Source organism: Euleptes europaea, chromosome 2, assembly GCF_029931775.1.
Source record: "Euleptes europaea isolate rEulEur1 chromosome 2, rEulEur1.hap1, whole genome shotgun sequence".
In the NCBI taxonomy this organism is placed as follows: domain Eukaryota; kingdom Metazoa; phylum Chordata; class Lepidosauria; order Squamata; family Sphaerodactylidae; genus Euleptes; species Euleptes europaea.
The window spans coordinates 11,746,165-11,860,767 of record NC_079313.1 but is presented as its reverse complement, the minus strand read 5'-3'; the positions used below and the strand labels follow the sequence as shown (position 1 = coordinate 11,860,767).

Below are 114,603 nucleotides of genomic sequence, written 5' to 3'. Positions count from 1 at the left end.
TGTGTCACCGGCCACCAAGATCAGGTTAATTCATGCCATCTTCTTCCCTATTACTATGTATGGATGTGAGAGCTGGACAATGAAGAAAGCTGACAGGAAGAAAGTAGACTCCTTTGAAATGTGGTGTTGGAGGAGAGGGTTACGGATACCGCGGACCGCCAAAAAAACAAATCAGTGGGTTCCAGATCAAATCAAGCCTGAACTGACCCTAGGAGCTAAAAGGACTAAACTGAGGCTATCGTATCGTATGAGACGACAAGAGTCACTGGAAAATACAGTCATGCTAGGAAAAGTTGAGGGCAGCAGGAAAAGAGGAAGACCCAACAAGGGATGGATTGACTCAATAAAGGAAGCCACAGCCCTCAATTTGCAAGACCTGAGCAAAGGCTGTCAAACTAATAGAAAAGCGATTCCACCTAAACATTAGGAAGAACTTTCTGACGGTGAGGGCTGTTCGGTGGAATGCGCTGCCTTGGAGGGTGGTGGAGTCCCCGTCTTTGGAGGTTTTTAAGCAGAGGCTAGATGGCCATCTGTCGGGAGTGGTTTGATTGTGGGATCCTGCATGGCAGGGGGAGGGTTGGGGTCACTGGGGATGTGGGGGGAGGTAGTTGTTAATTTCCTGCATTGTGCAGGGGGTTGGACTAGATGACCCTGGTGGTCCTTTCCAACTATGATTCTATGATAGGACATTTTGGAGGACATTGATTCATAGGGTCGTCATGAGTTGGAAGCGACTTGACAGCACTTAACACACACACAACATATACAGTAATTTACTCTTGGTGTTAGCATGCTATGCATTTCCTCCATAGCAATTCATTTATTGACTACGAATCAAATCAGTAGCATACCATCAATGTTTCTGTTGATTTTAAATAGAGGAAAAATTGTGTGTGCTAAGTGCCGTCAAGTCGCTTCCGACTCATGGCGACCCTATGAATCAGTGTCCTCCAAAATGTCCTGACACATAATGCCTTTTTTATTAAGTGACAGGTATCCCAAGGCTACATTGTCAATGGCAAGATTTGTTTCAGTCCTTATATCCCTCAAACATTAGATTTACACTGCTCAAGATCAATGGATCAAGGAGCATCTAAGGGATAAAGGGAAGGAAAATGTCCTGTCTTTGACAGCCTTGCTCACATCTTGCAAATTGAGGGCTGTGGCTTCCTTTGTTGAGTCAATCCATCTCTTGTTGGACTAGATGACCCTGGTGGTCCCTTCCAACTATGATTCTATGATAGGACATTTTGGAGGACATTGATTCATAGGGTCGTCATGAGTTGGAAGCTTCTCCTGCTGCCCTCAACATATCCCAGCAGTGACTCATGTCTTCACACAATGTAACCAAAGCACGATAGCCTCAGTTTAGTCATTTTAGCTTCTAGGGTCAGTTCAGGATTGATTTGATCTATAAACCGACTGATTTGTTTTTTTTGGCAGTCCACAGCATCCATAACACTCCTCCAACACCACATTTCAAAGTAGTTTGGAAGATATCATTTTGACCTGTGTGTGTAAAGCACTGTTAAGACTTTAAATGTAAATAAATACTTTCATGTTGGGTGTGGCGTGAAAGGAAAAAGCTGTACTCTGGAGTCCTGACGTATGGAGTAGGTGTTGAAGATGTCCTCATGTCAAGTAAGAAGAGGACAAAGACATATGGAGACTCATTTATACAGAAGATGAATAACATTATGAGCCCTAGAATAAATCTCTATAGTAACATCTTATCAATGTTTTTAATAAAGTTCTGAATGCTACCTAAAACCAGTTCTATTTTGCAAAGGGATAAACTAAAGGAAAAGGTACCGAATGAGCAAACTACCTTGTTAACAATGGCTTCTCCTTACGCCCCCCCCATAGCAATTAAACTTACATAGATTATGAAATGTATTGGAGGAGAGTGTTACGAATGCTGTGGACTGCCAAAAATACAAATCAGTGGGTTATAGATCAACTCAAGCCTGAGCTGACCCTAGAAGCTAAAATGACTAAACTGAGGCTATCGGATTTTGGTCACATTATGAGACGACAAGAGTCACTGGAAAATACAGTCATGCTAGGAGAAGTCGAGGGCAGCAGGAAAAGAGGAAAACCCAACAAGAGATGGGTTGACTCAATAAAGGAAGCCACGACCCTCCGTTTGCAAGATCTGAGCAAGGCTGTCAAAGACAGGACATTTTGGAGGACACTGATTCATAGGAGCGCCATGAGTTGGAAGCGACTTGACGACACTTAACACACACAGGTTATGAAAATAATATCAGGTGCGTAGCTGCATTAGTCTACAGTGGCTGTAGAAAGTGCTGTCAAGTCGCAGCTGACTTATGGTGACCTGTAGGGTTTTCAAGGCTTCAGAGGTGGTTTGCCATTGCCTTCCTCTGCATAATGACCTTGGTATTACTAGGGATGCCAGCCTCCAGATGGGACCTGGGGATCCCCCAGAATTACAGCTCGTCTCCAGACTACAGAGGTCAGTTCCCCTGGAGAAAATGGATGCTTTGTCAGGTGGATTCTATGGCATTGTACCCCACTGAGGTCCCTGTCTTCCCCAGGCTGTCCTCCCCAGACTCCACCCTGAAATCTCCAGAAGTTTCCCAACCTGGATCCGGCAACCCAACCTCCACCCATCTCCCACTGTTGGCCGGGGGGACCCGGCAACCCTTGTGGTCTCCCTTCCAAATACTAACCAGGGCTGACCCTGCATAGCTTCTGAGATCTGAGATCAGGCTAGCCTGAGCCATCCAGGTCAGGGCAGCTTTGGCTTCTATCTGCTTTTTATCCCACCCTTCCTCCAAAAAACATGAGGGGGGGATACATGTTCCCCTTCCCCAATTTTTCCCTATAGCTACCCTGAGTGACTGAGACTGTGGCCCAACTCACGATTACACAACAAGCTTCATGGTTAAGCATGGTTTTGATTTGAACCCACCTCTTATTTATTTATTTTTCATATTTATAGCCTGCCCTCATTCCTAGTCCAACCAGGCTCAGCCTTTAAAACCAATTAAATTCCAACAATTAAAACAACTATGAAACAAGATGGCATTAAAATAAGAACATATTAGCCACGGTGGGCTGGACAAGCAGATGAACCCCCACTGATGACAGTTGTGGGGGAAGGATGGGGAGGCCAGCAATGACGGACAACTTGTGGCTGCCCTCAGTTATAGGCCTGGCAGAATAGCTCCGTTTTACAGGCCCTGCGAAACTCCTTAAGGTCCCACAGGGCCCTGATGTCACTTGGAAGACTATTCCACCAGGCTGGGGCCAGGGCTGAAAAGACAACACCGTAGTCCAGGGGTGGCTGCCTCAGCTGGATCACGGGCTGGATAAGACGGAGGGCATCTTGGGCATCTTCTGGGCATGTAGGGGCCACTGGGGGCATGGGGGGGAGGTAGTTGTGAATTTCCTGCATTGTGCAGGGGGTTGGACCCGGTTCTCCAGATTAGAGTCCACCGCTCTTCACCACCGCACCACACTGGCCAAATTGCTAAGAGCAAACAAATTGAAACCAAACCCTGAAAAGACACAGGTAACACTGGTTGGGAAGGGAGAGATCTTGAAGGACGTTGTGTGCCCCACTTTTGATGGCGTTCAGCTAACCCTCGCGGACTCCAGTTAAGAGCTTTTGGGTTATACTGGACCCAGGGTCATTGCTGGAGAAACAAGTTAATGCCGCTGTAAAAAAAGGCTTTCTCGCAACTCAGCCTAGCCCAAAAGATGGCCCCTTACCTGGATACAGCTGACCTGGGCACCTGGATCCACGCCACAGTAATATAGAGACTGTGTCTAAAGTGTTGTCAAGTTGCAGCTGACTTAAACATTGAGACTACTCTTATGCACTGCACATTGGTTTCCCCTGTGGTTGCCAGCAGCCTGAACAAAAAAATACCCAGTCCTATAAATAGAGGCTTAATGGGATGTCATTTACCTGATGATGTTATTTGCCTCCATGCCATAGAATCATAGAGTTGGAAGGGACCACCAGGGTCATCTAGTCCAACCCCCATGAAAAGCTTCAGCTGGCCAGTTCCACATATAAAACCTTTGTTATGGGGAGAGGTTATTTTTCTCCAGGCCTGCTGGCAACCTTAGATGTGTGCGTGTTAAGTGCCGTCAAGTGGCTATGAATCAAACTCCTCCTTAGGTAAAAGGTAAAGCTAAAGGTCCCCTGTGCAAGCACCGGGTCATTCCTGACCCATGGGGTGACATCACACCCCAACGTTGACTAGGCAGACTTTGTTTGCGGGGTGGTTTGCCAGTGCCTTCCCCAGTCATCTTCCCTTTACCCCCAGCAAGCTGGGTACTCATTTTAGCGACCTCGGAAGGATGGAAGGCTGAGTCAACCTTGAGCCGGCTACCTGGAACCAACTTCCGTTGGGATCGAACTCAGGTCGTGAGCAGAGCTTGGCCTGCAGTACTGCAGCTTACCACTCTGCTCCACGGGGCTCGCCTCCTTAGGACCCCTCTCAAAATCCATTTGGAGATTCCAGTTGTTGCAGAATGCCGTTGCTCAGCTATCAGCGGGAGCTTGACGGGGCATGCATATTGCTCCCATTCTGCAGTCACTCCACTGGGTGCCTGTCAGTTACCGGGCTCAATTTATAGTATTGGCTCTCACGTGCAAAGCCCTTCATGGCCCTGGGAGCCTCATATCTGCAGGCCCGCCTCACCCTCTCTGCTCTGCCATGGCAGACAGAGGGCCTTGTTTGTGGACCTTCTGGGGAGGGGTCACCTGGCTGGCTGCTGTTGCACATAGCAGGCTGGGCTGGATGAGATCCAGCCAACCAATTCCGTAATTTTGCACTTCAGAGCTTCTGCCTCTCTTTTTTGCCATCAAGTCACAGCTGACTTATGGAAACCTTGTAGGGTTGTCAAGGCAAGAGACGCTCAGAAGTGGTTTTGCCATTGCCTGCCTCCGTGTCACAACCCTGGTATTCCTTGAAGGTCTCCCATCCAAATACTTGCCAGGGTCAAGGCTGAGAGTAACCCAGCAAGTTTCCATGGCGCGAGTAGGGATTCGAACCCGGGTTTCCTAGATCCTAGTCCTACACCTTATCCATGACACCACGCTGGTCCTCTAGGAATAACCTCTAGGAGTAACCATAAAACAGTCAACCGACATCAGGAGATCTTAAATTGAAATCTTTCCTTTTATTTATTTAACAAACACTATAATCTTGAATTTTTCGAAGAATGTGTATTGAACAAAAGAAAAATAATTTCTTTTCTTTACAAAAAAAAGGGGGAGAAAGAGAAGAGAGAGGATATAGGCAAAAAAAAAAAAAAACCAAAAAAACCCACAAACGCCGTATGTACAGAATGGAAAGTTGTCCAGCTAGGGGAAAAATAGAAGAGGGCGGTTCAGACGTTGAGGGACAGCTTTTGGGGTGGGGGAATCCAAGGAGATGATGGGAGGTTAACACACAGTTAAATTAGAATACAAATACTGGGGGAGGCAGCAGAAGGGGAGAAGAGAGCTAACCCTATTGTCTGGCTGAAAATGCAAAGCTGAAAATCTGTACCATAAAATTTAATTTTGAACTCTTAAACAGGCCTGAAGGTTCTGAGTGGTTCTTAAATAAAAAAATGCCAACTTATTGCTTACTTTGAGATATGACAGTTCTGCCGACTTTGGAGGAGGGAAGCAGCCAAATTTATCATGGGGGGGGGTTGAAAACAGAGAAACTCGGACGAGCCGGATGAGCCCCCCACCACCAACAGCCCCTTCATCTATCTCTCCAAAGGCAGGAACAACGGTAGGCTCCACAGCTTTCTAGTTGTTAGCGCCGCTCCTGCCCGTCGAGGGGGTCTCTCTGGCAGACTTGGCGAAAGTTCCAGAGGAGAAAGAAAAAAAGTCAAGCACATAAGATAGGAATGTTTGATGTGATGTGGTTGAGCTTTTTTTCCCCCCAAGCACCCATTTGCAGTGGTCTGGTCTCTTCCCATAGCAGGGGTAAAGATCTGATGAGGCACCTCAGATTTCGGACTTTCCAGGAGAAGATACAAGAAGGCCTTGGTGTCCGCAAAGATGGCCAAGTGAGAAACGGAAAGAGGGAATTCTCTCAGATCAGTTTTAACTGGCCTCCGGCATGTCTTTTTTTTTTAGGGTGTGGGGGGGTCATTTCTTTTCCTTTGAAAACACAGGGAAGTAGCAATGATTTGCATCTATTAAAAAAAAAAAAAAGAACAACAAACTAAGGGTTGTACATTCTTCACCCAGGGAGGAAAGAAATACTGTTAACTAGTTATAACGGGGAGGATGTGGTTAGGGAAAGAAGCAAGACCACACAACATGGCAAAAACGCAGAAATGGCTGGTAACAGCCAAGGAGGAAAAACCATCACAAAACTCTTGTCTGAGTTGCTAGAGGGTGCCCCCAAAGAGTCCGTGAAGAGGACCTAGGGTATACTGTCGATCCAGCTTGCTCCTACATGCCCAAGGAGACCCTCTTTGTAGATACCCACAGCTTCTTGCTTAGTGGAGTCGGGTGACTTTCACCTCCCTTCTCGGCGAGGAGAGTCCGGAGCAATTGTCAGAGGCCAAGCCAGAAGCTGGCGGCAGTGGTGGGGGAATATTAAAAGGTTCCATATACACACATGCAGACTCTCGGACAGAGGAGAAGCGGCACAACAGGAGCGCACCCGGAGGCCTTTTAAAAACACAGTCACCCACAGGCCGGGCCATGCTGGCTTGGCGCTGCGCCGTTTTGCACAACCGAGCAACAACCTGAATTGGGTAATTTATTTATTTTTTTAAAACCGAGGTAGTTGGCTAGAAACCAAAGTTTAATAAGAAATGCAAAGTTCCTCTGCTGGGCTTTTTTTTGTTTGTTTTTTTGTTCTGGAAGGCCCACCAACCAGCCAACCCTCCCCTCCCAAACCCCCCACCCCTCTTATTCCCCGACACGGCAGGCTTGAAGCAAACCCTTTGGTGACCGAGGGGAACTTTGCTCAGCCTTCCTCATCTGCCGAAACACGATGAATTATTGCACTTCAAAAAAAGACAGATTTTGTGGTTTGAGCCCTTCCCGCATTCCAAGCACCCCCCCCAAATGACCACCCCTTCCCTACCCCCCGCAAATGGCTTCAGTTCAACTAAAAACAAAGAAGGAATCACTATGCAAGAATTCTACGTTATTTTCAGAAGTGGCTAAAAACGATTCCAACCTTTTCTTTACATGAGGTTACAAGCCCGCTCAAAACACTGAGCAATTCCAATCTCTTGCAATTTCCTCTCCCCCCTCCCCCCCTTAAAAAACACACACCACAAACTTTACATGCCCCCGGAAAGAAACATCCAACTTGGAAGCTCTCTGGGTTCTAAAAACCTCCCAGCCGGACAGCAAAAAAAAAAAAAAAAAAAAACCTGAACACCCCACTTCGTATTTTCAACGAGGCGCTTCAAGAGTCTGGAATGGTTGGTGAATAAAGGAGGGGGGGAAGAATGCACACAGCTTCAGAGAGACACAGCAAGGCTCCCCCCCAAAAAAATAGTCCACTGGATGTCCAGACAAGCTGCAACCAGCCAGCAGTTTAAGGTTATCCACAAACCGACGGGGGGAGAGAAGGGAAAAACTGAGACAGTGGCAATTCCCAACAGGCTGCCCGAGTCCCTCAATCCCGATCGCGGTTCGAGCCGAGCTGACAAAGGGGCCTGAGATTGTTTTGAGAGAACGGGAAGTCGGAGGGGGAGGAAATTCCAGCCATGCAGCAGCTCCCCGGTGCGTCCTTCCGTAGTCTTTATCCCGGATCCGCGGAGTCGAAGGTCCGCTTTGGAGAAGGGCAAGACAGAAGGGGGGTGTATGCGAGTGTGTGTGAGCGGGGGGGGGGGGGGAGAACAGCCCCTCTTCCCATATCTGAGTAAGCACCAGAGTATTCAAGCTTTTCCACTGGGAGTCCCGTAGTGCCCTCGGCAGTCAGCAGGCGGAGGCTGGATCCTTCTTGTACAGGCGGAGCCGCTTCCGCCTGGGCCCCACGTCATCGTCCTCGTCATCGTCCTCCTCCTCGTCCTCTTCAGAGGACGAGCTGTCCAGTGTCAAATCCACCACGTCAGCAGGAACCTTGCCGTTCTCCCCGTTGGTGCTGGGGGCAGGGGGAGGCGCCCCGTTGACGTCCGAAGTCCCCCCTGAGAGAAAAACGCAGAATGCACAGTCGTGAGGCAAAGGGCTTGCTGTTTGGGGGCCCATCTCGGCCCCTTCCAGCATTCTCAAACTGGACTCTCATGTGGAGGAGTGGGGAATCAAACCCGGCTCTCCAGATTAGAGTCCGGCACTCATGTGGAGGAGTGGGGAATCAAACCCGGCTCTCCAGATTAGAGTCCGGCACTCATGTGGAGGAGTGGGGAATCAAACCTGGCTCTCCAGATTAGTGTCCAGCACTCATGTGGAGGAGTGGGGAATCAAACCTGGTTCTCCAGATTAGAGTCCGGCACTCATGTGGAGGAGTGGGTAATCAAACCCGGTTCTCCAGATTAGAGTTCACCACTCCTAACCATTGGGGGGAAAGAATATCCCAAGCAGAGAAACAAAGGAAAAGTTATCGGAGCAACGTAAATCGATGTATGTTCTGCTTTAGGTAAGTGATCGATACGCTGGTGGATGTGGACATTATGGGAGCTGTTCTTTCACAGAATCATAGAGTTGTAAGGGACCACCAAGGTCATCTACTCCAACCCCCTGCACAATGCAGGGAATTCACAACTACCTCCCCCACAACACCCCCAGTGACCCCCTACTCCATGCCCAGAAGATGGCCAAGATGCCCTCCCTCTCTTGATCTGCCTGAGGTCACAGAATCAGCATTGCTGGCAGATGGCCATCTAGCCTCTGCTTACAAACCCCCAGGGAAGGAGAGCTTACCACCTCTCAAGGAAGCCTATTCCACTGAGGAACCACTCTGTTAGAAAATACTTCCTAATGTCTAGACGGAAACTCTTTTGATCTAATTTCAACCCGTTGGTTCTGGTCCAACCTTCTGGGGCAACAGAAAACAACTCGGCACCCTCCTCTATATGACAGCCCTTCAAGTACTTGAAGAGGGTTATCATATCCCCTCTCAGTCTTCTCCTCTCCAGGCTAAACATACCCAGCTCCTTCAACCTTTCCTCATAGGACTTGGGCTCCAGACCCCTCACCATCTTCATCACCCTCCTCTAGACACGTTCCAGCTTGTCTACACCCTTCTTAAATCGTGGCGCCCCAAACTGAACACAATACTCTAGGTGAGGGCTAATCAGAGCAGAGCAAAGCTGGTTTCATGTGGGTTTTCCGTGGCAAAAATGGAAACATGGAAGGAAACCCACGCCAGATGCCAACCAGGGCTTTAAGACCCACCTGTGGATCCACCCACGACCAGTATCGGGCACTGAGGGCTGTAGCTTCTCTCCTTCTCCACTTTGATCGGGCACCAGGAGCCGTCCACCAAGTACTCGATCTCGTCGGCATCCTCACATTCAGTCAAGATCTTTGAGAGGAGCCTGGAGGAGAGCGCCGGCACAAAGTCAGGTCCCAGAGCCAACCCCGGCGCTCCACTCTCACCCTTCCGCATCTCCCGCTCTTTTCAAGGAGGCTCGTGCAGGAGGAAACTGCCCTCTCCTAAGACTGCTTCAGCAGAAGGAAGTAGTCACCTTATGGATCAGCACCAACCTGCCCTGGGCCACTAACAGGGATGCTTTGGAGGCTCTCTCTTCTCCAAGGAGCTCAGGATGGTGAAGGATCCAAGAGCAATCCCACCGGGTCAGATGCAAGGTTCCAAAACCTGTTGTCAAGAGCTGACCACCCAAAAAACCCACAAACATAAGAAAAGGCCAAGCTGGATCAGACTAAGGCCCATCAAGTCCAGCAGTCTGTTCACAGTGGCCAACCAGGCGCCTCTAGGAAACCCACAAACAAGACGACTGCAGCAGCATCGTCCTGCCCGCATTCCACAACACCTAATATAATGGGCATTCTGCTCTGATCCTGGAGAGAATAGGTATGCATCATGACTAGTATTCATTTTGACTAGCAGCCATGGATAGCTCCCATCCTCCATAAGAACATAAGAAAGGCCAGGCTGGATCAGATCCAGGCCAAGTCCAGCAGTCTGTTCACACAGTGGCCAACCAGGTGCTTACAATCGCCTTCCCTTCCTCTCCCCACAACAGACACCTTGTGAGGTAGGTGGGGCTGAGAGAGTTCAGAGAGAACTGTGACTAGTTTAAGGTCACCCAGCAGGCTTCGTGTGGGGAAGGGGGGAAACCAACCCAGTTCTCCAGATTAGGGTCCACCGCTCATGTGGAGGAGTGGTGAAACAAACCCGGTTCTCCATATTAAGAGTCCAGATTAGAGTCCACTGCTCATGTGAAGGAGTGGGGGAACAAACCCAGCTCTCCAGATTAGAGTCCACTGCTCATGTGGAGGAGTGAGGAATCAAACCCAGCTCTCCAGATTAGAGTCCAGATTAGAGTCCAGTGCTCATGTGAAGGAGTGGGGGAACAAACCCAGCTCTCCACATTAGAGTCCACCGCTCATGTGGAGGAGTGGGGAATCAAACCCAGCTTTCCAGATTAGTCCAGATTAGAGTCACTGCTCATGTGGAGGAGTGGGGAATCAAACCCGGTTCTCCATATTAGAGTCCAGATTAGAGTCCACTGCTCAAGTGGAGGAGTGGGAAATCAAACCCAGCTCTCCAGATTAGAGTCCAGATTAGAGTCCACTGCTCAAGTGGAGGAGTGGGAAATCAAACCCGGCTCTCCAGATTAGAGTCCACTGCTCAAGTGGAGGAGTGGGAAATCAAACCCAGGTCTCCAGATTAGCGTCCACTGCTCTTAACTACTATGCCACACTGACTCTTGCGATGAAAGGGATGATTCAAACTTCGCTCTCGCTATTCTGAGCCTGAACACCATCCGCTACATTACAGGGGCTCCAGCCTCTCTTAGGGGGCAGGCCTGGGCGGCTCACGTCTCAGCCCTTCCAGCAGCCCCGCTGGCTTGTCTCACCCGTCAATCATGAGCTGGTCGTAAGTGGCTGGCTTGTCGCACACCGGACACATCCACGTGGGCTTCTTCTCGTTCATCTGCAGGTAGAAGACGGCGTCGAAGCACTGCAGGTGGGCGCAGGTCTCTGCCCGGCACGGCACGGAGAGTCGCATCTTCACCAGCTTTGAGGGGAACATTTGGAGACATACACGCATGAAAAGCGACGAACAGCAAAGTTAGGACAGCGTTTTATGATGTGTCAGTGGTCAAGGACAAAGACGGCCCACAGCTGGGTTCTGGTGTGCGCTGTCATTGAATCAGCGCAACGGGCTGGGGGCAAAAAACCAAGGCAGCTACAATATGGCGGGGGGGGAATTAAATATGCATCCTGGTTTATTAAGTAAAAATTAAATATGCATCCTGGTTTATTAAGGGGAGGGGCCATGGCTCAGTGGTAGAGCCTCTGCTTGGCATGCAGAAGGTCCTAGGTTCAGTCCCCAGCATCTCCAGTTGAAGGGACTAGGCAAGTAGGTGATGTGAAAGACTTTCTCTGACTGAGACCCTGGAGAGCCACTGCCAGTCTGAGTAGACAATACTGACTTTGATGGACCAAGGGTCTGATTCAGTATAAGGGCTGTAGCTCCGAAGTAGAGCATCTGCTGGGCATGCAGAAGGCCCCAGGTTCCATCCCCGGCATCTCCAGTTAAAGGGACTAGGCAAGTAGGTGATGTGAAAGACTTTCTCTGCCTGAGACCCTGGAGAGCCGCTGCCAGTCTGAGTAGACAATACTGACTTGGATGGACCAAGGGTCTGATTCAGTATAAGGCAGCTTCATGTGTTCATGCAGCCAAATCTATAGATATTTCACAGAGCACCCAAATTCTGCATGATGAGACTACATAAATGCTCACCAATCTGTGGTGGAAAAGTGCCATCAAGCCGCAGCTAACTTACGACCCCGTAGGGTTTTCAAGGCAAGAGACGTTCGGAGGTGGTTTGCCATTCTCCGCCTCCGTGTGGGCTGAGAGAGTTCTGAGGGAAATGTGACTGGCCCAAAGTCACCCAGCAAGCTTCGGGTGCAAAAGCGGGGAATCGAACCCGGTCCTCCAGATCGGAGTCCAGATTATAGTCCGCTCTTAAACTCTACACCACGCTGGCTCTCTAAGCATGCCTAATTTGGAACACCACTGGTTATTCTTTTTGGTCCTTCATAATTAACTGTTTTAGTCATGTTTTTTATCATAATGTTCTTACTGTTACTATTACTATTATCTGTAAGTACTGCCAATAAATAACCAGTGTTGAGAGCCAGCGTCGTGTAGTGGTTAAGAGCAGTGGTTTGGAACGGTGGATTCAGATCTGGAGAACCGGGTTTGATTCTCTGCTCCTCCACATGAGTGGCGGAGGCTAATCGGGTGAACAGGATTTGTTTCCCCACTCCTACACATGAAGCCAGCTGGGTGACCTTGGGCTGGTCACAGCTCTCTCAGACCCACCCACCTCACAGGGTGTCTGTTGTGGGGAGGGGAAAGGAAGGTGATTGTAAGCCGGTTTTGATTCTTCCTGAAGTGGTAGAGAAAGTCGGTATAGAAAAACCAACTCTTCTTCTTTTTTAAAAAAACTGTTTCTCCATCCCTACTGTCCCCAAAAGCTGAAAATTCATTCTGAGCAAAAAATAATAACCAAGTGCCATTTTGTTTCCTGCCATGAGATGGGGCCATGGCCAATTCCCCCCACTCACCACCACCAGCCCCAGGCGCACCACCTACCGGACATATGAGAGACACGCGGACCCCCGTGGTGGCGATTTCACTTTCCGGATCCAGGCGCAGCTTCTCTTTGACTGTGTGGGGTAGGCGAGGGGGGGAGGAAAGACGGAGGCCATGCTCGATTAGCCGCTTCCACTACTTGCCAAGGAGTCCGACCTTCCTCCAGAGAGGACCCCCGCAACCCCCCCCCCCCATTTCTAGGCACTCAGCTCTTTTCACCTCTTCCTACCCATCTCCAGTCACATCCCCTCCCTGCAGTGTGGCTGCAGTCCTCAGCTGGGATGGAAACAGCAGTGGAGATGGGGCTGGCGGGCCAGAGCAGCTGCCTTCTTCGCTCTCTAGCAAGGAGACCTGAAAGGCTGTGCCCTTGTAGGACAGATGACATAGAAACTATCGAACATGTATTGTTCAGCTGTCTATTTTATCATGGGGCTCGTATTAGACTTATTGATCCCCTGATTAGTGGATTCTCAGATAAGTCAGCTGAGTTCCTGTCTAAGAAGCTTTTGATGGGGGAGAGTCCTTATCTTTCGCTCCCCACTGCTAAATTCTGTGCCATTGCAATTAAAATAGGGTGGAAAAAACCTGTTAAACTCTTTTATACTTCTATATTTTTAGTAATCTTAAATTGGCAAGCCACTTTTGTGTCATGCACTAATTTTGTATATCTTATTAATACCAGATTTTTATCAATTTTTGTAATTTGTAATAGCTTTATCAAGTTGGACAATATGATGAACTAACTTCTGGAGCCCCGTGGCGCAGTGTTAAGCTGCAGTACTGCAGTCCAAGCTCTGCTCACGACCTGAGTTCGATCCCGACGGAAGTCGGTTTCAGATAGACAGGTTCAAGGTTGACTCAGCCTTCCATCCTTCCGAGGTCGGTGAAATGAGTACCCAGCATGCTGGGGGTAAAGGGAAGATGACTGGGGAAGGCACTGGCAAACCACCCCGTAAAACAAAGTCTGCCTAGTAAACGTCGGGATGTGACGTCTCCCCATGGGTCAGGAATGACCCGGTGCTTGCACAGGGGACCTTTACCTTAACTTCTGGCTGGTCAAATAGACCATATTAATAAACTTGACTTGACTCGACTCTCTAGCAGGACAGCCCTTTCCCAAGATTCCTTGCATCAACTGGGGCAGAGCGCATGCTTTGTCCGCAGAAGGTCCCAGGTTTCATCCCAGCCAGCTCTGTCTAGAACAGGGGTGTCGAACACATTTGTTACGAGGCCCAGATATAACATAAACACGTCTCTTGGTCGGGTCGAGCCACGCCTCGCCAGCCCAGATCAGGACTGGGGGTGGGGTGGGGTGGTTGCCTTGGCTGGCTCGCAGGCTGAATAGGAGCTCTCAAGTGGCCAGATCCGGCCTTATGTTTGAGATCCCTAGTCTAGAATGTCTTGGGCAGCAGATGATGGGGAAAACCTCTCTCCAGCCAAGACCCTGGACAGCTGCTGCCAGTCAGAAGATGTATGGTACAGCCAGGCTGGACAGACCTACGGTACAGCCAGGCTGGACAGACCTACGGTACAGCCAGGCTGGACAGACCTACAGTACAGCCAAATGTCAAGCAGCTTTGCGTGTTCATAATAGCTGGATCACAGAGACAGCCGAGGGCTGGTTTGGTTTTTCTGGCGCAGAATCTCACGGTCCGCAGCCACAGGCAGGGTGCCAGACAAGAAAGACCTCTACTCTTCTGCAGCAGAGCCGATTATAAATCTCATCCCCATCTCGCTTGCATATTTGGCACATACGAAAGCCACCACCCTAAAGAATCCTCTGCAGGAGCAACATTCACATCTGTCATATACAGGATGGTGCCGAGTTTACTGTTGCCCCGGAAGGTTGGACCAGAACCAATGGGTCGAAATTAAATCAAAAGAGTTTCCATGTAGACATTAGGAAGAACTTTCTAACAGTTCGAGCGGTTTCTCAGTGGAACAGGCTTCCTTGGGAGGTGGTAAGCTCTCCTTCCCTGGAGGTTTCCAAGCAGAGGATAGATGGCCATCTGTCAGCAATGTTGATTCTGTGACCTTAGGCAGATGATGAGAGGGAGGGCATCTTGGGCATCTTCTGGTCACTAGGGGTGTGTGGGGGGGGGAGGTAGTTGTGAATTTCCTGCATTCTGCAGTGGGTTGGACTAGATGACCCTGGTGGTCCCTTCCAACTCGATGATTCTATGAGAGGGAGGGCTTCTTGGCCATCTTCTGGGCATGGAGTGGGGGTCACTGGGGGTGTGGGGGGGCAGGTGTGAATTTCCTGCATTGTGCAGGGGGATGGACTAGATGACCCTGGTGGTCCCTTCCAACTCGATGATTCTATGACCTGGCTTTATAGTTACGCTGGCAGCTTGTTGCACACAACTCAAAGCAACAGGGGGACAGCGCGGCATCCGCGTTTCCCAAAGGAGTTCCCCCCCTTTTTAGGAAAATGCAAACCAAGGTGTGATCCAGTGTGGCCCAGGCCCCCTCCCTCCATAGCTGCTGCCCCCCACTCCCAAAACGGAGGCTGTAAAAATCAGTTATCTGCCGACTCATCAAGAGAGAGGGGCACTTACCAAGTGCTTTGCAGAGCTCTGGGTGTTTGATTCCAATTGTTTTCAACCTCTGCAGCAACTCTGCAGATGTCATCTGTCGCACGAGGAACAGGCCCACAGAATAACTCTGGACACCAGAAGGAAAAGAGAGGTGGTGGGGGGGAACAAAACAGAAAGCACCTGAAGTCTCAAAACAACTCTGGGGCTCTTCTTTGAAGCTTTAAAAAAAAATAGAAGCCTCTCCTACCATGCTGTATGAAGTCCTCAAACCTGAATGTATTTCTGATGCTCTTCACACTGACTTGTTTCCTTTTCCACCCCACCCGGTACGCCAAAGGATCAAGATGGTTAAGGGACTTTGAAGTGGAACGGAAGCAGGTGACCAAAGAGGGAAACCAAGGCATAAGAACATAAGAACAGGCCTGCTGGATCAGGCCCAGGCCCATCAAGTCCAGCAGTCTGTTCACACAGTGGCCAACCAGGTGCCTCTAGGAAGCCCACAAACAAGACGACTGAAGCAGCACTGTCCTGCCTGTGTTCCACAGCACCTAATACAGCAGGCATGCTCCTCTGATCCTGGAGAGAATAGGTATGCATCATGACTAGTATCCATTTTTACTAGTAGCCATGGATAGCCCCATCCTCCATAAGAACATAAGAAAGGCCCTGCTGGATCAGACCCAGGCCTGTCAAGTCCAGCAGTCTGTTCACACTGTGGCCAACCAGGTGCCTCCAGGAAGCCCACAAGCAAGACGACTGCAGCAGCACCGTCCTGCTTGTGTTCCACAGCACCTAATAGAGCAGGCATGCTCCTCTGATCCTGGAGAGAATAGGTATGCATCATGACTAGTATCCATTTTTCTAGTAGCCATGGATAGCCCCATCCTCCATAGGAACATAAGAAAAGCCTTGCTGGATCAGACCAAGGCCTATCAAGTCCAGCAGTTTAGTCACACAGTGGCCAACTAGGTGCCTCTAGAAAGCCCACAAACAAGACAACTGCTGCAGCATTATCCTGCCTGTGTTCCAAAGCACCTAATATAATAGGCCTGTTCCTCTGAGACTGAAGAGAATAGGTATGCATCATGACTAGTATCCATTTTTACTAGTAGCCATGGATACCCCCATCCTCTATAATAACATAAGAAAAGCCCTGCTGGATCAGGCCAAGGCCCATCAAGTCCAGCATTCTGTTCACACAGTGGCCAACCAGGTGCCTCTAGGAAGCCCACAAACAAGATGACTGCAGCAGCATCCTGCCTGTGTTTCACACCTATTATGGCTCTTCTGATCCTGGAGAGAGTAGGTATGCATCATGGCTAGTATCCATTTAGACTAGTAGCCATGGATACTCCTCTCTTCCATGAACATGTCCACTCGCCTCTTTAAACCTTCCAAGTTGGCAGCCATCACCACATTCTGAGGCAGGGAAAAAATGGCTGCCTTGGAAGGTGGAGTCTATGACATTATACCCCACTGAAGTCCCTCCCCAAACCCCACCCTCCTCAGGCTCTGCCCCCAAAATCTCCAGGTATTTCCCAATCCAGTGCTGGCAATCCTATGCCTGAGCGCAAAGCGGACGCTTCGAAGGAGACGAGAGGGGGTGGGGTGGTGGCCGCCGGTCTTGGAAAGGCTGCGCTTTGCTACGGCCCCATCCCCACTCACCTTTCCGTAGTTGCCCCAAATTACGGTGATGCGGTTGGTTGCTGATGACAGGTACATGAGATGAGTGAGGTTGATGGGACGACAAGGCCTCTTGGGCTCCACGCCAGGCTTGTTCGAGGGGTAATAGCCCTAGAGGGAGAGCGAGGGGAAGAGGCAGGCACTCGTTAGGAATACAAGGAGAAGAAGGAGGAGAAGGAGAAGAGGAAGCAGCAGAGGAAGCAGCAGAGTTGGTTTTTATATGCCGACTTTCTCTACCACTTAAGGAAGAATCAAACCAGCGTACAATTGCCTTGCCTTCCCTAAAACAGACACCTTGTGAGGTCGGTGGGGCTGAGAGAGTTCAGAGAGAACTGTGAGTAGCCCAAGGTAACCCAGCAGGCTTCATGCAGGGGAGTGGGGAATCAATCCCGGTTCTCCAGATTAGGGTCCACTGCACATGTGGAAGAGTGAAGAATCAAACCCGGTTCTCCAGATTAGATTCCGCTGCTCTTAACCACTATACCACACTGCTTCACGGGGGGGGGATTTGTCCAACTCAATTTTCTCTTAGGAATAAAGGGCAGCCGTTCAGAGAATGGGAAAGAAGGGGAAATCACTTTTCTGCCCCTCTTTAACCCCCCTCCAACCCAAGCCTCCATCTACAAGGCTTCAGCCTCTACCATTTCTATGCCATGTTGGCTCTCGAGCAGTCTAATGGCCACATGGGTTGGGAGACTGCAGGGGGAGAAGGGGTGAAGAAAATATTCTCTCCCCTCTCTCACTGCCCCATCAGCAGAGCTGTGCTGATGGAAGACACAGAAAGGAAGATTCCACCCCCTTCCCCCGACCACTGCAACCTCCTCACCCACACAGAAGAAGGAGAGCTGGTTTTTATATGCCGACTTTCTCCACCACTTAAGGGAGACTCAAACAGGCTTACAATCACCTTTCCTTCCCCTCCCAACAACAGACACCCTGTGAGGTAGGTGAGGCTGAGAATGACTTGCCCAAGGTCACCCAGCTGGCTTCGCGTCTAGGAGTGGGGGAAACAAATCCAGTTCACCAGATTAGTCTCTGCCACTCATGTGGAGGAGTGGGGAATCAAACCCGGCTCTCCAGATCAGACTCCACAGCTCCAAAACACCGTTCTTAACCACTACACCACGCTGGCTCCATAACAAGCTATAACAAGGTTCCGGCAGCATCAGGAATAAACTTTCCTGGGGTCAGGAAGGACTGCTCAGGAGAAGGGAACATGATACATATTAATAACCAGCAGCCCCTTCTGCTGATGCATTGTGGGATGCAACTCGGCAGCGGTGGCTGCTGGAGTGAACAGGAAACAGCTGCAAAGAGAAACCGGTCATATCGGAAGAAGACAGATTTTACAGCTCCTTGCCAAGAGTGTGATGCAAGGCGCACGCACACATACACACCCTGCCACCCAGGTCTCTCTTGCTGACAGAATACTGGTGGAAAAGCGCCCCCTTCCGAAGCAAAAAGGACAGAGGACCGCCCCCTCTTTCTCCCCGACTTACCGGGACAGAACAGTAACTGTGGTTCACTTTCACAGCGATATTTGGGGGGTACTGGTCTTCCTGAGGGCTACTGGTATCCGTGTAGCAGATTCTGGAAAGGAGAGGTCCACAGAAATGCAAATCAGAAAGGCACGCACCCCAGTCTGAATTTCTTCCCAACCAGAGACATCATTCTGTAACAGGAATGACCCACCCCCCATTATATTAGCCCTGTTCACAAGTTACAGTGAACCCAGGTACAATCCCTGTACAGTGCACTATGGATTGTCCTTTACATGTGCATTGAGTAACTCTCATGTTACATTCAATGCGAGGAGGAGGAGGAGGAAAAGGAGAATAAGGAGGAGAGAGTTGGTTTTTATACCTGATTTTCTGTACCGAAAGAAGTCTCAAACCGGCTTACAATCACCTTCCCCCTCCAACAGGCACCTTGTGGGGTAGGTGAGGCTGAGAGAGTTCAGAGAGAAGGACACCCAGCAGGTCACCCAGCAGGCTTCATGTGGAGGAGTGGGGAAATCAATCCGGTTCACCAGATTAGCCTCCGCTGCTCATGTGGAGCAGCGGGGAATCAAACCGGTTCTCCAGATTAAGAGTCCACCGCTCTCAACCACCGCTCTTAACCACCACACAACGCTGGCTACGGAGTCAGGCAGCAGCTCTCCAGGATCTCAGGTGCAGGTCTTGTCATATCGCCCAGTAGCTGATCCTTCACTGAAGGTGCTGGGGATTGAAACTAGCACCATTTGGCGCACCATGGAGCCGCTCTGCCACTCAGCAGTGGCCCCTCCCCTGACTCTGAGGAGTTTTGCATTTGGGTCTCATCCAACTACTTCACTGGTGCTGGTATATTAAAGAGGGTATTGTGAAGGCCGACAGCCTATCAGCCGACAGAATAAAACTGAACTGCTGCGTTTAGAAGACTACGAGCCAGCGTGGTGTAGTGGTTAAGAGCGGTGGCTTGGAGCGGTGGGCTCTGATCTGGAGAACCGGGTTTGATTCCCCACTCCTCCACATGAGCGGCGGACTCTAATCTGGTGAACCAGGTGGGTTTCCCCGCTCCTTCACATGAAGCCAGCTGGGTGACCTTGGGCTAGTCACAGCTCTCTCAGCCCCACCTACCTCACAGGGTGTCCACTGTGGGGAGGGGAAAGGTAGGAGATAGTAAGCTGGTTTGATTCTTCCTTAAGTGGTAGAGAAAGTTGGCATATAAAAACCAACTCTTCTTCTTCTTCTTTTAGGACTTCCTAGGCACAGCTGGATGCCTGCCACAATTTCGCTCCAGGACAGACTTTGCATCCAGAGAATCTCAGTTCTATTTTTTATTTCCCCCAAATGAAGTTTTTAGCTCTGGTGGTGTCTAGATGTGAAACACCTGGTGAAAATTCAGAAGCCAGGGTATGGATTGAGGACTACTGAAAAGCTTCGCAGGGGATGACGCCCTCCCCATGTTCTTTCCCATGACCAAGAGAAGAAGAGGAATAGTTTTGTTTCTCCCCCCCCGCTCTTAAAGCACACACAGCCTGGCCAGGATGCCAGTGCTCAAACATGCTCAGTATTCTTGGACCCCAGTAGCTTCCCACTGGGGGGGGGGGAGAGGAGAAGAAGGAGAGCTGGTCTTTATATGCTGATTTCCTCTACCACTTAAGGAAGGATGAAACCGGCTTACGATCACCTTCTCTTTCCACAACAGACACCCTGTGAAGTAGGTGGGGCTGAGAGAGAGCTGTGACTAGCCCAAGGTCACCCAGCTGGATTTGTGCGTAGGAACGGGGAAACCAATCCAGTTCACCAGATTAGCCTCTGCCGCTCATGTGGAGGAGTGGGGAATCGAGCCTGGTTCTCCAGATCAGAGTCCACCGCTCCAAACCACCGCTCTTAGCCACTACACCACACTGGCTCCCACGCTGGGAGGGAAGAAGGCCCTTCGCGTCATAGCTTGGAGCCCAAGATCCAGGGGGACTTCTCTGCAGCTGAGCTCGCTGGCTCAGGATTTCTTTCAACGTCATGGCCTCGGTTCTGTTAACGCCCTTCTGCCCACATGCCCCCGTCTCAAGGGTTTTAATTAGCGCCCCGGCCCTCAGGCTTACCTGAGGACAACCTGGACCGATTTCACTCCTGGCTGCAACTCCCTGCCAAATGGGGGGAAAAATACACAACACAGATAAGCATCCAGTTTACGCAGAAGGAAGAGAAACGCTCGTCGCAAACCAAACCAAAGGCCGATGGATGGATCTGTTAAAGCAAACTCAAAAAGAGGACTTTCCTTAATGTCTAGGGGGACGAGGGGGGAGAGAAAAGAATACATGTTTTCTTAATTTTGTTCACCCTCCTTCTAACCCTGCAAAGGAGGTTGCTGAAACCCATTTACAGAGAGGCTGGAGGGAACCAACTGTATTTTTTTTCGGGGGGGGGGGAGTAGTGAGTTTCCACATAATCTAATAGAAATCAACCCTGTGAGGTCAGCTGTTTGCTCCTATTTTAGGGACCGGAGAAATGAGGCCCGAAAGCGCAGCCTAGCTGTGGCTTTTCCGATCTTGCTGCTGTACAATTTACTCAAATGCCCTTTGGGTACAAAATGCCGCCTCCCCTCCCAAAGCAGAGACAGACTAGCCCTGCACGGCAAGCTCACCATGCACCAAGGGTCACAGAACCATAGAATCATAGAGTTGGAAAGGACCCCCAGGGTCATCTAGTCCAGTGGTCGGCAAACTCATTAGTCAACAGAGCCAAATATCAACAGTACAACGATTGAGATTTCTTTTGAGAGCCAAATTTCTTAAACTTAAACTATATAGGTAGGTACACTGTTTATTAACTTAATAAACTTTAATTAAAGTTTTAAGTCTTAATTAAACTATAGGTAGACTGAATAAAACTTGATATCATACTTAATAATGATCTTATTTATTGATAAAAATTAAATTGTAAGTAAGGTATCCATAAAATTAAATCATGACAATGACTGACGAACACTTAATGTGAACAATTGCCTTGCATCTCCCCGACCCCCACTGATCTCTCGGCGGCCGCCCTGGCGCATCCTGGCCGCCTCGGCCTCCCACGCTCGCCTCTCGGCCTCCTCCTTGCCGCCGCCTCCTGGACTCTTTCCTTCCTTCCCTCCCCGGCCGGCCTGCCGTCTGCCGCTCCTCAGCGCCTCGGCCTCCGAGGAGGAGGAGGAAGAAGAGGAGGAGGAAGTCGAAGGGGTGTCCTCCCCCACTACCCTCTTGTTGGCGTTCTCCACCAGCAGAAGGGAAGGGCAGGCCACGAGGGCGACGCGCTGGAGCTTGCAGGTGAGGAAGGCAGGGGAGGGTGTGTGTGTGCTGGATCGGGGCCTCCCTCCCTCTCCCCGGTGCTCGGGCCAGCACGTTGCAAAGATCCGCCCCCCCCCCCAGGCGTGGCGGCGGCTCTGGGCTGGAGGAAAGGCGGAGAACTTTTGCGGGACTTCTGCATGCGCGCAGAGCCCGGCCGGGGCAGGGAAGGGACGCCAGACTCTCCTCCACCGTGACGTGCAGCCCCGATCCTCCGCCGAAAGAAGCCAGCCCCCCCCCCGCACCCTCCACGCCCGGAGAACGTGGCTTCTCTCGGGTGGGCGGCCGCGATCCTGCAGCCCAGAGGGGCCAAAGAGCCGCATGCGGCTCTCGAGCCGCAGTTTGCCTACCCGATTTAGTCCAACCCCCTGCACAATGCAGGAAATTCAAAACTACCTCCCCCACCACACCCCCAATGACCACTACTCCACGCCCAGAGGATGGGGGGGAAAACCCCTCCAGGATCCCTAGCCAATCGAGCCTGGAGGAAAATTGCTTCCTGGCCCCAATGGGGCGATCGGCATTACCCTGGGCATGTAAGAAAGGGCCGTGAGAGCCAAACACTGACACAACCCTTCCTGCCTTACCTCTCATGATCCGCCTAAGGTCACAGAATCAGCATTGCTGACAGATGGCCATCTAGCCTCTGCTTAAAAACCTCCAAGGAAAGAGAACCCACCACCTCCCGAGGAAGCCTGTTCCACTGAGGAACAGCTCTAACTCGAAGAAAAAAAAAAGGGGGGAAGGAGACCCAACCTAAAAAACAGAAGCTGGGCACCCAAGGTTGGGTGGGATAAATAAAATAACCTAGTTGATAATTGCACACACGTTTTATATGGGAGACATATACAGCCCAGTATAACAACTTGTAGACCAGTGATGGCGAACCTTTTAGAGAATGAGTGCCCAAACTGCAACCCAAAACCCACTTATTTATCGCAAAGTGCCAACACAGCTAGAAGTCCAAATGGGGCTAGGGGTTGCCAGGTCCCTCTCTGCCACCTGCGGGAGGTTTTTGGGGCGGAGCCTGAGGATGGTGGGGTTTGGGGAGGGACTTCAATGCCATAGAGTCCAATTGCCAAAGCGGCCATTTTCTCCAGGTAACTGAAATAGCAGATCTCCTGCTACTACCTGGAGATTGGAAACCCTGCATGGGTGGCCGAGTGGGGGAAGGAAAGCAGCTGGAGCATAGCCCCCACCCCTTCAGTTTGGTTCTTTTTCCAACTGTTATCTTCATACAAATTAAAAAAAAAAATTTAGATGGGGGGGCTGATGGTGGGAGCAGCCCTCTGCACGCGCTCAGAGGCACCTTCAGTTGCATGAACGAGCATAGTGGAAACCCGAGCTAAGCGCAGGGCTTAGCTCCAGCACAAACGCCAGGCGGGCCCCTGTTCGGCCCTCACTGCCAACCCCCTGCGCTGCAGTCACCAACCAGCCCGCCGCAGATGGCCGTCCAGGCGTCCCACTCCCGGTCCAGCCCTGTCCCGGCTCCGCCTCTTCCAGTCCTCGGCAGAAGGCTCGTCGTTGTCTTCACTTCCGGAGCGCGCAGCCGGCGACTGCGGAGAAGTCACTGGGAAGGAGCCGGGAAGGCACCGCTGGTCCCCAGCCTCCTCAGCCAGGGGAACAAACTCAGGCAAACTCTGTGCTGGGGCGATGGCTCGCGTGCCCACAGAGAGGGCTCTGAGTGCCACCTCTGGCACGCGTGCCATAGGTTCGCCACCACTGTTGTAGACAATCTAACCAGATGTTTGTATAACTGGAAATATACTATGCAACCTATGTACATGCCTGGTCTGATATATAATTGTATATGTTTATATATCTGTAAATACGTGTGTATGTTTTACATGGGCTTCAATTGACCACTGAGGAAGGCCAAACAGGCTGAAACGCATCTGGCATGTGGTTACAGTATATCAACCAAGGAAATGCCATTTTTAACTATTTTTTAAAATAATTTCTATGTTGACATAGAACCCCTCTGACTGCCAGAAAGTTCTTCCTAATGGTTAGCCGAAAACCCTTCCCCTGGCTAATGGGGAGGAAAAGGGAGAGCCTAAGGGGGAGACAGGGAACCCCGGGCCAAGTACCTGGAAGTTCTGATCAGTTCCACTTGCCTCGGCGTCAACGCAAAGACACACGGGCTCTCCTGGAGCTTCTCGTTATTCTGCGGGACTGGAAACGAGGAAACAAGAGAAAGAGAGAGAAAACCATGTGGATGGCCTTGAGGACAGAGGAAACAGCAGAGAAACCTACCCCAGCTCTAAGGAAGAGAGGTGGGTCGCAACTCATGCTGCACCAGAGCTAGAGTGCCAAAGCACTAGCCCAGGAAAAGAAGGTTTTTATATGCCGACTTTCTCTTCCACGGGGCTGGTTTGTAACAGAGTGGAATCATGTTGCCAGAGGTACCCCGTGGGGTCACAAAGGGAAACAGGGCCATCGCAGGTCCCCATGGCCTGATTCAGCACGGCTTATTACACATACACTTGGTTTTAGAAACACACACACCCCTGGGGTTGTATTCCACCACTCTGGCACTGCCTCTTGCTTTAGAGCAGTGGTTCCCAAACTTTTCGGGCCACCGCCCCCTTGGTTCCACAAACTCAACCCCAGCGCCCCTTACCCTATCCTATAGAAAGCATTATTCAAAATAGGGGTTTGCGTGATGCACTAAAGAAGAACAATAAAATTTCAAAACAGTAACAATTAATTGCACATCTATTCAAAAGCTGTGGCAGGCATCTTCAGAGGATAATTCACAGTGGGTTCACATTCTAGCTGTATCTTCAGAGGAGTAACACTGAAGGACAGTGTCTCTCAGTGTCAAGTGTGTAGGAAGAGTAATATATAGTCAGAAGGGGGTTGGGTTTGAACTGAGTCATTGTCCTGCAAAGTATTAAAGGTAATGTGCTAATGTAATGTAATGTAATTAGCACATTATCTTGATACTTACAGGACAATGATTAGCACATTACTTTTAATATGTGTGATTAGCAATTACCTTTAATACTTTGCAGGACAATGACTCAGCTCAAACCCAACCCCCCTACACACTTGACACTGAGAGACACTGTCCTTCAGTGTTACTCCTCTGAAGATGCCTGCCACAGCTGCGGGCGAAACGTCATGAAAGAAAATACCAAGACCACGGTCACACAGCCCGGATAACCTACAAGAACCAATAAAACTTTTTCGTTGAAATTTATTCAACAAAACTGATGAACTTGATCCAGTGGTACCAACTCTTCAAAGTCTGGAAAAAAATTCTACTCGTTTCCACCCAATTTGCCAGCATGGTGCCATAGCTTGATGTATTGTAAATTAGTGAACAACACAGTTGAAGGGGCCCACATCTGGGGGGCCTCTTGCCTCTTAGTGCTCTCCTAGGTAATCCCACCGCCCCCCAGGGGGTGGTACTGCCCACTTTGGGAACCACTGCTTTAGAGGAAGTCAATGCAGTGAGCTGAATGAAGGTGGCAGGGTACCAGTGGTGGTTTGGAGCGGTGGACTCTGACCTGGAGAACCAGGTTCGATTCCCCACTCCTCCACATGAGCGGCGGAGGCTAATCTGGCGAACTGGATTTGTTTTCCCGCTCCTACACACGAAGCCGGCTGGGTGACCTTGGGCTAGTCACAGCTCTATCAGCCCCACCTACCTTCCTCACAGGGTGTTGTGGGGAGGGGAAAGGAAGGTCATAGTAAGCCGGTTTGATTCTGCCTTAAGTGGTAGAGAAAGTTGGCATATAAAAGCCAACTCTTCTTCTTCAGTTCTGGATTTCTAAATGTGTATGTGTGGGTGTGTTATAAACAGCTGTATTCTGTCATGCAAAATCCAGAATAAGAAACAAAATCCATTTAAGACTGCTAGCCTGAAGAGGAGTTCTGATCTGCCTGAAAGCCTGTATAATGTTTCGCACCATGGAAGCGGAAGTAACACATAAATAATTTGCATTCAGCTGCAATTAAGTTTGCGGGGCAGGGGGGGCGGTATTTGAAGGAGCCAGAGAATTTGACATCTGTCCATCCCAGCTTAATGAGGAGGAAGGGAGAAAGGGTGGAGCAATTTAAGAGAACAGGAGGGCTTTGAATGGCCCAGGGTGGCGGAGGCAGAAGAGCCAACGATGCAGGGAGGGGCATTGTAAGCCCTTGGCCCAATCGAACCAAAAACCACATCAGAGACAGTCAGGTCCAAAGAAGCTGGTTTTTACTGGTCAAATAGGTTAACAGAGCATAGAAGAAGGTGACAGCAATGAGGCTTGCTGGCTTGAACTTGGTAATATAAAAGCATAGAAAAAGGCAGAGATTACAAATCACAAACAGAGCTGAGTTCCCAGAGCTTCAAACAGAGTTAGGTATGCACAACGTCCTTGAGTCTGGTCAGTGGGAAAACGAAAGTTAACAAATCAACTGAGATACCGGCCTGACATTCTGCCCCCCTTAAGGCCCCCTCCCATCTTGCAAGGGGGACGGCTAGTCCGGGTAGGCGGTGTGAAAGGCGTTCACTAAGTGTGGGGCGGAGACGTCTTGTGCAAGCACCCACTCATTGTAGGCAGGGGGGAAGTGCTTCCAGCGAATTAAGTACTGCAGGGATCCATATCGTATACGTGAATCTAGGATCTTAGACACTTCAAAATGTTCCTCCCCCTCACCATCACGGGCTGCTCAAGAGGCGGTTCTGGGTGCCATTCCGAGGAGGCGACATGAGGCTTAAGGAGGCTGACATGGAAGACTGGGTGGATAAGTCTCAAGGTTTTGGGGAGAGTCAGTTCTACAGTGACAGGGTTAATGATCCGAGCAATGGGATATGGTCCAATGTACTTGGCACTGAGTTTGTGGCAAGGTCGAGTGGATCGCAGGTTTTTAGTGGAAAGATACACTAATTCACCAACATGGAAATCCTTGCTGGGGGAACGATGCTTATCTGCTTGTACCTTATACTTGCGCTTGGCTCTATCTAGGTTGCTCACCAGCCAGGGCCATGTGGTGCGGAGGGCATGCGCCCAAGAGGCTACATCGGGATCCCCCTCCCCCTCCGGTACCTTTACAGGGGCAATAGGACCGAAGTCCTGACCGTACACAGCATAGAAAGGGCTGAACCCTGTAGATTGATGGACAGCATTATTGTAAGCATATTCAGCAAAAGGCAACAGTTCTACCTAGTCATCTTGGTGGTAATTGACATAACAATGCAAATAACATTCCAGTACAGGATTGACACGTTCAGTTTGCCCATCCGTCTGGGGATGGTAAGCACTCGACAACCCTTGCTCCACCCCCACCAACTTGAGGAAAACCTTCCAAAATTTAGCCACGAAACTACTTCCGCGGTCGCAGATTATCTTGCGTGGGAACGAATGAAGACGGAAAACATGTGACACGAAGAGGCGGGCCAACTTGGGGGCAGAGGGAATACCCGCACACGGAACCAAATGTATCTGTTTGGAAAATAAGTCAGTAACCACCCATAGTACTGTTTTGCCCCCGCTAAGTGGGAGATCCATCATGAAATCCATGGCAATCACTTCCCAGGGCTTGCTGGGAATTTCCAGTGGTTGCAGCAGTCCTGGGGGCTTGCCTTGAGACCGTTTGACTGTGGCACAAATAGGGCAGCTGCGAACGAAGGAGTCCACATCAGAACGCATCCCCCCCACCAAAACTGTCTGCGCAACAAGTGAAGGGTTTTCAGGAACCCAAGGTGTCCCGTGGTTTTAGCTCCATGGGCTAATTGCAGGACTTCTCTTCAAAGTATCCTAGGCACGTATAGTTTCGAGTCCTTGTACCAACAACCACCTTGCTCAAGTACACCTTGGGGCAGGGTCTGGGCAGTGCGTTCGGCCAAGCACTGAGCCCGAAGGGCGTACAGGAAGGAATTGGAGATGATCACCCCCCCTCCTTTCGCGGGAGCGGGTGGATCAGGAGCTGGTGGTGATGGAGGGGGTGGGGAAACTGATTGCTGTGGGGCGCTGGATACAGATGGCGCAAGGGGGGCTGGCGAGGTAGCCGGCTGGGTAGGGTTGACTAGTTTGTCGGCCACTGTGCGATTTCCATGCTGGGGTCGAGTTTGGGACCGGGTCTGCACGGTTAGCATGGGCAGGGCCCCTCTATGAGCCGGCGTGAATAAAGAGTCTGTCGGCCGATCAAGTTTCACTGGGTATTGAGGCAACCTGGATAGGGCATCAGCAAGCACGTTCTGTTTTCCAGGCACATGTTTAAGAACAAAACGAAATTGAGCAAAGAAGTCCACCCAACACTGTTGTTTTGCGGACAACTTATGGGTCCCCGTGAGGGCAGCTAGATTTTTCTGATCGGTCCAGACTTCGAAGGGGACCCTGGACCCCTCCAGGAATTGCCTCCACAGAGTAAGGGCATGGTGGACGGCTGATGCCTCCTTTTCCCAAATGGGCCAGTTTAATTGGGAATGCGCACATTTTTTCGAGAAGTAGGCACAGGGGTGAAGGAGACCATCCAGACCTCTCTGGAGAAGGCCCCCCCCCATGGCTACATCGGACGCATCGACCTGTACAATAAACATTTGGTTCGGATCTGGGTGCTGTAGTACAGGTTCAGAAGTGAAAAGTCGCTTGAGGGCTACAAAGGCGGATTGGCATTGATCAGTCCACAGTATTTTGGCAGAGGGCAACGTTGCAGAAACCCCTTTACCCTTCGTTTTTAGGAGGTCAGTGATTGGCAGCGCCACTTGAGCGAAGTTGGGAATGAAACCGCGGTAGAAATTAGCAAAGCCCAGAAATTGCTGCACTTGCTTGCGGGTGGAGGGTGGAGTCCAGTCAAGTACCGATTGGACTTTGGGGGGTCCATGCTAAGGCCACGATGAGAGATTATGTACCCCAAGAAAGTTATTTTCTCTTGGTGAAATTCGCATTTAGACAGCTTTGCATAGAGCTGGTGGTTACGTAGACGTTGCAAAACTTCCCTGACCAGAGCAACATGCTCCTCCATGGTTTTTGAATAAATAAGAATATCATCCAAATAAACTACCACGCAGTGGTACAGTAAATCATGGAGGATTTCGTTAATGAGTTGCATGAAGACCCCCGGGGCCCCTTTCAACCCGAAGGGCATCACAAGAAATTTGTACATTCCAAAACAGCTAGAGAAGGCGGTGAGGGGTTCGTCTCCCTCACGGATGCGATAATAAGCTTCCACCAAGTTCAATTTGGAGAATACGCGTCCCTCCTGCAATTGTCCCAAAATATCTGAAATCAACGGTATGGGGTAAGCGTTGGCTTGGGTGACTGCATTAAGCTTTTGGAAGTCAATGCATAAACGCAGGTCTCCCTCCTTTTTCCGGACAAAGAACACAGGGGCTGAGTTGGGAGCGTTCGATTGTCGAATAAACCCTCGAGCAAGATTTTTATCCAAAAAGTCATGTAATACAGCGCGTTCGGAAACGCTCATAGGGTAAATCTTGCTCTTAGTCAGTGTGCAGTCTTTTACCACCTCAATTGTACAGTCTGTGGTACGGTGGGGGGGCAAGGCATTGCATTCTTTGATATCAAAGACATCTGCAAAGTCTCTGTATGCTTCGGGCAAAGGTGTTGGCGATGCGGCATCAGAGGTTAACGCCGGAGCGGGTGGAGGCACCACCGCGACTTCCCGTCGGTGCTGTTCGCACTTGGGATTGGCAAAGGTAATAGTGTCAGTTTCCCAGTCTATACAGGGACTATGACCTTTAAGCCAATTAATCCCTAGGACGACTTCGAATCGGATGGGGGCTATGGTAAAGTCTATTTGTTCTCAATGAGAACCAATACCCATCGCTACTCCCCGTGTGCAATGATCGACTGGCCCCCCCTTAAAATGGCTCCCATCCATCTGGGCGAATCGGACTGGAGCTGGTAAAGCCTCGGACTTGACTTTGAGGGCTGCAAACGTGGCTTCACTAATTAAGGTGCGGCCGCAGCCAGAGTCAATAAGTGCCTTGACAGGCAGTTGGGGACCCCCTTTATAGTATTGCAACACTGTGTCCACATAAACAGTGGTTTCCACTTCACTCACTTTGACAGGAGCTTTGGGTTTAGCAGGAGATTCTGCAGGGGTCTGTGGAGACGCTCCACTCACCACAGACCGAATTCGTTTTTTGACAGATACAGAGGGGTTTCCAGGTTTAGAGCTGGAGAATTCCATTGATTATCCTCGTTGGAAGAAGGAGAGTTGTCCCCCATTGGGGCACTTGTAATCTGAGACCCTGCGGGGTCGCTTGGTGCAGAAAGGTTAGCCGATTCCTCAACGTGAAGTGCAGAGGGTGTTGGTCGTCCCGGCGCTGCGCTGCGGGTGGCCGCGGTGCCTCTGCGTTGAGATCTCCCTCGAACTCGGGGTGGCATACTGGGGCGAGTGGCCTCCGGGCGTTGAGGACAAGCCGCTGCAAAGTGGCCCAATTCCCCGCAAACAAGGCAAGCCCCCCTCTGGAACCTTGTTTCGCGATCCAGAGGTGGCCGTGTAGGTTTACGCAGGCTGGAAAGCGGAGCTTTCGGTGGGGGTTTTTGGGCGCTCTTTTCTTTGTTCCGCTGTCAGACCAGGGAAATGAAACGACGGCGGCTTTCGACCTCCTCAGCTAGCAAAATCCAATCTTCCAGGGTCTCGGGATCACCCCGCATATATGACCAGTTCAGAATGTCAGGGTGTAAGACTTCCCTGAAATAATGAATGAGGGTGGACTCGGGCCAGTCTACAATCCTACTGGCCAGTCTCTGAAATTCATCCACAAATTCCCGAACTGGAGAGGAGCCCTGCTGTGGCTCGTTCCCCCATAAAGGGGTCCTCAAACCGTCTCCGCAAGGCAGACATGAAATTGTTGAGGGAGCGGATAGATCGGGATCTAGTGTCAAATTGGAGGACCATCCAGTCAGCTGCTTTTCCCGTCAATAAGGAAGCTACGAAACGGACTCGGACTCTGTGGGAAAGTATTGCCCTGTTCTCTCATGTAACTATCCACTTGATGCAGAAAACAGGGTAAAGTCTCGAGCGAACCATCATAGGTCGTTTTCAGCCGAGGCTGCTTCCACTGGCCGGGCACGGGTTGTCCCGGTTGCATGGGTGCCCCGGGAATTGGCACAACCGGGGCTCCAGGGACCAGGGGGAGAGCAAGTGGTTGAGCTGGCAAACCGGCTGACCTGGTAGGTGAACCGGTGCTGCGGGCCCAGGGAGAATGGGCTGCGCTGGAGTCGTCAGCGCCTGCTGCAAGCGCTCATTTTCCTGAAACAAGTGTTCCATTTGATCCTGGAGACGGTCTACACGATCGTATAACTCCCGGTTTTGAGCTCGCAATAGGTGCACCTCTTCCTCAGGTCCCCCCGTACGATGTGCTCGACTGGCCCGTAAACCCGTGGCCCAATGGGAGTCGTCTCCATACGTCCTCCTCGTCAGAATCGTCAGAGCCCCGAAGCCGTTCTGCGAGGCGACGCACGTGTTGGGTGGTGCGAGATGGAGCAAAAGCCGGAGAAAACGTTGGCCCCCACGAGGGGCCGGTTCGCCCGGTGTCTTTGGGGCGCACACCCGCCCGCGCCCGTTCCGCAGCCAACTGCTGCTCCTTTTCCCGTTCGGCCTGAGCTTTGGCCGCCGCCTCAGCCGCCGCAGCTGCCTCTCTGTCCACGAGAGCTTGGGCGGCCTCGGGTTTCAAGGAAGCAGCCATGGTAACAAGCGGTAGAGGTTCCTTCTCCAAGAGGGTGAGGAGTGGTTTAGACTCCCCGCCCAGAAGCGGTTGAACCTGGACCGCTAGCGCAGTCCCGAAAGTTGGGGTCAACAATTGTGACAGACTGGCTACCGGGGTATCCTTCGGTAGTCCCACAAACAGTAGCGCCGTTTGGACAGCGATCCGTTGCGCCTCTGCTTGACAGTCAGCTGCATTTGGCACCAGAGAAACACCTTCTGGCGCCGCTCCTGCCATGGCTCCCGTCGTCAAGACGGCAGGACAAATTGGGACCGTGGACTGATTTGGGTGAGTCAGTTAGCAGTTGTAAATCCTCAGCCACCAGTCGGGCATCATCCACCAACCGATCAAAGGCTTGGAGGTCTAGGAAGTTACTGGCATCCTCAGCGTCGGACATCCACGGGGTTATCGCTAGAGATCGCCACTGGGTCTGTACCAGTTCATTTAAGCGACCAACCTCCGTGCTAGTCCTAAGTAGCTCAGCTACAACGTCCCGTACGAGGTCGGGATCGACAGACGATGTTCCCAACGGAAGGAACGACTGGAAGCCTTCCAGGGTCCTCAGCAGGAACCCGTTACCCGGGGATCAAACCCTCCGGGCCTGGGGCGAACCTCACGGGACTCTAGCCACGGTCGAATCACTCGGAGACAGCTCTCCTCGCTCCCATCCGAGTGGCAGGCGAACCCTCCAGGGCTCCAGCCTGACAGAAGAAAGAAGAGAGATTGCTGTCACAATGTAAGCCCTTGGCCCAATTGAACCAAAAACCACATCAGAGACAGTCAGGTCCAAAGAAGCTGGTTTTTACTGGTCAAATAGGTTAACAGAGCATAGAAGAAGGTGACAGCAATGAGGCTTGCTGGCTTGAACTTGGTAATATAAAAGCATAGAAAAAGGCAGAGATTACAAATCACAAACAGAGCTGAGTTCCCAGAGCTTCAAACGGAGTTAGGTCTGCACAACGTCCTTGAGTCTGGTCAGTGGGAAAACGAAAGTTAACAAATCAACTGAGATACCGGCCTGACAGGAGCGTGGAACCTGAGGAAAGAAAGAAGAGGGGACAGATCCAGAGCCAGCATGGTGTAGCAGTTAAGAGCGGTGGACTCTAATCTGGAGAGCCGGGTTTGATTCCCAACTCCTCCACATGAAGCCAGCTGGGTGACCTTGGGCTACGCATAGTTAAATTGTGGAACTCCCTGCCCCAGGATGTGGTGATGGCTGCCAATTTGGAAGGCTTTAAGAAGGGAGTGGACATATTCATGGAGGAGAGGGCTATTCATGGCTACTAGTCAAAATAGATACTAGTCATGATGCATACCTATTCTCTCCAGGATCAGAGGAGCATGCCTATTATATTAGGTGCCGTGGAACACAGGCAGGATAATGCTGCTCCAATTGTCTTATGAGCTTCCTAGAGGCACCTGGATGGCCACTGTGTGAACAGACTGCTGGACTTGATGGACCTTAGTCTGATCCAGCAGGGCTTTCCTTATGTTCTTACGGAGGATACTAGTCCATGGCTACTAGTCAAAATGGATACTAGTCATGATGCATACCTATTCTTTCCAGGATCAGAGGAGCAGGCCTATTATCTTAGGTGCTGTGGAACACAGGCAGGATAAATGCTGCTGCAGTCGTCTTGTTTGTGGGCTTCCTAGAGGCACCTGGTTGGCCACTGTGTGAACAGACTGCTGGACTTGATGGGCCTTGGCCTGATCCAGCAGGGCCTTTCTTATGTTCGTATGGCTAGTCACAGTTCCCTTAGAGCTCGCTCAGCCTCACCTACCTCACAAGGTGTCTGTTGTGGGGAGAGGGAGGGAAGGAGATTGTAAGCCGGATGGATTATCCTTAAAAGGTAGAGAAAGTTGGCATATAAAAACCAACTCTTCTTCATCAAGGAGCTGACCAGGGAAAGCAGAGAGGAAGCCGGCATAAGGAGGGGCATCTGAGCTCTGAGTACCTGCCAAGCTGCGGAGAGAACAGCTTGCTTTTTGTTTTTAATGCTCTCTCCCAGAACACACACAGCCCCACCTGCTGCAGCATCCGTGAACACTGGGGGGGAGGGAGAAAATAAAACCAGCAGCCCCCCCCCTCTGCCAAAGGGAGTTCAGATCTGAGGAAGGCAGGAGGCGGCTTCCCGGAGAATATCACAAGTACACGGGCACCCTGCCTGCACTCTCCGAGGCCTCATCCCAGCACAGCCTATATTTAAGTGCATTAATTATGGAGCGCCAAGGCGTTCAGCCGGCAGCCCGACGCAACTTCCATGGGTGGCACTGTTTGCCAGCTGTTTGGGTTTCTGGGAACCTTCTCTGGACACGGGTGTACGCTCGTGTGCCCATAGAAAAGTTCCTGGAATTGACTGTTGGGGAAGAGGTTGGGAGAGAAAAAGAAGAGTTGGTTTTTATATGTCGACTTTCTCTACCACTTAAGGGAGAATCAAACCAGCTTACAATCACCTTCCCTTCCCCTCCCCACAACAGACACCCTGTGAGGTAGGTGGGGCTGAGAGAACTGTAACTTGCCCAAGGTCATCCAGCTGGCTTTGTGTGTAGGAGTGGGGAAACAAATCCAGTTCACCAGATTAGCCTCCGCTGCTCGTGTGGAGGAGTGGGGACTCAAACTCAGTTCTCCAGATCAGAGTCCACCACTCCAAACCACTGTCCCACTGTTAGGGGAGGGGCTGCGGCTCAGTGGTAGAGCATCTGCCTGGCATGAAGATGGTCCCAGGTTCAATCCCCGGCATCTCCAGTTAAAGGGACTAGGCAAGTAGGTGATAGGAAAGACCTCTGCCTTAGACCCTGGAGAGCCTTGGAGAGGGGCTGTGACTCAGTGGTAGAGCATCTGCCTGGCATGCAGAAGGTCCCAGGTTCAATCCCCGGCATCTCCAGTTAAAGGGACTACTAGGCAAGTAGGTGATGTGAAAGACCTCTGCTGGAGACCCTGGAGAGCTGCTGCCAGTAGGAGTAGAGAATACTGACTTTCATGGACCAAGGGTCTGATTCAGTAAAAGGCAGCTTCATGTGTTCATGTGTTCTTAACCATTACACCACACTGGCTCTCCAGCGGAAGAGGAAGCCACGCCAGGGAGGGGGCAATTTAAGGAGGGACAGCTCCACTTGGAAAGCATCAGGAGGAACAGAGAAAGGGAGAACCAAGCCTACACCGTGAGGCAGGTCGAGTCAGAGAACAACGGGTACAAATGCTGGCCTGGGTGCCCCCAGGATCGTCTCTCCTGCTTTCCTGCCCTGACAGGGGTGGGGGGGAGGACAGAACAAGGCCGCTACGCCTTCAAGCTGTGGTTTGTTCATAAAAACCTGTCCTGCCTTCACCTGAACACATGAATTACACTGACTCAGCCTGTTGGTCCATCAAATCTGCATATCCCAGATCCTAGTCTGACACTCTAACCCCTATACCCGTGTTGGCGAACCTATGGCACGCGTGCCATAAGCGGCACGCCGAGCCCTCTCTGTGGGCACGCGCGGAGCCGTCGTGTCTGCCCCCTCCTCCGTCCCTCCTCGCAGCCTCGACGCAAGTTTCCACCGCGCCGCAGCCAACTTTGTCACGGGGCTGGGGCGGAGGCGAGGCGGCAGGCGTAGCGGTGCGGCTGGCCGGGTAGCTGCTGGCCCGGGCCTGCCGTGACGGCAGCTTCCTGGTGCGCAAGAGCGTGGCCGGCGCCTTCGCCCTCCGCCTGCTGTGAGTGGCCCTGGCCCCTTGGAGGCTGAGGGAAGAGGGCTTTCTCTCCCCCCCCCGTAGGCTGCACTGTAATCGGCGGCAGCGAGTTGGGAATCACTCCCCCCCTTTCCCTCCCCTCCCCTCCCCTCGGAGCCCCCCTGAGTCGGGAGCTGCTACCAAGCATGCTTCTCCGCTCGGCACCAGTCCCGCTCTGCACGCCGCGAAGGGGAGAGCAGCGGCGGCAGCAGCCGGCTTCTCCCCCAGGCCAATGGATACCTTATGCAGGAGGGCGACGGCAGAGCTCCGGAGCTGATTTCCACCTCCTCGTCCCTCCCGGGGTTTGCATTTTGCTGCAGGCGGCGGAGGGGAGCCAGGGAGCCAGACCGGAGGAACGGAGTGGGAAAGCCCCCCCCCCACTTTTGCAAACTTGCCGCCCTTTGCACCCGCACGGCTTTTGCTGCTGGTGTGGGAAGCGCGCGAGCTTGCCCCCCCCTTACCCGGGGCGCGATGCAAAGGCGCCTCTTTCTCTGCAACACGGGAGGCTTTTTTGTGTGTGTTTGTGTCTTTGCATCGTTGGGGGGCGAGTTGCAAAAGTTCACCTTGCGGGTTTTCATGCAAGCCTGCGGACAACTCGACCTTTCCTCGGGGGTGTGTGTGTGTGTCTCTCTCTTCCCCCCCCCCCCAATACACCCTGTTGCTGGGGCAAGCTGGCCCCTCGCACATTTTCCCCATCCAGATTCTGAAAACTCTGCATGGGGGGGTGGGTTATTGGCCATTTGTGAATGGGAGATTTTGCCTTGGATTTGCCACTCAGATGCACATTTTCCCCATCCAGATTCTGAAAACTCTGCATGGGGGGGTGGGTTATTGGCCATTTGTGAATGGGAGATTTTGCCTTGGATTTGCCACTCAGATGCACATTTTCCCCATCCAGATTCTCAAAACTGCATGGGGGGGGGGGGTTATTGGCCATTTGTGAATGGGAGATTTTGCCTTGGATTTGCCACTCAGATGCACATTTTCCCCATCCAGATTCTCAAAACTCTGCATGGGGGGGGGGGTTTATTGGCCATTTGTGAATGGGAGATTTTGCTTGGATTTGCCACTCAGATGCACATTTTCCCCATCCAGATTCTCAAAACTGCATGGGGGGGGGGGGGGTTATTGGCCATTTGTGAATGGGAGATTTTGCCTTGGATTTGCCACTCAGATGCACATTTTCCCCATCCAGATTCTCAAAACTCTGCATGGGGGGGTGGGTTATTGGCCATTTGTGAATGGGAGATTTTGTCTTGGATTTGCCACTCAGATGCACATTTTCCCCATCCAGATTCTCAAAACTCTGCATGGGGGGGGGGGTTTATTGGCCATTTGTGAATGGGAGATTTTGCTTGGATTTGCCACTCAGATGCACATTTTCCCCATCCAGATTCTCAAAACTGCATGGGGGGGGGGGTTATTGGCCATTTGTGAATGGGAGATTTTGCCTTGGATTTGCCACTCAGATGCACATTTTCCCCATCCAGATTCTCAAAACTCTGCATGGGGGGGGGGGGTTTATTGGCCATTTGTGAATGGGAGATTTTGCTTGGATTTGCCACTCAGATGCACATTTTCCCCATCCAGATTCTCAAAACTCTGCATGGGGGGTTATTGGCCATTTATTAATGGGAGGTTTTGCCTTGGATTTGCCACTCAGAATTCCTTAAAATTATTTGGCAGAAAATTCCACACTTTTAAGTCAATGAAAGCACTTGGGATTGCTTTCCTCACTTTGTTTGGATCATCTTATGCTTGTGAGCAGCTGTTTTCAGCTTTGAATTATATCAAATCTGACACCAGAAACAACTAACAGATGACCTGAGTGCTGCATGTGTTGCTCTCAAATTTACAAAGTATGAGCCAAGGGTAGACAAATTATCAGCATGCACACAACAGCAAAAATCACATTAATTGTTCAAAAGCATGTCTTTCGATAAAAAGTTGTTTGTATCATTGAAAGCTCTGTTATTGTGTTTTTCTTTTAAGGCAAAAGATGTTAACGTATGAGTTTTTTCTAAACTAAAACCTCAGTATTCAGGTTAAATTGCTGCATTGGCACTCGGCGATAAATAAGTGGGTTTGGGGTTGCAGTTTGGGCACTCAGTCTCTAAAAGGTTCACCATCACTGCCCTATACCATACTGGCTCAGTACCTTTCCAATGGCTTTTAATGGCCTATCCGTTAAAATTGAGGTGGTAGCTAAACGCAGCAACTCATGAATACATGAACACATGAAGCTGCCTTATACTGAATCAGACCCTTGGTCCATCAAAGTCAGTATTGTCTACTCAGCAGCTCTCCAGGGTCTCAGGCAGAGGTCTTTCACATCACCTACTTGCCTGGTCCCTTTAACTGGAGAGGCCGGGGATTGAACCTGGGGCTTTCTGCATGCCAAGCGGAGGCTCTACCACTGAGACACAGGCCCTTCCAGCAGGCTCACACAGGTAACCTAAACACGGCCCATCAGATTTAGTGCTGCCGGGTGCTCAACAACCACATTCTTTTCCTCTGCCATCCCAAGCAAGCGGCAAAGACAGGAGGATTAAGCAGCTGTGAGCAAGTCCCCAAAGATGCCGGTTCTGTTGCGTGGCACAGGCCCGCTCTGAACCACAGATGACACCCTAAAGCTGGCTCACCACGTTGTGATTTTTTTTTAAAGATGGTTTTAAAGATATTAAGATACTGTTCCAACTTAGAGTGCGGTTCATAGAATCATAGTTGGAAGGGACCACTAGGGTCATCTAGCCCAACCCCCTGCACAATGCAGGAAATTCACAACTACCACCCCCCCACACACACCCAGTGACCCCTACTCCATGCCCAGAAGATGGCCAAGATGCCCTCCCTGTCACGAACTGCCTAAGGTCATAGAATCAGCATTGCTGACAGATGGCCATCTGTGTGTGTGTATATGTGTGTTAAGTGCCGTCAAGTCACTTCCGACTCATGGCGACCCTATGAATCACTGCCCTCTAAAATGTTCTATCTTTGACAGCCTTGCTCAGATCTTACAAATTGAGGACCGTGGCTTCCTGATTTGTTGTTGTTGTTTTGGCCATCTAGCCTCTGCTTAAAAATCTCCAGGAAAGGAGCACTTAGGTCATGCGGCTCTTACAGATCTGTCCACCTTTCAGATAAAAATGGGTGCCCAAAACGACTAGCAGCATACAGTCAAGGGGGGCATTAGGGATGAAGGGTGATTGCTGAAGCAGCGGGGGGGGGGGTCGGGCGAGGGAGGGAACCTCCTGTCCATTGCCCCGGCAGATGTTTGGCTGCTGCCCTGCTTGGGGTACCTCTCGGACCCCGCGGCCGCTGCAGAAGCCCTTCAGCACCGCGGCTGAGGCAACGCTGGTGTTTTGATTGCAGCAGCCGGCAGACACCCTCTGAGGAATTCCTCTTTCTCCGGCTTCACGTCACTGCTGCCGCGCTATGGCCTGGGGCGATACACAGATGGCACGTGCTATTTGAGTGTAAACTGTATGATCACATTTGTACAGGCTCAATGATCCCATTATCAGTGGGCTGCCCCAGACCTTTTAGACAGCGATGCTTAGCGCTACTCCTGTCATAGAATCATAGTTGGAAGGGACTACCAGGGTCATCTAGTCCAACCCCCTGCACAATGCAGGGAATTCACAACTACCTCCCCCCCCCACGTCCCCAGTGGCCCTATTTCATGCCCAGAAGATGGCCAAGATGCCTTCCCTCTCATCATCTGCCTAAGGTTATAGAATCAGCACTGCTGACAGATGGCCATCTAACCTCTTCTTAAAAATCTCCAGGGAAGGAGAGCTTACCACCTCCCGAGGAAACCTGTTCCACTGAGGAATCGCTCTGTTAGAAAGTTCTTCCTAATGTCTAGGTGGAAGCTCTTTTGATTTAATTTCAACCCGTTGTTTCTGGTCCGTCCTTCTGGGGCAACAGAAAACAACTCGGCACCCTACTCTATATGACAGCCCTTCAAGTACTTGAAGATGGTTATCATATCCCCTCTCAGTCTCCTCCTCTCCAGCTCCTTCATCCTTTCCTCATAGTACTTGGTCTCCAGACCCCTCACCATCTTTGTTGCCCTCCTCTGGACACGTTCCAGCTTGTCTACATCTTTCTTAAATTGCGGTGCCCAAAACTGAACACAGTACTCTAGGTGAGGTCTAACCAGAGCAGAGTAAAGCGATACCAGCACTTCGCATGATCTGGACACTATACTTCTGTTGATACAGCTGTCGGATACAATGGCTAACTTATCTGCAAGCATGGCTAGGTTTGCTTGGCTAGCAATTAAAATCAGGCGGAGTTTGCTTAAGACCCTACAATGGCCAAGGAAACGGAGAACTGCTTGATCCTACAGATTGAACGCACGTTTATTTATTTTTCTTTCTAGTTTTAGCCTCTGTAAGTTTTAGGATGCTATCAAGCATTCTAATTTTACCCACATTTAGTACTTGTTTGGATATTAATTAGTTACACATCTTGATAATTTGTACTATTTTTAACCGTTTTAAATGGTAAATCCATTTTGCATTTGTTTTTATCCTATACTATTTAACTCTGCAAATTTGCTTTATTTGATGATCTATAACTGCAAATAAATTATTGATTGATACTCAGATGAAGGGTCCCATCTTGAAACCCTGATATGGGCCGGACAAACACCCGTTCTCATATACTCGCTCATACTCCCATTTCTCTGGGTTTTTTTTAGTTGGGAGCAAAGGCAGATGGGGGCGCCTGTGTACCGGCTGGGTTCTATAAACCCGTTCCGCGAGCAGTAGCGTGTAACTCCGGCGTGGGGAGGCTTCGCCTGACACAAGAGCCTCTTGCATCAGGGGAAGAAGAAGAAGAGTTGGTTTTTATATGCTGACTTTCTCTGCCACTTAAGGGAGAATCAAACCGGCTTACAATCACCTTCCCTAACCCTCCCCACAACAGACACCCTGTGAGCTAGGTGGGGCTGAGATAGCTCTAAGAGAGCTGTGACTGGCCCAAGGTTACCCAGCTGGCTTCATGTGTAGGAGTGGGGAAACCAACCCAGTTCACCAGATTAGCCTCTGCCGCTCATGTGGAGGAGAGGGAAATCAAACCCGGTTCTCCAGATCAGAGTCCACCGCTCCAAACCACCGCTCTTAACCACTACACTCTCTTAACCACTACACCACGCAGGCTCTCACCACGAAGGCTCCTAGCACTGGAGAAAAGCACCACCAATCACAGAGTGGATGTGGTGGACTCAACCCCGAGGCAGGGGTTAGCAGCATAAAACCCACATCTACTTAAATGCCTGCTTCTGCACGGCTCTTTAAATATTAAGGAACTCAAGTCCTCGCTTGCGTCTTAGGCCTCCATCCTTCTTTCTTTAAAAATAAATGCAAGCCAGCCTGAAGAGAGCCGGGGGCTGATCCGCTTGTGACTCGCAACCTGGCGGGTGTAGACCTGCGGACTCGGATCTGGAGAACCGGGTTCGATTCCCCACTCCTCCACATGAGCGGCGGAGGCTAATCTGGTAAATTGGATTTGTTTCCCTGCTCCTACGCTTGAAGCCAGCGGGGTGACCGTGGGCTAATCACAGCTCTTAGAGTTCTCTCAGCCCCACCTACCTCACAGTGTCTCTTGTGGGGAGGGGAAGGGAAGGTAATTGTAAGCAGTTTGATTCTCCCTTAAGTAGTAGAGAAAGTCTGCATATAAAAACCAACTTTGTTTCTTCCCAACCAATTCTAGCTGAATCGAGTGAGATAACTGACTCTAATCTGGAGAACCAGGTTTGATTCCCCACTCCTCCACATGAAGCCAGCTGGGTGACCTTGGGCTAGTCACAGCTCTCTCAGCCCCACCTACCTCACAGGGTGTCTGTTGTGGGGAGGGGAAGGGAAGGTGTTTGTGGGCCGGTTTGATTCTGCCTTAAGTGGTAGAGAAAGTCGGCATATAAAAAAACAACTCTTTTTCTTCTTCTACCTCAGATGCCATTTGATGTGGAGGGGAGGCAAGCCTCGGCCAGAAGCCTCAGGGCCTTCCCAAGGGCTCTTCCTCCACTCGAAAGGACCAGAGGGGCCACACCCCTGCTGGCGTTCCGGAAGAACAGAAAACCCATTTATTTCTGGCTGGCAGCCAACCAGTGAATTTGCTTACGTTGCCCATTTCCCATCGATATGTGTAAAGTGCCGTCAAGTCACAGCTGACTTATGGCTACCCTGTAGGGTTGTCGAGGCGAGGGATGAGAGACGTTCAGAGGTGGTTTTTGTCATTGCCCGTCTCTGCGTGGGCTGAGAGAGTTCTGAGAGAACTGGGACTGGCCCGAGGTCACCCAGCAGGCTTCATGTGAAGCAGCGGGGAATCGAACCCGGCTCTCCAGATTAGAGTCCACTGCTCTTTTATTTTTTTATATATTTATTTTTTTATTGCTTTCATAGATGGATTACTGTGAGGGTCTGTAAGCTTTTGCTTTGTGTCCCCCCCCACCCCGGGCTCGTAAAAGCAGTCCAGGCCTTTTGCCTTTCTTTGGTTCAGGCGCTGCGGTCAGCAGGCCCCAGGTTGGAATGTCTCTTCCCACCATCCACCTCTCTTACTCTCTCTGACTCCCTCCCACCAGCTGTGGCCTTGGTGTGTAGATAGCAATAACGAGCTTCCTGAGATCTTTGATGTTCCTGTACCATGCACAATTATCTCGTAGATTCCCATAACATGGATTTGACATCTGCTTCCCTGTAGGGGTTATAATTCTGTCTTTGTGAATTTGCTAGCACTTGCAACTTTGCTTTTGTAGGGCCTATACTAACCTGAAGCTTCCAATAAAGTTCCTTGTTTCTACATGACCGTCTGAGCAAGTGATTTTATGGAGTTTGCACAGGGAGGTTGGGAACCCTCACAATTACATTGTTTCAATGTTACAACAAGAAAAGAAAAATAGTAATGTTCAGTTTACCCATTACCTCCACTTTATAACCCTCCATCCCCTATCAACCCTTCACCTGTGAGCGACTCCTGCTGATTAATCTCTTAGATTAATACTTTAACTTACCTTACCCTATATTTATTTGTTTTACATACAACCCCTTCATCATTTTTGTAAAATCTATCTTTGCTGTTTTTGCCCAATATAGAAATGTTTTTTGCGAGTTTCTTAAACACTTCTATATCTTTTCCTTTCAAACTATTTGTAATTTTATCCATTTGTATGTAGTAAATCATTTTGTCTCTCCAATCTTTCATATGAAGTTCCCCCCCCTTTCCAGGATTTACCAATTACCAATCGTGCTGCTGCAAAGCTATACTGACAAACTGCTTTATCTTCCTTTTTAAAATTATTCGGGAATAAACCTAATAAACAAGTTTCTGGTTTTTTCTTTATATTACTCTGTATCAAATTCCCCGTTTCCGTAATTACTCTTTTCCAAAAAAAATTGATTCTTCCGCATGTCCACCAGGCATGGTAGAAGGTCCCTTTAACAGTCCACTGCTCTTAACCACTGCACCACGCTGGCTCTCTTCTAACACTGTGTGTGTGTGTGTGTGTGTGTGTGTGTGTGTGTGTGTGTGTTAAGTGCCGTCAAGTCGCTTCCGACTCATGGCGACCCTATGAATGAAAGTCCTCCAAAATGTCCTATCTTTGACAGCCTTGCTCAGATCTTGCAAACTGAAGGCTGTGGCTTCCTTTATTGAGTCAATCCATCTCTTGTTGGGTCTTCCTCTTTTCCTGCTGCCCTCAACTTTTCCTATCATGACGGTCTTTTCCAGTGACTCTTGTCGTCTCATGACGTGACCAAAATACGACAGCCTCAGTTTAGTCATTTTAGCTTTTAGGGTCAGTTCAGGCTTGATTTGATCTATAACCCACTGATTTGTTTTTTTGGCAGTCCACGGAATCTGTAACACTCTCCTCCAACACCACATTTCAAAGGAATCTATTTTCTTCCTATCAGCTTTCTTCATTGTCCAGCTTTCACACACATACATAGTAATAGGGAATATGATGGCATGAATTAATCTAGTCTTGGTGGCCAGAGTCACATCCTTACACTTCAAAATCTTTTCTAGCTCCTTCATGGCTGCCCTTCCCAGTCTCAATCTCCTTCTAATTTCTTGGCTGCAGTCTCCCTTTTGGTTGAGCCAAGGAATAGAAAGTCTTGAACAATTTCAATTTCCTCATTGTTAACCTTAAAGTTGTGTAATTCTCCTGTAGTCATTACTTTTGTTTTCTTGATGTTCAGCTGTAGTCCTGCTTTGGCTCTTTCTCTTTTAACTTTAAGCAGTAGTTGTTTCAAATCTTCACTATTTTCTGCCAATAATGTAGTGTCATCAGCATATCTCAAATTATTAATGTTCCTCCCTCCAATTTTCTAACACTGCTACATTTTTAAAATGGTTCAGCTCTGGAGATTAACATGCCTCAGAGCGTGGTGTAGTGGTTAAGAGCGGTGGTTTGGATCAGTGGACTCTGATCTGGTTTGATTCCCCAATCCTCCACATGAGTGGCAGAAGCTAATCTGGTGAACCAGGTTGGTTTCCCCACCCCTACACATGAAGCCAGCTGGGCGACCTTGGGCTAGTCACAGGTCTCTTAGAGCTCGCTCTGCCCCACCTTCCTCACAGGTGTCTGTTGTGGGGAGCGGAAGACGATTGTAAGCTGGTTTGATTCTCCCTTAAGTGGTAGAGAAAGTCAGCACATAAAAACAAACTCTTCTTCTTCTATATGATCTTCTGATTCCTTCTTCGCTTTGATTCTAAAGTAGTAGCAACCGTTGTGCAAAGAAATAAAAACGTGGCTTGGGAATATGAAACCAATAGACAAATTTGTGTCAAAATGGCAGCCTTTTTCCGATTACCAACAAAGAATTTAACAAAAAGGAAACCAACCATTTATTATATGATAATCTGAAGTGATATACAAGATGTTTAAATGTTTAAGACAATTGATAGAAGTTAGGTTTAGGTGGCAAAGTATTGTCAGGCCTGTGTCTCAGTTTCGCTTTTTCACCGACTTGCTCCCAAGGATTGTTTGCATTTTTGGACTCTTTGAAATAGACAGTACTCCGTGGGAACGGAGGCATCTCTAGACTGTTTTGAAATAGTAATCTCTTGAGCCTGTCCTGGGCTGCTGATTGCTGAATGCTTTTTTCTCTGCTTTTACATAGTCAAGTGTATCCCAGTGACCTCCATTGCTGTCTTAGTTCCTGTATGCTCTGTTTACCTATGCTGCCAGTAAACCATCCTCCTTGGACCAGTGTGTCTCTTGCTATGGTTATTGGTTCGGGCTTGGGCAAGGGCTGACATTAAGACAGCAATCATCACTTCTTCTTTTACCTGTCAGGCTGGAGCCCCGGAGGGTTCGCCTGCCACTCGGATGGGAGCGAGAGCAGTGCTCTCCGAGTGAGTTCTCTGTGGCTGGAGCCCCGTGTGGTTTGCCCCTGGCCTGGTGGACCTGATCCCCGGGTAGTGGGTTCCTGCTAGGAGCCCTGGAAGGCTTCCATCAGTGGTTCCTTCCGTTGAGAACGCCACCCGACGACCCCGACCTCGTACGGGATGTTATAGCCGAACTATTTCGAACTAACATGGAAGTTAGTCGCTTGAATGGGCTTGTTCAGGCTCAATGGCGTTCTCTAGTCGCAACGGTCCCCTGGATGTCTGACGCTGCCGACACCTGCCAAGACCTCCAGATCCTCGACCGGTTGGTGGATGACGCCCAACCGGCGGCTGAGGATTTACAACTACTGCCTGGATTGTTGAACCAACTTATTGCTCGTGAAACGCAGTCAGCCGTGGACGCGCTCCCACTCCGTCCTGCTGACATGGCGACCCCGATCACACCACCCCCGAGCTCTGCCAAGCTGAGGCTAAGGCGGTAGCCAAGCGAGTGACTGCCCTATTCCATGGACACACTGCAGCTACTATTTCTGTGGCTGAACTTACGAAACATCTTGCCCCCGATTTCGGTGCGGATGCAGCGGCCTTAGCGGTACAGATCCAACCCATGCTGGACCTGCCGGATAAGCGTGCTGAACTCCTTTTCACATTGGAGCAGGAAGCTCTCCCACTTGTTACCGCGGCGTTGGCCGCCCGACTGGCCACCGACCTGGATTTGGCTGAACGTAAGAAAGTGGAGGAGCAAGCTCGGGCGGAGCAGGAAGAGAGGGATCGCTTGACCCGTGAAAGGGCGCGGAGTGGCACGCGTCCCCGAAAGCCCAAGGACTATGAGTTACCTTCGTTCTTGCCATCTTTCGTCCCATCTCGTAGCATTCAACGAACCCGCAGATTGGCGGGGACTTTGCCTGAGAGATCGGATTTTTCCGACAAGGAGGACTTATATACAGAAGAATCCTCCTGGGGCACTGGTTTGCGGTCCAGTCAGTCCCGCCGAACTAGCGGTGCTGGCAACGAGATGCTTTTCCTACATAACCAAAATATGGATCTCATGGAGCAGGTCGCACGCTTGCAAGATCAACTGGCCTTAGTACTCAGGGACAATGACCAGTTACAACGGGCTCAAACTGCGCCCGTTACCCCCGTTCCAATAATACCGCAGCAGCTGCCGCAACAACCAGCTGCCCCGGTGGTTCCTCCTGGCGGAGGAGGTCACGCCGGAGGGCCCGTCGCGCCCGATGGAGGCCCTGCAGCCCCTGGTGGGGGACCCGTCGCACCGGGTGGAGGACCAGCAGCTCCTGGCCCAGCAGCGCCCGGAGGAGTGCCTGTTGCGCCTGTCTTACCGGGAATTCCAGCCCCTGGATACCCGCCTATGCCCCCAATGCCATGGAGACCGCCTAAACTGAGAGTTACTTACGACGGCTCTGTTGAGACCTTACCCCGTTTTTTGCATCATGTGGATAGTTATATGAGGGAGCAACGGCAATTCTTCCCAACCGAAGATAGCCGCGTCCGCTTCGTTGCCTCTCTATTAACGGAGAAAGAGCTGACTGGATGATTCTACAGTTTGATACATGGTCCCGCTCCATTCGCTCCCTCGACAATTTTATGTTCGCCTTGCGACGGCGGTTTGAAGATCCCTTCATGGGAGAGAGAGCCAAAGTGGAACTTTTGCAACTCAGGCAAGGCTCCTCTCCAGTTCGGGAATTTGCAGATTAATTCCAAAGACTTGCTAGTAAGGTAGTGGACTGGCCAGAAGCTAACCTTATCCACTACTTTCGCGAAGCACTGCACCCAGACATTTTAAACTGGTCTTATATGCGAGGCGACCCAGACACCCTTGACGACTGGATTTTGCTGGCTGAGGAAGTTGAGAGCCGCCAGCGGTTTGTTTCGCTAGTCCGAAATAGAGCTAAGGAGAAAAGCCGCCCACCAAACCTTCAACTCCCAACCCGCAGAGACCAACCCGGCTCCCTCTGGATCGCGAGTCCCGTTTCCAGAGAGGGGCTTGTCTCGTTTGCGGGGGAATGGGTCACTTTGCAGCGGCTTGACCTCAACGCCCAGAGACCCCACTCGCCCAAGCATGCCGCCTCGAGCTCGAGGACGACCTCAACACAGAGGCACCGCGGCCGCCCGCAGCGCAACACCGGGACGACCCACACCCTCTGCACTTCACGTCGAGGAATCGTCCAACCTCCCTGCACCAATTGACCCCGTAGGGTCCCGGATTACAAGTGCCCCAGTGGGGGACAACTCTCCTTCTTCCGACGAGGATAATCAATGGAATTCCCCAGCCCTTAATTTGGAAACCCCTCTCGACCTGTCAAAAAACGGGCACGGTCTGTGGTGAGGGGAGCGTCCCCACAGACCCCTGCAGAATCTTCTGCAAAACCCAAGGCTCCTGTCAAGGTGAGTGAAGTGGAAAACACTGTCTATGTAGACGTAGTACTACAAAACTACAAGAAGGGCCCCCAAATACATTTCAAAGCACTCATAGACTCTGGCTGCGGACGCACTCTAATCAATGAAGCCACGTTTGCAGCCCTGAACGTCAAATCCAAAGAACTACCGGCCCCCATCCAATTCGCCCAAATGGACGGCAGCCAGTTTAGAGGGGGGCCAGTCGACCGTCGCACACGGGGAGTAGCGATGGCTATCGGTTCCCATTGGGAGCAAACAGACTTTACCATAGCTCCCATCCGATACGAAGTGGTTTTGGGGATTAATTGGCTCAAGGGTCATAGCCCTTATATAGATTGGGACGCTGACACAATCACGTTCGCCAGCCCAAAATGTGAGCAGCACCGACGGACTGTGCAATTGAAGTGGTGAAAGACTGCACATTGTCCAAAAGCAAGATTTACCCTATGAGCGACTCCGAACGCGCTGTGTTGCGAGACTTTTTGGATAAAAATCTTGCTCGGGGATTCATTCAACCGTTAACTGCCCCTAATTCAGCCCTCGCTTTCTTTGTCCGTAAAAAGGAAGGTGATTTGCGTTTGTGTATAGACTTCCGAAAACTCAACGCAGTTACCCAGACTAACGCCTATCCTATCCCATTGATTTCGGACATTTTGGGACAACTACAGGAGGGGCGTATATTCACCAAATTGGACTTGGTTGAGGCTTATTACCGAGTCCGGATTCGTGACGGGGATGAACCCCTTACCGCCTTTTCTAGCTGCTTCGGAATGTATGAATTTCTTGTGATGCCTTTCGGATTAAAAGGGGCCCCGGGGGTCTTCATGCAACTCATTAATGAAATCCTTCATGATTTATTATATCGCGGCGTGGTAGTTTACCTTGATGACATCCTTATTTACTCTAAATCCATGGAAGAACATGTTGCTCTAGTCAGAGAAGTGTTGCAACGTCTCCGTGATCATCAACTCTATGCTAAGTTGTCTAAATGCGAATTCCACCAAGAACAGCTAACGTTTTTGGGGTACATCATTTCACATCGGGGCCTCAGCATGGACCCTGCTAAAGTGCAAGCGGTTCTTGACTGGACGCCTCCCTCCACCCGTAAACAAGTGCAGCAGTTTCTAGGCTTTGCCAATTTCTACCGTGGTTTCATTCCCAACTTTGCTCACGTGGCACTGCCAATCACCGACCTCCTTAAAACTAAAGGTAAAGGAACCTCAGCTACGTTACCCACAGCCAAGATACTTTGGACTGATCAATGTCAAACCGCTTTTACAGCCCTCAAACGACTTTTACTTCTGAACCGGTGCTGCAGCACCCCAACCCTAACCAAATGTTTGTTGTGCAAGTAGATGCGTCTGATGTAGCCATGGGGGGGGGGCTCTTCTCCAGAAGGGGGCTGACGGTCTTCTCCACCCCTGTGCTTACTTTTCCAAGAAGTTTGCGCACGCTCAATTGAATTGGCCAATTTGGGAGAAGGAAGCGGCGGCCGTCTATCATGCCCTCACCCTATGGCGGCAGTTTCTGGAGGGGTCTGGGGTTCCCTTTGAGGTCTGGACCGATCACAAAAATCTAGAGGCCCTCACGGGGACCCACAAACTGTCCGCGAAACAACAGCGTTGGACTGACTTCTTTGCCCAATTTTGTTTTGTACTGAAACATGTTCCTGGAAAACAAAACGTGCTTGCTGACGCTCTTTCCAGGTTGCCCCAATATCCAATAAAGATTGACCGTCCCACGGACTCTTTATTCACTCCGGTGCACAAAGGGGCTCTCCCCGTCCTGGCAGTAAAGACTCGGTCACAAACTCTGCTCCAATCCCAGACCCAAGCAATGGACAGCAGAGCTGTCTCTCCAGATCAGCTTGCACCGAGCGTCACTGGCGCTCCGCAGCACCCACATGATTGGGTTGAATTGTTGCCTTTTGCAGAATATGCTTACAATAATGCTGTGCATCAGTCTACTGGGTTTAGTCCATTCTATGTAGTATACGGTCAGGATTTCGGTCCCATTGCTCATGTGGATATGACGGGGGTGGAGGGAAGCGTCGAGGTGGATGCCTGGACTCAAGCCATCCGCAACACCTGGCCCTGGCTAGTAAAGAATCTAGACAGGGCCAAACGCAAATACAAGGCTCAAGCAGATAAACATCGTTCTCCCAGTAAAGACTTCCAAGTGGGCGACTTAGTGTACCTTTCCACCAAGAATCTGCGGTCCACCCGACCTTGCCTTAAACTCAGTGCCAAGTACGTGGGGCCATATCCCATCGCCCGGATAATTAACCCCGTCACTGTAGAACTGACTCTTCCGAAAACCCTGAGGCGTATCCACCTGTCAGGCTGCTATCTCGGTTTCGTTATTGCCTCTGTCTCTGTGCTGTATTGTCTGCCCCCCAAGGTCGCATGCCTAAGCCTAAGCCTGGGAACTCAGCTCCTGGGAAACTGTATTCCTGCGTGTAATCTCCCGCCTTTCCTGCCTTATAATATCTCCCAGCTAGTGAGCCTTTCATAGCTGTCATTTTATTCGTTTGCACTGTATGCCTATTTGATCAGTAAAATCCACCTGTTTGGACTCTATACGACTTTGTGGTGATTTCTGGTTCTGTGGGCCAAGGGCTGACATTATGACAGCTATCTCACATCTTCACCGTTCTCCTAGCCAGGCTGGAGCCCAGGGGGGTTCGCCTGCCACTTGGATGGGAGCTGTGCAGCTCTCCAGGTGATCTACTACCCTGGAGCCCTTCTCAGAGGACCCTACTCTGTTACAGGACTTAATTGCTGAACTTTTCCGGACGAACCGAGAGGTTTGCCGCTTGAGGGGACTGGTACACGCGCAGTGGCAATCTCTTACAGGACGTCTCTGGATGTTAACATCGGAGGATACTGATGCTCGTTTAGATCTTCAGGACTTGGATCAATTACTGGACGATGCCCGATTGGCGACTGAGGATTTACAAATATTAACTGGACTTCTGGATAATCTTATTTCTCGACAAACTCTTTCTACCATGGCGGGAGCCCCACCGGAGGGTTTTTCCCTGATCCCGGATGCGGCCAGCTGCCAGGCTGAGGCCAAGCGAGTCGCTATTAGGACCGCTCTTCTCCTTGTGGAATGTACAAAAGACACCCCGGTAGCCACCTTGGCTCAAGTTTTGACCCCGACGTTTGGAGCCGAGGCATCCGCACTGGCGGTTCGAGTACAACCTCTGCTGGGCGGGGAACCTGACCCCATACTCTTGCTCCTCGAGACAGAACTTTTGCCGCGCATTACGGCAGAGGCTGCCCTAAGACTTGAGAACGCCAAAGTTCTTGCGGATCAGCAAGCCGCCGAAGCGGCTAGGGTCGCAAGAGAGAGAGAGGCGGCGGAAGCAGCCAGGGCGGCTGCAGCAAGGAATCAGGCGAACGTGGACACGCGCCCCAAGGACTATGTACTGGGACTATCAGGTCTCACCTTTTCCCCGGCGTTTGTCCCGTCGCGTACGACCCAACGCGCACGCCGTTTGGCTGACCGACGTCGAGACTCAGATGAGTCTGAAGACGAGGATTTATATGGGGATAGCTCTCAATGGGCCACGAGCTTCCGAACCAGTAAGCCTCATCTTACTGGGGGCCCAAGTGAGGAGGTTCATCTTTTACGAGCCCAGAATCGGGAGCTCTCCGACCGTGTGGATCAACTCCAAGAAGTAATGGAACTTATGCTTCACGAGAACAGGCAATTACAACAAACCCTGATAGCTCAGAGACAGCCCGTTCCGATACCGGGTCAGGCGGTACCCGTACAACCACCCGCTAATGTGCCTGCTCCACCCTTACCTCCTGGAGCTCCTGTTGCTCCTCCGCTCCGACCACCCGTGCAACCACCTGCTAATGTGCCTGCTCCACCCTTGCCTCCTGGAGCTCCTGTTGCTCCTCCGCCCGGACCACCCGTGCAACCGGGTCAGCCCGCGCCCGGCCCTTGGAAGCAACTCAAATTGAGGACTACGTATGACGGATCTCTTGAGACTTTGCCTTGTTTCTTGCATCAAGTGGACAGTTATATGCGAGAACAAGGTCAACTTTTCCCCACGGAAGATAGCCGGGTGCGGTACGTAGCTTCCCTCCTGACAGGCAAAGCGGCTGACTGGATGGTCCTCCAGTTTGACACCCGCTCTCGTGCGATTCGTTCCCTCAACAACTTCATGACTGCCCTGAGAAGGAGGTTTGAGGACCCCTTCCTGGGAGAAAGAGCCAAAACGGAACTTTTACAATTAAAACAAGGCTCTGCTACAGTTCGGGAATTTGCCGATGAATTTCAGCGACTGGCAAGTAAAATTGTAGGTTGGCCCGAGACCACCCTAATCCATCATTTCAGGGAAGCCTTGCATCCTGACATTCTGAACTGGTCTTACATGCGGGGCGATCCCGATACCCTCGAAGGCTGGATCCTATTAGCCGAGGAAGTGGAAAGCCGCCGCCGCTTTATTTCTCTCGTCCGTCAAAAGCACAAGGAGAAGGGCACCCAAAAGCCTCAACCCAAGGCACCACTGCTCGTCCCACGAAATCCCCCACGTCCGCTCCAGGAACGTGAAGTCCGATTTCAGAGGGGTGCCTGTCTTACATGCGGAGAAATGGGCCACTTTGCAGCCGTTTGCCCACGCCGCCAGGAATTATTTCGTCCCAGCACGACAACCCGCGCCCGAGGTCGTCCACCACGCAGAGGCACCGCGGCCACCCGCAGCGCAGCTCCGGGAAGGCCCACACCCTCTGCACTCCATGCCGGGGACCCAGCCTCCCTGCCTGCTTCCAACGACCCCGCCGGGTCTCGGATTACAAGTGCCCCATTGGGGGACAGCTTTCCCTCTTCGGATGAGGAAAACCCTTGGATTTCTCCAGCCTTAAACCTGGAATCTCCCCTCGACTTGTCAAAAAACGGCTCCGGTCTGTGGTGAATGGAGCATCTCCACAGACCTCTCAGGATCTTCCTATCAAACCGCATGCTCCTACCAAAATCAAAGAAGTGGACTCCACCGTCTACGTAGATGCAGTTTTACAACAACTTAACGGAGGTCCACAAATCCCCGTCAAAGCACTAATTGACTCCGGTTGCTGTCGCACTCTCATAAGCGAAGCCACGTTTGCTGCCCTCAGAGCCGACTCAGAGGCTTTACCCGCCCCCGTCCAATTTGCTCAAATGGACGGGAGCCAATTCCAGGGGGGTCCAGTTGATCATCGCACCATAGGGGTGGCAATGGGAATTGGTTCCCACTGGGAACAAATAGACTTCACTATAGCCCCTATCCGATTTGAAGTGGTCTTGGGAATTAACTGGATTAAAGGACATAGTCCCAGTATTGATTGGGAAACAGACACTATTTCTTTCGCTAGTCCCACCTGCGACCAGCATCGGCAAAACTTTGCTCTGCCATTTCCGCCCGTTCCAGCGTTAACCTCTACTGCCCCAGTACCACCAGCTCTACCCGCTGTATACCGGGACTTTGAAGATGTCTTCGACCTTAAGGAATGTGATGCCTTACCCCCCCACCGGGCCTCAGACTGTGCGATTGAAGTAGTAAAGGACTGCACATTAACCAAAAGTAAGATTTACCCTATGAGCGCTTCCGAGCGCACTGTCCTCCGGGACTTTTTGGACAAAAACCTCGCCAGAGGGTTCATTCGCCCTTCGAATGCCCCAAACTCGGCCCCCGCGTTTTTCGTCCGGAAAAAAGAGGGCGACCTTCGCCTGTGCATTGACTTCAGAAAGCTCAATGCGGTTACCCAGACCAACGCCTATCCTATCCCATTAATATCGGATATTTTGGGACAATTACAGGAAGGCCGTGTGTTCTCTAAATTAGACTTGGTGGAAGCCTACTACCGAGTCCGTATCCGCGAAGGAGATGAACACCTCACTGCCTTCTCTAGCTGTTTCGGAATGTATGAATTCCTTGTAATGCCGTTCGGATTAAAAGGGGCCCCGGGGGTCTTCATGCAACTCATCAATGAAATCCTACATGACCTTCTATATCGTGGGGTGGTGGTCTACTTAGATGACATTCTCATTTATTCGAAAACTATGGACGAGCATGTGACTCTGGTCAGAGAAGTTCTACAACGCCTGCGTAACCATCAACTGTTCGCTAAACTAGCTAAGTGTGAATTTCACCAAAGCAAACTCACGTTTTTGGGATACATCATCTCCCACCAAGGTCTTCGCATGGACCCCGCCAAAGTCCAAGCCGTCCTCGATTGGACTCCCCCCACCAACCGTAAGCAAGTACAGCAATTTCTGGGATTTGCAAACTTCTATCGGGGATTCATCCCTAACTTCGCCCAAGTGGCTCTACCCATTACGGACCTGCTGAAAACTAAAGGAAAAGTAAGCTCGGCTGCCTTGCCCTCCGCAAAGATCCTATGGACTGAGCAATGCCAAGCCGCCTTTCTGGCCCTCAAACGCCTCTTCACTTCGGAGCCGGTGCTACGGCACCCAGACCCAAATCAAATGTTCATTGTGCAAGTCGATGCTTCCGATGTAGCCATGGGAGGGGCTCTCCTCCAGCAAGGACCGGACGGTCTTCTTCACCCTTGCGCTTACTTTTCAAAAAAATTTGCGCACGCTCAATTAAACTGGCCCATCTGGGAGAAAGAGGCCTCTGCAGTTCATCATGCACTGACTTTATGGCGGCAATTCTTGGAAGGGTCTAAAATACCCTTTGAAGTTTGGACCGATCACAAAAATCTAGCTGCCCTCACGGGGTCCCATAAGCTATCGGCGAAACAACAACGGTGGGCGGAGTTCTTTGCTCAGTTCCGTTTCACCCTGAAACACGTCCCTGGGAAGCAGAACGTTCTCGCGGATGCCCTCTCCCGTTTACCACAATATCCGGTAAAACTCGAAAGACCCACCAACTCTCTGTTCACCCCTATGCAACGTGGGGCCCTACCTATGCTGGCTGTGCAAACCCGATCCCAGCATCAACATACCTCGCAAGCTCCGCCAGCCCAACCGGCTGCCCAGCCGCCACCGCAACAGACCGGAGTTCCCGCCCCTCCTACCCCTCCGACCGCTCAGCCGCCTGCAGTCTGCGCGCCGCCACACGTAAGCACTAGCCCTATAACTATTTCTCAGATCTCCAGAACCGACGGGGGGGCTCCCTCCAAACTCCCCATCTCCGAATCCTTTTTAACTGTCCTTCGGGACCAGTGCCTTTTAGAACGTTCCGCTCATACCCTACCTCCTGGTGTTTTGGAACAAGGGGGGTCCTGGTACAAAGACTCAAAATTGTATGTACCCAAAGCTCTCCGGAAGGACGTTTTACATTTAGCTCATGGAGCCAAAACAGCTGGGCACTTTGGGTTTCTGAAGACCCTTCACTTATTGCGCAGACAGTTCTGGTGGGGGGGAATGCGTTCCGACATTGACTCCTTCATCCGCAGCTGTCCCGTTTGTGCCGCTGCGAAACGATCGCAGGGCAAACCCCCGGGACTGCTACAACCTCTTGAAACGCCCAGCAAACCTTGGGAAGTAATCGCTATGGACTTCATGACTGATCTCCCTCTCAGTGGGGGTAAAACTGTGTTGTGGGTTGTTACTGATTTGTTTTCTAAGCAAATACATTTGATTCCATGTGCAGGGATCCCCTCTGCTCAGAAACTAGCCCGCCTCTTCGTGACGCATATATTTCGTTTACATTCGTTTCCGCGTAAAATAATTTGTGACCGCGGAAGTGGTTTCGTTTCTAAGTTTTGGAAAGCTTTCCTCAAGTTGGTGGGGGTGGAACAGGGATTGTCTAGTGCATACCATCCTCAAACTGATGGTCAAACTGAACGTGTCAATGCTGTACTCGAATGTTATTTGCGTTGTTATGTTAACTACCACCAGGATAACTGGGTGGAACTGCTACCTTTAGCAGAATATGCCTACAATAATGCCATGCATCAATCCACAGGTTTTAGCCCGTTTTTTGCTGTGTATGGACAAGATTTCAGTCCCATCGTTCCTACAGATGATGTAGAGGGGGAGGGGAACCCCGACATTGCCTCCTGGGCACACGCCCTCCGTACCACTTGGCCCTGGCTCGTTAGCAACCTCGACCGGGCCAAACGTAAATACAAAGCGCAAGCTGACAAACATCGCTCCCCCGGGGATGATCTGCAAGTAGGTGCTTTGGTTTACCTTTCCACCAAAAACCTCCGGTCCACCCAACCGTGCCATAAACTCAGCGCCAAATTCATTGGCCCTTTCCCCATTACTCGGGTCATAAACCCTGTCACAGTGGAACTGGCTCTCCCCAAATCGTTGAGGCGTGTGCATCCTGTTTTCCACATAAGCCTCCTCAAACCCCATGTTGCTTCTCCACGGTGGCATCCGGACCCACCGCCTGCGCAACCCATCATGGTGGGGGGGGAAGAACACTTCGAAGTCTCCAAGATCCTTGACTCCCGTATTCACCATGGTACTCTCCAGTATCTAGTTCGTTGGAAACATTTCCCCCCTGCCTATGACGAATGGGTGCGCGCACGGGATGTCTCCGCCCCCGACCTCATTGACGCCTTTCACATTGCTTACCCGAACAGGCCAGCCCCCTTGCAAACTGGGAGGGGGCCTTGAGGGGAGCAGAATGTCAGGCTGCTATCTCGGTTTCGTTATTGCCTCTGTCTCTGTGCTGTATTGTCTGCCCCCCAAGGTCGCATGCCTAAGCCTAAGCCTGGGAACTCAGCTCCTGGGAAACTGTATTCCTGCGTGTAATCTCCCGCCTTTCCTGCCTTATAATATCTCCCAGCTAGTGAGCCTTTCATAGCTGTCATTTTATTCGTTTGCACTGTATGCCTATTTGATCAGTAAAATCCACCTGTTTGGACTCTATACGACTTTGTGGTGATTTCTGGTTCTGTGGGCCAAGGGCTGACACCACCTCGTTTTCCATGTTAGTCTCCTCAAACCTCATGTCGCCTCCTCCGATTGGCACCCGGAACCGCCCCCTGAGCAGCCTGTGATGGTGGGGGGGGGGGGAACATTTCGAAGTGTCTAAGATTTTAGACTCTCATATACGTCATGGGTCTCTACAGTATTTGGTTCGTTGGAAACACTTCCCCCCGGCCTATGATGAATGGGTGAAGGCACGAGATGTCTCCGCCCCGGACTTGGTGCACGCCTTCCACACCACCTACCCTGATAAACCATCCCCTTTGCCGACTGGGAGGGGGCCCTAAGGGGAGCAGTATGTCAGGCCTGTGTCTCAGTTTCGCTTTTTCACCGACTTGCTCCCAAGGATTGTTTGCATTTTTGGACTCTTTGAAGTAGACAGTACTCCGTGGGAACGGAGGCATCTCTAGACTGTTTTGAAATAGTAATCTCTTGAGCCTGTCCTGGGCTGCTGAATGCTGAATGCTTTTTTCTATGCTTTTATATAGTCAAGTGTATCCCAGTGCCCTCCATTGCTGTCTTAGTTCCTGTATGCTCTGTTTACCTATGCTGCCGGTAAACCATCTTCCTTGGACCAGTGTGTCTCTTGCTGTGGTTATTGGTTCGGGCTTGGGCAAGGGCTGACATTTATTTCCTTTCTTCTTTAGCAAATTCTAGATGCAGCAATGTTCAGGTTGAATGATAGAATTTATGGTAATATTTTTATTTTCTTGGATTTGTTTCCCCACTCCTACGCATGAAGCCAGCTGGGTGACCTTGGGCAAGTTACAGTTCTATTAAGAGCCCACTCAGCCCCACCTACCTCACAGGGTGTCTGTTGTGGGGAGGGGAAGGGAAGGTGATTGTAACCTGGTTTGAGTCTCCCTTAACTGGTAGAGCAAGTCGGCATATAAAAACAAACTCTTCTTCTTCTTCTTAACCACTACACCATGCTGGCTCCTTACCACGTACCAGACAAGCAAAGGCCAATGGATTGCTCTACCCAGACATCCTACTTCACCCTCCAGACAGCGAGAGAGGCCCCGCTCGCCGCACCGACGTGCCCGAAGGGAGCTCTGTGGAAGCGGCTTCGGACAACCAACGGTCTCTCGCTAGCCCGGAGCGGCTGAACACCTGGATCCGCGAGACTGGCAGCTGCACCCACACGCACCCCCCACCCCAACTCACCAAGCTCGGTCGGCTTCAAAAGTTCGTCCAGGACGTTGTAGAAGGGAAGCTTCACCAGCCGGACCTCCGGCTTCATGGATTTGAGAGGTAAGCGCCCGAGTCCGTTTAAGTATTTCCCGTAGAGAGAAGGATAGTCAATGCTGGGGGCGGAAAGGGCAGTCCTGGGAACCGTGCTGCTGCGGTCATAGGAGTGCAGGGAGAGAGGGTCGGGGGGAGGCCGGTGCGTGGGGGGCGGCTGCTGGTGCTGCTGGGGCGGCTGGCCCGGGTCGGTGATTATGGCGTGGCGGGCCTCGTAGATCTCCTTGATCTTCTTGAACAGTTCCGGGCTGCAATCAAACTGGACCAGCTGCAAGGCCCGCGTGACCAGTTCGTGCTTGAGGCCGCTCTTGCTCCGGCCCACCGATCCCAGCAACATCTGGAGGTCTGAGACTCGGAAGCTCATCACCATGTTCTGGGGAAGAGAGGAACAAGAGCAAAACGATTAAGAGGGTTTTTTTTAAAAAAAATGTTCTGCAGGTTGATAAAATCCAGCCGTGACTTAGACTGCAAATATTCTCTAAAACAGAGAGGAAGAGGAGGAAGAGGAGGAGGAACAGGAGGAGGAGGAGGAAGAGGAAGAACAGGAAAAGGAGGAGGAGGAGTTTTTTTTATATATATGCCGGCTTTCTCTACCACTTACGGGAGAATCAAACCGGCTTACAATCACCTTCCCTTCCCCTCCCCACAACAGACACCCTGTGAGCTAGGTGAGGCTGAGAGAGCTCTAACAGAGCTGTGACTAGCCCAAGGTCACCCAGCTGGCTTTGTGTGCAGGAGTGGGGAAACCAATCCAGTTCATCAGATTTGCGTCCACCACTCATGTGGAGGAGTGGGGAATCAAACCCGATTCCCCATATCAGAGTCCACCGCTCCAAACCACCGCTCTTAACCACTACACAACGCTGGCTCTCTACATCTTGCTGTCGCGGCAACTCTTGCAAGTAACCCATCGCCCACGGACAGAGCAGCAAGATTTGCGAGGTCGGAAGTCAAGATATCAGAAGCTCGGCTGCGAATTTACCTACTTGGGTGAAAAGGTTAAAAAAAAACTGCATTTAACAGGATAAAACATCTGTTTGAATAATCTGAACTCCCTCTCTCAAAACAGTTGGGTTTAATTAAGTGGAGAAATTTCACACCCACCAACATTCTTGCCCCGTTTCCTCCTAATTGTGAGGTTTGTACATCTATTACAAAAACGATCCCGGTTTTCCAACTGAATGTTCGTTAGCGGCTCGCAATGCAGTAAATTGTGACACAATTAAAACATTTTTAAAAAACCAGACATTGTTTTGTACGCATGATGTTTGATATTCAAAATACGGTAGGAAAAAAATCAGCTGAATTCTTAATTTTGCAAGCGGGATGGCACTCAAGAGGACAGCCTGCTTTTGGTTTCCCTTCCCACAGCCACCTATGGTGCCCCCCCAAAATGCTGGGGGGGGGGAACTGGCCCTCAGAAACAAAGTGAGAACTGATATGACTCATGTGAGCAGAGAGAGACCGCTGGAGCAACCCTAAGTAAGGGAGGAAAGGTTGAAGCTCAGAGCTAGAGCATCTGCTTGGCATGCAGAAGGTCTCAAGTTCAATCCCCGGCATCTCCAGTTAAAGGGACTAGGCAAGTAGGCAAGTCTCTGCCTGAGACTCTGGAGAGCTGCTGCCAGTCTGAGTAGACAATACTGACTTTGATGGACCAAGGGTCTGATTCAGTGTAAGGCAGCTTCATGTGTTCATGTGAAGGCAGGGGAGGTTTTTACGAACAAACCACAACTTGAAGGCATAGCGGCCCTGTTCTGTCCTTCTCCCCGCCCCTGGCAGCCGGGATTGCGGGCTTCTTAGAGGAATCAGCAGGGTTTCCAGCCTCCAGGTGGTGGCTGGAGATCTCCTGCTATTACAACTGATCACCGGGTGACAGAGATCAGTTCCCCTGGAGAAAATGGCCTCTTTGGCAATTAGACTCCCAGCAAGGGAGAGGCCGTGGTTCAGTGGTAGAGCATCTACTTGGCATGGAGAAGGTCCCAGGTTCAATCCCTGACATCTCCAGTTAGAGGGACCAGGCAAGTAGGTGATGGGAAAGACCTCTGCCTGAGACCCAGGAGAGCCGCTGCCGGTCAGAGTAGACAATACTGACTTTGATGGACCAAGGGTCAATTCCCACAATCTCCAGTTAGGGGATTTCAGGTGATGAGAAAGATCTCGCTCTGCTCAAGGGGCCAGGAAAGATGCTGCCAGTCAGAACAGGCCAAACTGGGCCAAAACTGACAGTCTTCATATGTACCCGAGAGAAGCCACACTCTTATGAACCAGAGGGAAAGAGATCCCGTACCTAAGGCCGAGTTTTGAAGATAGGATGGACGGCTGCCAAGCATCTACTCTCCAACTCATTGGGAAGAACAGTTCTGCCTAGCAACCTGGCTTAGAATCCTTCTTGCATATGGACAGAAACAGCTTAAGAGAAACCCATTCAGTTCCCAACTGCCCACCTCATTTCTAGGTAGAAAAGGTAAAGGTAGTCCCCTGTGCAAGCACGGAGTCATTACTGACCCATGGAGTGATGTCACATCCCGACATTTACTAGGCAGACTTGTGTTTACGGGGTGGTTTGCCATTGCCTTCCCCAGTCATCTTCCCTTTACCCCCAGCAAGCTGGGTACTCATTTTACCGACCTCGGAAGGATGGAAGGCTGAGATAACCTTGAGCCGGCTACCTGAAACCGACTTCCCTCAGGATCGAACTCAGGTCATGAGCAGAGCTTTGACTGCAGTACTGCAGCTTACCGTTCTGCGCCATGGGGCTCCTACCTCATTTCTAACCAGGTATTATTCTGCAGCACAGCAGGCACCGCAAACAAAAGGCTGCTGAAATAAGTGGCAAGATTTGCAAGAAGTTTTGCAAGATGCAAATTAAAGGCAGAAGAATTCGGTTGCTGGTTTCAACCGACCCACCCCATGGCAAACGACATCTCTGCAGAGGAGGGGAAAGATTTCCAGTTCTGGCCGTCAGCTCCAGTTCCACCAACCTCGATTTTAAAAGGCGCCAGCTACGTTTCAGACGCCTAGCTGTGGACATCTGGGCACCTAAAACTAATCTGAAAAGGTATTATTCTGAAAATGAAACCTTCATCTGGTTGTAAATATTAAGATTACGCCAGCGAGAATGAGTCTATGTAGAAAACAGTGATTTAAATCTAGTCTTACTGACCAGTGACTTAAACCATGATTTAGAAGAAGAGTTGGTTTTTATATGCCAACTTTCTCTACCAATTAAGGGAGACTCTTTTATCCAAATGTATGTTTTTCCTTTTTATATGCCAATAACGGCTTGTGTTGTGCACTTAAGGGAGACTCAAACCGGCTTACAATCACCTTCCCCTCCCCACAAGAGACACCTTGTGAGGTAGGTGGGTCTGAGAGAGCTCTAAGAGAACTGTGACTAGCCCAGGGTCACCCATCCAGATTTGTGTGTAGGAGTGGGGAAACAAATCCGGTTCACCAGATTAGTCTCCGCCGCTCGTGTGGAGGAGTGGGGAATCGAGCCCGGTTCTCCAGATCAGAGTCTACCGCTCCAAACCACCGCTCTTAACCACTATACCACGCTGGCCATCCACCCTGCTGGCCATCATGTGCCGCTGGGCATTTCTGCAGCTCGGATCTTGCTCGATCTCCCATGAGTGATACTTTATCACAAGGCACAGGAGGGAGCATTACAGATAGGCCAACTCAGTTCTTTGTGAAAGAGGAAGTTTCCTCCTTCTGGACAACCCTCCAGTCTAATTTTGCCACTTGTCTCATTCGGAATGTTTCCAGTTGGGCCCCCAACCTAACAAAATAAGTTTCTGGCCCTTGGAGAGGACAGCGGGTTAGAAATATGTGGGCATTGCCTGGCAACTCTTGAGAACCGCAAGAAAGCCAGGCAGAGGTCCAAGCAGGTACCAAATGAGGGTGCGGTATTCTGCTCGCACCACTGGATACTGCCAGGATCAACCCTTCAAGCCTGCGAGCAGCTCTGTTTGCAAAAACTGGCACAGGGTGACAGCATCATCTCAGCCTCTCCCCAATTTCATGCAAGCGACTGTGAATACTGCCTCTCTTTTGAGGACGTGTGCTCTCTGGAAAGGGACAGGCCCCATTAAAACACCCTACAAATCAACAAGCCAGATTGAAATCGGTCACAGCCACTGCACACATCCCCTCCCCAATCATCCTCCCGCAGTTTCAGCAGCCCGTGAACAAAGCCCATGATGTTCTTCAAAGAGTTGGACAGACATGGTTAAATTGAGGAACTCCCTGCCCCAGGGTGTGGTGTCTGCCAACTTGGAAGGCTTTAAGAGGGGAGTGGACATGTTCATGGAGGAGAGGGCTATCCATGGATACTAGTCAAAATGAATACTAGCAATGGTGCATACCTATTCTCTCCAGGATCAGAGGAGCATGCCTATTATATCAGGTGGAACACAGGCAGGATAATGCTGCTCCAGTCATCTTGTTTGTGGAATTCCCAGAGGCACCCGGTTGGCCACTGTGTGAACAGACTGCTGGACTTAATGGGCCTTGGTCTGACCCAGCATGGCCTTTCTTAAGTTCACCAGAACCACACAGGAGGGCCAGTCACCGTTACCAGGTATGCCAAACAGAACAGAAAAGTCTGCCCAACAGCGGAAGACACCAATAGAGGGAGGGAGTTCCAACGTTTTGGGGCTTTGACCAAGGAAGCCCCTTTCATGGGTTGCAACATTGGTCTAGTTGGGATGCCCCCAGAACAAACGTGACCTCAGCTACTGCTTCTCGGACTCAGCGCACCCCCCAAACGCCATCTGGGGATACCACCACCAGCACACTCCGCACATGAAACAGCCTTATACTGAATCAGACCCTTGGTCCATCAAAGTCAGTACTGTCCACTCAGACTGGCAGTGGCTCTCCAGGGTCTCAGGCAGGGGTCTTTCACATCACCTACCTACCTAGTCCCTTTAACTAGAGATGCTGCGGATTGAAGCAGATGCTCTGCCACTGAGCCACAGCCCTTCCCCGAGCACAAATGTAGCACAACGTTCTTGGAAAACTAATACCCTCTACCAGCATTTCCCAAACGTTTTGAGTCATGGAGTACTTTTCAGGAGAGAAATTTGTCATGGAGCACTAATTTTCACCTAGCACCTGTATACTAAACCGAACGACAGTAGTATTGACGATGGAAGGTAGTTCAAGCATTTGGGCATGTTAAACATCAAGTTTTATTTCATTCAAATATGTTATTTTCTCCACTAGTTTCACTATATACATAAAAAACATAAATAGGGCCGATATGATGGGTGACAAGACAGCAAACTTTGAGTCTGCCACAATGAACACTGACTAGCCCTTTATAGCTCAAGATGGGTAGCCGTGATTGTCACCAGCAGTAGAAAAGAGTAGTAGTCCCGTAGCACCTTAAAGATTAACAAAATTTCTGGCAGGATAGGAGCTTTCGTGAGCCACAGCTCACTTCTTCAGATAGCCCTTTATACTTACTGCTTCACAGCACACTGCAGGAGCTAAATAATTTCCACTTGGTACTTACCTACACACAGTTCATGGCTGAAAAAATTCACAATTTTGACATCTTGTCATGTTTATTTCTCCTTTCCAATCTTTTCATCGAGCACCAGGAGATGTTTCGCAGAGCACCAAGTGCTCTGTGGAGCACAGTTTGGGAACTGTTGCCCTGTTCAAATGCTGAAGACTACCAGCAGCACTAGAGTATGAAGCCTTGATGGAAGGAATGTGGGGGATGGAGAATCTTACTTTGTGACCCCCCCAAACACTTTGGCCAAAGGAGACCACTCCAGGGAGCTCGGCAAAGGCAGCATTGCAGAGAGGGTCGCTACACCGGACAAACACTTTTAGGCTGGGCATGCTTGGTGCTCAGCTCGGTTCAGGGGTTCGCAGCTGTGACGGACAGCTGCATTCTAAAGAGCATTTCTAGTCACAGAAGCCCCCCATGATTGACAATGAGTTCGAACAGAATTCTGAGGGTGGTAGTTGATAGCTGAGAACTGACACTTGACCGAGAGAGTAGCTGAAGAAGAGGGGTTGGTTTTTACACCCCGCTTGTCTCTACCTTTAAGGAGAATCCAACCGGCTTACAATCTCCTTCCCTTCCTCTCCCCATACAACAGGCACCTTGTGAGGTAGGTGGGACTGAGATTGTTCAGAGAGAACTGTGATTGGTCCAAGGTCACCCAGCAGGCTTCATGTGGAGGAGCAGAGAATCGAACCCGGTTCTTTAGATTAGAGACCGCCGCTCACGTGGCGGAGAGTGGAATCGAACCCGGTTCTCCAGATTAGAGTCCACTGCTCTTAACCACTACACCACGCTGGCTGTGTGAGCTGTCAAATATCTGTTGGAGGATTCTCCTCAGCAGTGAAAAAGGAACACATTTGGGAGTTTTGTGATCAGGACAGGATCCATTACCAGTTATCGAAGGAAAATTATTCCTAACAGTTTAGTGGGAAATAGCTCTTGTGAAAAGAGTGATCCCAGGCCAGTTTGAGAGAGAAAAGGGCAAAGAGTGTTAATATTTCTAACTCCTACAGCTAAAGAACCACCACGAAAAAGAAAGAAGTGTAAGTTTAATAAAGTATAAAAGAAGATTACATTTAAGAAACGAGAGAAATCACTATCAGTGGGTGGGGGGGAGTTTAAACACTTGTATGTGAACCACCTTGATACATCTGGAATTACAGTATATCATTTGAACAAAACAGTCTCAAGTTCCTCAATTCTGTTATTCAGAATAATACATTCCTGTTACGAAGCATTGCTAACCTGGCTTTTAAATCCCACAAAAAGAGACAAATAAAACTATTTTTAAGTCTTACTTCAAAAAGCCCTCTCAAGCACCACATATTTCTGACCATTTTATTATTCATAGCAACCTATATGCTGCTCTTTAACAAATAAAATCCTTAACTGAGGTATATCGGACGTGTCGTTGCGATGCCAGCATGCTAACTGAATGGCAGGCAAAGATTTTATGGGACCAAAGGGCTTCTTAGGAGCCCCGTGGCACAGAGCGGTAAGCTGCAGTACTGCAGTCAAAGCTCTGCTCACAACCTCAGTTCGATCCCAACAGAAGTCAGTTTCAGGTAGCCGGCTCGAGGTTGCCTCAGCCTTCCATCCTATCGAGGTCGGTAAAATGAACACCCAGCTTGCTGGGGGTAAAGGGAAGATGACTGGGGAAGGCACTGGCAAACCACCCCGTAAACATAGTCTGCCTAGTAAACGTTGGGATGTGACGTCACCCCATGGGTCAGGAATGACCCGGTGCTTGCACAGGGGACTACCTTTACCTTTTTAAAGGGATTCTTAGAGATGATTTATAATAAGGGAAATGTTAGTGGGGAACAGGTGCCAATTGCAAACCATGCACCGGTTTCTGCCAGTGCTCTAAAACAACTGCGCAGGGTGCTCCTGCATATGTTTATTACTTACTGTGGGACCTCGTGTTGGCCATGTTCAAATTAAGGGCAATCAGTGTTTAGGATGCGCAAACTTTACTGAACAACGTGTCAATTAACTGGAAAGTGAAGCTGCACGGTTTCAGTTATAAAGCAAGGAAAAAAGGGGGACACCAAAACAAAACGAAGGCAAAACACCCCCACCCCCACAATAATCAGTGCAAAGGAATTATACTTTAATAAATTCTGTAACCCCCTACGTGTTTCGCATAGGCTTCTTCAGGGGGATCTTTCTCCACTTCTGCATCCCACACAAGCAATTACGCAATTCTTCAGTTCTGCATCCTATGTAAGTGCTTGAATGGGATGCAGAGGCGGAGAAAGATCCGCCTGCAGAAGCTCGTGACGTCAGGGACCTGCGGGACCAGAAAGAGTTTCGTAGGGCCTGCAAGATGGAGTTGTACCACCAGGCCTACAACTGAGAACAGCCACAAGTTGTCATCTGTGCTGGCCTCCCTGCCCCCCACCTTTAGTTATTAACTTTTTTCCTTCTCTTGTAATACAAGAATGCGGGGTCGTCTGCTTAAGCTGGAGGGTGAGAGCTTCAAAACAGATAAAAGGGAGTATTTCTTCACACAATGCATAGTTAAATTGTGGAACTCCCTGCCTCAGAATGTGGTGATGGCTGCCAACTTGGAAGGCTTTAAGAGGGGAGTGGACATGTTCCTGTAGGAGAGGGCTATCCATGGCTACTAGTCACGATGCATACCTATTCTCTCCAGGATCAGAGGAGCATGCCCATTATATTAGGTGCTGTGGAACACAGACAGGATGGTGCTGCTGCAGTCGTCTTGTTTGTGAGCTTCTTAGAGGCACCTGGTTGGCCACTGTGTGAACAGACTGCTGGATTTGATGGACCTTACTCTGATCCAGCATGGCCTTTCTTATGTTCTTCTGTCTTGTTTGTGGGCTTCCCAGAGGCACCTGGTTGGCCACTGTGTGAACAGACTGCTGGGCTTGACGGACCTTGGTCTGAATCCAGCATTGCCTTACTTATGTTCTAACTATGTGGAGGCCCTGACTGCTGTGCCGGGCCCTCAGTGGTCTCATACTAGTTGAGCACCATCTTGTTTTATTTATTAATGTTTTATCTATTAATCATTCGGTATGGTTTTAATGGTTTTCATGGATGACGTTTTATCATTTTATTGAATTTTGTATAGAGCTGCTGTTATTCGACCTGATCCCGGCTTTAGCCGGGGACTGAGGGCAGGATACAAATCCAAATAAATAAATAGGACAATTCTTGGCTTGTAAACTCTCAACATATTGCAACTGCCCTCCCAGAAGTCATTTTCTGGTGGCATCCGCAACCCTTTTCAAAAATGCCCACAGGCACACAAGTTTGGGGACCCCCGATATGGAGGAACAACACTCCAGGGGAGGGGCTGTGGCAGTGGAGCATCTGCTTGGCAGGTTCAATCCCTGCCATCGCTTACTGGCTGATCCTTTTAACTGGAAATGCGGAAGACCTCAGCCTGAGACCCTCGAGAACTCCTGCTAATCTGAGTAGATAATACTGACTTTGAATGACCGGCGGTCTGATTCAGTATAAAGCAGCTTCATGTGCCCATCTTGCTGTAACAGACCGGCAAAACGTAGCTAGAAGCTGATCAATTTTAAGCACTGTTGTTGTTTTTTAATGTGCATTTTGTTTTATGCTGAAATTTTGGAGCCTTTCTGAAAGCTGCCTCTGCTTTTGTCTAGTTTAAAAAATAATAATCAGGTCGCACCTTCACGGCTTACCACGCAGAGAGCTTGCAAAGTTTGACAGTCCCCTGGAGATACTCAACTACTGAAACCATTCCCTAAAAATCTCACCAGTGTTTCACAGTTGCCTGTGTGCACGCACACACAAACACCAAGCTCAGAATAGCACAGGAATACAGAATGGCAGGCAGGAGCCACATATACCAAGATAAAAGCACGGATACAACTGGGGAGGAAGCAGATGCTTAGCAGGGTTTAAACAAGACTGGCCTACCTTACGAAGAGAACCTTTGCACACACCTTGTTTTAAGGAATGTGAACAGTTTCACTTTCAACAGTGGAACGTCAGTGGGGACAAAGTGCCGTCAAGTCGCAGCCAACTTATGGCGACCCCATAGGGTTTTCAAGACAAGAGACACTCAGAGGTGGTTTGCCATTGCCTGCCTCTGCGGAACAACCCTGGACTTCCTCAGAGGTCTCCTATCCAAGTACTAACCAGGGCCAACCCTGCGTAGCTTACGATATCTGATGACACTGGCCTAGACTGAGCAGTCCAGGTTATGGCATTCAAACATTAAAAGTGGTAAAAAGGGACTTGTCAGGGTTTGTTCTCTTTTCCAGTGAGCATCTCTCATGGAAGTCTGAATCATGAGGACATACGAATGGTACTAGGTATAAGGATAGCTCTACTAGACCAGAACAAAAGCACATCTATTCCTGCTTCCAACAGGAGACAGACAGCCCCCCCCCCACAAAATAACATGAGAAAGAAAGAGCCCTCCTTGTTCTTCATCCCAAACATCTAGCAGTTTGCATCTGAACGAGGAGATTCCATTTAGCCATCTCTGATAGACATAGCCTTCTGGAGACAGATCTCGTGTGTGCTTTCATAAGAATAAGTGCCACTTAACATAGCAGCATTTACTCCTGCGGGTGGATGTATGAGGAGAAGAAGAGTTCGTTTTTATACCCCGCTTTCCTCTACCATGAGTCTCAAAGTGGCTTACAATCGCCTCCTGCCTCCCCCACCAACAGGCACCTTGTGAGGTAGGTGGGGCTGAGAGAGTTCAGAGAGAACTGTGACTGGTCCAAGGACACCCAGCAAGCTTCACATAGAGGAGTGGGGGATCAAACCCAGTTCTCTGGATTAGACTCCGCTGCTCTTAACCACTACACCACGCAGACTCTGGAAGAAATGGGGGGGATGCTACCAAGGATCTGCTCCAGTTTTAAATCATTATGTTAGCCTGTATTATTTTGGACACAGAACACCAGTCTGACAGTACTTGGCACTGAATCTGTCACACACGGGCAAAAGCAGAAGGCTTGCCATAAATTGACAGCTGCCGTTGACCCAGGTTCTCTGTAGACACAAGGCACCCTTGCTGCAGGGTTTGGAGTCTCTAGGATGACAGCTCAGTGTACTTTTGCGCTGAGAACGGAAGACCAGTTCAGTTTTACAAAGGAAAGGGAGCCTCTTGGTTGGAAGCATTTCACATACTGTCTCCAGTATCTTTAATAAGTCAGGGAAGGTTTATGTCTGCCCATTTTGCGGTTGGGGGTGTGCGTGTGAGGCAAACAGCAGCCGGCCTAAGGCCACCAAGTGAGTTCAAGGCAACATCTGAATTGGCCACTCTATGAAGAATCATCATGGCGTGTCCCAAGACCGCCACTGACATTATCTCGATGCAACCCTTACAACAGCCCTGAAAGGAAGACCGATATCATTCTCGCCATATAGCTGACATAAGGCTGACCTTAACTTGCTTAAGACCACCTACTGAGTTTTAAAGATATAAATTTTATTTCATAATGCAACCATTTAAATTGTCAAGAGTGTTACCACTGAAACACTAACAATCTAGCCCAGGGGTGTCGAACTCCATTGTTACAAGGGCCGGATATGACATAAATGTCACTTGGTTGGGCCGGGCCATGCCTCTGAGAGCCAGTGTGGTGTAGTGGTTAACAGCGGCGGTTTGGAGCGGTGGACTTTGATCTGGTGAACCGGGTTTGATTCCCCACTCCTCCACATGACCGCTGGAAACTAATTGGTGAACTGGATTTGTTTCCCCACTCCTCCACATGAAGCCAGCTGGGTGACCTTGGGCAAGTCACACACTCTCATTCCCACCTACCTCACAGGGTGCCTGTTGTGGGAGGGGAAAGGAAGGTGATTGTGAGCTGGTTTGATTCTTCCTTAAGTGGTAGAGAAAGTCAGCATATAAAAACCAACTCTTCTTCTTGCCAGCCCAAGATCGAGTGTGTGTGTGGGGTGGCTGCCTCGGCTGGCTCGCTGGCCGGATAAGAGCTCTCAAGGGGCCGGATCCAGCCCTAGGGCCTTAAGTCTGAGACCCCTGATCTAGCCATAAACATATCTTCATGTATTACCAGTTCTGTTGCTTGCTTTTGTTATGAACTATTTACTTGTGAGCCAACATCAGTCTTGTGCGCAGACGAAAGGCAGTAAGGAAAGCATTGGGGGGTAAATACATTCCACATGAACAGATGATCCTGGAATGTACAGTTCTCCAAGCCTTGGAAAACATTTACAGCAATATAGGTTAGCATTCTAACCAGCTGACAGCAGAACAATCCACAAAAAATTCAGCACTGTTCCAGTTTGACAATAAAACGCAAGCAACGATGGTTATAAATCTTGTTTGAAACACATGCCACGAAGCTGCTACATTTTGCTCCTGGACACACCATGCTTACCTGTCATAAAAAAACCCGGTGCATTTGTTCCAAATGGGCACAAACCTTTCTGCTGTTACGTTAACTTGAAAGCCCACGGCATTCATAATGCCAAATATAAAGGATAACATCCACTTTGCAGGAGGGAGGTGGAAGTGGACGCGTGGAGCAGACATTTAAGGAGTAAATAACAAGCCTGACGGAATGGCAAAGGGAGCACCACGTTTGAATGGGTCTTTCTAAGAGCGGGCATGACAGATGAAATGAGAACGGGACCCCCTGGGGGAAGGGGGGATTGGATATGTCCTTGGGAAGAGGGAGGGGCGCTTAACAGGGGAGGGATACAGACAAAAGTAGTATATTATTAAAAGATCTACTGGAAGATGAGAAAATTTCCCTTTCTGGGGGAGGGGGGATACTCCCAAAACTGAGATATAAGAGTTAATGGAGAATGTAGAGCATGAGGATAATAAATCCATGACAGATCTGATTGGAGGTGGTGAAGAGATGGGGGGCATGGGGAATGAGGAAGGGGCTGGAAAGAAGGGGGGTCCGTCAGGGCCGGGGGGGGCTCCTTCCCACAACTCGGGTCAGGGGGCGGGGCCTGAGGCAGCAGGGAGGGGGCGCCCTCCTGCTGGCCACGCCCCCTGCCCTCAGGTGAGCGGGGACCCCCCCTTCTTCAGGCACAAACCGGGGAGCCCCACTCCCCCCCCCCCCAAGGGCGGAGCGGGACGCCGCTTCCCTCTCCCTTCCCGTCTTTCACTCACTCACTTTCGCCTCCACCAGCTCCGCCGCCATCTTGGCTTCCAGCGTCCAACGCGCCGGGGACAGGTGGAGGGAGGGGGTAGGGGGAGGGAAGAGCAGGGCCGCCACCGTCACGTGACGGGCGGCGGGGCGGAGCCTCGGGGGCGGCGCCGGCAGCCAATGGAGAAGCGGGCAGGCGGGCGCATGCGCGGTCCCGGCCTCGGAGGAAATGAGACGCATGCGCGCCGCAGCGGGGGTGGCCCCACTCTAGGAGGAAAAGGGACGCATGCGCACAGGGCTGAAGAAGCATCCCCGGCGTCCCGTTTCTTCCGACCCTCCGCTGAAAAGGCAACGCCTGCGCAGAGAGGCGAGGAGGCATCCAGCCTGTCGTCAGAAAGGGCGGCGCGTGCGCATTGAGGGGGCAGTGTCATCCCGCGGCGTCTTTGGCTGAGCCCCTCCCACTCCTGCCCCCTCCCTTCGAGGCCTTAAAGGGATACACACACTTTAAAGTGCGGGGAGTGGCGGGGAAGGTATAATGGTGATATTCATTTTAAATGGATGAGTAAGGAGAAGGCTTCCTTTCCACTTTGTTTAATTTATTCACTTTGTCAGGAAGTGTTAAGAAAAGTGCTGTGTGACAGGTCTCCTGTTAAGCCAATTTTAATCCTTTTGGATTTTTTTTAAAGGGCCCCCAGTAAATCGTATTTATCACCCAATACATTCGATTGGTTCAGATCAGATACATCTTCGCTGACCCGTGCATTTCTGTGGATAGGTTTATAGAACCTCAATGTTCAGAAGCAATCTACCTGTATGTATCAGCTGCTGGGAGAGGGCAAACAACACCTAAGGTTGCCAACTCTGGGTTGGAAAATTCCTGGAGATTTTGGGGTGGAGTCTGGGGAGAGACCTCAGTAGATATATTATGCCATAGAGTCCACCTGCCAAAGCTGCCATGTTAAATATAAGAACATTAGAAAGGCCATCCTGGATCAAACCAAGGCGCATCAAGTCCAGCAGCTTGTTCACACAGTGGCCAATCAGGTGCCTCTATAGGGTTGTCAACCTCCCGGTACTACTGATCTCCAGCTGATAGACATCAGTTCGCCTGGAGAAAATGGCCGCTTTGGCAATTGGACTCTGTGGCATTGAAGTCCCTCCCCAAACCCTGCCCTCATCAGACTCTGCCCCAAAACCCTCCCGCCAGTGGCGAAGAGGGACCTGGCAACCCTATGCTTCTAGGAAGCCCACAAACATGACGACTGCAGCAGCATTATCCTGCCTTTGTTTTAAAGCACGTAATACAATAGGCATGCTCCTCTGTTCTTCAGAGGGATTTATCCCGCCTTTGGCAATTGGACTCTATGGGATTGAAGTCCCTCCCCAAACCCCGCCCTCCTCAGGCTACGCCCCCAAAACCTCCCACCACTGGTTGTGAAGAGGGACCTGGCAACTTGTCAGGCTTCAGCAAATACACAGCTTTTCAGGCAATAGACCTTCAATCCAGGCAGAGCAGTGATTCAAAGATTTATTTCAGAAAGTGATTTCAGTAAGAGACGCGCAAGACTGAAATACATGACAGGGGGAGTGTGGATACATTTATAGCGCTGATACAATAGGGTTACAGGAACAAAGAGACAATGTAGTCGTTTCCTGCCAGTAACGACTTAAGTAAAACTGAAACAGAAACAATTATGAACAATCAGTGGAGGAGATGGCCGAGCTCTCGGCTTTGTGCGCGGGACCCGATATCAGATCGGAGATTTACACGGGCAGGTCCCAATACAACTGTAAATCCCTCGCCGGAGCTCGTGTGCAAAACGGGGGGGGGGGGAGGAGTACACGGATAACTCCATCTTGTTTGCGGGGAAACCATCTTGTTTGAGGACGGAGCTGTCAGAAGCCCTATCTGACACAACCCTAGCTGGAGATCAGTTGTATTAGTGGGAGATCTTCTGCTATTACCTGGAGGTTGGCAACCCTGATATATAAATGATCAATAGATAGCGCTGCCAGGTCTTTGCCACCAGCGGGAGATTTTTGGGGCAGAGCCTGAGGAGGGCCGGTGCCAACCTGCAAATGGGCAAAATCAACAATTGCCTGTACACACGCCTTCTCCGTTGTGGCCCCCACCTTGTGGAATGGCCCGCATGAGGAGGTGAGGTCGGCTCCCACTCTCCTGGCTTTCCTCAAACTGTGCAAAACTGAATTATTCAAGAGAGCTTTTCTACGCAGGCAATAGAGTTGCCCTATACTAAATGATTCACAAGGTTAATTAGATAAATTATTAGGGACTGTGATGTATACTACTGTGTTTAGCTTACGGAAACAAGGACCCTACTATGCAATGTTTGTATCATTTCAATATGTTGTGTTAAGATTTATGCTTGGCTTCAGTTCTGTTTTTAGGTTTGTTTTTTGAATTAAATTTTTATTTTTCAAAACAACATAACAAAACAGAATAAAAACACACAACATACACTCATTTTACATAACTGTGGCAAGACATTTATTGGCTATTATTTGGAGCAATGCTATGTTACACTAACCTTTTCTACTGTTCTAGCAGATTATTTGTATATCTGAAATATAACGGGACCTTAGAGGGATAGGAGGGAATCTAGACATATTCTCATAACTTCTTGTAAGATACGTTCAATTCTTATTGTTATTTAATTCTGCTTGTGTATACTAAACCTTCCAGTCAAGCCTTATAAAAAAATAGTTAGCGATACATAATAATACTATAAATTTTGAACATTTTTTAAAATTTCTGATTGGTTCTACGACTCTAATCTGGGGTTCAAATCAAATTTATTTAATACAGTCCGAGACCAACTAAAATCTAGGGTTCCCAGGTCCCTCTTTGCCACCAGCGGGAGGTTTTTGGGGTGGAGCCTGAGGAGGGCAGGTTTTGGGGAGGGGAGGGACTTCAATGCCATAGAGTCCAATTGCCAAAGCAGCCATTTTCTCCAGGTGAACTGATCTCTGTCGGCTGGAGGTCAGTTGCAATAGTGGGAGATCTCCAGCTATTACCTGGAGGTTGGCAACCCTACCCTAATCCTATGGTATTTTTTTTACCAAATACCCCATTCTGTCGATAGTATTGACTCTGTGCAATCCGCCTTGAGTCTAAGTGAGAATGACTGACTATAAACAATGTGAATAAAAATAAATACCCGCTCAAATGCCCAACAGTCACTCCTGTGTATGCACACAGCAAAATACCCCCCTGGCATGCACAGTGTAATGTAGCTACCAAGCAAATCCACTGGCATCTGGGAGGGTCTCCAGTTTCAAATCTTGCCTCTGCCACCAATTGACTAGGTCCCCTTGGGCATGAAGCTCTCAACCTCGGAGCAACATGGGGATCATAACTAGGGTTGCCAACCTCCAGGTACTGTGCAATCCTAAGAAAAAAATCTCAGTACACTGCAGCAACTTTCCTTTCAAATATATTTCTCTCTCTTTTTCTTTTCTTTCCAAAGTTTCTTAACTTGTCTTAACAATTTATACAACAACAAGGTTATAAGTTCCAATACAGTTTAACTTCACTATACAATTACTTCATTACACTTAATACCTTCTCAGAATCTTTAACATAAATGAGTACTCCTCGGGAACAATGAAATGCCGGCAGCTAAGTCCTTACTCGCAAGTAAGCAATATAAAGATAATGTTGTGAGGAACGCTGTACTCCTCACCACTTCCGCGGTCAGGTGATGTGGACTGGTCCAATCACAATGATGGAATCTCGTTCCTGCCGGTGTTTCTCTTTTGGCTGTAAAAAGCTGTGTATTTTGAATGTGGATCCATTCAATATTCATATACAGCATACAAAGATGTAACAAGATCCCGGTTGCCTCTTGTTTCGCGTTGTGTATAATTAGCTTCTTCAGACATGTATTAATATTCTAGAAAATTAATTAACACCATAACGTCCTATATCTTATTACATGCAGCACCTCCCCCTTAATAAAACCTGTGAAAAATATTTCCTGTGGAAAATATATTTCTTACCTGACTGCACCCTTGCAGTTCAAAGGAATGACTCCTAGTCATAGGCTCTATGTTAAAATTTAGCAACATCTCATTTCTAAATATACATTTTTTTCTTTCTTTACAGGTGTTCATAATACAAGCAAGGTCCATCACTCTTCAAGGTAAGTATCCTGTGTTAACTTGGAGGTGCTACTCCATAGCAATCACTTACAGTTAAATTCTTAACCATTACTATTGTATTCAATTCAATGCCCTACTAAGGAACATGATTCCCACTAGATGTACATACAGTTATGATTATAAATATACATAAATATATAAATACAAGGTATATAAATATATAAATACATCATATAAACTATGCTGGTAGCTATATTTTAAGAAAGGGCGTCACCACAAAATTTAATAAAACAAATAGATTGAGTTATGTTATGTACAGTGTATAAAAACCATAAAAAATCCTTTGGTGTCCTTTATAAAAAGCTGGATAAATCTAGAGCCGAATTTAAACCATGAGGATGAATAGAGTGCAGCAAGTAGATGAATCTTGCCTCTTGCTGGCAGAGTATTCTTTCTGCATTAATATAGGGACCTTTTTGCAACTGCCAGATTGCAAAAAACTGTAAATCAGTGTCCCTATGTCCCTTTTCTTGAAAGTGGAGAACCATGGGAGCGTCCAAAACTTTATTCCTTATTCTGGAACGGTGCTCACCCACCCTATATTTTAAAGATCTTAAGGTTTTACCAACATAAATTAAATTACAAACACATTTAATGATATAAATTATTCCCCTAGATTCACAATTGGTAAATGATTTTAACTCAAATCGAATACCTGACTGTTGACATACAAATTCCTTTACAGGTAGTGACAAAGGGCACTGGACACAATGTCCACACGCAAAATGGCCCTTTACTATGGGTTGTATTACTCTTCTCCTATTAATGTCAGTTCTAATTAAATTATCTTTGATTGCCTGTGTTTTTTAAAGACCAATTTTAGGTAAATATCCACAGCCAGGTATCTCACTAACAATATTCCAATTTTTATAAATAATGTTTTTAATAATGGGGGCTAAATGTGTGTATGTTAAAGCAAAACATAGGGATTTCTGATCTTTTTTTATATTATTTTGCAATAGTTTGTTCCTATTAATATTTCTAGCTCTGTCCAGTGCTCTATCCACTATGTAATTAGGATAACCTCTGTCTACTAAAGATGTTTTCAATTCATTTGCAGCTATTATAAAGTCTTGTTCACGCGTAGAATTTCTTTTCAAGCGTATGAATTGGCCATAACGAAGACTGTTTCTTAGGTGAGAAGGATGAAAGGAACCATAATGTAAAAGTGAATTTTTATCTGTAGATTTTTTAAAAGGACGTACTGCCAATTTCAATTCTGTATTAATAAATACTTCTGTATCTAAAAATGAAACCATGTTTGAGGAAATAGTGCCTGTAAATTTAATCGTATCATGACATGTATTCAAATGCTCTAATAATTTTGTGTATGATTCCTGATCTTTAATAATAATAAAAATATCATCTATGTATCTGAAAAATGTGTGTACATTTTGTATATATAACGCATTATTGTAAATAAACTTTTTTTCAAAATAAATCATAAAAATATTAGCCACTGAGGGGGCACAAGAGGAGCCCATGGAAACGCCTCTGATTTGTAAATAATATTGTTGATCAAATCTGAAATAATTCTTTTCAAATAATTCTTTTCAATTCTGAAATAATTCTTTTCAAATCTGAAATAATTTGATAAGTTATATGCTTTAGCCAAGCGTGAGATCCGTACGGAATTGCATGCGTCCACCCTGAAAGAATATATTAAGGATAACATGATTCCCCATGGGCTTAGAATGAACAAAGCGCCCACATTGTTTAGAGAAAATAATGAATTTAAAAAGAAATGGGTCACCATACTTAACAAATGTTCGTTGGACCTTATGATCCTTATTATAGAACAAACGAATGAGGAAATAATTCTAATCAAAGAGGATGTTAAGAAGCAGGTGGAAAAGGTCAAGGATGAGTTCGATGCCTCTGGCTTTGCTATCAAATTTAAGCAGTTTGAGGAGGAGCTTAAGAGTTATAAAGAGAATATCAGAGGGAATAAATTAAATAAACTTGCAAGGGACACCACTGATTATAAAAACAATCAGGTTTATCCGTGGGTAAATAATATCAAGAGAAACATTCCCCACTCACCTGGGAGAAGCAGACCCCAGTACAGAATGGGGCAATCATCTCGCTCTGATAGTGACTCGTCAAGTCTGTCTAGTAGAACCTCGCATAGATCATATGACTTGAGATCGCGCAACCAGGAAGGAAGATCTTATGTTCAGTATTTTCCCCAGCGTCGTCCCCGTCGCAATCAGTACAATTAGTTATAAACATTTCAGATAAACAGTTAACTAGGGATGAGATACGGATTCTAAATTTGGGATATTCATCATTTCAAACACGGATTGAAATTTATAAATTAATCAGACTCATAAAATTGAAAGAATTTTTTGGAGATGCCACTTATGAACAGTCTTTACCCTCCTTTAAAATAAAATCCACATTCATGCCTCCTAATCCAAGCCATTTGATTACAACCTTTCAAACTGTGATCCTTAAAGAAATAGAAAAGGCAGAGAAAAATTATAGGGGCTCTATGGAACCTAATTTTACAGTTAAGGATTGGAAAATAGTACATGATCTGGCTAATGATCCTAATTTAGTCATTAAACAAGCTGACAAAGGAGGAGGGACAGTGATTATGAACAGAACAACATATTTGGATGAGGTTCAAAGGTTATTAAGTGATAAGGATTCATACAAAAAACTAGAAGGAGATCCTACCACAGAAATTATGCGAGTAATTCGCACTGTGGTTCAGAATGCATTAGCACAGGATATCATCACAAAAAAATTAGCAGATCACCTCATTAATAAATTTCCCCGTGTTCCTGTTTTTTATTGTTTACCGAAAGTGCATAAAAATGTTTTTCCTCCACCAGGACGACCAATTGTGTCTGGTTCAGCATCAGCACTAGAACCATTAGCCCAATATCTAGAAAGTTTTTTGCATGGATTTTCTATTCAAACATGTTCATATGTACAGGATACTAAACATTTCATATACAAAATAGAGGGACTACAGGTTCCCAAAGGCTACATGCTGGCATCTATTGATGTCAATGCTTTGTATACAAGCATACCTTTGGAAGAGGTACGTGCAGTGATTGCAGAATTACTGTCAACAAGGATAATACAGGAACCACCCACTCATTTACTTATGGATTTTTTGGATTTGGTTTTATATAGCTACCAGCATAGTTTATATGATGTATTTATATATTTATATACCTTGTATTTATATATTTATGTATATTTATAATCATAACTGTATGTACATCTAGTGGGAATCATGTTCCTTAGTAGGGCATTGAATTGAATACAATAGTAATGGTTAAGAATTTAACTGTAAGTGATTGCTATGGAGTAGCACCTCCAAGTTAACACAGGATACTTACCTTGAAGAGTGACGGACCTTGCTTGTATTATGAACACCTGTAAAGAAAGAAAAAAATGTATATTTAGAAATGAGATGTTGCTAAATTTTAACATAGAGCCTATGACTAGGAGTCATTCCTTTGAACTGCAAGGGTGCAGTCAGGTAAGAAATATATTTTCCACAGGAAATATTTTTCACAGGTTTTATTAAGGGGGAGGTGCTGCATGTAATAAGATATAGGACGTTATGGTGTTAATTAATTTTCTAGAATATTAATACATGTCTGAAGAAGCTAATTATACACAACGCGAAACAAGAGGCAACCGGGATCTTGTTACATCTTTGTATGCTGTATATGAATATTGAATGGATCCACATTCAAAATACACAGCTTTTTACAGCCAAAAGAGAAACACCGGCAGGAACGAGATTCCATCATTGTGATTGGACCAGTCCACATCACCTGACCGCGGAAGTGGTGAGGAGTACAGCGTTCCTCACAACATTATCTTTATATTGCTTACTTGCGAGTAAGGACTTAACTGCCGGCATTTCATTGTTCCCGAGGAGTACTCATTTATGTTAAAGATTCTGAGAAGGTATTAAGTGTAATGAAGTAATTGTATAGTGAAGTTAAACTGTATTGGAACTTATAACCTTGTTGTTGTATAAATTGTTAAGACAAGTTAAGAAACTTTGGAAAGAAAAGAAAAAGAGAGAGAAATATATTTGAAAGGAAAGTTGGGGCAGTGTACTGAGATTTTTTTCTTAGGATTGCACAATTTTATATCAGTACACCTATTTATATAGTTATTACAATAACCTCCAGGTACTAGCTGGAGATCTCCTGCTATTACAGCTGACCTCCATCCAATAAAGATCAGTTCCCCTGGAGAAAATGGCCGCTTTGGCAATCGGACTCTATGGCATTGAAGTCCCTCCTCAAACCCCGCCCTCCTCAGGCTCTGCCCTGAAAACCTCCTACCAGTGGCGAAGAGGGACCTGGCAACCCTACGCCTCCAAAATCTCCAGGTATTTCCCAACCCGGAGCTGGCAACCCTACTGGGTCCCCGGAACTGCCAGCCCATGACTGGTTCTGTCTGTCCTGTCTATCACAGTCCTGTTGTTGTTCCTTGTGACCTGTATGGGATGCAATGGCGTGGTTGCTGGGGACACTGACGTGGTTGTGGCCCCTGTGATCCTGCTTTTCGGACTTTTGCCTGCCTCCCGGCCTCTGTGTCAGGCCTGTGTCTCAGTTTCGCTTTTTCACCGACTTGCTCCCAAGGATTGTTTGCATTTTTGGACTCTTTGAAGTAGACAGTACTCCGTGGGAACAGAGGCATCTCTAGACTGTTTTGAAATAGTAATCTCTTGAGCCTGTCCTGGGCTGCTGAATGCTGAATGCTTTTTTCTATGCTTTTATATAGTCAAGTGTATCCCAGAGCCCTCCATTGCTGTCTTAGTTCCTGTATGCTCTGTTTACTATGCTGCCAGTAAACCATCTTCCTTGGACCAGTGTGTCTCTTGCTGTGGTTATTGGTTCGGGCTTGGGCAAGGGCTGACATTAAGACAGCAATCATCACTTCTTCTTTTACCTGTCAGGCTGGAGCCCCGGAGGGTTCTCCTGCCACTTGGATGGGAGTGTGAGCAGTGCTCTCCGAGTGAGTTCTCTGTGGCTGGAGCCGCGTGTGGTTCGCCCCTGTCCCGGTGGACCTGATCCCCGGGTAGTGGGTTCCTGCTAGGAGCCCTGGAAGGCTTCCATCCGTGGTTCCTTCCGTTGAGAACGCCACCCGACGACCCCGACCTCGTACGGGATGTTATAGCCGAACTATTTCGAACTAACACGGAAGTTAGTCACTTGAATGGGCTTGTTCAGGCTCAATGGCGTTCTCTAGTCACAACGATCCCCTGGATGTCTGACGCTGCCGACACCTGCCAAGACCTCCAGATACTCGACCGGTTGGTGAATGACGCCCGAGCGGCGGCTGAAGATTTACAACTGCTGACTGGATTATTGGACCAATTTATTGCTCGTGAAACGCAGTCAGCCGTGGACGCGCTCCCACTCCATCCTGCTGACATGGCGACCCCGATCACACCACCCCCGAGCTCTGCCAAGCTGAGGCTAAGGCGGTAGCCGAGCGAGTGACTGCCCTATTCCATGGACACACTGCAGCTACTATTTCTGTGGCTGAACTTACGAAACATCTTACCCCCGATTTTGGTGCGGATGCAGCGGCCTTAGCGGTACAGATCCAACCCATGCTGGACCTGCCGGATAAGCGTGCTGAACTCCTCTACACCTTGGAGCAGGAAGCTCTCCCACTTGTTACCACGGCGTTGGCTGCCCGACTGGCCACCGACCTGGAATTGGCTGAACGTAAGAAAGCGGAGGAGCAAGCGCGAGCTGCGGCTGAAGCCGCAGCAAAGGCTTGGGCGGAGCAGGAAGAGAGGGATCGCTTGGCCCGTGAACGGGCGCGGAGTGGCACGCGTCCCCGACAGCCCAAGGACTATGAGTTACCTTCGTTCTTCCCATCTTTCGTCCCGCCTCGTAGCGTTCAACGAACCCGCAGATTGGCGGGGACTTTGCCCGAGAGATCGAATTTTTCCGACAAAGAGGACTTATATACAGAAGAATCCTCTTGGGCCACTGGTTTGCGGTCCAGCCAGTCCCGCCGGACTAGCGGTGCTGGCATCGAGATGCTTTTTCTACGTAACCAAAATATTATGGATCTCATGGAGCAGGTCGCACGCTTGCAAGATCAACTGGCCTTAGTACTCAGGGACAATGACCAGTTACAATGGGCTCAAACTGCGCCCGTTACCCCCGTTCCAATAATACCGCAGCAGCTGCCACAACAACCAGCTGCCCCGGTGGTTCCTCCTGGCGGAGGAGGTCCCGCTGGAGGGCCTGTCGTGCCCGATGGAGGCCCTGCAGCCCCTGGTGGGGGACCCGTCACACCGGGTGGAGGACCAGCAGCTCCTGGCCCAGCAGCGCCCGGAGGAGTGCCTGTTGCGCCTGTCTTACCGGGAATTCCAGCCCCTGGATACCCGCCTATGCCCCCAATGCCATGGAGACCGCCTAAACTGAGGGTTACTTACGACGGCTCTGTTGAGACCTTACCCCATTTTTTGCATCATGTGGATAGTTATATGAGGGAGCAACGGCAATTCTTCCCAACCGAAGATAGCCGCGTCCGCTTCGTTGCCTCTCTATTAACTGACAAAGCAGCTGACTGGATGATTCTACAGTTTGATACACGGTCCTGCTCCATTCGTTCCCTCGACAATTTCATGTTTGCCTTGCGACGGCGGTTTGAAGATCCCTTCATGGGAGAGAGAGCCAAAGCGGAACTTTTGCAACTCAGGCAAGGCTCCTCTCCAGTTCGGGAATTTGCAGATTAATTCCAAAGACTTGCTAGTAAGGTAGTGGACTGGCCAGAAGCTACCCTTATCCACATTATAACCTGGTCTTATATGCGAGGCAACCCAGACACCCTTGAGGACTGGATTTTGCTGGCTGAGGAAGTTGAGAGCCGCCAGCGGTTTGTTTCGCTAGTCCGAAATAGAGCTAAAGAGAAAAGCGGACAAAAGCCGCCCACCAAACCTTCAACTCCCAACCCGCAGAGACCAACCCGGCTCTCTCTGGATCGCGAGTCCCGTTTCCAGAGAGGGGCTTGTCTTGTCTGCAGGGGAATGGGTCACTTTGCAGCAACTTGTCCTCAACGCCCAGAGACCACTCGCCCAAGCATGCCGCCTCGAGCTCGAGGACGACCTCAACACAGAGGCACCGCGGCCGCCCGCAGCGCAGCGCCGGGACGACCCACACCCTCTGCACTTCACGTCGAGGAATCGTCCAACCTCCCTGCACCAATTGACCCCGTAGGGTCCCGGATTACAAGTGCCCCAGTGGGGGACAACTCTCCTTCTTCCGACGAGGATAATCAATGGAATTCCCCAGCCCTTAATTTGGAAACCCCTCTCGACCTGTCAAAAAACGGGCACGGTCTGTGGTGAGGGGAGTGTCCCCACAGACCCCTGCAGAATCTTCTGCAAAACCCAAGGCTCCTGTCAAGGTGAGTGAAGTGGAAAACACTGTCTATGTAGACGTAGTACTACAAAACTACAAGAAGGGCCCCCAAATACATTTCAAAGCACTCATAGACTCTGGCTGCGGACGCACTCTAATCAATGAAGCCACGTTTGCAGCCCTGAACGTCAAATCCAAAGAACTACCGGCCCCCATCCAATTCGCCCAAATGGACGGCAGCCAGTTTAGAGGGGGGGCAGTCGACCGTCGCACACGGGGAGTAGCGATGGCTATCGGTTCCCATTGGGAGCAAATAGAGTTTACCATAGCTCCCATCCGATACGAAGTGGTTTTGGGGATTAATTGGCTCAAGGGTCATAGCCCTTACATAGATTGGGACGCTGACACAATCACGTTCGCCAGCCCAAAATGTGAGCAGCATCGACGTGAACTCGCGGTTGTACCTCCACCCGCGCCTGCCTTAACCTCCAATGCTGTAGTGCCAACACCTTTACCCAAGGTATATCGGGACTTTGCTGATGTTTTTGACATGAAAGAATGCGATGCCTTACCCCCCCATCGTGCCACGGACTGTGCAATTGAAGTGGTGAAAGACTGCACATTGTCCAAAAGCAAGATTTACCCTATGAGCGTCTCCGAACGCGCTGTGTTGCGAGACTTTTTGGATAAAAATCTTGCTCGGGGATTCATTCGACCGTCAACCGCCCCTAATTCAGCCCCCGCTTTCTTTGTCCATAAAAAGGAAGGTGATTTGCGTTTGTGTATAGACTTCCGAAAACAAAGCAGTTACCCAGACTAACGCCTATCCTATCCCATTGATTTCAGACATTTTGGGACAACTACAGGAAGGGCGTATATTCACCAAATTGGACTTGGTTGAGGCTTATTACCGAGTCCGGATTCGTGACGGGGATGAACCCCTTACCGCCTTTTCTAGCTGCTTCGGCATGTATGAATTTCTTGTGATGCCTTTCGGATTAAAAGGGCCCCCGGGGGTCTTCATGCAACTCATTAATGAAATCCTCCATGATTAATTATATCGCGGCGTGGTGGTTTACCTTGATGACATCCTTATTTACTCTAAATCCATGGAAGAACATGTTGCTCTAGTCAGAGAATTGTTGCAACATCTCCGTGATCATCAACTCTGTGCTAAGTTGTCTAAATGCGAATTCCACCAAGAACAGCTAACGTTTTTGGGGTACATCATTTCACATCGGGGCCTCAGCATGGACCCTGCTAAAGTGCAAGCGGTTCTTGACTGGACGCCTCCCTCCACCCGTAAACAAGTGCAGCAGTTTCTAGGCTTTGCCAATTTCTATCGTGGTTTCATTCCCAACTTTGCTCAAGTGGCACTGCCAGTCACCGACCTCCTTAAAACTAAAGGTAAAGGAACCTCAGCTATGTTACCCACCGCCAAGATACTTTGGACTGATCAATGTCAAACCGCTTTTACAGCCCTCAAATGGCTCTTCACTTCTGAACCGGCGCTGCAGCACCCCAAATGTTTGTTGTGCAAGTAGATGCATCCGATGTAGCCATGGGGGGGCTCTTCTCCAGAAGGGGGCTGACGGTCTTCTCCACCCCTGTGCTTACTTTTCCAAGAAGTTTGCGCACGCTCAATTGAATTGGCCAATTTGGGAGAAGGAAGCGGCGGCCGTCTATCATGCCCTCACCCTATAGCGGCAGTTTCTGGAGGGGTCTGGGGTTCCCTTTGAGGTCTGGACCAATCACAAAAATCTAGAGGCCCTCACGGGGACCCACAAACTGTCTGCGAAATAACAGCGTTGGGCTGACTTCTTTGCCCAATTCCGTTTTGTACTGAAACATGTTCCTGGAAAACAAAACGTGCTCACTGATGCTCTTTCCAGGTTGCCCCAATATCCAATAAAGATTGACCATCCCACGGACTCTTTATTCACTCAGGCACACAAAGGGGCTCTCCCCGTCCTGGCAGTAAAGACTCGGTCCCAAACTCTGCTCCAATCCCAGACCCAAGCAATGGACAGCAGAGCTGTCTCTCCAGATCAGCCTGCACCGACCGTCTCTGGCGCTCCGCAGCACCCACAAACCCCCCTCCATTGCCACCGCCAGCGGCTCCGGATTCCTCCTCTTCTGTGGGAGGGGGGGAGTAATCCTGTCCAATTCCTTTCTGGACTCCCTTCGTACTCAATGCCTGGATGAACGCTCCGCTCAAACTCTACCCCAGGGCTTGTTTGAACGGAGTGGCTGTTTCTACAAGGACTCGAAACTGTACGTGCCTAAAGTACTTAGAAGGGAAGTCTTGCAGTTAGCTCATGGAGCCAAAATGGCAGAACATTTTGGTTTCCTAAAGACCCTTCACCTGTTACGCAGGCAGTTTTGGTGGATGGGCATGCGTACGGATGTGGACTCCTTTGTTCGCAGTTGTCCCATTTGTGCCACTGTCAAACGGTCCCAGGGTAAGCCTCCGGGACTTCTACAACCACTGGAAATTCCCAGCAGACCCTGGGAAGTAATTGGCATGGATTTCATGACTGACCTCCCTTTGAGTGAGGGGAAAACTGTACTTTGGGTTATTACTGATTTATTTTCCAAACAGATACATTTGGTTCCATGTGCAGGTATTCCGTCTGCCCCCAGATTGGCCCGCCTTTTCCCGTCACATGTTGTCCGTCTGCATTCCTTTCCGCGTAAGATAATTTGCGACCGCGGAAGTAGCTACGTGGCTAAATTTTGGAAGGCATTTCTCAAGTTGGTGGGGGTGGAACAGGGTTTGTCTAGCGCTTATCACCCCCAAACGGATGGGCAAACTGAACGTGTTAATGCTGTCCTGGAGTGTTATTTATGCTGTTATGTCAATTACCATCAGTATGATTGGGTTGAGTTGTTGCCTTTTGCAGAATATGCTTACAATAATGCTGTGCATCAGTCTACTGGGTTTAGTCCATTCTATGTTGTATACGGTCAGGATTTCGGTCCCATTGCTCATGTGGATATGACGGGGGTGGAGGGGAGCGTCGAGGTGGATGCCTGGACTCAAGCCATCCGCAACACCTGGCCAAGGCTAGTAAAGAATCCAGAAAGGGCCAAACGCAATACAAGGCTCAAGCAGATAAACATCGTTCTCCCAGTAAAGACTTCCAAGTGGGCGACTTAGTGTACCTTTCCACCAAGAATCTGCGGTCCACCCAACCTTGCCTTAAACTCAGTGCCAAGTACGTGGGGCCATATCCCATCACTCGGATAATTAACCCCGTCACTGTAGAACTGACTCTTCCAAAAACCCTGAGGCGTATCCACCCCGTTTTCCATGTTAGTCTCCTCAAACCTCATGTCGCCTCCTCCGATTGGCACCCGGAACCGCCCCCTAAGCAGCCTGTGATGGTGGGGGGGGGGAGGAACATTTCAAAGTGTCTAAGATTTTAGACTCTCATATACGTCATGGGTCTCTACAGTATTTGGTTCATTGGAAACACTTCCCCCCTGCCTATGATGAATGGGTGAAGGCACGAGATGTCTCCGCCCCGGACTTGGTGCACGCCTTCCACACCGCCTACCCCGATAAACCATCCCCTTTGCCGACTGGGAGGGGGCCCTAAGGGGAGCAGAATGTCAGGCCTGTGTCTCAGTTTCGCTTTTTCACCGACTTGCTCCCAAGGATTGTTTGCATTTTTGGACTCTTTGAAGTAGACAGTACTCCTTGGGAACGGAGGCATCTCTAGACTGTTTTGAAATAGTAATCTCTTGAGCCTGTCCTGGGCTGCTGAATGCTGAATGCTTTTTTCTATGCTTTTATATAGTCAAGTGTATCCCAGAGCCCTCCATTGCTGTCTTAGTTCCTGTATGCTCTGTTTACCTATGCTTCCAGTAAACCATCTTCCTTGGACCAGTGTGTCTCTTGCTGTGGTTATTGGTTCGGGCTTGGGCAAGGGCTGACACTCTGCTGGATCTCTTTGAGGAGCAGACTAGTGGTGCCATTATTAGACCAGCGTCTGGCCGCTGCAGCGCAGGGGGCCCTTCGGATTGTAGTGTTAAATAAGGAAAGTATCATTGGGCTGTTAAATAAAAACTAATTAAACAAAATGCTTTGCGAGTAAAAAGTGACCTTTTGGTTTTTTTCTTTAAAGAAGAAAAGAAAATCCTAAATAAGCAACCAAGTAAACAAACCAATTCAGCAATTAGCTACACAGTAAAGAAGCAATTAACTAGGTTGCAAACAAGCCAAGCAATTAAGCCATCCAGTCATGAATCATCAAACAATTTGTTAATGTAACGGCCAGGTTAATTTATTAATGACTCATTAGGCAATTATTAAAACAACTCCAGCTATTTATAACGATCAGCATCCTTACCCAAGTAAGTCAATTATTCGGTATTGAATCAAAAATTGTGAAGTTAGATACATTAGAATGTTAATTCGTTTATAATTTTTAATTTTAATCCCGACCCTTACATGCTTCAATGGCAGTACACTGACATAATGCCATCCATCATGAACGGTAAATGCCAGTTTAAACTGCAGTCAACACACAAGTGGCAGATGAAACATTAAGGCCAATTCACACATGATGTTATCCAGTGTTATCCAGTTATTCACATCAGAGATTTTCACTAGAACTAAAAACTTACATGTGGGAATGTGGCAGTTTTGTATACACATGAACACATATATGAAGCTGCCTTATACTGAATCAAACCTTGGTCCATCAAAGTCAGTATTGTCTACTCAGACCTGCAGCAGTTCTCCAGGGTCTCGGGCAGAGGTCTTTCACATCACCTCCTTGCCTGGTCCCTTTAACTGGAGATGCTGGGGATTGAACCTGGGACCTTCTGCATGCCAAGCAGATGCTCTACAAACTGAGCCACAGCCCCTCCCCAAGATATGGAACGCTTCACGAATTTGTGTGTCATCCTTGTGCAGGGGCCATGCTAATCTTCTCTGTATCGTTCCAATTTTAGTATATGTGCTGCCAAAGCGAGCACTACTATATGTTGTAGAAAAGAACCATTAGCCAGGGAGCTGCAAATTGTGGCAAGGTGTAAGCACTTGCCCCGTGACAGTCCCATAAACAACATCCACAGACAAGTAGTCCAAAAGAGAGTTGATTTATTGGAGAATCCACAGGTTAACAGTAGCTAGGAATCAAGACGGCACTTATGAGAACTAAAAGCTTGGTGCTGGGTATAAATGAAAGAATACAGAATAACACAGGAAACCATGGCAACCCCCCTCCCACCGGAATAAGTTCCCACGAAGTTCAAAGTCAAAATACATAGTTGGCAGTTGACCGTTGGTGAGGCTGACCTTGGGTAGCACCTGGTGAAAGCACAACATTCTCTGTCAGACTATGCCTGGCATTCTCTGTACATCGCCCAGGCTAGGCCTGACACAAGGTTCCTACCCATGATTTGTGAAGCTGCTCATGACCAAACCAGAGTTTGCTTCCTATTGTGAGAGATCCCCCTCTCTGAGTTTGCTTCTCCAAATCAGTTGCTCAGACGTTGATACAGAAACAATAGATTTATTGAAGCCTTCAGGAGATGAGACAGGCACAGGTAGAAAGTTGCAAGTGAGGGGCTATACGGGTTTACAGAATATATTGACTCCAGGGCACTGGGGCACTGGGGTTCACACTTATTGTTATGGGAAGTTACAAGCTTGGCATAATACAAAACATCAGACGGATCCCAGGAAGTCTGGTGCGGCTATCACACTTCCAAGGCCGCACCGGCCTGAGGGAGTACTGGCAGGAAGAACAGCGGGGGGGAAGATACATGGGCCATCAGGCCTGGCGCCTGAGACCAGAAGGTGTGAACTGCTTTTACGAGTTCACTGATAACACCGCAGGTGATGGAAAGCAGAGACACAAAGACAGAGACCCTCACATTCTGCCCCCCTTAAGGCCCCCCTCCGAGAGGACGAGGCTTATCGGGATAAGCGAGGTGGAATTCTCGGACCAAGCGAGGAGCTGCCATGTGGGGTGCGGCCACCCATTCGTCATGAGCGGAGCCAAGGTTTTTCCAGCGAACAAAGTAAAACAGTTTCCCTTTCTTCCATTTGGAATCTAAAACCTTGGATATTTCCAAATGGGTATCCCCTCCTACTACGGTAGGAATCTCATGAGCGGGAGGGGGGTGGAACTGGGGAGCTGCTACATAAGGTTTGAGGAGGCTTATATGGAAGACTGGATGAACTCCCTTGAGAGTCTTAGGGAGACTCAGTTCCACGGTAACCTCGTTGATTACTCTGGTAATGGGGAAAGGTCCTACATAACGGTCGCTCAGTTTTTTGCAGGGGCGAAGAGAGCGGAGGTTTTTGGTGGACAGATAGACTTGCTCCCCCACCTTGAGTTCCCATCCCGGAGACCGGTGTTTGTCTGCTTGTTCCTTGTACTTGCTTTTTGCCCTTTCCAGATTTTTGAGCAACCATGGCCAGGTGGATTTAACCACCTGAATCCACTCCTGAAGATCAGGGGTAGACTGGAGCTCTGGCGAGACGGGGGCAGAACCGAAAGGGCCAAAATCCGTCCCGTATATAACTTGGAAGGGACTAAAGCCGGTAGAGGAATGAGGCGCATTGTTGTACGCATATTCGGCAAATGGCAGCAGGTCGACCCAGTCGTCCTGGTGGAAATTTACATAGCAACGCAAATAACATTCTACTACCGCATTTACTCGTTCCGTTTGACCATCCGTTTGGGGGTGATAGGCGGAAGAAAGGCCCTGTTCCTCCACTCCCATTAACTTTAGGAAAGCCCGCCAGAATTTGGCAACAAACTGGACCCCCCGGTCGGAGAGGACCTTCCTCGGGATCGAGTGTAGCCTGAGGACGTGCGTGATGAACAGTTTAGCTAAGCCCTGGGCTGAAGGAAGACCTGCACATGGAACGAAATGAACCTGTTTGGAAAAGAGGTCTGTGATAACCCAGAGAACCGTTTTCCCCCGACTTGGAGGTAGGTCGGTGATAAAATCCATGGCGATGACTTCCCAGGGACGGGAGGGGTTCTCAAGCGGTTTGAGAAGCCCCGGGGGTTTTCCCATCCGTTTCTTGGCTGTGGCGCAGGTGGGGCAGCTGCGCACATACAACTCTACATCAGATCTCATACCGGGCCACCAGAATTGCCTTCGAACCAGGTGAAGCGTTTTTATGAAACCAAAATGACCCGCTAGCCTGGCCCCATGTACAAGTCCCAATACTTCTTTGCGAAGGGAAGATGGGACATATAGTTTCCCCCCTTGCACCCACCAAGTGTTGGTTCGTTCCAAGCCAGTGGGGAGGAGATGGTGCTCCTCCTCCTGTAAGGAGGCGTCCCGGAGTCGCTGTTGGAATGCTTCCGGGATACCTTTGAGCGTAGGGGGGGTCTCCGGTTGGCGGGCTTGGGATCGGGTGGTGACGGCCAAGCCAGGGACTTCCCCTCGCTGTTCGGGAGTGAACAGGGAGTCGACGGGGCGATCGAAATCGTTGCGATACTGGGGAAGTCGTGACAAAGCATCAGCTAGGGCATTTTCTTTGCCAGGGACATGTTTGAGGGTGAACCGGAATTTTGCAAAAAATTGGGCCCACCGAATTTGTTTGGCATTGAGTTTTCTAGCTCCCTTGAGAGCCTCAAGATTCTTGTGATCTGTGCACACTTCGAACGGCAGCTCGGCCCCCTCTAAGAAGTGTCTCCATATGGTAAGGGCATGTTTGACCGCTGCTGCCTCCTTCTCCCAAATGGCCCAGTTGATTTCGGACTGGGAAAACTTCTTGGAGAAGTAGGCGCATGGCCTCAACCGTCCCCCCTCATCCCTCTGCAATAGGGCCCCGCCCATGGCTACATCCGAGGCATCCACCTGCACCACGAAGGGCTTGGTGCAATCCGGGTGAGCCAAAACGGGTTCGGATGAAAAAAGTAGCTTTAAACGTTCAAAAGCTTGCTGGCACTGGGGAGACCATTGCAGACGGGCTGAGGGGAGTGCGGCGCTAGCCCCCCTGTCCTTGGTACGCAACAGGGCAGTGAGGGGAAGCGCAACTTGGGCAAAGTTGGGAATGAAATTCCGGTAAAAGTTGGCAAACCCCAAAAACTGTTGAAGTTGGCGGCGGGTAGTGGGGGTTTCCCAGTCCCGCACCGCCTGGACCTTGGCGGGGTCCATTTCCAACCCTTGGTGGGAAATCACATACCCCAGAAATGTAATAGAAGGTTGGTGGAATTCACACTTGGACACCTTAGCATACAGTTTGTGCTCCCGCAGCCGCTGGAGCACTTCTCGCACTAGGCGCACATGTTCTTCCATGGTCTCAGAGTAAATAAGAATGTCATCGAGAAATACCACCACCCCCCGAAACAGTAAATCATGCAAAACTTCATTAATTAATTGCATAAAGACACTCGGAGCCCCCGAAAGTCCGAACGGCATGACCAGGTACTCAAACATCCCAAAACAACTGGAAAAGGCCGTTTTGGGTTCGTCTCCTTCTTTGATGCGAATGCGGTGGTAGGCTTCTACCAAGTCCAGTTTGGTGAAGATTCGGCCCTCCTTTAATTGTGCTAGAAGGTCAGGAATAAGAGGGAGGGGGTAAGCATTAGACTGGGTGACTGCGTTCAGTCTGCGAAAGTCAATACACAGTCTTAAATCTCCCGTCTTTTTCTTTACAAAGAAAGCTGGGGCTGAATAAGGAGCCTTGGAGGGGCGTATGAAACCCCTCGCCAGATTGACATCCAGATAGTCTCGCAATACAGTCTTTTCACTAGGGCTCATGGGGTAAACCTTTCCCTTAGACAGTTTGCCTTCCCCTACAATCTCGATGGCACAGTCCGTTTCTCTGTGGGGAGGCAGTTCGTCGCACTCTCTAACATCGAAAACATCAGTAAACTGCGAGTACTCAGAGGGTAATTGAGGAGAGACTGGGGCGGGGGACCCTACCAGTGCGGCGGCTGGAGTTCTGAGTACCCGTTCCTTGTCATGCAACCCACAGGGGTTTTCGGGGAAGGAAAGCACCCGTTTAACCCAATCAATGGAGGGATTGTGTCCCCTTAACCAGTTCATCCCTAACACCACAGGGGTTACAATAGGGGCGATGGTGAAATACAACCGTTCCCAATGTTCCCCCACGGACATAATCACGGCTGCAGTTCTGTGGGTCACAGGGCCCCGTGTAAAGTCACTCCCGTCCATTTGGGAAAAACGGAGGGGTCCCGGAAGCCGCTTGCGCCGGACACCCAACTTCTTGGCAGTTTCCTCATTTATCATGGTGCGGGCACACCCCGAGTCGACCAACGCGGGGACCTCTAACGGGGGACCCCCTTTGGGTAGGGACAGATGAACACGCACAAATACATTGTCCTCTTGGGCGCTTACCATCGGTGGAGCTCCTTGCACAACGATAGGGACGGTCTGCTGCGGAGCCCCCTCTACAGCAGACCGACGGCGTTTTTTGCCGGCTGTTCCCACTCTTCCTCCTCGCTGGAAGAGGGGGACGGGGTGGTGGCTTCCGGGGAGCCGTCCGAATCAAAGACGGTATTTGTAATCCGGGACCCCGATGGGACCGTAGAGTCGGATGCCCCATCCTGGGGGCGCGCGTGGAGAGCGGAGGGTGCGCCGGAGCGCCGGCTCAGTGGTCCACTTCTGCGGCGAGGCTGGCTGTCGGCGGCCGGTTTCGTCGGCTCGGCCTGGGTTTGGCGGGGGGGGGTCGGACGGCCTGAGCGAGAGGGGCATTGCGATGCAAAGTGACCCTTTCCCCCGCAGATCAGGCAGACGCCGGCCTCGAACCGCTTGCGGCGTTCCGCGGCCGAGAGACCCCCGCCACCCCCTTGCCGGAGTTCCCGGCCACGGTCACCTCGGGGCCTGGGGTCTCGCCCAAGCCGTTGCTTGGACAAGTTCAGGAGTTGTTTGCGATTCTCGATGTCAGCAGCATGGCGAACCCAACCTTCCACATCCGGGGGGTTCCCTTGCATGAAGGCCCAATGTTGGAGGTCTGGGTTGAGACCCTCCCTGAAACATTGTACCAAGGTAGCTTCACTCCAGTCCAGAATTCGGCTAGCCAGTGACTGGAACTCACTTGCATACTGCGCCACCGACTTAGTCCCTTGGCGCAGTTGCATCAGGGAGGCTTTAGCCCGCTCACCCAGAGTCGGGTCCTCAAAACGGTTTCGGAGTGCTACCATGAACTCGTCCAGGGTTCGCAGCACCGGCGAGCGGAGTTCATACTGCAACACCATCCAGGCAGCCGCCTCCCCTTGCAGTAAGGAAGCCACGTACTGCACCCGGGACTCCTCAGAAACGAAGGTTCGGCCTTGTTCCCGCATAAAAATGTCTACTTGGACCATAAAAAAGGTCAACTGGTCTCCCGACCCGTCATACGTGACTTTCAGGTCCCGACGGGCCGGGGGGGCAGGGGTTGCGGGCGGAACTACCGGCGCCCCGTCTGGGGGAGCACCGGCTGGAGGTTGCAACTTCAGCGCATCTAGGGTCGTGGCCATCTCACCCATTACGCGTTGCATGATCTCCATCTGCTCCTGCATAGCCCGGCGGTCTTCCTGCCACTGCTTTCGTTCTTCCTCCATGAGGGCCTCTTTGCGGGCCGGGTCCCCTTCGAGTCCCGTGCTGGGGAAGGCCAACCGGCGATCCTTCGCCGCAGTCCGCGAGAGCGACCAGCCCTTGGGAGAGTCCAGCCAATAAGTAAGCCCCCGGGGACGTCCGTCCCGATCTTGGTCGGGGGCGCGACCCTTCGGTTTCTTTGGCTTGGCTCCCTCCTCCTTCGGGTCCGGCTTCTCCGGCTCGTCCGGTTCCTTGGGGGCATCGGGGTTAGGGGTGGTGTCCTCGTCGGCTGACATTCTGTCCAAAGCGGTACAGCTGCAGTCCGAGAGGCAAGGACTTGCAACTTAATGTGAGAGATCCCCCTCTCTGAGTTTGCTTCTCCAAATCAGTTGCTCAGACGTTGATACAGAAACAATAGATTTATTGAAGCCTTCAGGAGATGAGACAGGCACAGGTAGAAAGTTGCAAGTGAGGGGCTATACGGGTTTACAGAATATATTGACTCCAGGGCACTGGGGCACTGGGGTTCACACTTATTGTTATGGGAAGTTACAAGCTTGGCATAATACAAAACATCAGACGGATCCCAGGAAGTCTGGTGCGGCTATCACACTTCCAAGGCCGCACCGGCCTGAGGGAGTACTGGCAGGAAGAACAGCGGGGGGGAAGATACATGGGCCATCAGGCCTGGCGCCTGAGACCAGAAGGTGTGAACTGCTTTTACGAGTTCACTGATAACACCGCAGGTGATGGAAAGCAGAGACACAAAGACAGAGACCCTCACACCTATATTGTGTGAAGCTGCTCGTGACCTAACTGAGGTTTGCAGTTCATACTTCAGCAGATGACCCTGCGTTCTAGTATTACGAGAGAGGAAGAAAAGCTTCTCCCTGTCCACTCTCCATATCGTGCATAATTTTATAGACCTCTATCATGTCTCCCCTGAACCGCCTTCTTTCCAAGCTAAACAGCCCTAAGTATTTTAACCTCTCCTCATAGGGCAGTCTGACAAAGGGGTCTTTGTTGGATCACCTTAGTTTTATTTTTGTAATTCATATTGATGACAGGTATTTGAAGGGGAACTGATGAAGACATAAGAACAGAAACGGCCATCTTCCTCTTCAAATTGACATTTGTTTATAAATCAAAGAATGTTGATCCTGTAACAAGACAAGATATTATTATTAGAAAGTTGGACTTGAGTTGTATGGACTAATCTTTATATCAGGGGTGGGGAACCTTTTTAATGCCAAGGGCCATTTCCATATTTATAACATCATTCGAGGGCCATACCAGTTGTAGGTACCAGTTGTAGGTATCCGGGGGGGGGGAGCTAGGATTGCCAGGTCTCCAGCCACCACCTGGAGAAACTATGCAAAGAAGGAAGGGGAAGGAGGGAAAGAAGGAAGGAAAGGAAGGAAGAAAAGAGAGGGAGGGAAAGAGAGAGAGAAAGGGAGGGGTTTCCAGCTTCCCCCCCTCACACACACACAGGCACGCCCCCGGCTGCGCAAGCAGCCGGGAGCCATCAGGGAGATGCCTCTGTGGCTTCTTCCACCTTTATGCGCACGCACACACACAAGCTCGCCCGCCCCCGGCACGAGCAGCCGGGAGCGATCGAGGAGAAGCCTCCGCGGCTTCCCCCACCTTCGCGGGCGCACACACACACACACACATGCAAGCCAGCCAGCCAGCCCCCAACCGCAGGAGCGGCTGGGAGCGATCAGAGAGAAGCCTCCGCGGCTTCCCCCTGCTTCATGCGCGCGCACACACACACACACACACACAAAAGCCAGCCAGCCCCCAGCTGCATGGGTGGCCGGGAGCGAAGGGGGAAAAACCTCTGCGGCTTCCCCCACCTTTGTGCGTGCGCACACACACAAGCAAGCAAGCCAACCAGCCAGCCCCCAACAGCATGAGCGGCTGGGAGCGATCAGAGAGAAGCCTCCGCGGCTTCCCCCTGCTTCATGCACGCGCGCGCACACACACACGCACGTACGTTGGCCTCGGGGGAGAGTGAGGGGAAGGCTGCGTAGGAGCCCACCGAGCCAGCGGAGGGTGCAGCGCGGCCATCGGCAGTGCAATGAGAGTGGGGGAGAGGGGCAGGAGATTTGGGTGCCCCCAACAACTTTAAAATGCGCTGCCACCGCCAGGGCGCAGGCCGGTGAGAGCGGCAGGAGATTTGGGTGCCCCCAACAACTTTCTCTTCAGGAACAGGAAGCAGGGAGACTTGGGGGAAACGCCCCCACAGTCATCCAATCAGCTTTTAGTTTCGTTAGCATGCTCTCCTGCCTCCCTGCAAAGCCCGAAGCGCCGGGAGAAGGGCCTGGCTAGCAATAGCTAGCTCCCGGTCTCGGCAGGTGGGCCATGGAGCTCCAGGCCTTGGCAGGCGGGCCAGGGGCCGGACAAAATGGCCTCGCGGGCCGCATCTGGCCCGCGGGCCGGAGGTTCCCCACCCCTCCTTTATATATACTTAAGGTAAAGATAAAGTAATGAGTACCCAGCTTGCTGGGGGTAAAGGGAAGATGACTGGGGAAGGCACTGGCAAACCCCCCCCCCCGCAAACCACCCTTGGAAACATCGGGATGTGACGTCACCCCATGGGTCAGGAATGACCCGGTGCTTGAACAGGGGACCTTTACCTTTAAAAAGGTGCAAGCACCAGGTCATTCCTGACCCATGGGGTGACGTCACATCCCGACTTTTAATAGGCAGACTTTGTTTATGGGGTAGTTTGCCAGTGCCTTCCCCAGTCATCTTCCCTTTACCCCCCGCAAGCTGGGTACTCATTTGACCGACCTCGGAAGGATGGAAGGCTGAGTCAACCTTGAGCCGGCTATCTGAAACCAACTTTCGTTGGGATCAAACTCAGGTCATGAGCAGAGCTTGGACTGCAGTACTGCAGCTTACCACTCAGCACCACGGGGCTCTTATACTTACCTACGTAGATATGTATTTTTGTGATACTGTATAGTATGATTGTGTGGTCCAATGAATTAATGTTGACTATATGAAATAATTGTATTTTGATTTTGATAGACCTCTATCATGTCTCCCCTGAATTAGAATGGGCTAATTTTTGCACTTGATTTTCTGTGTGATTTGGGTTTAACAGTAAGGTACACAGAAGTGTCTGTTTTGATGTAACCTCCAGGTACTAGCTGGAGATCTCCTGCTATTACAACTGATCTCTAGCTGATAGAGATCAGTTCCCCTGGAGAAAATGGCCACTTTGGCAATTGGACTCTATGGCATTGAAGTCTCTCCCCAAACCCTGCCCTCCACCCCAAAAATCTCCCGCTGGTGACGAATAGAGGGACCTGGCAACCCTCATAGGGTTGCCAACCTGCAGGTGGGGGCGTGCAGATCTCCCGGAGTTTCAACTGATCTCCAGACATAGGGTTGCCAGGTCCCTCTTCAACACCGGCAGGAGGTTTTGGGGGCAGAGCCTGAGGAGGGCAAAGTTTGGGGAGGGGAGGGACTTCAATGCCTTAGTCCAATTGCCAAAGTGGCCATTTTATCCAGGTGAAACATCATCCAGAATTTTTCGTTATTTGGAATACGGTGAAGTAACCTGTGTTTATTTACTTTGGAGTTTCGGGAGGATACCCGACAGTGAGACAGCTGGTCTTCTCACCTACTGTGTTTCTAAACAGAACTTACCTGTGGACACACCCCTGTTTTATTATATTTGGGGTTCCGGACTGTCTTCATACCTGCGTGTATGCTTTGAGTTTTTTCCCCATGTTATGATTATTACATAATAGCTTCTTATGAATTGAGCTGTGGTGCTGTTTGTTCCCTTAACTACCTGGAGGTTGGCAACCCTACTGCCAAGTGCTTTTAGGAAGTAGGTAGGACTATGTGGGCCTTTTGCCCAGCAGATCTTCTGCTTGAAATGTCGAAGAGGTACTGTTAGAGTTATGCATAAGATTGCCAGGTCTGTGAGGTTGGAGCAATATCTGAAAAGGGAAGATTTATGGGACGCGGTGGAAAGACTCCCTACTACAGCAGCCGAGATTGCCAAGGACATAAAAGCCCTTGCCAATATCACCTTGTCGGTGGGAGATGACCAGCTTATTTTTGTTGTTTGCAAAGAGCATGCAAAGTTGGCATGGGATAGTCTACGAGCGGTGTATCTCCGGGACTCGGCAGGCACTGTGCTAGCACTAATGAGGCATCTTTATAGATGCAATAAATCACTGCACACGCCGGCCGCAGCCCACTTGAAGACTCTGGTAGAGTTGTTTAGACAGCTGGAGTTGAGGGGAAAGGATATAGCTGCAGAAGACCGGGTGTATTTGCTTTTGAGTTCTCTGGATGCGAGCTTTGATGTTTTAGTAACCTCGCTGGAGAGCCTGGCAGCAGGGCAGCGAACCTATGAATACATGACTGGACGGATTCTGGAGGACGAGGAACGACGGGAGGAAGGACGTAAGCAGATGACTGCAGCCCAGGAGTTCATAGTTCACCCGAGAGGAACGTCGTAGTCGTCACGGGAGTCAAGTGCCGTGCAGTTCGGTATAAATCATCCCAGTGTGAGGGTTCCCAACCTCCCTGTGCAAACTCCATAAAATCACTTGCTCAGATGGTCATGCAGAAACAAGAAACTTTATTGGAAGCTTCAGAGAAGTACAGGCCTTACACTGGTAAAGTTGCAAGTGAATCCAGATTCACAAAGACAGAATTATAACCCCTACAGGGAAGCAGATGTCAAACGTGTATTATGGGAATCTACGAGATAATTGTGCATGGTACAAAACATCAAAGAGAGCTTGTTAGTACTATCTACCCACCAAGGCCACAGTGGTGGAAGGGAGTCAGTAAGAGCAAGGAAGGGACGTGGGAAGAGAGGAGAGACATTCCAACCTGGGGCCCGTCAGACGCTGCGCCTGAACCAAGGAAAGTCAAGAGACCTGGACTGCTTTTACGAGTCCAGGGGGGGGGGGAAGCATACAAGGCAAAGGCCTACCGAAGGCCAGGCATACAGACCCTCACATTCTGCCCCCCTTAAGGCCCCCCTCCCCCGAGTCCGGGCGGACGAGGCTTGTCAGGATAGGCAGAGTGAAACTCTCGAACCAGACGGGGAGCCGCCACATGGGGAGCGGCCACCCACTCATCCTGGGCGGACCCCAGGTGCTTCCAGCGGATCAAATAGAACAGTTTTCCCTTTTTCAGTTTAGAGTCCAACACTTTAGAAACTTCAAGATGCGTTTCCCCTCCCACAACTGTAGGAACTTCAGACTTAGGGAGGGGGTGGAACTGAGGGGCAGCGACGTACGGCTTAAGTAGACTGATATGGAACACCGGATGCACGCCTCGAAGAGACTTGGGAACTTCCAACTCTACCGTAACGTCATTGATCACCCGGGTGATGGGGAAAGGACCTACATACTTGTCACTAAGCTTTTTGCAAGGCCGAAGTGACCGTAGGTTCTTTGTGGAAAGGTAAACCTGCCCTCCCACCTTGAGTTCCCACCCCGGAGACCGATGTTTATCGGCCTGGTCTTTGTACTTGCGCTTGGCCCTTTCCAGGTTCTTTTGCAGCCAGGGCCAAGTGGTCTGCACTACTTGTATCCAATCCTGAACCTCCTGCACCCCCTCAAGTTCAGGAGTGATGTTAGGAGAACCAAAGGGTCCAAAGTCCTTTCCATAAACCACGTGAAAAGGACTGAAACCTGTGGAGGAATGGGGGGTGTTATTGTAGGCATATTCAGCAAAAGGCAGTAGGTCTACCCAATCGTCCTGGTGGTAATTGACATAATACCTTAGATAGCATTCTACTACAGCATTGACACGTTCGGTCTGACCATCGGTCTGGGGGTGGTAGGCTGAAGAGAGTCCTTGCTCTTCCACCCCCATGACTTTCAGGAAGGCCCTCCAGAATTTGGCCACGAACTGAGCCCCTCTGTCGGAGAGGACCTTCCTCGGAATCGAATGATGCTTCACCACGTGATTAATAAACAGTTTAGCCAACTTCTGGGCCGATGGTAGTCCCGCACAAGGAACAAAATGAACCTGTTTGGAGAATAAGTCTGTTATCACCCACAGTACAGTTTTTCCCCGACTTGGGGGCAAATCCGTGATAAAATCCATGGCGATCACTTCCCAGGGCATGGTCGGGGTCTCCAGAGGCTTTAAGAGTCCGGGAGGCTTTCCCATCCGTTTTTTGGCCGTGGCGCAAACAGGGCAGCTGCGCACGTACAACTCCACATCGGCTCTCATACCTGGCCACCAAAATTGACGCCGCAATAAATGCAAAGTCTTTACAAACCCAAAATGCCCCGCAAGTTTGGCCCCGTGAACCAGTCCCAGCACCTCTTTTCGGAGTACCTCGGGGACATAAAGCTTACCCCCCTGTAACCACAAGGAGCCCTGTTGGTCGAGATGTGCGGGGAGCACCTGCTGATCCGCCTCCCTCAGAGAAGCGTCCCGGAGCCGCTGTTGGAAAGCCTCCGGGATTCCCTTGAGGAGGGGAACATCCTGGCGGTGGGACTGGGACCGGGTGGTTACTGCGAGTCCCGAGACTTCGCCTCTCTGTTCAGGGGTAAACAGGGAATCCACCGGCCGGTCAAAGTCATTGCGGTACTGGGGGAGCCTAGAAAGAGCATCCGCTAATGCATTGTCCTTCCCTGGCACATGTTTCAGGACAAAGCGGAATTTGGCAAAAAACTGTGCCCAACGAATTTGTTTCGCGGTGAGCTTTCTAGCCCCCTTTAAAGCCTCTAGATTCTTGTGATCGCTGCAAACCTCAAAAGGGATCTCTGCCCCTTCCAGAAAATGCCTCCAAATGGTGAGGGCATGTTTAACAGCAGCGGCTTCTTTCTCCCAAATGGCCCAGTTGATTTCAGATTGGGAGAATTTTTTAGAAAAATAGGCACAAGGTTTCAGCTGACCGTTCTCGTCCCGTTGCAAGAGAGCCCCCCCCCCCATGGCGACGTCAGAGGCATCGACCTGGACCACGAAAGGTTTTTCACAATCAGGGTGCGCAAGAACGGGTTCGGACGAGAAAAGCAGCTTGAGCGTATCAAAAGCCTGCTGGCAGTCCGAAGTCCATTGCAATCGAGCAGAGGGCAAGGCGGCTCCCGCCCCTTTCCCTTTTGTGCGCAGGAGCGAAGTGAGAGGGAGCGCTACCTGGGCAAAATTAGGGATGAAGTTTCGGTAAAAGTTAGCAAAGCCCAAAAACTGCTGTAAATGTCTGCGCGTGGTGGGGGGGTCCCACTCCATTACCGCCCGGACTTTCTCGGGATCCATCTCTAAGCCTTGATGGGAAATCACATACCCCAGGAAGGTGATGGAGGGTTGATGGAAATCATATTTAGAAACCTTAGCAAACAGTTTGTGCTCGCGCAGCCGCTGCAGCACCTCGCGTACCAGTTGTACGTGCTCCTCCATGGTTTTCGTATAAATGAGGATGTCGTCCAAGAAAACCACCACCCCGCGGAACAACAAATCATGAAGCACTTCATTAATTAATTGCATGAACACACTCGGAGCCCCCGAAAGTCCGAACGGCATCACTAAGTACTCAAACATTCCAAAACAACTGGAAAAGGCAGTCTTTGGTTCGTCCCCTTCTCGTATGCGGACTCGGTGGTAAGCCTCCACCAAATCCAATTTGGTGAAGATTCGGCCCTCTTTCAATTGTGCGAGAAGGTCTGGAATGAGAGGGAGGGGGTATGCATTAGACTGAGTTACAGCATTCAGTCTACGGAAATCAATACACAGTCTTAAGTCTCCCGTCTTTTTCTTGACAAAGAAGGCGGGGGCTGAGTATGGAGCCTTAGACGGGCGGATAAAGCCCCGTGCCAAATTGGTGTCCAAATAGTCTTGCAACACCGCCTTTTCATTAGGACTCATGGGGTAGACCTTCCCCTTGGACAATTTGCCGTCCCCCACTATCTCGATAGCACAGTCCGTTTCCCGGTGGGGGGGTAGTTCGTCGCATTCCCGCACGTCAAACACATCGGCAAACTGGGAATACTCTTTGGGAAGCTGGGGCAGTAGAAGCCCGATAGAAGGGGCCCCTACGAGGGCGGCTGCAGGATTGTGCAGTACTCGGTCTTTATCATGAAGTTCACATGGGTTGCGGGGAAAGGTGAGCATCCGCTCAACCCAGTCTATGGAGGGATTGTGCCCCAGCAACCAATTCATCCCTAACACAACAGGCGCGGTGATGGGGGCAATGGTAAAATAAAGCCGTTCCCAATGTTCCCCTATAGCCATGACGACCGCAGCAGTGTGGTGAGTTACAGGTCCTTTTTTAAAGTCACTGCCATCCATCAGGGCAAAACGGATGGGTTCAGGTAGCCGCTTTCGCTTAACGCGTAATTGTCGGGCAGTCTCTTCGCTTATCAGGGTGCGGGCACAACCCGAGTCAACTAGGGCCGTAAATTCTAATGTGGGCCCCCCTTTGGGTAGCGAGAGATTGACTTTTACATACACATTGTCTTCCTGAGCGCTTACCATCAATGGAGCTCCTTGCACAACGTTCGGGGCGGTCTGCTGAGGAGCCCCCTTTACAGCAGACTGACGGCGTTTTTTGCTGGCAGTTCCCAGTCTTCCTCCTCACTGGAGGACGCAGCTGCGGTATTTGTAATCCGTGACTCCGATGAGTCAAAGGCTTCATTTGTAATCCATGGCCCCGATGGGCCGGGAGAGCCCGAGGCTTCGACCTCAGCGCGTGCGTGCAAGGCCGAGGGTGTGCTCCGTCGGCTTGGTGCGCCGCTCCGGCGGCGAGGTTGCCCCTCGGGAGGGGGCTTCTCAGGTTCGGCCGTTGCCGGACGAGATGGTCCCGGACGTCCGGGACGTGAAGGGCATTGAGAAGCAAAATGTCCTTTCCCCCCGCAAACGAGACAGACCCCGCTCTCAAAGCGTTTATGGCGTTCGGTCGCGGAGGGTCCTCCCCCCGAGGGGGGACGAGAGTCCTTCGGACCGCCGGGCCTGTCTCCACGGGTCTTGGTCTCCCGTCCGGAGCGTTGCCGGGACAGGAGCAACAGTTGCTTTCGGTTTTCGATGTCCGCGGCGTGACGGACCCACCCTTCCACATCAGGAGGGTTACCTTGCATGAAAGCCCAGTGTTGCAATTCCGGGTTCAAACCTTCGCGGAAACACTGCACCCTGGTAGCTTCACTCCAATCCAAAATTCGACTCGAGAGCGACTGAAATTCGCTTGCATACTGCGTGACAGATTTAGTCCCTTGGCGCAGTTGTTGTAAGGCAGTTTTTGCTCGCTCACCCAAATGCGGGTCCTCAAAACGGTGTCGAAGGGCGACCATGAAGTCATCGAGACTTCACAAGACCGGGGAGCGGAGCTCATACTGCTGTACCATCCAGGCGGCCGCCTCACCTTGTAGGAGAGACGCCACGTATTGGACCCGGGATTCTTCCGAGGTAAAAGTCCGGGCCTGTTCGCGCATAAAAATGTCCACTTGCACCATAAAAAACGTCAGCTGGTCACTCGACCCGTCATACGTGATTTTCAAATCTCGACGGGCCGGTGGAGCGGGACGGATGGGAGGTGCGGGGGCCACGGGTGGCTGTCGTCCTCCGTCCGGCGGAGCCACGGGTGGAGTCTGAACCTTCAGTTCGTCCATGGCTTGGGCCATGTCCAGCATCACTGCTTGCATGGTATCCATCCGGTCCAGTAAATCCTGGCGCTCTGTCTGCCAGCGCATCCGCTCCTCATCCATCTGGTGAAGTAGCAGGGCTTCCTTTCGGGCGGGATCGTCCTCGAACCCCAACCCGTGAACCACAGTCCGTCTTGACTGCGCGTCGCTCTTCGAGAGCGACCAATGCCGGGGAGATTCCAGCCAGCTCTCCAAGCGAGTTTGCTTGGACTTTGCACCCAAACCTGACCCTGAGTCAGCTCCACTGGGCGTCTTCCCAGTCGACTTCCCTTCCGAAGGGGGTAGGTCAGGCTTTTTGGGTACAGCGTTGTCCTTCTTGTCGCTGTCGTCCGGCTTGCCATTGTCATCCCCGTTGCCTGCCATAGCTGTCCAGGAACGGTACAGGAGCAGGTCAACGAGGCAGGGACTTGCAACTTAATGTGAGGGTTCCCAACCTCCCTGTGCAAACTCCATAAAATCACTTGCTCAGACGGTCATGCAGAAACAAGAAACTTTATTGGAAGCTTCAGAGAAGTACAGGCCTTACACTGGTAAAGTTGCAAGTGAATCCAGATTCACAAAGACAGAATTATAACCCCTACAGGGAAGCAGATGTCAAACGTGTATTATGGGAATCTACGAGATAATTGTGCATGGTACAAAACATCAAAGAACTCAGAGCTTGTTAGTACTATCTGCCTACCAAGGCCACAGTGGTGGAAGGAAGTCAGTAAGAGCAAGGGAGGGATGTGGGAAGAGAGGAGAGACATTCCAACCTGGGGCCCGTCAGACGCTGCGCCTGAACCAAGGAAAGTCAAGAGACCTGGACTGCTTTTACAAGTCCAGGGGGGGGGGGAAGCATACAAGGCAAAGGCCTACCGAAGGCCAGGCATACAGACCCTCACACCCAGGCAGGGAGGCAATTCACAGCCAACGCTGATGACATCAGCCCACCAGGGATGCAACCCAGGGAGAAGGGCAGCGTTCTACTCTGCGCAGATGGCTCAGACGCCAGCACGTGAGGGAGACCGGAAGAGTAGGAGCTACAAGCAAGAGGAGGAATGCGTGATGTTCGTCAGAAAGTTTTTTCTTTGTGGGTCCTCACAACATTTGAAAAGAAATTGTCCCCAGTTGGCCAGGAAAAAGCAACCAAAGAGACAGTCAGTGAATGGAACTTACACTGCTGTTGTGCTGGCAGAAGCTGGAGGCAAGGAGGACATTTGGCTTTTGGACAGTGGGGCATGTAAATGTTTTGTTAACAAAGCTTCCATGTTGGTTAACCAAAAGCAGTCTGCTAAGTCTAATGTAAGTCTAGCAGATGGGAGACACTTAAAGGTACACTCTGAGGGGGAGGTATTTTTCCCAGAGTTAAATTATAAGTTTCAGAATGTACTTTGTGTGCCTGAGTTACAGCATAGTTTGCTAAGTGTTTCTGTGCTGGCTAAGGCTGGTTTTAAGGTGCAGTTTGAAGGAAACACCTGCGAGTTAAGCCAGGGAGAGGTTGTAATGTTAGAAGGGTACTTGCAAAAGAATGTCTATGTGGTGCATAGAAGGACAGGAGAAACTTCTATGGTAGTGGAGTCTGTGAATAAAAATCCACATAATGAGTGCATACACCTTCTACATAGGCATTTTGGGCATTTTGGGCACGCCTCCTTTTCCATTCTAAAGAAGACCCTGAGTGTGTTAGGGAAGGATGACATTAAGCTGAATGGGTGTAATTCTTTCCTAGATTGCACTGTCTGCAAATCTGTTAAAAGCAGACGTAGTCCAGTGGCTAAGGTAAGCCAAAGGGTGGCAACCAGACCTCTGCAAATTGCTCATTTAGATCTCTGTGGCCCATTTCCTGAGAGTGTGTCTAAGAACCGGTATGCTTTGTGTATTATTGCTGATTTCTCTCGTTATGGCTGGGCGTATCTGCTGAAGCAGAAAAGTGAGGCATGTCAAACCATCAAGTATTGGATTAAAAGGGTGGAAAGGCAGCTAGACCTCAAGGTATCTAGTATACAATCTGACAGAGGCGGTGAATTTGTCTCTAGTGCATTTACCCAGTGGTTAGAGAGCAAGGGAACTGAGCACAGATTGGCTAATCCCTGTGTTCCTCAGAAGAATGGTGTGGCTGAGAGGAGGATTGGTTATCTAAAGTCAATGTTGCAAGCTTTGATAGAGGATGCTAATCTAAAACCCAGGTTCTGGGGGGAAGGCATCAAGGTGGCTTGTTATCTGATTAATAGACTTTGGACCTCCAGCATTAACAATATTCCCTACAAGGCATTGTACAATAGAAATCCCTCTTTAAAGCATTTAAGAGTGTTTGGTACAAAGGCTTGGGTGAATATACCTTTAAAGAACCGCAGAGCAGGTGGCAAGAAATCCAAACTGCTGATTTTTCTGGGATATCAGAATGCAGCAAAATCTTATCGCTTTGCTAATGAGCAGAACCAGGTGTCATTTAGCAAATCTGTGAACTTCGGAGAATCTTTTAATTGGCCAAGATTACATGGCACTGTGAAGGTTTCTGAAGAAGTTTTTTTTGCCGGCTAATGAACAGCCAGAGGCAGATGAAAGTGTTTTTCCTGAAGTTGTTGCAAGCAGGGAAACAGTAAAGGTTAAGACTCCAGAAGGAGGGGAGTCTAGTGGCACGGTTGTCAGACGGTCAGACAGAAGTAATAAAGGAGTACCTCCACAAAGATATGGTTTTGATTATTGTGATCATGTTTACAGTATGGATGATGGTGAACCTGGCAGCTATGAAAGAATTGTAGCTGACAATGAAAGAGAAAAGCTATTGTGGTTCAGAGCAAGGAAAGCTGAAATGGAAGAATGCCAATAGCTCAAGGTTTCTCATACTAATCTAGCAGGTGGCAGTTTGTAAATTGACTGCACCTGGATGTGATTCCAGGGGTAAAAATAAACAGAGACAGTAAAGGTGTTTTTTACTTGTCTCAAACAGAAAAAATAAAACAGTTGCTGGAAAGGTTTAGCATGCTTGATGCTAATGCAGCTGAAACCCCAATGGTCACAGGTTATTTGTGTGAAGAGTCTCAAGAACAAGAAGAGTGTGACAAATCTCTGTATCAGTCCCTGATAGGAAGTTTGTTATATCTTGCTTGTTGGACTCCCCCAGACATATATCAGGCGGTACATTGCCTGAGCAGGAAAAATATGTCGCCAAAGCAGAGTGACTGGAAAGCAGCTGTTTAGTGTACTCAGATACCTGAAGGGATCTGTGAACAAACAGTTATGCTTGAATGCATGTAATGGGGAACTGACTGCATATGCTGATGCATCATGGGCAGATCAGGGGAACGCAAAATCAACGACCGGGTATGTGTTGTATTTTGGTGAAGCACCCATACATTGGAAATCTGTAAAACAGTCATTTGTAGCCATGAGTTCATGTGAAGCAGAATATAGTGCTGTGAGTGAATGTATAAACCAGGTGGAATGGTTTGTCTATCTCATGAAGGAACTCAATGTGTCTGTACAATTACCAGTAAAGGTGTATACTGACAGTCAATCAGCGCTACAACTTGCGACTGAGCAAAACTTTAAAGGCAGAAGTAAGCATATAAGGATAAGATATGTCAATGTACTTGAAGCTGTGAACAAAGGCTTGGTATATATTGTAAAGTGTGCCAGTGCTGGTAATGTGGCAGATCTATTTACAAAAATTGTGGATTGCAATAGATTCATGAAGCTAATCAAACTAATCTGAAATCCTTGAGAAGGAGTGTCAAGATTACAAGTCTGTCAGATTCGTTTGACAGGGCAGGATAGATCAGAGAGATCTAAGGATGATGTAATCAGCCTGGAAAGTACCTGGGGAGCTAGAGAAAGTTGGCCTGATCCAGCTATAGCCAGGTGGCTGATGCAATGCAGTAGCAATGCCAGGGTAATTGGGTATCTACTGTGATTGGTGGCTGCAACCACCAGGTGTATATATTGAAGTGAAACCGCAGTTCTATGCGGGATGTTATGAGCAGAGAGTGTGAAAGGAGTATCTGTATATATTTCTGCACTGTACAAATAAACTATACTTTTTCTATGTGGCCGTGGACTTTCTGATGGGTATCCTGGACAGACTGCCAATCCGCTTGGGTTCCGTGTCAGATTTTTGGGGCAGAGTCTGAGAACAGGTTTTGGGAGGGGCGGGACTTCAATGCCATAGAGTCCAATTGGCAAAGCGGCCATTTTCTCCAGGTGAACTGAGCTCTATCAGCTGGAGATCAGTTGTAATAGCGGGAGATCTCCAGCTAGTACCTGGAGGTTGGCAACCCTAACCTTGTGTCAGAATTCCAAAGGAGCCCACGGTTTCCAAAAGGTTGGGGACCCCTGACCTACACAATTGTGACATGACATTCTTCTCCTTCTAGGGACAAAAGAGGACACTTGATTTTAAAAAGCAACATATTATTAATAATTATTTACAGCTTTTGCCAGAACATAGTTTACAACTACAATCTTAAAAAGGATTTTAAAAGGGTAGGTATCAAATCAAAAGTATCTCCATAGCTTAACATAAATACATTAACATGCTAAAATAGTTGCAATAAATATATTGTATTAAAATTTACCTAAAAGTTAGTTGTGGCCAATATTGACATTACCACTAGTGGTCTCTGTCAAACAGGCCTTAATAGCCACTGAGCGAAATTTAGCAACTTGGGAAAGACTAAAGGTGTCCCCTTCCCACAGCACAAATTTCATTTCCTCTTCTTCTGAATCAAAAGCAACGGATGTGGCCCTTTGCTGGGAGAATCCTAGGGGGCTTCCTTCAAACCCCCTCCCACACTTCCCTGTTTTTCTAACCCCTTTTCTGACACCTCTCCCCCCCCCCCCCCACCAACAGCTGCCGCCAACCTGTTGGCGAACCCGGCTTAGAATTCCTCCACCCCAAGTGGATTAATCAATGTATTATTTAGGCTTAGGTCTCAAATCCCACTAAAGCCAAGACTTTGCCAGATAAACAGGACGCTTTGCGAAGGCGGCCCGTTTGCGAAAACACAATTAGCAAACCTTGTAATCTGCGCTAATTACGAGCCGGGCCTCAAGAGGAGCCTCCGGCAGTCCGGTGCAGCTTCCCTGACCCTCCTGGACTCACTGGACCTTGGAAGATGAGCTGAGACCGAGGAGCTGCCCGGTTGACCGAACCATGGAAGGGGCCGGAGCTGGCGGGCCGAAGCAGCCCGGAGTCTCGTTCACCATCGATTACCTGCTTTTTGATAAAGGAAAGTCTCCTCAAGAGGCCCCAGAGCCTAGGGATCTCCAGGACCCTGGCTTCTCCAGAGGAAAAGATGTCCCCTTGGTGGTGGGACCCCCGTCGCAGGGATCTCCGGACCCCCTGGATAAACCCAACCTGTCCTACATCGCCCTCATTTCGACTGCCATCCTCTCGTCCCCGGAGAAGAAGCTGTTGCTTTGCGACATTTACCAGTGGATCATGGATAAGTACCCCTACTTCAAAAACAAGGTGAGGTTGGCGACGGGTTCATTGCCGAGGCTGTGTATTTGGGAGGGGGGATGCCAACTCCCCTTTTTCATAGATCTGGCACACCTCATGGACTCCAAAAATATGAGATTGTCCCAAATCTGAGTCCCCTTTCCCTTGAGCCTACCTGGCTTGGGTGCAGGAGAGAAGGGGCTGTGGCTCAGTAGCAGAGTATCTGTGGGGAAGGTCCCAGATTCAATCTCCAGTATCCCCAGTTAAAAGGATCAGGTAGAAGTTGACGGGAAAGACCTCTGCCAGGGACCCTGGAGAGCTTCTTCCTGTCCAAGAGAGCCAGCGTGGTGTACTGGTTAAGACCGGTGGTCTGGAGCGGTAGACTCTAATCTGGAGAACCAGGTTTGATTCCCCACTCTGCCACATGAGCGGCAGAGGCTAATCTGGTGAACCGGGTTGTTTTCCCCACTCCTACATGTGAAGCCTGCTGGGTAACCTTGGGCTAGTCACAGTTCTCTTAGAGCTCTCTCAGCCCCACCTACATCACAAGGTGTCTATTGTACGGAGGGGAAGACAAGGGGATTGTGAGCTGGTTTGATTCTCCCTTAAGTGGTAGAGAAAGACGGCATATAAAAACCAACTCCTCTTCTTCCTCCTCTTCCTCCCCTTCCTCCTCCTCCTCTTCTTCTAGACAATACTGACCTTGAAATATCTGTGGTCTGACTCACAATACCACATTTCATGCACTCTTGTGACAGACATTCAGCTGGTTTCCTGGTGTCGCTTGGGGGAAAGTGAATTCTGACAACCTGGTTTCGAGAGGTACACACAGAGTCATACTAAGCAAGTCTACTTGGAAATAAGTCGCGTTTTATGCAATGGGACTTACTCCCAGAAAAAAAGTTCTTAGGAATTTCATCTATATCCTTTCATTCCAGACCATAGAAATATTGGCCTTTTGTGCAGGGACATTTCCCCGTGGTCACCCCCGCCGACAGCTTCGGGGCTTCCTTTTGATTATGCATGCCCTTTCTGCCTGCCAGAGGACGCCTCGCTCTTCCCACGCGCTTTGCCCGCATTTTAGCCAGAATCTGAAAAATGCGGGCAAAACCCACGGGGAGAGCGAGGCGCCCTCTGATGGGCGGAAACCAACTCAGAAAAGAATAATTGAGAAGAAGAAGAGTTGGTTTTTATATGCTGACTTTCTCTACCACTTAAGGAAGAATCAAACCAGCTCACAATCACCTTCCCTTCCCCTCTCCACAACAGACACCCTGTGGGGTAGGTGGGGCTGAGAGAGCTGTGACTAGAACAAGGTCACCCAGCAGGCTTCGTGTGTAGGAGCGGGGAAACAAATCCAGTTCACCAGATTAGCCTCCATGTGGGGAATCAAACCCGGTTCTCTAGATCAGAGTCTACCACTCTAAACCACCGTTCTTAACCTCTACACCACGCTGGCTCCTTTACCAAGCCATTGGGAATGTATGCAAGCTTGCTAGGTCAACACCGAATTCCTCCTCGGCGGAATCAGAGCAAGCTATTTTGCTGCCCCAGGGGCAGAAATTAATTATGATGTTGCATGCAGAGAGCAGAAGTTGTGTGTTTTTTTCCTTGAGGATCTTCCTGATTTTCCCCTGGGAAAACTGTGCGTGGGAGGCAACTGTCTTCATTCAGTTTGCACGGAACAGGGAAAAGGGATCACAAATTAAGAAAGTAGGGAAGTTCTGAACGCACCAAAGGGCCAAGCAAGATCCACGGAGCACAATACTGTCTACGCAGAGTAAACTTGATGTGCTGGCACGGAGGATTCTTTTTGTGTGGTGTTTTGCCGATGCGGACGCACAAAACACAACAACAAAGAGTCATGTGTACAATCATAGAGTTGGAAGGAGCTATACAGGCCATCTAGTCCAACCCCCTGCTCAATGCAGGATCAGCCCAGAGCATCCCTGACAAGTGTTCATCCAGCCTCTGCTTAAAGACTGCCAGTAAGGGGGAGCCTCACCACCTCCCTAGGTAGCTGATTCCACTGTCGAACAACTCTTACAGTAATTTCCCCCCCTAATATCCAGTTGGTACCTTTCCGCCTGCAATTTAAACCCATTCTTGCGAGTCCTCTCCTCTGCTGCCAACAGGAACAGCTCCCTGCCCTCCTCTAAGTGACAGCCCTTCAAATACCTAAAGAGAGTGATCCTGTCCCCCCTCAATCTCCTCTTCTCCTGACTGAACATTCCCAACTCCCTCAGCCTTTCCTTACAGGGCTTGGTCTCCAGGCCCCTGATCATCCTTTGCTTTCAGACGCCCCCCGCCCTCTCCTTTCCCCTTACTGGCCTACCTTCCAGGGCTGTTGCGATCCTTTGCGAGAGACTGTTTGTGAAGCAATGCCAGGAGGGGAATTCCAAACCAGAAAGGGGAAAATGCTCTCCGCTCAATGAGGACGCCCCATTCTTGTGAAAAACAAGGTGCATCCAATAGTTTCAACCACAGAGGTTCCTCGAGAGGAAGGAGGGGCAGGCGTTCCGAACGAGAGCAAGAAAACCGTCCCACTCAGCGCACCCTGGCTCTGCGACGAGTGACTGTTACTCCACTCCAAATTCAATAAGACATAAGGGGGTAGGGTTGCCAACCTCCAAATTCATATTTGTTAATACGGTCGACTGACCAATCACATGCCAACACATCAAAATTTCCAGACTCGATAGTTTTGCACCGCAGAATCGCAGACTGCCCGTACATATAAAGGTGTAAGATCAATGAAAACAATCCCTGGTTAAAATGATCATCTTAAAATTGATAAAATTGTAAAATATTCTAACAACCATTCTCTAATAAAGTTCTGCGTATTTTAATAGCAGCGGCGCAGAACTTGGCAGTTTGGAGCGTAAGCAGAGGGTCTTCTCCTAATAGGAGCTTCTTTGCCAAAAGCTCAACTGACTCTTCAGGGAATTTACCAAGCAGGGGGGAAATAAGCTTTGATCTAACTTCGTGGTAGAATGGGCAACATATCAGTGGTGTGTTCGATGGTTTCAGCGTCCCCTGTCCCACACGGACAAAACCTCTCTGATCTCCAACCTCCAGGTAGTAGCTGGAGATCTCCTGCTATTACAACTGATCTCCAGCCGATAGAGATCAATTCAGCAGGGGAAAATGGCCGCTTTGGCAACTGGACTCTATGGCATTGAAGTCCCTCCCCTCCCCAAACCCCGCCCTCCTCAGGCTCTGCCCCCAAAATCTCCAGGTATTTCCCAAACTGGAGCTGGCAGCCCTATAAGGGAGAGAGAGATCATCAGCATTTGAATTCTCAACCTGACTTTTCCTCCTGTGACCTTTCTCTCCTGACAACCCAACGCTGACTCCCCAAGGTCCCATTCGCTTCAAGAGGCTAGTCCCTCATGGTATAGCTCTCCCCTCCCTTATCTCTTCTCTTGTTGGCCCATCGATTTGCACCCCACCTTCTGCCCTCCGTTTTGCTGTCACAACAGCCCTGTTGAGTTTCAGAGCAGAGATTTGAACTCGTGCCTCTCCAGCCTAAGTCCAGCCCTCTAGTCCAGCCCTCTAGTGTCAAACATACGGGCCGCTGTCCGGATCCAGCCCCTGGAGAGCTCTTATCCGGCCCACGAGGCAGCCGAGGCAGCCACTGCCCACTCGATCTCGTGTAGGGATGCCAGCTCTGGGTTGGGAAATACTTGGAGATTTTGGGGGTGGGGTCTGAGAAGGGCAGGGTTTGGGGAAGGGAGGGACTTCAATGCCATAGAGTCCTATTGTCAAAGTGCCATTTTGTCCAGGTGAACTGATCTCTATTGGCTGGAGATTAGTTGTAATAGCAGGAGATCTCCAGCTACTACCTGGAAGTCGGCAACCCTACCTCAACCATAGGTAGGGTTGCCAGGTCCTTCTTCACAACCGGCGGGAGGTTTTTGGGGCAGAGTCTGAGGAGGGCGGGGTTTGGGGAGGGGAGGGACTTCAGTGCCATAGAGTCCAATGGCCAAAGCGGCCATTTTCTCCAGGAGAACTGATCCCAATCGGCTGTAGATCAGTTGTAATGGTGGGAGATATCCAGCTAGTACCTGGAGGTTGCTAGCAAAAAGCAGCACGAAAGCTCAGTTGAAGTCAATAATACAATAGTTTACTAAATGCCTATAACATCTGTTATAATTCTCTCCATTACAAAACATAAATTACATAACATGAACACAAATAAGGAACCATCAGTTACTCAGATGAATGAATTCCATGAGAGAATATGTCCTTTCAAGCGCTACTGGAGCTGATGTATATGAAGGTGTTCCAAAGTTGAGTCAAGGAAGTGGTAACCCGTGGCTATTTCCACTGAACCTGGAGGTTGGCAACCCTATGTCCAATCCCCCCCTTTGAAAGCCAACCAGACCAGTGGCCAAACAGGGCAATGAGTTCCGCATGCTCCTTTCATTCCCAGGAGAAAAGCTGGCGCAACAGCGTACGACACAACCTCTCCCTGAATGAGTGCTTTGTCAAAGCGGGCCGCAGTGACAACGGAAAGGGCCACTTTTGGGCCGTCCACCCGGCCAACCTGGAGGACTTCTCCAAGGGCGATTACCACCGGCGAAGGGCACGGCGCCGCATCCGGAGGTAAGAGGCCAGCAGCTGCCAGAACCCGGCTGCCCCAAATCCACCCCCCTGATCCCCACGCCATATGCGTGGTAAAACCTCCCTCCCCTATCCCTTAATGGGCTCTATTAACCTCCACCGCGACCCCAAAAGCATGATGGATAAGACCTTTAGCCCTCCATACTGACCCCGAGCTGACCTCGCCAGAACCGATGGAAAGAGCCACCATCTTCCTTTCACTCTTCAGCTGGGTGAAAAGAATTAGCGTACTGACAATGAGCCGTGAACCAAGAAGCCCTGGGTTCAAATTTCACTTCTGCTTTGACCTTAGCAAAGAAGGCCTCGTTCCCCCGCCTGCCTTGATGCCCTGTCTATAATATAGGGTTGCCAACCTCCAGGTGTTGGCTGGAAATCTCCCGCTATTACAACTGCTCTCCAGCCAATAGAGGTCAGTTCCCCTGGAGAAAATGGCCCCTTTGGCAACTGGACTCTATGACGTCCCTCCCTTCTCCAAATCCTGCCCTCCTCAGGCTCCACCCCAAAATCTCCAGGTATTTCCCAACCCAGAACTGGTAACCCTACTATAATAGGAAAGTATCCTGGCCTACCTTACAAGTTTGTTGCAAGGGAAATACCTGCAAAGCACTTCGAATATTCTACAATCTTGAGAATTATACCTCTGTTATAAACTCTTCGGGTGTCCCTTTTATATGGAACGCTAAGGAATCCCAGGTTTGAATCTTCCCTATGCCACTAATTTTCTAACCAGGTCCCCCTCCCTCCCATTTGCAAGCAAGGGGATAATTGTACCGGCCTGTCTTACAGAGCTGTTGCACAGATGATTGAGACAATGCCTGCAAAGTGTCTGAAAAGCTCATAATATTTTATGTCAAGGCACTGGATTATTACCCAAACATCCTTGCTAGATCCAGACCGATGTTTTCTAACAGAGTCGGATACCTCTGGGAATTCTACAGGCAGGGCATGAAGGCAACAGACCCCCCCCCCGCCCCAGTCATTTGTGGTATGCAAAGGTAGACTGCCTCTGAACTTGGAAACTTGATTTAGCCACTGCAGTGAATAGGTCTATACAGTTTGCAACCAAGGCCAGCCATGGACTTGTGGGAAGCCGACAAGCAGGGCATGAAAGCATTTGTACTCACCTCTCTACATGGAGGTGCCATGGGGCTATTCATGCACAGAGAACTATCCTTACTGAATGTGTTTGACTCCCCCCTTTCTCCTTTCTTTGAGAGCCAACGTGATGTAGTGGTTAAGAGCGGTGGTTCGGAGCAGTGGACTCTAGTCTGGAGAACTGGGTTCGATTCCCCACTCCTCCACATGAGCGGCGGACGCTAATCTGGTGAACCGGGTTGGTTTTCCCACTCCTACACGCAAAGCCAGCTGGGTGACCTTGGGCTAGTCACAGCTCTGTTACAGCTCTCTCAGCCCCACCTACCTCACAGGGTGTCTATTGTGGGGAGGGGGAGGGAAGGGAAGCCAGTTTGATTCTTCCTTAAGTGGCATATACAAACCAATTCTTCTTCTACTTCTTTCTCCAGGATGGCAATGAACTTTGGTCACCACCTCCCGTATGCCTTTTACGGACTCAGTTGCTGCCCGAGCCGTTACTGCCTCGGCTGTTCTCCATATGCCCACCCCGCCGCCGTTCCTGGCCCGCCTCCACCTTGCCTGCCAAGTTTCCCACCTCTCCTTCTCTCCTCGGGCACCTCTTTCTTCCCTCCCCCTTTCTTCCCTGGAGGAGGAACAGGGAAATTTCCAGCCGAAAAGCGTCTCCACTGGGCCACCTGGAACAGGCCGGCCCTCCCCACGGCACCCCTGCAAGCCCGCGCCAACCTATGACCTTTCCAGCGGGAATCGGCGATGGAATGACCTGTGGGATATGCTCCCCAGCAAGGCCCACATTTGAAATTCAGACCACCAGCCCATCAGTCTCAGAATGGACTCCTCTGCCGGGTAACATTTGCTTTCTAAGATTCTGTAACTGGAGGCGCTGAGGATTGAACCAGGGACTTTCGGGCCCCTCCAGTCTAATCTTCGTCTAGGCCAGTATAGGTCGTTTATGCATGGGAGTTTTACCTGAGGTTCATTGCTACCTGGACCCATGCTTTCCTGCTGGGAATCTATGCACCAGCAGTCTCCAAGCTCAAATCAAGTCCCCGCCCCTTTAAATGCTGCTTTGTAATTGGCTGACTTTGTAGAGGCTACTGTGAGAGAAAACCCTCCCCCAAACCCAATTGCTGCATAAAAAAGCATTTTAAGAACAAACAAACAAAACAAACGGAGCAATCTGAAAGGGAGGGGAATCCAAGCCTTGGTTTTAAAAAGCCTTTCCTCTGCTCAGAAAGAGCTCCTGGGATGCAAGAAGCATTTGAATCCCCGCCTCTTTACACACTGCTTTGTAATTGGCAGTGAGAGAAACCATCCCAACACCTGCAGCCCAAGATCTGTAACTGGAGGCACCAGGGATTGAATTAGGGTGGCCAGCTCTAAGTTGGGAACTACCTGGAGATTTTGGGGGTGGAGCCCAAGGAGGGCGGGGTTTGGGGAAGGGAGGGGCTTCAGTGGGGTATAATGCCATAGATTCCACCTTCCAAAGCAGCCATTTTCTCCAGATCATCTGGGGATCAGTTGTAATAGCGGGAGATCTCCAGCCACCACCTGAAGGTTGGCAGCCCTGGATTGAATGGGGGCCAGCTCTTCTCCCTGTGAAGCTGAGGCTGGCAGCCGCTTCCTGTCCCTGCAAAGGAAGTCTGCCATCTGTTCCACCTACTCTCAAATATCCTTCCTTCTCAGGGACATCCCAGACTAGAACCTCATTGCTGATGCTGCTTCCCCATTACCCCTGTAAATGTTTCCTGGATTCACCCAGGTGGCACCTCCACATCCCAAATTAACTGCAGGAAGAATTGTTGCCGAATGACTCAATTTTCACGTCCAGGGAGTAGAGGTCAAACAGATGCAGCAGCTTGAGAGGGTTAAAGACAGCCCTGGCAGCATGATCCACAACGCAAGGAAAGCCCTGCAGGATCAGGCCAAGGCATCTCGTTGAGTCCAGCAAGATGCTCCCAACCCAGGACTCCCACAAGAAAGCCAAGAAGACAACAGCTCACCGCTGTCATTCGTCCCCTTATTCTGGTATTCAACCTCTGAACATGGAGGTTCCATTTTGCCCATCCTGGCTCTACCTCTGGC

General features: G+C 49.9%; 2 protein-coding genes and 1 non-coding gene across 4 annotated transcripts; 1 reads left to right on the top strand and 2 right to left on the bottom strand.

Annotated features, from left to right (window-relative positions):
- Positions 1-7,841: 7,841 nt before the first annotated feature.
- Positions 7,842-69,775, bottom strand: PIAS4 (protein inhibitor of activated STAT 4). Of its 2 annotated transcripts, none has more exons than XM_056844545.1 (11): positions 69,710-69,775; positions 56,993-57,443; positions 23,855-23,939; positions 20,544-20,585; positions 18,457-18,547; positions 16,940-17,068; positions 15,296-15,401; positions 12,738-12,811; positions 10,990-11,150; positions 9,341-9,483; positions 7,842-8,133 (listed from the first exon to the last, which is right to left on the bottom strand). In XM_056844545.1, exons 1-11 carry the CDS (start codon positions 69,734-69,736, stop codon positions 7,925-7,927), a joined length of 1,518 nt encoding a protein of 505 aa, XP_056700523.1. In that variant the 5' UTR covers positions 69,737-69,775; the 3' UTR covers positions 7,842-7,924. The 2 variants fall into 2 exon arrangements, with proteins under 2 accessions (XP_056700523.1, XP_056700524.1); XM_056844546.1 differs by having other exon boundaries at positions 69,706-69,773.
- Positions 69,776-86,110: 16,335 nt separating this feature from the next.
- LOC130474043 (U6 spliceosomal RNA) lies at positions 86,111-86,217 on the bottom strand. The gene has a single exon (XR_008933194.1). It is a non-coding gene; the product is annotated as a U6 spliceosomal RNA (small nuclear RNA).
- A 20,295-nt stretch (positions 86,218-106,512) lies between these two features.
- LOC130472620 (hepatocyte nuclear factor 3-gamma-like) lies at positions 106,513-113,250 on the top strand. The gene is made up of 3 exons (XM_056843992.1): positions 106,513-106,830; positions 111,236-111,408; positions 112,950-113,250. The coding sequence occupies exons 1-3, from the start codon at positions 106,513-106,515 to the stop codon at positions 113,248-113,250; spliced, it is 792 nt and encodes a 263-aa protein (XP_056699970.1).
- The last annotated feature ends 1,353 nt before the right edge of the window (positions 113,251-114,603 follow it).

Bases quoted from the DNA above. Each gene is read 5' to 3' on its own strand.
- PIAS4 (XM_056844545.1), bottom strand. From the start codon at position 69,736: ATGGCGGCGGAGCTGGTGGAGGCGAAA. The intron at 12,812-15,295 runs GTAAGTGCCCCT...TACCCCACACAG, and splicing joins AGAGCTCTGCAAAGCACTTG to TCAAAGAGAAGCTGCGCCTG. The intron at 11,151-12,737 runs GTAGGTGGTGCG...TTCCCCTCAAAG, and splicing joins GCGTGTCTCTCATATGTCCG to CTGGTGAAGATGCGACTCTC.
- LOC130472620 (XM_056843992.1), top strand. From the start codon at position 106,513: ATGGAAGGGGCCGGAGCTGGCGGGCCGAAGCAGCCCGGAGTCTCGTTC. The intron at 106,831-111,235 runs GTGAGGTTGGCG...TTTCATTCCCAG, and splicing joins ACCCCTACTTCAAAAACAAG to GAGAAAAGCTGGCGCAACAG. The intron at 111,409-112,949 runs GTAAGAGGCCAG...TTCTTTCTCCAG, and splicing joins GCACGGCGCCGCATCCGGAG to GATGGCAATGAACTTTGGTC.